Source organism: Nomascus leucogenys, chromosome 1a (genome assembly GCF_006542625.1).
Source record: "Nomascus leucogenys isolate Asia chromosome 1a, Asia_NLE_v1, whole genome shotgun sequence".
NCBI lineage: Eukaryota > Metazoa > Chordata > Mammalia > Primates > Hylobatidae > Nomascus > Nomascus leucogenys.
In genome coordinates this window covers 89,972,693-90,113,737 of record NC_044381.1, presented here as the reverse complement: position 1 = coordinate 90,113,737, position 141,045 = coordinate 89,972,693, and the positions used below count along the sequence as shown (strand labels likewise).

General features: G+C 46.8%; 2 protein-coding genes, 1 non-coding gene and 2 pseudogenes across 9 annotated transcripts; 3 read left to right on the top strand and 2 right to left on the bottom strand.

The window, feature by feature from the left end:
- The first annotated feature begins 32,681 nt into the window (after positions 1 to 32,681).
- ZFYVE1 (zinc finger FYVE-type containing 1) lies at positions 32,682 to 89,573 on the top strand. 2 transcript variants are annotated; one of them, XM_003263669.3, is made up of 12 exons: positions 32,682 to 32,968; positions 34,983 to 35,899; positions 59,657 to 60,161; positions 64,930 to 65,144; positions 76,105 to 76,211; positions 79,030 to 79,138; positions 80,778 to 80,875; positions 80,968 to 81,085; positions 83,277 to 83,447; positions 84,035 to 84,215; positions 84,812 to 84,925; positions 87,903 to 89,573. In XM_003263669.3, exons 2-12 carry the CDS (start codon positions 35,417 to 35,419, stop codon positions 88,133 to 88,135), a joined length of 2,334 nt encoding a protein of 777 aa, XP_003263717.2. In that variant the 5' UTR covers positions 32,682 to 32,968; positions 34,983 to 35,416; the 3' UTR covers positions 88,136 to 89,573. The 2 variants fall into 2 exon arrangements, with proteins under 2 accessions (XP_003263717.2, XP_030668855.1); XM_030812995.1 differs by lacking the exons at positions 32,682 to 32,968; positions 34,983 to 35,899; positions 59,657 to 60,161; positions 64,930 to 65,144 and adding an exon at positions 75,684 to 75,753.
- Positions 89,574 to 95,037: 5,464 nt separating this feature from the next.
- LOC115835488 lies at positions 95,038 to 97,613 on the top strand (annotated as a pseudogene).
- Positions 96,006 to 96,077, bottom strand: TRNAC-GCA. Its single transcript has one exon. It is a non-coding gene; the product is annotated as a tRNA-Cys (tRNA).
- Positions 97,614 to 99,695: 2,082 nt separating the features above from the next.
- DCAF4 (DDB1 and CUL4 associated factor 4) lies at positions 99,696 to 132,143 on the bottom strand. Of its 6 annotated transcripts, none has more exons than XM_003263663.4 (14): positions 131,933 to 132,143; positions 120,825 to 120,924; positions 118,997 to 119,097; positions 118,522 to 118,679; positions 117,078 to 117,157; positions 115,804 to 115,906; positions 112,876 to 113,019; positions 111,706 to 111,755; positions 107,075 to 107,154; positions 105,057 to 105,155; positions 104,836 to 104,933; positions 103,624 to 103,797; positions 102,837 to 102,951; positions 99,696 to 100,733 (listed from the first exon to the last, which is right to left on the bottom strand). In XM_003263663.4, exons 2-14 carry the CDS (start codon positions 120,914 to 120,916, stop codon positions 100,540 to 100,542), a joined length of 1,488 nt encoding a protein of 495 aa, XP_003263711.2. In that variant the 5' UTR covers positions 120,917 to 120,924; positions 131,933 to 132,143; the 3' UTR covers positions 99,696 to 100,539. The 6 variants fall into 6 exon arrangements, with proteins under 6 accessions (XP_003263711.2, XP_012359912.2, XP_003263712.2 ...); XM_012504458.2 differs by having other exon boundaries at positions 99,699 to 100,733; positions 105,057 to 105,158; XM_003263664.4 differs by having other exon boundaries at positions 99,699 to 100,733; positions 105,057 to 105,158; positions 118,522 to 118,647; positions 131,933 to 132,051.
- Positions 129,250 to 129,567, top strand: LOC100584929 (annotated as a pseudogene).
- Positions 132,144 to 141,045: the final 8,902 nt, after the last annotated feature.

The window sequence follows — 141,045 nt, the reverse complement described above, 5'->3', positions numbered from 1 at the left end:
AAACATACCTACACACTTCCTGCCTGCCTCTCCTACTTAATTTTACTCTAAAGCACTCATAACCATCTATCATAACATACATTTTTCTTGCTGATTTTATGGTCCGTCACTACCCCCACTAGAATGTGAATGTAAGCAATGCATGGATTGCCTGTTTTGTGCAAGAACAGGTCCTGGTACATAGCAAGCGCTCAATAAATATTTGTTGAGTGACAGAAATGATTACCGGCCGGGCGCGGTGGCTCACGCCTGTAATCCCAGCACTTTGGGAGGCCGAAGCGGGTGGATCACCTGAGGTTAGGAGTTCGAGGCCACCCTGGCCAATATGGCAAAACCCCGTCTCTACTGAAAATACAAAAATAAGCTGGGCGTGGTGGCAGGCGCCTGTAATCCCAGTTACTCGGGAGGCTGAGGCAGGAGAATCGCTTGAACTCGGGAGGCGGAGATTGCAGTGAGCCGAGATGGCACCACTGCACTCCAGCCTGGGCAACAGAGCGAGACATTGTCTCAAAAAAAGAAAAGAAAAGAAATGATTAACATATGATGAGTACCAATAGAACACAAAATTTAGTGGGAACACAAATGAGAAAGTAGCACTCATTACTACCATCTGCAAAATTTACATCCGTCTATATTTCTGCTTGCTAGGTTTCCTTACCATTAACTAAGGTTAATAATACCTTTGGCCGTGCGCGGTGACCAGTGCCTGTAGTCCCAGTTACTTGGGAGACGAAATTAACTTATGTATGTTTGTACTTTGTTCAGTAAAGTGCTATTCAAATTTATAGTTTTTATAGTGCTATTCTATAATGCTATTTATTGTTTGTAAATAAAATGAATTTGTGTCTTTTTTTTCGGTTTTTGTTTTTTAAGGAGGTGTCTCTGTTTCCCAGGCTACAGTGCAGTGACGTGATCTTGGCTCACTGCAATCTCTGCCTCCCGGGTTCAAGCGATTCTTGTGCCTCAGCCTCCCCAGTAGCTGGGATTACAGGTGTGTGTCACCATACCTGGCTAACCTTTGTATTTTTGGTAGAGATGGGGTTTCACTATGTTGGCCAGGTTGATCTCCAACTCCTGACCTCAGGTAATCCGCCCACCTGGACCTCCCAAAGTGCTGGGATCAAAGTTGTGAGCCACCACGGCCACCCAAGAGTCTGTGCCTATTTACAACAAAAGGCATAAACAGAAATCTCAGATTACTGTGTGTCCCTTTTTATTATTAGAAACATTGTACATGAATTTGTGTTTACTGTGTAATAAAGGGAGCCCTCAGGCAGCAATTTGCTAACTTTCCTACCTTAGACAATTTGTTGCTTATGTTCATGTAGCATCCATTCCCCTCGCCTTTAGTAATGAACCCTCCACATTTTTTTTTTTTTTTTGAGACGGAATCTCGCTCTGTCACCCAGGCTGGAGTGCAGTGGCGCGATCTCGGCTCACTGCAACTCCGCCTCCTGGGTTCAAGCCATTCTCCTGCCTCAGCCTCTCCGAGTAGCTGGGACTACAGGCGCCTGCCACCACGCCCGGCTAATTTTTTGTAGTTTTAGTAGAGACGGGGTTATCACCGTGGTCTCCATCTCCTGACCTCGTGATCCGCCCGCCTCGGCCTCCCAAAGTGCTGGGATTACAAGCGTGAGCCACCGCGCCCGGCCTGAACCCTCCACATTTTTTAAAAGAAACCATCTTGGCTGGGCGTGGTGGCTCACACCTGTAATCCCAGCACTTTGGGAGGCCGAGGCAGGCAGATCACGAGGTCAAGAGATCAAGACCACCCTGACCAACATGGTGAAACCCCCACCTCTACTAAAAATACAAAAATTAGCTGGGTGTGGTGATGTGCGCCTGTAGTCCCAGCTACTTGGGAGGCCAAGGCAGGAGAATCGCTTGAACCTGGGAGGCAGAGGTTGCAGTGAGGCGAGATAGCACCACTGCACTCCAGCCTGAGCAACAGAGCAAGACTCCGCCTAAAAAAAAAAAAAAAAAAGCCAAGCGCGGTGGCTCACACCTGTCATCCGAGCACTTCAGGAGGCCGAGGCGGGTGGATCACCTGAGGTCAGGAGTTCGAGACGAGCCTGGCCAACGTGGCAAAACCCTGTCTCTACTAAAAATAACAAAAATTAGCTGGGCGTGGTGGCAGGTGCCTGTAATACCAGCGGCTCAGGAGGCTGAGGCAGGAAAATCGCTTGAACCTAGCAGGCAGAGGTTGCAGTGAGCCGAGATCGCGCCATTGCACTCCAGCCTGGACAACAAGAGCAAAACTAGGTGTAAAAAAAAAAAAAAAAAGAAAATAAACCATCCTTCCACTACTCCAGATCCATGTACTTTGGATAGGAAGTCCCAACTCTAACCAGACCCCCTTAGTACACTGGAGTAAACTTATAACCTAATCAAAACCTGATAATTTAGTCCGCCATCCCTTTTTTTTTTTTGATACTAGCCACTATTTAAAGCATTTTGCAAATATCAACTCCTTTATTCCTCATAACAATCCCCTGAAGTAAGAACTATTGTGATACAAATGAAGAAACCAAGGCTTGCAAAAATTAACCTATCAAAGGCTACAAAAATAGTAAGCAAGCCAGTCTGGTTCCTGAGTTCCTGCTCTGGAACATTGTACTGCTTCATCCTTTCAGGAATAATCCTAAAAAGAAGGGGAGGGGTCTCTATATTTTTCATTTAAATTGATTTTTTTTTTTCAATTTAAGCTTAGGAGGATTTAAGCTTAGAATAGATGGGGATGAGAATGAAATCATCACAGAAGAAAGCAGAAGTAAGACAGGGTGAGAGATTTTTGACAATATCAGTTGAGAAAATGGTTCATTCATTCATTTTGTTTGTTTTTTGGTTTGTTGCTGCTGCTGTTATTTGAGATAGGGTCTCCCTTTGTTGTCCTGGCTAGAGTGCAGTGGCATGATCACGGCTCACTGCAGCCTCAACTTCCCAGGCTCCAGCGATTCTCCCACCTCAGCCTCCCAAAAGCCAGGATTACACTGAGCCCGGCTGGTTCAGCTACTCCTAAAGCCAGCTGTTCTAGGCTTCTCAGTATGTAAACCAATACATTACTTTTCCTAAATCAGTTTGAGTTGAGTTTTCTATTCCTTACACAGAAAGAACTCTAAATGATACACTTATATACCACTTGTAGAGAACAAGCCAAGCCATTCATTTGCAATGCCAATTATCCCCCTTCTATTTTTTTCTTACAAATCCTTGCTAAGGAAACTGTAGATAATTAATTTGGGTATTACATTCTGTGTGCATTTGGACCCCATTCTTTTTTTTTTTTTTTTTTGAGATGGAGTTTTTTCTCATTGCCCAGGCTGGAATACAATGGCATGATCTCTGCTCACTGCAACCTCCGCCTCCTGGGTTCAAGTGATTCTCCTGCCTCAGCCTCCCAAGTAGCTGGGATTACAGGCACACGCCACCATGCCCAACTAATTTTGTATTTTTAGTAGAGGTGGAGTTTCTCCGTGTTAGCCAGGCCGGTCTCCAACTCCCGACCTGAGGTGATCCACCCACCACAGCCTCCCAAAAATGCTGGGATTACAGGCATGAGCCACCACACCCAGCCTGGACCCTATTCTCATTGGCCACATCTGACCCAACTAAACAGCAGCATACCAGGAAAAATGTTGTTTAGCTGGAACTGAGCAGATCTTCTCAAAAATTGAAACTGGAGCCCAGCACATTAGCACACACCTGTAATCTCAATCATGAGGAGGGAGGATTGCTTGTATGTGTGTGTGTGTGTGTGTTTGTGTGTGTATGCATGCCCATCATATATATATATATATATATATATATATATATATATAATGCCATTATATAGTATATAAATAATGGCATAAAATATATAAATATAATACATATAATGCCATTTATATATAATATATATGAATATATATAATATATACGTGTATAGAGAGAGAAGAAGATTGAGAGAGAGAGGAAGCACATTAACACAGAATCTAGATATCAGGTCTAGACTCCCCAGCAAGGTGGATTAACTACAGTTTACCAATTTAAGTCACGACTCTGAAAGGATGTTAAAGTGCTCCCTTGTTAGTAATAGTGCTAGGCTTTTGACAGAAGCAAACATAGTCCTCGTGGAGAAAGGAATCCCTAATTTAGGCTTCAGGATTCTGATATCAAATGTGAGCTTAAAATTTAAAAATGCAGGCCAGGCATGATGGCTCACGCCTATAATCCCAGCGCTCTGGGAGGCTGAGGCAGGTGGATCACCTGAGGTCAGGGGTTTGAAACCAGCCTGACCAACATGGAGAAACCCTGTCTCTACCAAAAATACAAAAATTAGCCAGGCGTGGTGGAACTCACCTGAGGTCAGGGGTTTGAAACCAGCCTGACCAACATGGAGAAACCCTGTCTCTACCAAAAATACAAAAATTAGCCAGGCGTGGTGGCACTCACCTGTAGTCCCAGCTATTTGGGAGTCTGAGGCAGGAGAATTGCCTGAACCCAGGAGGCAGAAGTTGCAGTGAGCCAAGATCACACCACTGCACTCCACCCTGGGTGACACAGCGAGACTTAGTCAAAAAGAAAAATTGACTGGGCAATGTGGCTCACACCTGTAATCCCAGCACTTCGGGAGGCTGAGGCAGGCAGATCACCAGAGGTCAGGAGTTTGAGTCCAGCCTGACCAACATGGAGAAATCCCATCTCTACTAAAAATACAAAAAATTAGCTGAGCATGGTGGTGCATGCCTGTAATCCCAGCTACTCAGGAGGTTGAGGCAGGAGAATCGCTTGAACCTGGAAGGCGGAGGGTGTGGTCAGCCGAGATCACGACATTGCACTCCAGCCTGGGTAACAAGAGGGAAACTCCATCTAAAAAAAAAAAAAAAAAAAAAAAAGGCAAGGGCCAGGCATGGCGGTTCACACCTCTAATCCCAGCACTTTGGGAGGCCGAGGAGGTGGATTGCTTTGTGCTCAGGAGTTCAAGACCAGCCTGGCCTACATGGTGAAACCCCATCTCAGCTAAAATATAAAAATTAGCTGTGTGTGGTGGCACACACCTGTGGTCCCAGCTACTCAGGAGGCTGAGGCAGGAGAATCACATGAACTTGGGAGGTGGAGGTTGTGGTGAGCTGAGATCGCTCCACTGCACTCCAGCCTGGGCAACAGAGTGAGACTGTCTAAAAAAAATTAAAGTGCCAAGAATATTAGGAACGAGCCACCATAAATGCAGCATCACGCACACATACACACATGTGCACACACAAAACCAACAGACTTAAATTCCCAATTCAGATATAGAAATATTAGATATGGAATATAAAAAGACTACATATGAAATCTTTAAAGAGATTTTTCTTAGGCTGAGGACAGTGGCTAACGCCTATAATCCCAGTGCATTGCGAGGCCAAGACAGGAGGATCACTTGAGTCCCAGAGTTTGAGACCAGCCTGGGCAACACAGGGAGACCCTGTCTCTAAAAAAACTTTTTTTTGTAATTAGCCAGGCATGGTGGGGCACAGGTCAAGGCTGCATGAACCATGATCACACCATTGTACTTCAGCCTGGGTGACAGAGTGAGACCCTGTCCCACTCTGTAGAAGAAATAAGTAAATAAATAAATAAATTTGTCATCAATAGATGTTGAATTTTATGGAATTCTTTTTTAGCAATTGTTGAAATGAACATAGTAATTATCAATGATAAAACCTTAAAACTTTGAGAACATCTTATGAATTCATGATAGGGAAAGATTTCTTTTTTTTTTTTTTCTTTTTTTTGAGACGGAGTTTTACTTTGTCACCCAGGCTGGAATGCAGTGGTGTGATCTTGGCTCACTGCAACCTCCGCCTCCCAGGTTCAAGGAATTCTCCTGCCTCAGCCTCCCGAGTAGCTGGGATTACAGGCGCCCACCACCACGCCCAGCTAATTTTCGTATTTTTAGTAGAGACGGGTTTTCACCTTGTTGGCCAGGCTTGTCTCAAACTCCTGACCTCAAAAGTGACTTGCCCGCCTCGGCCTCTCAAAGTGCTGGGATTATAGGCATGAGCCACTGTGCCCCGACAGGAAGGATTTCTTAAGGAAGATACTATAAGCATAACCTAAACAGAAAAGATTGACAAATCCAACTATATTAAGAAATTTTGATATATTGAAAGTCACCATAAAAGAAAAATGTTGGCCAGGCGCGGTGGCTCATGCCTGTAATTCCAGCATTTTGGGAGGCCGAGGCAGGCGGATCACGAGGTCAGGAGATCGAGACCATCCTGGCTAACACAGTGAAACCCCGTCTCTACTAAAAATACAAAAAAATTAGCCAAACATGGTGGCGGGCACCTGCAGTCCTAGCTACGTGAGAGGCTGAGGCAGGAGAATGGCGTGAACCCGGGAAGTGGAGCTGGCAGTGAGCCGAGATCGCGCCACTGCACTCTAGCCTGGGTGACAGAGGAAGACGCCGTCTCAAAAAAAAAAAAAAATACTTGAATATGGAACATGAGCACAGGGGAAGGAAATAGCATTGCACTTATAAGCACTGCACTGTCAAGTGGAAAATACAATGTCTTAAATAAAACTGTATTTAATATTGGCAAAAAAGGCCAGGCACAGTGGCTCACGCCTGTAATCCCAGCACTTTGGGAGGCCAAGGCAGGCGGATCACAAGGTTAGGAATCCAGACCATCCTGGCTAACACGGTGAAAACCCATCTCTACTAAAAAATACAAAAAATTAGCCAGGCGTGGTGGCGGGAGCCTGTAGTCCCAGCTACTAGGGAGCTGAGGCAGGAGAATGGCGTGAACCCAGGTGTCGGAGCTTGCAGTGAGCTGAGATTGCGCCAATGCACTCCAGCCTGGGCAACAGAGCGAGACTCCATCTCAAAAAAAAGAAAAAAAAATACAAACATTAGCCGAGCATGGTAGCATGTGCCTGTAATCCCAGCTGCTTGGGAGGCTGAGACAGGTGAATCGCTTGAACCTGAGAGGTGGAGGTTGCAGTGAGCCGAGATCGCACCCCTGCACTCCAGCCTGGGCAACAGGGCAAGACTCCATCAAGATGAAATGAAATGAAATGACATGACATGACATGACATCAAATGAAATGCAAAAAAAGAAATCTGTATATAACATACCATTAGTACAAAGCTCCAATCTTGACATAACTAATAATCTATTGTGTAGAAAAATATATACATGGGATAAGACTATATATTTTTTAAAAACCAAAGAAATAGTTAATAGAAAATTCAAGATAGGCCAGGCACGGTGGCTGATGCCTGTAATCCCAGCACTTTGGGAGGCTGAGGCAGGTGGATCATGAGGTCAGGAGTTCGAGACTAGCCTAACTAATATGGTGAAACCTCGTCTCTACTAAAAATACAAAAATAGCTGGGCGTGGTGGCAGGCACCTGTAATCACAGCTACTCAAGAGGCTGAGGCAAGAGAATTGCTTGAACCCAGGAGGTGGAGGTTGCAGTGAGCCGACATCGCGCCACTGCACTCCAACTTGGGCAAAAGAGCCAGACTCCGTCTCAAAAACAAAACAAAACAAAATCTAAGATAGTGTTTCCCTCTTGGAGAGAGAAAATGTAATGAGACTGAAAAAGCACACACGGGTAGCCAATATGATTTCTGTAATGTTCTAGTTCATAAGTTTAGTGATGGATTGACTGATTTTATTATCTTCATAATTTACATTAAATTTTTTAATGTACCAAATATTACACAATTTTTCTTTTCTTTCTTTCTGTTTTTTGTTTTTTTTTTTTTTTGAGACAGAGTCTTGCTCTGTCACCCAGGCTGGAGTGCAGTGGCACAATCTTGGCTCACTGCAACCTCTACCTCCTGGGTTCAAGCCATTCTCCTGCCTCAGCCTTCTGAGTAGCTGGGATTACAGGCTACTGTAACCATGCCTGGCTAATTTTTGTATTTTAGGTAGAGACGGGGTTTCACCTTGTTGGCCAGGCTGGTTGCTGGTCTCGAACTCCTGACCCCAAGTGATCCACCCACCATCTCAGCCTCCCAAAATGCTGGGATAACATGCGTAAGCCACTGTGCCTGGCCTTTCTTTTTTTTTTTTTTTTTGAGACGGAGTCTCGCTCTGTCGCCCAGGCTGGAGTGCAGTGGCGCAGTCTCAGCTCACTGCAAGCTCCGCTCCACCTCCCGGGTTCACGCCATTCTCCTGCCTCAGCCTCTCCGAGTAGCTGGGATCACAGGCGCCCGCCACCACACCGGGCTAATTTTTTTTGTATTTTTAGTAGAGACGGGGTTTCACCGTAGTCTCGATCTCCTGACCTCGTGATCCGCCCGCCTCGGCCTCCCAAAGTGCTGGGATTACAAGTGTGAGCCACCGCGTCCGGCCTGGCCTTTCTTTTTTTCTTTTTTTTTTTTTAATTTTGAATCTTTAATTTCCGTTTTCATGTATTTTCTTCTTGCTTCCAAAAGGAAAGGAGAGTGTAGCTCTGTCGCCTGTACGTCATCCATGGCCCCTGGGTTGGGGCGGGGTATTTTTATTTTTATTTTTATTTTTATTTTTTTTGAGACAGGGTCTCACTTTGTCATCCAGGCTGGAATGCAGTGGTGTAATCACAGCTCACTGCAACCTTGACCTCCTGAGCTCCAGAGATCCTCCTTCCTCAGCTTCCAAAACAGCTGGGACTACAGGCATGTGCCACCACACCCAGCTAGTTTTTTCTAGTTTTTATAGAGACAGTGTCTCCCTGTTGTTCAGGCTGGTCTCAAACTCTTGGGCTCAAGCGATCCACCCACCTCAGCCTCTTAAAGTCCTAGGATTACTGAGGATTACTGGCATAGTGGCGTGAGCCACTGCACCTAGCCTTTGCTTTTTTTTTTTTGAGAGGGAGTCTTGCTCTATCCCCCAGGCTGGAGTGCAGTGAGCCACTCAGCTTACTACAACCTCTGCCTCCCAGGTTCAAGTTATTCTCCTACCTCAGCCTCCCAAGTTCCTGGGATTACGGGCACATGCCACCATGCCCAGCTAATTCAGCTAATTTTTGTACTCTTTTTTTTTTTTTTTTTAGTAGAGAAGGGGTTTTCACTATGTTGGCCAGGCTGATCTCGAACCCCTGACCTCAAGTGATCTGCCTGTTCCAGTCTCCCAAAGTGCTGGGATTACAGGCGTGAGCCACCATGCCTGGCCTGCTTTTTTAAAATTTTGCCAGTATATAGAACTCTACTTCATTTTAAAAACTGATATTATTTTTAAAACTCCTACATTGTATTCCTAATATGGTTGTGTCATAGGGTATCATCTAGGAGGCTTTCAGAAGCAAGTACCAGACAATCCAACTCAAACTAGCTTAAACAATAAAGAAATGGGCTGGGCACAGTGGGTCACATCTGTAATCCCAGCACTTTGGGAGGCCAAGGTGGGCAGATCACCTGAGGTCAGGAGTTCAAGACCAGCCTGGCCAACATGGGGAAACCCCATCTCTACTAAAAATAAAAAAAAATTAGCCTGGCGTGGTGGTGGGCACCTGTAATCCCAGCTACTTGGGAGGCTGAGACAGGAGAATGGCTTGAACCCAGGTGGCGGAAGTTGCAGTGAGTGGAGACCGCGTCATTGCACTCCAGCCTGGGCAAGAAGAGTGAAACTCCATCTCAAGAAAATAAACAAACAGAGTGCGGTGGCTCACGCCTGTAATCCCAGCACTTTGGGAGGCCAAGGCGGGTGGATCACGAGGTCAGGAGATTGAGACCACCCTGGCTAATACGGTGAAACCCTGTCTCCACTAAAAAATACAAAAAAATTAGCCAGGCATGGTGGCGGGCGCCTGTAGTCTCAGCTACTTCGGAGGCTGAGGCAGGAGAATGGCGTGAACCCAGGAGGCAGAGCTTGCAGTGAGCCGAGATCGCGCCACTGCACTCCAGCCTGGGCGTCAGAGCGAGACTCCGTCTCAAAAAAAATAAATAAATAAAATAAAAAAAAAATAAAAAAGAGAAAACAAACAAAACCAATAAGGAAATGTATTGGCTTGTCCAGCAGAAAGACTATTTAGGCTGCTCTTCAGGGTTGGGTCATCCGTAGGTTGAATAATTTCATCAAGAATGAGGTTCTTCCCGTCTCTCTGTTTTCCTATCTCTGCTCTACCATCTACGGTGTGGGCCTCATTCTAAGTCTGACTTCCCTAATGCTCAGAAGATGGCCATGTTGAGTCCACAAACTTTTGAATTCAGAAACCAGATTGAGTTGATTTCAGAAGCTCTCCCAGAAGATCAAGGAAGAACTTTCCAGGATCCCCAGGAACCTGAATTGAGTCATACGCCAAAGTGAGTTTCATGCTCTTTGGCAAAACAATCATTGGCAGGATAGATGTAAGTACACTTAGGCAATTAGACCTATCCTTTGAGCCACTGGTGAGGTCAGCTTTCTCTGGGACTTTGGGCCTCAGAGGAAAGGTGGATATTTGCATAAAATTATAATTTTGTTAGAAAAGAGGAAGAAGGAAATGGATACCGAGAAGGTAACTATCATCCACTATACAATTTCATCATTCCCTTAATTATGAACATTTGTTTCCAATTTGTACACATGTAAACAATCCTGCAATTACCATCTTTGTACATGCTTCCTTCTAAATTTGTGCCTGTAATTCTCTACCGCTGATACCTACAAGTGGAAACCCAAGGTAGAAGGCTATGCTAATTTTGAAATTTAAATATATATTACCAAATAGCTCTGCCAAAGAGGTATACCAATTATATTTCTTTTTTTTCTTTCTTTTTCTGAGACAGGGTCTCGATCTGTCATTTAGGCTGGAGTGCAGTGGCATAATCACAGCTCACTGCAGCCTCAACCTCCCTGGCTCAAGTGATCCTCCCAAGTAGCTAGGACCTTAACTTTTTTTTTGTAGAGACAAGTCCTCACTACGTCAACCAGGCTGGTCTCAAACTCCAGTGCTCAAGTGATTTTTCCCGCTTGGCCTCTCAAAGTTCTGGGATTACAAGTGTAAGCCACCACATTTGGCCCCCAGTTATATTTATTTTTATTTATTTATTTGAGATAGGGTCTTGCACTGCCACTCAGGACATTTTCTCTCCCCCAAATAGAAACGCCACAAATACGAAGCAGTCATTCCTTATTATCTACTCCCACAGTCCTGAGCAACCAGAAACCCACTTTCCATCTCTATGAATTTGCCTATTCTGGGTATCATAGAATATGTGGCCTTTTGTATCTGGCTTCTTTTACTTAGCATAATACTGTTAAGGTTCATCCATGGTGTAGCATTTATCACTACCTCATTCCTTTTTTTTGAAATGGAGTTTTGCTATCATTATCCAGGCTGGAGTGCAATGGCGCAATCTAGGTTCACCTCAACCTGTGTCTCCCAGGTTTAAGCAATTCTCCTGCCTCAGCCTCCCAGGTAGCTGAGATTTACAAGCATGAGCCACCACGCCCGGCTAATTTTGTATTTTTAGTAGAGACAGGGTTTCTCCATGTTGGTCAAACTGGTCTTGAACTCCCGACCTCAGGTGATTCACCCACCTCTGGCCACCACACTGGCCGACTTCATCTTAAAACAAACAAACAAATGGCCAGGTGCAGTGGCCCATGCCTGTAATCCCAGCACTTTGGGAAGCTGAGGCAGATGGATCTTGAGGTCAGGAGTTTGAGACCATCTTGGCCAAAATGGTGAAACCCCATCTCTACTAAAAATGCAAAAATTAGCCTGGTGTGGTGGCAGGTGCCTGTAATCCCAGCTACTCGGGAGGCTGAGGCAGGAGAATTGCTTGAACCTGGGAGGCGGAGGTTGCAGTGAGCCGAGATTGTACCACTGCACTCCAGCCTGGGTGACAAGAGTGAAACTCTGTCTCAAAAAAAAAAAAAAAAAGAAGAAGAAAAGAAAGAAAGAAAGAAAAAAAAATGGTGGTGGGGGGGAATCTTGCTAGACTACCCAAGCCGGTCTTGAATTCCTGGGTTCCAGTGATCCCTCGTCAGCCTCCTAAGTACATGGAATTACAGGCACAAGCCACCATGCCTAGCTCCAAAGCTTTTGATGTTGATAAAATCTAATTTATCTTCTTTTTTTTTTTTTGAGACAAAGTCTTACTCTTGTCCCCAGGCTGGAGTGCAATGGCGTGATCTTGGCTCACTGCAACCTCTGCCTCCCGGGTTCAAGTTTGATTCTCCTGCCTCAGCCTCCCAAGTAGCTGAGATTACAGGTGCCTGCCACCATGCCTGGCTAATTTTTGTATTTTTAGTAGAGACGGGGTTTCACCATGTTGGCCAGGCTGGTCTTGAACTCCTGACCTCAGGTGATCTGCACACCTCGGCCTCCCAAGGTGCTGGGATTATAGGCGTGAGCCACCGTGCCCAGCCCAATATATCTATTTTTTTAATTGCTTGTACTTTTGTTATCATATTTAAGAAACTGTTGTCTAATCCAAAGTCACAAGGATTTATATGTTTTCTAACAGTATTATACTTTTAGCTCTTACATTAGGTATTGGGTGCATTTGAATTAATTTTTGTGTATGTTATAAACAGGGGTCCAAATTCATTCTGTGTATGTAAATATCAAATCATCCCAGCATCATTTGTTGAAAAGACTATTCTTTCCTCACTGAAAGGCTGTGGCACCATTATAAAAAATCAATTGGCCAGACGCAGTGGCTCACGCCTGTAATCCCAGCACTTTGGGAGGCCAAGGTGGGCAGATCACCTGAGGTCAGGAGTTTAAGACCAGTCTGGCCAACATGGCGAAACTCCGTCTCTACTGAAAATATAAAACTTAGCTGGCCGTGGTGGCACACATCTGTAATCCTAGCTACTCAGGAAGCTGGGGCAGGAAAATTGCTTGAAACCAGGAGGCAGAGGTTGCAGTGAGCTGAGATGGCGCTGCTGCACTCCAGCCTGAGCAACAGAGTGGGACTCCATCCCCCCCCAAAAAAAAAAAAAAAAAATCACCGACTCTATTATCCCAGCACTTTGCAAGGCTGACTCCAGAGGATTTTTTGAGCCCAGGCGTTTGAGACCAGTCTGGCAAGATGGCAAGACTGCATCAAGAGGGCAAGACCTCATCTTTACAAAATAAAATTAGCTGGGAATGATGGCACATGACTGTGATCCCAACTAATTGAGTGCCTCCTTCCCTCAGGAGGCTGAGGTGGAGGATCCTTTAAGCCCAGGCATTCGAGGCTGCAGTGAGCTGTGATCATATCACTGCACTGCAGCCTGGGCAACCGAGAAAGATCTTGGGTTTTTGTTGTTGTTGTTGTTTGTTTTTTTAGACAGAGTCTTGCTCTGTCGCCGAGGCTGGAGTGCAGTGGAAAGATTTTGGCTCACCTCAAACTCTGCCTCTTGGGTTCAAGCGATTTTCATGCCTCAGCCTCCCAAGTAGCTGGGATTACACATGTGTGCCCCCACACCCAGCAAATCTTTTCTATTTTTAGTAGAGATGGAGTTTCACTGTGTTAGCCAGCTGGTCTCAAACTCCTGGCCTCCAGTGATCCACCCGGCTGGGCCTTCCAAATTGCTGGTATTACAGGTATGAGCCACCTTTCCAGGCCAGCAGTTAGAATGTGGGTAAGAATTTCACTGAATGTGAAGATCCATCTGAGAAGTACTGCCATCATAACAATATTAAGTCTTTCAATAAATGAAGACAAAATGTCTTCCTATTTGTGTAGATCTTCTTTTTTTTCTATAATGTTTTGTAGTTTTCAGTGCATAAGTCTTACATTTCCTTGTATAAGCTTATTCCTAGGCCAGGTGCGGTGGTCACGCCTGTAATCACAGCACTTTGGGAGGCTGAGGTGAGCAGATCACAAGGTCAGGAGTTCGAGACCAGCTTGGCCAACGTAGTGAAACCCTGTCTCTAATAAAAATTCAAAAAATTAGCCGGGCGTGGTTGTGCGTGTCTGTAATCCCAGCTACTCAGGAGGCTGAGGCAGGAGAATCACTTGAACTCGGGAGGCGGAAGTTGCAGTGAGCCAAGATCATGCCATTGCACTCCAGCCTGTCAACAGAGCAAGTTCTGTCTCAAAAAAAAAAAACTTATTCCTAAGAGAAGGCGGTGACCCCCCGGACCCAGATTTCACTATCTTGTGTGTGTCTATTATTTTGATGCTACTGTAAATGGAATTATTTTCTTTTTTTTCTATTAATTTATTTGTTTAGAGACAAAGTCTTCCTCTGTCACCCAGGCTGGAGTGCAGTGGCTTGATCTCGGCTCACTGCAACCTCCACTTCCCAAGTTCAAGTGATTCTCCTGCCTCAACCTCCTGAGTAGCTGGTACTATAGTCGTAGACCACCATGCCAGGCTTTTTTTTTTTTTTTTTTTTTTTTTTGAGACGGAGTCCTGCTCTGACGCCCAGGCTGAAGTGTAGGGTGAGATCTCGGCTAACAGCAACCTCTGCCTCCCAGGTTCAAGCTATTCACATGCCTCAGCCTCCCTAGTAGCTGGGACTACAGATGTGTGCCACCACGCCTGGCTAATTTTTGTATTTTGAGTAGAGATGAGGTTTCACCATGTTGGCCAGGCTGGTCTCAAACTCTTGACCTCAAGTGATCCACTCACCTCGGGCTCTGAAAGTGCTGGGATTACAGGCATGAGCCACCACACCCGGCCAGCTGATTTTTATTTATTTATTTATTTATTGAGATGGAGTTTCTCTCTGTCGCCAGGCTGGAGTGCAGTGGTACGATCTCGGCTCACTGCAACCTCCACCTCCCTGGTTCAAGCGATTCTCCTGCCCCTGTGTCCCAAGTAGCTGGGATTACAGCTGCGCACTACCACACCCAGCAAATTTTTGTATTTTTAGTAGAGACGGGGCTTCACCATGTTGAGCAGGATGGTCTGGATCTCTTGACCTCATGATCCACCCGCCTCAGCCTCTCAAAGTGTTGGGGATACAGGTGTGAGCCACTGCGCCCGGCCTGATTATTATTTTTATTTTCATTTTTGAGATGGAGTCTCCCTCTGTCAGCCAGGCTGGAATGCAGTGGTGCAATCTCAGTTTACTGCAACCTCCTACTCTCAGGTTAAAGCGATTCTCCTGCCTCAGCTTCCTGAGTAGCTGGGATTATAGGCATGTGCCACCACACCTGGCTAATTTGTTGTTGTTGTTGTTGAGACGGAGTCTTGCTCTGTCGCCCAGGCTGGAGTGCAATGGTGCGATCTTGGCTCACTGCAACCTCCGCGTCCCAGGTTCGAGTGATTCTCCTGCCTCAGCCTCCCGAGTAGCTGGGATTACAGGCATGTGCCACCATGCCCAGCTAATTTTTGTACTTTTAGTAGAGACGGGATTTCACCATGTTGGCCAGGCTGGTCTTGAACTCCTGACCTCAGGTGATCCGCCCGCCTTGGCCTCCCAAAGTGATGGGATTACAGGTGTCAGCCACCGTGCCCGGCGTTTTTTTTTTGTATTTTTAGTAGAGATGGGGTTTTACCTTGTTGGCCAGGCTGGTCTTGAACTCCTGACCTCAAATGATCTGCCTGCCTTGGCCTCTCAAAGTGCTGGGATTACAGGCGTAAGCCACCACACCTGGCCTGTTTTCTTTTTCTTTTATTTTAAGAGACAGGGTCTTACTGTATTGCCCAGTCTGGTCTCGAACTACTGGCTTCAAGAAATCTTCCTACCTTGGCCTCCCAAAGTGCTGGGATTACAGGCATGAGCCACCGCGCCTGGCCCTTTGTTTTTTATTTGAGATGGAGTCTTGCTCTGTCGCCCAGGCTGAAGTGCAGTGGTGCAATTTCGACTCACTGCAACCTCTGGCTCCTGGGTTCAAGTGATTCTTCTGCCTTAGCCTCCCCAGTAGCTTGGACCACAGGTGTGTGCCACCACGCCTGGCTAATTTTTGTATTTCTTTCTTTTTTTTTTTTTTTTTTGAGTTGGAGTCTCTCTCTGTCACCCAGGCTGGAGTGCAGTAGTGCGATCTCGGCTCACTGCAAGCTCTGCCTCCCTGGTTCAAGCAATTCTCCTGCCTCAGCCTCCTGAGTAGCTGGGATTACAGGTGCACGCCACCACACTCAGCTAATTTTTGTATGTTTTGTAGAGACAGGGTTTCAGCATGTTGGCCAGGCTGCTCTCGAATTCCTGACCTCATGATTCACACACCTCGGCCTCCCAAAGTGCTGGGATTAAGCAATGAGCCACTGCAGCTGGCCTTTTTTTTTTTTTTTTTTTTTTTTTTTTTTAAGACAGAGTCTCACTCGGTGCCCAGGTTTTGCAGTGCACTGATGGGATCTCAGTTCACTGTGACCTCCACCTTCCGGGTTCATGTGATTCTCCTGGCTCAGCCTCTGGAGTAGCTGGGACTTCAGGCACATGTCACCACACCTGCCTAATTTTTTGTATTTTTAGTGGAGACAGGGTTTCACCATGTTGGCCAGGCTGATCTGGAACTCCTGACCTCAAGTGTTCCACTGCCTGGCCTCCCAAAGTGCTGGGATTACAGGCGTGAGCCACCACACCTGGCCTCCTTTTTTTTGTTTGTTTTATTTTGTTTTGAGACAGGGTCTGTCTATGTTGCCAAGGCTGGTCTAGAACTCCTAGGCTCAAGTGATCCCACCAGAGAGATCAAAACAAACAACTGAAATTCTTTGAGTATAATGTCTGTTCTGCTCCCTCAGGTACTGGGCACTCTTACTATGAACACAGTCCATCTTCAAGGTCTCTTTTGTGCTGAGGAACAGGGGAAGGTTCAGCATAAGTTACAATGTCACAAAGCTCTTCTATGAAGATTCAGTAGTTTTTTTTTTTTTAACTAAGCATTTCCTCGGTTGTGGCAAGGAACCAGGAGTAGCCAGAGTTCTGAGAATGATCATTCTGTGAGTTTCTGTCAATTTATTCATGGTCCTTGTGGAGGGACAGACCAGGTGTTCCTTATGCCACCATTTTCACTAACTTCCCTTGTTTCTTCTCCTGTGTTTCCCATCCCAGTAAGGTCTTTATCTTATCCAATTGCTGAGGCATTATTCCTTATTTTCTCTTTCCTCTACAAACCCTTACATGCTTGCCTATTGCCCTCAGTATAAAATGCAAACCTGACAATCTAATCTACAAGGTCCATCACAGGCCAGGTGTGGGGGCTTAAACCTGTAATCTCAATACTTTGGGATGCCAAGGCGGGAGGCATCAATCACTTGAGCCCAGGAGTTCAAGACCAGCCTGGGCAACACAGGGAGACTTTCTTTCTTTCTCTCTTTCTTTGACAGTCTTGCTCTGTCACCCAGGCTGGAGTGCAGTGGTGTGATCTTGGCCCACTGCAACCTCTGCCTCCCTGGTTCAAGCGATTCTCCTGCCTCAGCCTCCTGAGTAGCTGGGACTACAAGCACCCACCACAATGCCCAGCTAATTTTTGTATTTTTAGTAGAGACATGGTTTTACCACATTGGCCAGGCTGTTCTCGAATTCCTGACCTTGTGATCCACCCGCCTCGGGCTCCCAAAGTGCTGGGATTACAGGCATGAGCCACCGTTCCTGGCCGGGAGACCCTTTCTTTGCCAAACAATGTAAAACTACCTGGCTGTAGTGGTGCACACCTGTGGTCCCAACTACTTGGGAGGCTGAAGTAACAGGATTCCTTCAGCCCAGGACATAGAGGCTGTGATCTTGCCACTCCAGCCTGGGTGACAGCGCAAGACTCTGTCTCAAAAAATAAAAAATAAATAAATTAAGAAGAAGGTCCATCGTAGGCCGGGCGCGGTGGCTCAAGCCTGTAATCCCAGCACTTTGGGAGGCCGAGGCGGGCGGATCACGAGGTCAGGAGATCGAGACCACCCTGGCTAACATGGTGAAACCCCACCTCTACTAAAAATACAAAAAAATTAGCCGGGATTGTTGGCGGGCGCCTGTAGTCCCAGCTACTTGGGAGGCTGAGGCAGGAGAATGGCGTGAACCCGGGAGGTGGAGCTTGCAGTGAGCCAAGATCGCGCCACTGCACTCCAGCCTGGGCGACAGAGCGAGACTCCGTCTCAAAAAAAAAAAAAAAAAAAGAAGAAGGTCCATCATAATCTGTTCACTACTTGCCTCTCAGACTTTTATCTTGACACCCACTCCTGCCCAATTTCCCAACCAACCCCTGCTACATACTCTATACCCCATAGGGAACTATTTTCCACTCCCAGAATGTCCCTGTTCTTTTACCTCAGGCTTTCAGTTATGTTATTCCCACCTGTTTGTTTGGAGCATTCTCCTCTATTCTACCTGCTGTGGATAACCTAATTTATCCTTTAAGTCATAGCTTAGAATCATGTTCCTCTGGAAGCTTTCCTTCACTATGGTATAGATTTAGGGGTTGATAAACCTTTTTTTTTTTTTTTTTCAAGACAGAGTCTCAGCTAATTTTTTGTAACCACACCTGGCTAATTTTTTGCATTTTTAGTAGAGATGGGGTTTCACCATGTTGGCCAGGCTAGTCTTGAACTCCTGACCTCAAGTGATCCACCCGCTGTGGCCTCCCAAATTGCTGAGATTACAGGAGTGGGCCATCGCCCGACTTTTTTTTCTGGAGACAGAATCTCACTCTTTTGCCCAGGCTAGAGCGCAGCCTCAGTTCACTGCAACCTTTGCCTCCTGGGTTCAAGCAATTCTCCTGACTCAGCCGCCCGAGTAGCCGGGATTACAGCCAAGTGCTACCGCACCTGGCTAATTTTTGTATTTTTAGTAGAGATGGGGTTTTGCCACGTTCCAGGCTAGTCTTGAACTCTTGGCCTCATATGATCTGCCCGCCCCAACCTCCTAAAGTGCTGGGATTACAGGTGTGAGCCACCACACCTGGCCCCCACCATTTAAAAATGTAAAAACCACCGGGCACGGTGGCATGTGCCTATAGTCCCAGCTACTCGAGAGGCTGAGGCAGGAGGATTGCTTGAGCCCAGGAGTTCTGGGCTGCAGCACATGATGCCAAATGGTTGTCTGCCCTAAGTTCAGCATCAATATGGCGACCTCCCAGGAGCGGGAAACCACCAGGTTGCCTAAGCGGGGGTGAACCAGCCCAAGTTGGAAACAGAGCAGGTGAAAACTCCAGTGTTGCTCAGTAGTGGGATCGCACCTGTGAATAGCCACTGCACTACAGCCTGGGCAACATGGTGAGACCTGTCTCTTAAAATTAATAAATAATGTACAAACCTTTTTTTTTTTTTCTTTTTGAAATAGAGTCTGCTTTGTGGCCCTGGCTGGAGTGCAGTGATTGGTTCAATCTTGGTTCACTGCAACCTCCGTCTCCCAAATCAAATGATCCTTGTGCCTCAGCCTCCTGAGTCGCTGGGACTACAGGCGCGCGCCACCACACCTGACACATTTTTGTATGTTTAATAGAGATGAGGTTTCACTGTGTTAGCCAGGCTGGTCTCAAACTCCTGGCCTCAAGTGATCCACCTGCCTCGGCCTCCCAAAGTGCTGGGATTACAGGCGTGAGCCACCGTGCCTGGCCTAAAATCATTTTTACCTTGTGGGCCATACAAAAACAGGTGGCGTGTAGTTTGGACATCCCTCATGTAGATAAAATAATCTCTGCAATTCCTTCCTGTTCCAAAATACCGTAATTACTATATGTAAATCAGCCTCTCCCCCAAATCTATGCAAACATATTTATCCTACAGCCTTTCCCTAGGGGCTGTTTTCTGTTTTTTCCAGGTAAGAGGTAAATACAGTAATAGGATAAATGAATCCTTTTTGGATGCATTTTAGCAGGAATCCTGGAGAATTTGTCCCTGATATCCCTTTAAGGGATTCATTTTGAGGTCAGTCTTTTCATGCCAAGGGAAAGACTCTTTGAGGCTCTTCAGCTCATCTCTAATTTCTCTGGTTCTAGGCCTTTCCACTGTTGGCTGTACATTAGAATCATCTGGGAACCTTTGGGGGAAAAACAAAAGCAAAACAGAATACTGATGCCAGGCCTAATAAATCAGATTCTCTAGGAGCAGAGACTGGACATCAATATTTTTTTAAAAACCCAAAAACCTTCAGATGATTTTAAAGTGGAATCAGGGTTGAATACCAATGTGTTTTTCAATTACTTAGAGGCTCCAGTTGTATTTACAAATTTTGGTGTGCATAATAGTCACTGTGGTACTTGTTAAACAGGGAGATTTTCCTCACTCCACCCCTAGAGATTATAATTCAGTAGATCTGAGTGGGGTTTAGGAATCTACATTTTTAATGGCCCAGATAATTCTTTTTTTGGTGCTATGAAGCCATTACTGTAAGAGATACTATCATAGGTATTATGAATATATAAGTGAGTTGGAGATTGGTGGTCCCGTGTTTTCTCATTGTTTAATTTTTTTTTTTTTTTTTTTTTTTTTTTTGAGACAGAGTTTCACTCTTGTTGCCTAGGCTGGAGTGCAATGGCACCATCTTGGCTCACCATAACCTCTGCCTCCCGGGTTCAAGTGATCCTCCTGCCCCAGCCTGCCGAGCAGCTGGGATTACAGGCATATGCCACCATGCCCGGGTAATTTTGTATTTTTAGTAGAGATGGGGTTTCTCCATGTTGGTCAGGCTGGTTGTGAACTTCTGACATCGGGTGATTCGCCCGCCTAGGCCTCCTAAAATGCTGGGATTACAGACATGAGCCCTCATGCCTGGCCTTATTGTTTGATTTTTATGGTGACTGTTAAACATGATTAATGTTCTACACAAATTGATCTATGCCAATAGAAGTGAAAATAGTGGGCCAGGCGCAGTGGCTCATGCCTATAATCCCAGCATTTTGGGAGACCGAGGAGGGTGGATCATCTGCTGGTCAGGAGTTCGAGGCCAGCCTGGCCAACATGGTAAAACCTTGTCACTACTAAAAATACAAAAATTAGCTGGGCATGGTGGCGGGTGCCTGTAATCCCAGCTAGTTGGGAGGCTGAGATAGGTTCAAGAATCCAGGGTTCAAGCAATTCTGCCTCAGCCTCCCGAGTAGCTGGGATTATAGGCGTGCGCCACTACACCCAACTAATTTTTGTATTTTTAGTAGAGATGGGGTTTTGCCATGTTGACCAGGCTGGTCTGGAACTCCTGACCTGGAGTGATCCGCCTGCCTCGGCCTCCCAAAGTGCTGGGATTACTGGCATGAGCCACCGTGCCCGGCCATATTTATTAATTTCTTCTCTTCGCTTATTTTGGATCACTTGAGCCCAGGAGTTTGGGCAACCTAACAGGACCCCCATCTCCACAAAAAATTTTTAAAATTAGCTGGGTATAGTGGCACATACCTGTAGTCTCAGCTACTTGAGAGACTGAGGCAGGTGGATTGCTTGGGCCCAGGAGGTCAAGGCTGCTGTGAGCCATGATTGCATCGCTGCAGTCTATTAAGTTTCAACATGAATTTTCGAGGAGACACAAACATTCAAACTATAGCAGGTATTTTCTGACATTCTTCATTCTTTTGCGTGAATCTAATTGCCCTCTGATATCATTTTCTTTCTGCTTAAATAATGCTCTTTTTTTTTTTTTGAGATGGAGTCTTGCTCTTGTCGCCCAGGCTGGAGTGCAATGGTGCAATCTCGGCTCACTGCAACCTCCACCTCCTGGGTTCAAGTGATTCTCCTGCCTCAGCCTCCCGTGTAGCTGGGATTACAGGTACCCAACACCATGTCTGGCTAATTTTTGTATTTTTAGTAGAGAAGGGGTTTCACCATGTTGGCCAGGCTGGTCTCAAACACCTGACCTCAGGTGATCCACCCACCTCGGCCTCCCAAAGTGCTGGGATTACAGGCATGAGCCACTGCGCCCAGCCTAAATAACATTCTTTATCATTTCCTTATAGTGCAGGTCTGCTTGTGATTAATTTCCTATGATTTGGTTTGTTTGAAATGTCTTCATTTTGCCTTCATTTACATATTTGATTATTACAATATCTGAGAATCTCAGCGGTAAAAATATGTTACTTATTACTGATTCTTATTCATGGAGACTTGTTTTTGTGAGTTCATGCTTAGCTTAAGTTTATTTGTGACACTTAGAAGTTTGAGTTGAGGAGGTTTCTTCCAAAGAAGGTTTGCAATTTATATTTGCTGTGTGCCAAAGTGCAGTACCACCTTGGGGTCACTAGAATTCAACACTCAGACCCTAAAAAATGAGAGTAAAACTATGTTCACAAATTCTCAGAAGACACTTTTTTTTTTCTTTTTTTTGAGACGGAGTTTTGCTCTTGTTGCCCAGGCTGGAGTGCAAAGGCTCAATTTTGGCTCACTGAAACCTCTGCCTCTCAGGTTCACGAGATTCTCCTGCCTCAGGAGTAGCTGGAATTACAGACATGCACCACCATGCCTGGCTAATTTTTGTATTGTTAGTGGAGACGGGGGTTTCACCATGTTGGACAGGCTGGTCTTCAACTCCTGACCTCAAGTGATCCATCTGCTTCAGCCTCCCAAAGTGCTGGGATTACAGTTGTGAGCCATCACACCTGGCATTATTATTATTTTATTTTTTTGAGTGTTTTCCTCTGTTGCCCAGGCTGGAGTGCAGTGACTCAATCTTGACTCATTGCAACCACTGCCTTCCGGGCTAAAGTGATTCTCGTACCTCAGCCTCCTGAGTAGCTGAGATTGATTACAGGAATGCACCACCATGCCCGGCTAATTTTTGTAGTTTTAGTAAAGGCAAGATTTTACCATGTTGGCCAGGCTGGTCTTGAACTCCTGGCTTCAAGTGATCTGTCTACCTTGGGATCCCAAAGTGCTGGGATTACAGATGTGAGCCACTGCGCCTGGCGTGCACCCAGTTAATTTTTAAATATTTGTAGAGATGGGGTCTCACACTGTTGCCCAGGATGATCTTGAACTCCTGGGCTCATGCAATCCTCCTGCCTAGATCTCCTACATTGCTGTGCTTACAGGTGTGAGCTGCTAGGCCTGGCTTCTTTTTTTTTTTGAGACGAAGTTTCGCTCTAGTTGCCCAGGCTGGAGCGCAATGTCATGATCTCAGCTCACTTTAACCTCTGCCTCCTGGGTTCAAGCGATTCTCCTGCCTCAGCTTCCTGAGTAGCTAGGATTACAGGCACCTGCCACCATGCCTGGCCAATTTTTTGCATTTTTAGTAGAGATGGGGTTTCACCATGTTGGCCAGGCTGGTCTCGAACTCCTGACCTCAGGTGATCCACCCGCCTTGGCCTCCCAAAGTGCTAGGATTACAGGCCAAGACTGCGCCACTGCACTCCAGCCTGGGCAACAGAGTGAAACTCTGTCTTAAAAAAAAAAAAAATTAGGTGCCTTTCTCCAAGCTGAGAAATGGAGAAGGAAGCAAAGTGTTGAGCGTTATCATCTGAGTTCCAGATTGAACTTTGGCTAAAACTGTCATCTCCCAGATTGTTCAGTTATGTAAACCAATACATTTCTTTTATTGATTAAGGCAGTTTGATTTGTAATTTGTCTTAATTAATGGAAGAAAGATGTTGCTCATAGTTCAGCAGGACTTAAATGTAATTTGATGAAATATATTATCATACTTATTTATTTATTTATTTATTTTGAGACGGAGTTCACTCTTGTTGCCCAGGCTGGAGTGCAGTGGCATGATCTCGGCTCACCGAAACCTCCACCTCCCGGGTTCAAGCACTTCTCCTGCCTCAGCCTCCCGAGTAGCTGGGATTACAGGCATGCGCCACCATGCCCAGCTAATTTTGTATTTTTAGTAGAGACAGGGTTTCTCCATATTGGTCAGGCTGGTCTTGAACTCCCGACCTCAGGTGATCCGCCGGCCTCGGCCTCCCAAAGTGCTGGGATTGCAGGCGTGAGCCACCGTGTCCGGCCATACTTATTTATTTATTTATTGAAACAAGGTCTTGCTCTGTCGCCCAGGCTGGAGTGCAGTGGCGTGATCTCGGCTCACTGCAACCTCTGCCTTCTGGGTTCAAGCAATTCTCCTACCTCAGCCTCCAAGCAGCTGGTACTATAGGCATACGCCACCACTCCAGGCTAATTTTTTGTATTTTTAGTAGAGACGGGGTTTCATCGTATTGGCCAGGCTGGTCTCGAACTCTTGACCTCAAGTGATCTTCCTGCCTCACCCTTCCAAAGTGCTAGGATTACAGGCGTGAGCCACCTTGCGGCCTATATTATCATATTGAAAGAGAAACAAATCAACCAGAAGTAGAGTCGGTCGGCCATTTAAGCCTAGAAAAAGGAAAGTTATTTTAGCAACATATAGGATTGCTCCCGGCTTCAAGCGATCCTACCACCTCAGCTCCCAAATTGCTGGGATTACAGGTGTGAGCCACCACGACTGTAAACTATGTGAACAAATGTGAACCTGAAAAAGCCAATGATTAAAGATGGATCCCGGGTGGCTAATTGTGCCTAAATTTAAAATAGAGCCAAACAGCCATTTGCTGATGACTAGATGTCACACATACACTGAGTTCTTCATTCTCTCTCTCTCTCTTTTTTTTTTTTTCTGAGACAGAGTTTCGCTCTTGTTGTCCAGGCTGGAGTGCAATGGCGCGATCTCGGCTCACCGCGACCTTCACCTCCCGGGTTCAAGCGATTCTCCTGCCTCAGCCTCCCGAGTAGCTGAGATTACAGAGATGTGCCACCACGTCCAGCTAATTTTGTATTTTTAGTAGAAACGGGGTTTTCCATGTTGGTCAGGCTGGTCTTGAACTCCTGACCTCAGGTGATCTGCCCACCATGGCCTCCCAAAGTGCTGGGATTACAGGCGTGAGCCACCGCACCCGGCCCACACTCTGAGTTATCTAAAAACCAGTGTTTGTTTGTTTGTTTGTTTATTTATTTATTTATTTATTTTGAGACGGAGTCTTGCTCTGTCACCCAGGCTGGAGTGCAGTGGCGTGATCTCTGCTCACTACAACCTCCACCTCCCAGGTTCAAGTGATTCTGCTGTCTCAGCCACTGGAGTAGCTGAGATTACAGGTACCCGCCACCAAGCCTGGCTAATTTTTGTATTTTCAGTAGAGACCGGGTTTCACCCTGTTGGCCAGGCTGGTCTCGAACTCCCGAGTTTCAGTAATCTGCCCGTCTCGGCCTCCCTAAGTGCTGGGATTACAGGTGTGAGCCACTGCACCCAGCCCAAAACCAGTGTTTTTTAAAACTTTGGTACTGTCAGAACTCACCTGAACTGGTCGGGCCTAGTGGGGCACGTGTGTAATCCCAGCACTTTGGGAAGCCTAGGCGGGCAGATCACTTAAGGTCAGGAGTTCAAGACCGGCCTGGCCAATAGGGTGAAACCCTGCCTCTACTGAAAGTACAAAAATTAGCCGGGCGTGGTGGCACATGTCTGTAATTTCAGCTACTTGGGAGGCTGAGGGAGAAGAATCACTTGAACCTGGGAGGTGGAGGTTGCTGTGAGGAGAGATTGCACCACCGAACTCTAGCCTGTGCTACAGGGTGAGAGAGATCCTGTCTCAAAAAACAAACAAACAAACAAAAACAACAACAAAAAAACCATTCACCTGAACCAACCAATCAGAGCTCAATCTGGGCTGAAGAGACCAATCAGAACTGATCTATATTGACCAATCAGAATTAAGCTAGTTTGATGCCTTCATTTGCATAAATGGACCTGATTGGAACTTGGGCAGGAACTTGTGCTATAAAAGCCGAACTGTCCAGCTGGGTGCCATGGCTCACATCTGTAATCCCAGCACTTTGGGAGGCTGAGGGGGCAGGGGGCAGATCACCTGAGGTCAGGAGTTCGAGACCAGCCTGACCAACATGGTGAAACCCGTCTTTACTAAAAATACAAAAATTAGCCAGACCTGGTGGTGTGCACCTGTAGTCCCAGCTACTTGGGAGGCTGAGGCAAGAGAACTGCTTGAACTGGGCAGCAGAGGTTGCAGTGAGCCAAGATCCCACCACTGCACTCCAGCCTTGGTGACAAAGCAACACTCCATCTCAAAAAATAAAAATAAAAATAAAATAAAATAATAAAATACTGAACTGTCTCTTTAGTTTCTGGAGCTTAACTTCGTTTTACACGGAAGGCTGCATTTCTATAGTTTGCTAACTGTTCACTAGAATAAAAGCCTTTTTCCTCCAAATTCCTTTTCAGATATATATATATTTTTTCAGAGACAGAGTCTTGCTCTGTCACCCAGGCTGGGGTGTATGATCTCGGCTCATTGCAACCTCTGTCTCCCGGATTCAAGTGATTCTCATGCCTCAGCCTCTAGAGTAGCTGGGATTACAGGTGTGTGTAAATAGCCACAAAGCTTGGCTAATTTTTGTATTTTTAGTAGAAACAGGGTTTCACTATGTTGGCCCAGCTGGTCTTGAACTCCTGGGCTCAATTGCTCCACCTGCCTTGGCCTCCCAAAATGGTGGGGTTACAGGCATGAGCCACTGCCCCTGACCAAAGCTTGATTTTTCTAGACATCCTGAGGCAAGTGGGACAGAAGACAAAGCCCAGGACCTGGGAGAAGTGGGAAATCTAAATCTAGGAACTCAGTCTACAGTTTCAGTGAGGGTAAATGGGAAGTAATTATATCTTTCCCCAACAGAGTGAAAAGAAAGATGTCTTGGAAGAGAGAGTTTGTGGAGGTGTGTGTGGGTGGCACTAGACCCATAAGCCAGCCCTCCCAGGGATATGTAGTCCAAATATACATCTCCTGGTGGTCAAAAATACAAACCTCAAATGGTGAATTGTTTCAAGTGTCCTTTGCAGAAGCAAAAGCAAATCCTCTCTGGAGGAATAAACCTTTATCCTAGGCCTCCAAGAATTCCCACAAATATTTTCCAAGGAAAATGTGGCTCATGGTAAAAAATAACTTAGTGTGCAAAGAATGAGAATGAGTAAAGAAAACTGACATGAGAAACAGATCTGCTAATTCCAACGATCTGGTAAAAGAATAAAAGTAGGCCAGGCACGGTGGTTCACGCCTGTAATCCTAGCACTTTGGGAGGCCAAGGCGGGTGGATCACCTGAGGTTAGGAGTTTGAGGCCAGCCTGACCAAAATGGTGAAACCCCATCTCTACTAAAAATACAAAAATTAGCTGGGTGTGGTGGCACTCGCCTCTAGTCCCACCTACTCTGGAGGCTGAGGCAGGAGAATTACTTGAACCCAGGAGGTGGAGGTTGCAGTGAGCCGAGATCGCGCCGCTGCATTCCAGCCTGGGCGACAGGGCAAGACTCTGTCTCAAAAAAAAAATAAAAAATAAATAAAGGCCAGGCTTGGTGGCTAACGCCTGTAATCCCAGCACTTTGGGAGACCAAGGTGGGAGGATCACGAGGTCAAGAGATTGAGACCATCTTGGCCAACATGGTGAAACCCCATCTCTACTAAAAATACAAAAATTAGCTGGGTGTGGTGGCACTTGCCTCTAGTCCCAGCTACTCAGGAGGCTGAGGCAGGAAAATTGCTTGAACCCTAGAGGCAGAGGTTGCAGCGAGCCAAGATCGCACCACTGCACTCCAGCCTGGCAACAGAGTGAGTCTCTGTCTCAAAAAAATAAAAATAAATAGGCCGGGTGCGGTGGCTCATGCCTGTAATCCCAGTACTTTGGGAGGCTGAGGTGGGTGGATCACGAGGTCAGGAGATCGAGACCATCCTGGCTAACACGGTGAAACCCTGTCTCTACTAAAAATACAAAAAATTAGCCAGGCGCGGTGGCAGGCACCTGTAGTCCCGGCTAATTGGGAGGCTGAGGCAGGAGAATGGCGTGAACCCTGGAGGTGGAGTTTGCAGTGAGCAGAAATCATGCCACTGCACTCCAGCCTGGGGAACAAAGCAAGACTCCATCTCAAAATAAATAAATAAATAAATAAATAAAAATAAAAATAAAAATAAATAAATAAATTTATTAAACACCATTTTGTTACCAGGAGATGTGTGTGTGTGTGTGTGTGTGTGTGTGTGTGTGTGTATACTTTTTTTTTTTTGATACAGAGTTTCACTCTTGTTGCCCAGGCTGGAGTGCAATGGCACGATCTCGGCTCACTGCAACTTCTGCCTCCCAGGTTCAAGCGATTCTCCTGCCTCAGCCTCCCAAGTAACTGAGATTACTGGTGGCTGCCACCACATCTGGCTAATTTTTTGTATTTTTAGTAGAGATGAGGTTTCAACATGTTGGTCAGGCTGGTCTCGAACTCCTGACCTCAGGTGATCCACCCGCCTTGGCCTCCCGAAGTGCTGAGATTACAGGTGTGAGCCAATGCACCTGGCTGCAAGTGAGGTTTTTATTTTTATTTTTATTTTTTAGATAGGGGTCTATCTTGCCCACCAGGATGGTCTTGAACTCCTGGGTTCCAGTGATCCTCCCACATCAGCCTCTCCAGTAGTTGGGGTTATAGGCACCTGCCACCACACCAGACCCAAAGGTTCTATCTATACAAACACCACATGTCCCTATGGTCATGTGTTGCACATTCCAAATAGATTTACATCCCAGATGTAGTGGCGCATGCCTGTAGTCCCAGCTATTCATGAGGCTGAGGCAGGAGAATCGCTTGAACCTGGGAGGCAGAGGTTGCAGTGAGCCAAGATCGTGCCTCTGCACTCCAGCCTGGGCAACAGAGTGAGACTCTGTCTCAAAAAAAAAATATTTACATCCAGAAGGCAAGGTTGTGTTTGCTGTTCTTCCCATCATTTTATTTTCTTTATTTTGGGAAGAGGGAAAAGAGTTGTGGGGGAGGGTTCTCACTATGTTGCTCATGCTCTTCTGGAACTCCTGGGCTCAAAGGATCCTCAGGTCTCAGTCTCCAGAGTGGCTGGGATTACAGACATGCACTACCACCGTGCCTGGCTAAAGGAAACTTTTTTTTTTTTTTTAGACAGAGTTTCCCTCTGTCACCCAGGCTGGAGTGCAATGGCATGATCTTGGCTTACTGCAACTTCCACCTCCCGGGCTTAAGTGATACTTATACCTCACCCTCCCGAGTAGCTGGCATTACAAGCAGGTGCCACCACACCTGGCTAATTTTTGTATTTTTAGTAGATACTGGATTTTGCCATGTTGGCCATGCTGGTCTCGAACTCCTGACCTCAAGTTATTTGACCACCTTGGCCTCCCAAATTGCTGGGATTACTGGTGTGAGCCACTGTGCCCAGCCAAGGAAACTATTATGGCTCCAAGTTATTATAGGGATAGTCCTAGCTGAAGTCCAATGGCACCATCTCAGCTCACTTCAACCTCTGCCTCCTGGGTTCAAGCAATTTTCCTGCCTCAGCCTCCTGAGTAGCTGGGATTACAGGTGCACGCCAATACACTCTGCTAACTTTTTGTATTTTTAGTAGAGATGGGGTTTCACCATATTGGCCAGGCTGGTTTCAAACTCCTGACCTCATGATCTGCACACCTCGGCCTCCCAAAGTTCTGGGATTACAGGCGTGAGCCACTGTGCCCGGCCCATAAATTTTTAATGTTTTTTCTTTTTTTTTGAGACGGGGTCTCACTCTGTCACCCAGGCTGTAGGGCAGTGGTGTGATCTTGGCTCACTGCAACCTCTGCCTCCTGGGTTCAAGCAATTCCCTGCCTCAGCCTCCTGAGTAGCTGGGATTACAGGTGCCCACCACCAGGCCTGGCTAATTTTTGTATTTTTAGTAGAGCCGGGGTTTCACCATCTTCGCCAGGCTGGTCTTGAACTCTTGACCTCGTGATCCACCTGCCTTGGCCTCCCAAAGTGCTGGGATTACGGGCATGAGCCACTGCGCCCCGCCCTAGAAGTTGTTTTTAGAAAACAATTTCTCAGCCATGTTTCATAATCCAACCATTGGCTCTCTGCCCAGTATTGAAAATATAATTTTCAGCAATTTAATCCTCATATATGGGTCATTATTATGTAGATTTGATTTTGCTAATGGTTTACTTATGTCCTTGGAATCATAAGGTAAAAAAAGTATTGGACTTCAAGTCAGCAGATACAGCCTTGTCCCAGATTTGTCAATAATTTGTTATGTAACCCTGGCAAGTCACTTAATCTTAGTTTTCTCTCCTGGGTTAACAATTATCAAGATAGAATCATAGTATGTTGGAATTGGCAGGGACTTCATTAATTACAATTTCTATTTTGTGGAGAGTTTGAGTGACTTACCCAACCACCTGTATAGTCAGGACTCTTTCTTTCTTTCTTTCTTTCTTTCTTTCTTTCTTTCTTTCTTTCTTTCTTTCTTTCTTTCTTTCTTCTTTCTTTTTTTGAGATGGAGTCTCAGGATGGAGTCACTCCAGCCTGTCACGCAGGCTGGAGTGCAATGGCGTGATCTCGGCTCACTGCAACCTCCAACCCCCGGGGTTCAAGCGATTCTCTTTTCTCAGTCTCTCTGGTAGCTGGGATTACAGGTGCACGCCGCCATGCCTGGCTAATTTTTTTTTTTTTTGTATTTTAGTAGAGATGGGTTTTCACCATGTTGCCCAGGCTGGTCTCGAACTCCTGAGCTCAGGCAATCCACCCGCCTCCGCCTCCCAAAGTGTTAGGATTACAGGCGTGACCCACTGCGCCCAGCCTCTTTTTTTTTTTTTTGAGATGGAGTTTTGCTCCATTGCCCAGGCTGGAGTGCAGTGGCACAATCTTGGCTCACTGGCACCTCTGCCTCTGGGGTGCCAGTGATTTTCCTCCCTCAGCCTCCAGAGTAGCTGGGATTACAGGCACGCGCCACCATTCCCAGCTAATTTTTTGTATTTTTAGTATAGTCATGGTTTCACCATGTTGGCCAGGACCTCAAGTGCTCTGCCCGCCTTGGCCTCCCAAAGTGTTGAGATTACACACATGAACCACCACGCCAGGCATTCAGGAGCTTTTCTAGAGCAAGCAGTCAATCTTTGGTAACACAAACCCGGGCTTTCTTTCAATGTTGTTTCAAGAAACAAACAAAAAGTGAAAGCACTAAACAAATATAAGGCCATAAAAAAAGAAAAAGCCTGATAAATGTTAACCATTAGCCTGCACTGTAGCCTGAAAGCTTATCTGAAAATTTAGCCCATTTAACGCAAATAAAATTTCTTTCTTTTTTTTTTTTTTTTCTTTTTTGAGATGAGTCTTGCACTGTCGCCCAGGCTGGAGTGCAATGATGCGATCTTGGCTCACTGCAACCTCTGCCTCCCGGGTTCACGTGATTTTCCTGCCTCAGCCTCCCAAGTAGCTGGGATTACAGGTGCACACCACCACACCCAGCTAATGTTTTGTATTTTTAGTAGAGACGAGGTTTCACTATGTTGGCCATGCTGGTCTCAAACTCCTGACCTCATGATCTGCCCTCCTTGGCCTCCCAAAGTCCTGGGATTACAGGCGTGAGCCACCGTGCCTGGCTCTCAAAGATAATTTCAAATTGAGAAGTTCTGAAACTATAATAGTTTTTTTTTTTTTTTTTTTTTGAGACAGAGTTTCCCTCTTGTTGCCCAGGCTGGAGTGCAATGGCGCGATCTCGGCTTATCGCAACCTGCGCCTCCCAGGTTCAAGCAATTCTCCTGCCTCAGCCTCCCAAGTAGCTGGGATTACAGGCATGCAACATCACGCCCGGCTAATTTTGTATTTTTTAGTAGAGATGGAGTTTCTCCATGTTGGTCAGGCTGGTCTGGAACGCCCGACCTCAGGTGATCCGCCCACCTCGACCTCCCAAAGTGCTGGGATTACAGGCATGAGCCACCGCGCCCAGTTTGAGAAGTTCTGAAACTATAGAAGGAAAGATCAGAAAAATAATAGGTAGGAAAAAAAATTCATGGTTGGCTTGGAGAATACCCTTGAAGGGTGTTAGTTAAGTAAAAATGATAGGAGTCCTTTGTTTTGGACTAAACTCCTGCACCAGGCCCCAATAGACCTGGCTAAAATAAAAATGGAGTCACCCATGCTAAAGTTTCACTTCACCAAATCCAAACTAAGTTGTTACCAAACCCAAGCTAAGTTGTCACCAAACCCAAGCTAAGTTGTCATCTGACCTTCGGAGAAATAAGGAAAGAGGGATAAGGACAGCCAGTTTCCCAAACAGGCTTGTTTTAATGTTGCATGACAATGAAGCCCCTTCTGTTGTAATCCTCACACAAAAGAAGTAGCCTGAAGTAACTGATGTCAACTAATCAGCTATTTTTCTATTGTTCTGTCTCTCTGTCCCCACCTTCCAAGGAAAGTAGCTTAGAAGTGACCAATATGTCAAGGTCCCATGAGAAGACTGAAAAAAGAGAATAAAGAGGAAAGAAAAGAATGACAAGAAAGAGAAAGAAAGAAAGAAACCAGTATGCTCTTTGTTTTTTGCTTTTGCTTCCTCAAGCTTTTCTCTGTCTACAAAGCCAACCTCTCCTGCTCAGCTCATCAGAACCTTCACTCCACTTTCTGGAATAAAGTGTTGCCTGATCCTAGAGTCGCAATAAAGCCAATTGAGAGCTTAAAACTAAATTCGTTGTAATTTTGTCCTTTGCCAAGGGGGGAAATAACAACAAAAACTTCCCAAGAGTACCTATATCCTCTTATCACTTTTTCTGGTCTTTTCCTTAGTTTTTGCGAAGTGAAATTGGGAAGGTGGAGACTGTCTGTGCTCACACGTTTCTGAGGGAATGGTGTGCAACAGGGTTACTTGAATCCAAATTAATTTACTCGCCATTTCCCACTTATACTAGACATTATTACATCAGTTCTCTAATGTAGCACCATGCCTTCCCCAGTTACAACCCAAAAGAACGTGCTGAAACCTGCGGACACCACACTCAATGCAAAAACTCCAAGTTCCGAAATCCTCCGTAGCCTTTCCCCACCGCCTCCTCGCAAAAGCAGCCTCTTCAGTACTGGGAGTTGTAGTCATTCAGAGTCTTCCCTTCCGGGATGAGGGGCGAGAGCGCGCCTCGAGGAGCTACATCACCCAGGAGGCAGTGCGCACTCCGCCCTCGCTGGCGCCGGGCTCCTCCCTCTCTCGCTCCTCCCTTTCTGGGCTGCACCGCTCACGCTTTCCTGTTAGTCCGAGCTGGGAGAAGTTCACTCCGATCAGCTGATCCCAACTGACAACAGGAGAGGAGGAAGCCCGGGAGGCAACGAAGGAGGAGGGTGGCGGAGATGGAGATGGGGATGGATCTGCCGGTGTCCTGAGGAACAGCCTCTGTCCCCACCGGCGCCCTGCGGCCCCCCGACGCCGCCTTGCTGCGGCCGAGCTTCTCCGTGGTGGGATCCCCGGGCCGCGGCGGGCAGGGCAGGGCGGGGAGGGCACGGCCCAGCGCGGGGCGAGTGATCGTCCTGGGGCTCAGGCTTGCCCTCGGGAGGAAGGGGGGGCGGGTGCGGCGGGGGTGGGGGTGGGGTGGTATAAACAATGGATTCGGCTCGGGGCTTTGCCGGCGTGGAGGGGATTTTGGGGGACCTTCTTTGTTCTTAGGCTCCGCTCCTGCCCCTCGGGTTGTGCCGGTGGTGTCCGGGTGGAAGGAAGGATGAGGAACCCCCGGCTGGGGAGAGGTGTCGAGGTGGGGGCCCGAGTGGGCAAAATGTTTGGTTGACATGGCCGGGCGTAAGGTGTACTTTTGAAGGTTGATTTTATATTTTTCTCAATTGTGACAAGTTTGATTTTTGTTTCTGTTTTGGGAGCTGGCTGGGCATGTCTGAGGTTAGAGTGTAAATAAGATCCCCTAGTCACTCCCTTCGCCTTCCTTGTTTATCTAAAAATAAGATTGATAAATTGATTACTGTAGGGGAGGAGTGACTATCAGAAAGGCAGGGCTTTACACCTTGTCGGGGCCTTGGAATGCGGGTCAAGGCTAGGGGGAATTAGGAATATAATTGTCAAAGTGACAAAAGCCCCTTTCTTGCCCCAGTTATCTTTTTTCCTATTTTGAAGTTATTTTTAAGTTAGTTTTTAAGTGACAAAGAGAAAAATTATTTGTTTTGATTCACTGCAGGCCTGGCTTTGCCACAGGTCAAAGTAGAGGAATTGTCTCCTGTTGCTCCTTTTTTTTTTTTTTTTTTCAATTAGTGAAAGAAGGGACAGAAGAATTACAATGTAAAAAAATTGTTTTTAAACATGAAATTGTTACTATTGTTTCTAAGTTTAGAGTCCTTAATATACATCTAGCTAGAGTTGAAACAATCCAGTTACAAGGCTAACCAGGTCGGCCCAGGTATTTGATAGATCTAAAGTTTATTATTACATTTTCATTAGCTTTGTGAAGGCCTCTCCACTCCTCCCAATTGTGGGATGCCTGTGGGGGTGCAGAGGGCTGTCCTTCCAAGGACGACTCACTTAGTGATTTAGATTCTGAATTTAATACCTGAATGAACAGAAAATTCCAGTCTGGGAAATAGAGCAGCAAAGTCTCTTAAATGCCTTGGGCCTAGAGGTGGCGTTTGTTGTCAAGAGGAGGAACTTTAGCCTTAATTTCGAGATTTTTTTTTTTTTTTTTTTTTTTTTTTGAGGGAGTCTTGCTCTGTCTTCCAGGCTGGAGTGCAGTGGCAAGATCTCGGCTCACTGCAACCTCCGCCTCCTGGGTTCAAGTGATTCTCTTGCCTCAGCCTCCCTAGTAGCTGGGATTACAGGTGCCCGCCACCATGCCTAGCTAACATTTGTATTTTTAGTAAAGATGGGATTTCACCATGTTGGGCAGGGTGGTCTCGAACTCCTGACCTCAAGTGATCTGCCAACCTTGGCTTCCCAAAGTGATGGAATTACAGGTGTGAACCACTGCGCCTAGCTGTACAACAAGCCGGTGTAAGTGTTAAGATAAAAAACGAGATTTCTGGCCAGGTGCGGTGACTCACGTCTGTAATCCCAGCACTTTGGGAGGCCGAGGCGGGCAGATTACCTGGGGTCAAGAGTTCAAGACCAGCCTGGCCAACATGGTGAAACCCCGTCTCTACTAAAAATACAAAAATTAGCTGGGCATGGTGGCGAGCGCTTGTAATCCCAGCTCCTTGGGAGGCTGAGGCAGGAGAATCGCTTGAACCCGGGAGGCGGAGGTTGCAGTGAACCGAGACTGTCCCATTGCACTCCAGCCTGGGCAACAAGAGCAAAACTCTGTCTCAAAAAAAAAAAAAAAAAAAAAAAAAAAAAAAAAAAAAAAAAAAAAAAAAGAGGAATGAGATTTCTCTTAGCAGTTTTGGGCTAATATTTAATTTAGTCAAAAAAAATTTTTTTTAAAGGTGCACTTCCGTTTTTTAGATGAGTGAAATCCTTTTCCTTCCTCTATTCTAGGTATCCCCTGAAATACTAACTTCAGGTCGAATTATATTGAAAAGCTCCTGACCACTTTCTTTCATTACCAAAACTTTGTAGCTGATGTCCAACCGATGAACCCACCACTGTACACCCATCAGACCTCTCTCAGATAGCCATAAAAGACCCTTCCAAGTCAATTTTGACCACGTCTTTGCTTGCACTTTATGGAGGATGAAACCATCAAACCAAATCAACGTTGCTGCTAATACAAGAGTCTTAGAGGCAGCAAATTAAAAATTTGAACATTTGTTTGTGAAGAGCTGTAACAGGACATGAAAGGTGTTCTTTTTTAAAGTGTTCAGAACCCTGTGGAAGTTTCTTGCAGTCTTCAGACTCAAATCTTCGTCTTCACCCCTGGGGCAAGCTCAGTGACTACTATATGGTGGGTGTGTTTCCTTACCAGTGTGAGTATGAGTGCCCAGACTTCCCCAGCAGAGAAGGGCCTGAATCCGGGGCTGATGTGCCAGGAAAGTTACGCTTGCAGCGGGACTGATGAAGCTATCTTTGAGTGTGATGAGTGCTGCAGTCTGCAGTGTCTCCGCTGCGAGGAGGAGCTCCATCGGCAGGAGCGCCTGAGAAACCATGAGCGGATAAGACTCAAACCTGGCCATGTCCCTTACTGTGACCTCTGCAAGGGTCTCAGTGGGCATTTACCAGGTGTTAGGCAGAGGGCAATAGTGAGGTGCCAGACCTGCAAAATCAACTTGTGCCTGGAGTGCCAGAAGAGGACTCATTCTGGGGGTAACAAAAGGAGACACCCTGTTACTGTGTACAATGTCAGTAATCTCCAGGAGTCACTGGAGGCAGAAGAGATGGATGAGGAGACCAAAAGGAAGAAGATGACTGAGAAGGTTGTGAGTTTCCTCCTAGTAGACGAAAATGAAGAAATTCAGGTAAGCACATGGGTATAGTGGGATTCATGTGTAGTAGAGCAGATCTGTTGTTGGAAGTCAGCTCTCAAAAAACAATGTCCAAGAGGAGATCACATTTTAATCATTAAAAGGCAAGACCTCTGGAGGCTTTAGTTGCATGGAGTCAGATTTAGTTACCAGCTGCATGACCTCTGGCTGAATTACTTTACTTCTCTGACCCTTAGCTTTTTCATCTATAAAATGGGGGGACAGCCTACTTCATCGAGTTGTGAGGTTGGAATGAGACAGTGTTTGTAGAGCCTGTTGCATAATAAATGGTCAGTGTATATGGTAGCTGTTGTTAGTATTAATTGTAGCATTATTATTAGAACAAACTAATTTAAAACATTTCAGAATGAGAGCACCCTGGCAAGCTGTGAGTAAATGTTAGTGATGCGGGACTGCACCTATCCAGGGAAACACACTAACAGTGGGTCCCATGGGAGTGCTAGCTAATAAGGCATAAACCTGTTATCTCGATTTAAAAAGTGGCTTTTAATAAGGACAATATTCTTTCCAGATGGTCTCTTCATATATATATTATATATATTATATAGTATATACTATATAATATATAATATATATTATATTATATATAGTATATATATTATACTATATATAGTATATGTATTATATATTATATATTATATATAGTATATGTATTATATACTATATATAAAATATAAAAAATACATATATGTATATTATATATAAAATATTAAAAAATACATATATGTATTTTATATATATGTATTTTTTTTTTTTGAGATGGAGTTTCGCTCTGTCACCCAGGCTGGAGTGCAGTGGTGCCATCTTGGCTCACTGCAACCTCTGCTTCCTGGATTCAAGCGATTTTCCTGCCTCAGCCTCCCAAGTAGCTGGGATTACAGACGCGTGCCATCACGCCTGGCTAATTTAGAATTTTTAATAGAGACAGGGTTTCACCATATTGGCCAGGTTGGTCTCAAACTCCTGATCTCAAGTGATCCGCCCGCCTTGGCCTCCCAAAGTGCTGGGATTACAGGCGTGATTGGCTGCTCTCTTCATATTTTCTTGTATAGGTTTCTGAACAGTAAAAGCCAGTGAGGGCATCTGGGAGTACAGAATGACTAGGGGATATTTGGCTTGAGTCTGACTTGGGGAGATGGTAGTGTCGTGACAGCTAGGCGAGATTGGGGAAGGGGTAGTATAATGTTTATACTTTTGAATGAAGGTAGTGTAATGTCTATACTTTTCTTTTGAGTGGGCTTTCAAGTGAAGTTTGCTTGAATTCACATCCTTGTTTACCAATCACCGTATAGCCAAGGGTGATAAAAATCCTTTCCATTCCTAATCTTTTTGAGTCCTATCAACAATCCTGTGAAGTACAAGTGAAACCGAGGCACAGCTTAAATGATTTTTTATCACAGTCTGGCACAAAGTATCCAGTACCAGTTTGTTGTAGTCAGTATCACTGGAGTATCTGTGGTCCATTGACTCAGTACTTTTGATGGTGATGACTCCTTCAGTTTCCAGTTTGGAGGGGAGTACCTATGTAAGTAAGTTACCATTTGAGAGGCTCCCTAATTACCCACCTAATATTTTTTTCTGTACTTTTTTCCTCCTTGGATAAAGCTGATGGAAATGAGATACATCATGATTCCTATATACTTCCATTGTCAGCTTAATACTTTGCTAACACAGACTTTTCTTTATTGGTTTGAGAGGATCGAATAGAGTTATGGAAGAGTGACCTAGATCCCATTCCATGTCCCTTGTCAGCGATAATGTCTTCGTTATGGATTACGCTCTATTTGGGTGACACTATGGAGTAAATCTTTTATAAATGGAACACTTGGATTTTGGGTGATTCTTGATGGTCTTGCTCAGTTCTCTGTAATGTCAGCTTTTGGAAAGTCATAGTTTGGTTGTTGCCATTTTTGTCAAATGAGGGGAAGCTTTGGGGTGAACTAGTAACCCTCATGGATTGCATTGGCACCTTTAAAAAGAATGTTTTTTTGGGGAGGAGAATGTGTATTTTTTTTTTCCTTTTGTAGCATTGATACGTGTTCCTTAGTTGAAAATTAAGAGCATATAAAGAAGTATAATGAAGAAGATAAATCTAACTACCCAGAGATGATATTGGTCCTTCATCTTTTTTTTCTTGAATGTAATATGTAATAATTGGATTGTTCGTAAAGATTCTTCCTGCATTTCCTCCCTTCATAAACATTAACCACTTCCTAGGAAATAACAGTTTATTAATTGCAAGCAGCATTTTTGGGACTGATGGTTTAGACATAGAATTCATTGATTTTAGGTGATTTGTTCTCATAGAGTCATAAATGGAGAAATACTTAAAATATCTAGTTCAGTTTTCTGGTAGTGAATGTTCAAAACAATTAGATGATTGACATAAATCTAGGTTATAAATTAAGCTAGATTGTGAACTTCTGGAGAGCAGGACCATGTTTCACGGCCTATGCCATGTACAATGGTAAACACATTGTCAGTGCATAAATACTTACTGATTGGTGTTGTCACATCTCAACTTCAGTTATTTATTTATTTATTTATTTTTATTTTTTATTTTGAGACAGAGTCTCACTCTGTCCCCCAGGCTGGAGTGCAGTGGCACGATCTTGCCTCACTGCAAGCTCCGCCTCCCAGGTTCAAGTGATTCTCCTGCCTCAGCCTCCTGAGTAACTGGAACTACCGACACACACCACCCTGCCTGGCTAATTTTTGTATTTGTTTTAGTAGAGACGGGGGTTTCTCTATGTTGGTCAGGCTGGTCTTGAACTCCTGACCTCAAGTTATCCGCCCACCTCAGCCTCCCAAGATGCTGGGATTACAGGCGTGAGTGACCATGCCCAGCCAACTTCAGGTTTTAAAAAATGGATATCAAGGCCAGACATGGTGGCTCATGCCTGTAATCCCAGCACTTTGGGGGGCCCAGGCAGATAGATCACCTGAGGTCAGGAGTTCGAGAGCAGCTGGGCCAACATGGTCAAACCCTGTCTCTACTGAAAATAAAAAAAATTAGCTAGGCGTGGTGGCTCACGCCTGTAATCCCAGCTACTGGGATTGCAGGCACCTGCCACCAGGCCTTCCAATTTTTGTGTTTTCAGTAGGGACTGGGTTTTGCATGTTGGCCAGGATGATCTCCAACTCCTGACCTAATTGATTCTCCTACCCTGGCTTCCCAAAGTGCTGGGATTAAAGCAGTCACCATTAATGATGAACTGCGGCCAGACGCGGTGGCTCACGCCTGTAATCCCATCACTTTGGGAGGCCGAGGCAGGTGGATCACGAGGTCAGGAGCTCGAGACCAGTCTGGCCAACATAGTGAAACTCCGTCTCTACTAAAAATACAAAAAAATTAGCCTGGTGTGGTGGTGTGCGCCTGTAATCCCAGCTACTCAGGAGGCTGAGGCAGGAGAATCGCGTGAACTCGGGAGGTGGAGGTTGCAGTGAGCTGAGATCACACCATTGCACTCCAGCCCGGGTGACAGTGCGAGACTGTGTCTGAAAAAACAAACAAACAAACAAAAAACAGTGAACTGCATGCCTTTCTAGAATTTTTTCATTTATACTTATCCTTTTCTTTCCTTTCCTTTTTTTTTTTTTTTTTTTTGAGATGGAGTCTCACTCTGTCACCCAGGTGCTGGAGTGTGATGGCACAATCTTGGCTCACTGCAACCTCTGCCTTCTGGGTTCGAGCAATTCTTCTGCCTTAGCTTCCCAAGTAGATGGGAGTACAGGTGTGTGCCACCATGCCCAGCTAATTTTTGTATTTTTCGTAGAGACAGGGTTTCACCATGTTGACCAGGATGGTCTTGATCTCTTGACCTCATGACCTGCCCACCTTGGCCTCCCAAAGTGCTAGGATTACAGGTGTGAGCCACTGCACTCGACATAAATTTTCTTTTTTTTTTTGAGACTGAGTCTTGCTCTGTTGCCCAGGCTGGAGTGCAGTGGTGTGATCTCAGCTCACTGCAACCTCCGTCTCCTGGGTTCAAGTGATTCTCCTGCATCAGCCTCCCGAGTAGCTGTGATCGTAGGCACCACCACCACGCCTGGCTAATTTTTGTATTTTTAGTAGAGACAGGGTTTCACCTTGTTGATCAGGCTGGTCTCGAACTCCTGACCTCGTGATCCACCTGCCTCGGCCTCCCAAAGTGCTGGGATTACAGGCGTGAGCCACTGCGCCCGGCCTCGGCCTAAACTTTATAATTAAACTTCATTGTGGCCAAAAGCACCAGCTCACCAATTCTTTATGGCTGCTGTGAGAATCCGATGAACCATAGCTCTGTATAAATGTATTATTTATCATTATCAAAGTGTTATTGATGAACTTCCTAATAGCAGTAAAGAGTCTATCGGTTAGGTTCCGATTTTGTTTTTCATGTTTCTAGGCATTTGTGGGTTTTGAGCATTTTCAATTTAGTACATAGAGATTTTTTTTTTTTAGATGGGGTCTTGCTGTGTTGCCCGGGCTGGCCTTGAATTCCTGGGCTCAAGCAATCCTTCCACTTCAGCTGCCCAAGTAGCTGAGACTACAGGTATGCACCACTGTGCCCGGCCCACAGATAGAAGTTATTTTAGCACCTGTAGGCTGTAACCCTTGTGTGTGGTCTCCTCAAATTCTATGGCCTAGAGTCTCCTAAGATTTTTGTGTATGATTTGAGTACTATTCAGTTTCTTTTAGAAAATGTAAAAGGACAAAAAGCTTCCTTTAAGGGTGAACATTTTGTCATTACCTTGTCATTTGAGTGTGTACTAGAGTGGTAAATTTGAGAAGAGACTGACTTTTGGTCTCAGAAGTAGAAAGTCACCTGTAGCTCCTAAATGGACACATTTGACCTGCTAGCCAAAGACATCCATTAATTCATCACATTTTTGGTGCATATATTATGTGCCAGGAACTTTTTTTTTTTTTTTGAGATGGAGTCTCTGTCACCCAGGCTGGAGTTCAGTGGCACGATCTTGGCTCACTGCAACCTCCGCCTCCTGGGTTCAAGCAATTCTTCTTCTGCCTCAGCCTCCTGAGTAGCTGGGATTACAGGTGCGCGCCATCATGCCTGGCCAGTTTTTTTGTATTTTTAGTAGAGATGGGGTTTCACCATGTTAGTCAGGCTGGTCTCGAACTCGTGACCTCATGATCTGCCCACCTCGGCCTCCCAAAGTGATGGGATTACAGGCATGAGCCACTGCGCCCAGCCGTGCCAGGCACTTTCTATGTTCTCGGGATACATGGTTAATAAGACATGGTCCATTCCTTCATAGAGCTTACCATTCAAGTGGGGAAAGCAGATATCACACATGGAAACACCTAAATAGTTGGTTCAGCTGTAGTGAGTATTATTAAGGAGAGTGATTTGGAAGCCTCTTTGGCAGGATGGTCAGACAAGGTCTTATTGTAGAGGTGCCTTTTTTTTTGTTTTTTTTTTTTGTTTTTTTGAGACAGAGTCTTGCTCTGTCTCCTAGGCTGGAGTGCAGTGGCGCAATCTCACCTCACTGCAACCTCTGCCTCCCGGGTTCAAGCGATTCTCCTTCCTCCGCCTCCCAAGTAGGTGGGATTACAGGCACCCATCAACACACTCGACTAATCTTTGTATTTTTAGTAGAGACGGGGTTTTACTATGTTGGCCAGGCTAGTCTTGGACTCCAGACCTCAGGTGATCTGCCCACCTCAGCCTCCCAAAGTGCTGGGATTATAGGCGTGAGCCACTGCCCCCAGCTTGCAGAAGTGATGTTTAAGCAGAGACCTTATGGGTAATACTAATGTGGTATGTAGGCCTCCAGATAGAGGGAATGAGAAGAAAATGAAGGTCAGATGGCATGTTCAAGGCTAGAAAGAATGCCATTGTGGCTGGAGTGAGCTGGCAGAGAATAGTAAGGAAAGAGGTGCAGAGGGAAGCAGGTGCCAGAGCATGGGAGGCCGTGCAGGCCGTAGAAGTAAGCGGATTTTATTTTAAGGGTGATGGGAGACACCAGACTGCTTTATGCTAAGAAGTCACAGGACCTGATAGAAGCTATAGTGACCTGATAGAGACTGATGTATAGACTAGATGGTAGTGACTGTAGAGGGACAGGAAGGAAGGCAGGGAGACCACTTAGGAGGCTGTTGCAGAGGGTGAGGAAAGAAGTGGTGTAGATTTGGTATTACTGAGATGGGGAAATGGAGAGACATTGATGAATTTTGGACAAAGTTCGTAGGTAAAATTGGAGTGCTGATATGTTGGATGGAGGAGTGAGGGAGTAGGAGAAGTCAGTGGTGACTTGTAGGCATTTGGTTTGTACAAATAACACTTGCTTATTTAATATGCCAGGTTTTATTGTGTGAAATTGATAAAACTAAGTCTTTAAGAACCTTATTGGTACAAAAAAGAGAGAAATTACTCCCGTTTGTATTATCTAACACAGTGGTTGTCAATCAGGAGCGATTTTGCTCCCTCAAGGGACATTTGGCAATGATGGGAGACATCTTTGGTTGTCACAACTGAGCTTTGGGGGGAGTATGCTGCTGGATAGTGCATAGAGGCCAGGGTGCTACTTAAAACCACACGCAGGACATAGGGCAGCCCCCAACAGAAGGAGTTATCTGGTGGTATAAAAGGTCAGTAGTGCTGAGATTGATAAAGTAATTGATCTGACAGATGAAGGTTTAGTCTAACAGGACATCTGGACACTAGTGAAGTGGAAAATGTATCAGGGACAAAAAAAATTGAACCAAACATCAGTTTTTCCTTCATCTTTTTTTTTCTTTTTTCTTTTGAGACAGGGCCTTACTATGATGTCCAGGCCGGTTTCCACCTCCTGGGCTCATGTGATCCTCCTGTGGCCTTCCAAACTGCTGGGATTACTGTACCTGGCCTTTTTCCTCCCTTTTTTAGTTCTATTTGCTCCTCAAGTAATTTATCTGGTGAACTCAGCATTCTCTTTTGACATACTTTGTAACCTCTCTAGTGAAATGGTAAGACTTTCTGAGTTGTATTCATTGATCTTTTTTTTTTTTCTTCTTTGGGGACTGGAGTTTTGCTCTTGTTGCTCAGGCTGGAGTGCAGTGGCGCAATCTTGATTCACTGCAACCTCTGACTCCTGAGTTCAAGTGATTCTCCTGCCTCAGCCTCCTGAGTAGCTGGGATTACAGGTGACCGCCACCACACCTGGCTAATTTTTAGTAGAGACGGGGTTTCACCATTTTGGCCAGGCTGATCTCGAACTCCTGACCTCAGGTGATCCACCAGCCTTGGCCTCCCAAAGTGCTGGGATTACAGGCATGAGCCACTGCATCTGGCCGTATTCATTGATTTTTCTAGGCCTCAGTGGAACTGTACTAGGAAAACCAAAGGACTTATAGATCCTTTATTTATTTATTTATTTATTTGAGACGGAATCTTGCACTGTTGCCCAGGCTGGAGTGCAGTGGTGCGATCTCAAGCTCACTACAAGCTCCGCCTCCTGGGTTCCTGCCATTCTCCTGCCTCAGCCTCCTGAGTAGCTGGGACTATAGGCGCCCGCCACCACGCCTGGCTAATTTTTTGTACTTTTAGTAGAGACGGGGTTTCACGGTGTTAGCCAGGATGGTCTTGATCTCCTGACCTCGTGATCCTCCTGCCTTGGCCTCCCAAAGTGATGGGATTACAGGCTTGAGCACCGTGCCCGGCCAAGATCCATTATTTAGAGCTCGTAACAAATAAATGATTCACGCTGACAAGTCATCTATAATCTCTTGAAGCCAGAGGCAACACCGTAGCAAATAAGTTAAAGGTCAGAAGAATAAGATTTCTGGTAGTTAGAGTTCTTAGTGGGGGAAGAGGATAGAATTTTCCCATCTCTTGGGTCTTGTGTGGGAGTCAGACATCTTGTTGTATTAGAATGTTAACCTATCAGGAGAAGAAAGGTGAAACAGTAAAAGGCATTTGTTTTTCTTTGTTCTTGTGTTTTTATTATTTATTTATTTATTTATTTTTGAGATGGAGTCTTGCTCTGTTGCCAGGCTGGAGTGCAGTGGTGCGATCTCAGCTCACTGCAATCTCCACCTCTTGGGTACAGGCATGAGCCACCGCGCCCAACAAGACTGCTTCTTTAAGAAGACCCATCGTGTAGCTTGGCGGCTTCACTTGTTTATAGTCCCAGAATAGCGTTGCTCAGAATACTGGGACTTGACTAAAAGAGATGTTATTCTAGTGGAGTTCAGGAATGGAAAATAGCAGGCCGGGCGTGGTGGCTCACGCCTGTAATCCCAGCACTTTGGGAGGCCGAGGCAGGCGGATCACTTGAGGTCAGGAATTCGAGAGCAGCCTGGCTAACATGGCAAAACCCCGTGTCTACTAAAAATACAGAAATCAGCTGGGCGTGGTGGCAGGCACCTGTAGTCCCAGCTACTCAGGAGGCTGAGGCAGGAGAATCGCATGAACCCAGGAGGCGGAGGTTTCCTCTGCTATTTCCTCCCTCCCTTCCTTTCTTTCTTTCTTCCTTCCTTCCCCCCTTCCTTCCCCTTTCCTTCCCCCCTTCTTTCCCTTCCTTCCCTCCCTGCCTGCCTGCCTGCCTGCCTGCCTGCCTGCCTTCCTTCCTTCCTTCCTTCCTTCCTTCCTTCCTTCCTTCCTTCCTTCTTTCAGATGGAGTCTCACTCTGTCACCCAGCTGGAGTGCAGTGGCACCATCTTGGCCCACTGCAACCTCTGCCTCCTGGGTTCATGCAATTCTGCTGCCTCAGCCTCTTAGTAGCTGGGACTACAGGCGCCTGCCACTATGCCCGGCTGATTTTTGTATTTTTAGTAGAGACGGAGTTTTGCCATGTGGACCAGGCTGGTCTCAAACTCCTGACCTCAAGTGATCTGCCTGCCTCGGCCTCCCAAAGTGCTGGGATTACAGGCATGAGCCACTGCACCCAGCCCTGTATGGGAATTCTTTACCACAAACTGGGCGTACTGGTCTGCCACATCTGTGCCACTTCTATTTCAGGCTTGTCTGCTGTTCACTTTCTCGGCCCTGTTCTTGGCTTTCTGGTCTAGGGTAGCTTCCTGGGGCTTGTTCTTTCCAGCTCCTCTGTTTGAGATTGGCTGGTAGATAACATAACAGAAGGAAATCCTTCAGGACTTCATTCTGGTCGTAGATCATGAGCCAGAGGGATCATAATCTTTCAAATTGTTGAATTTTCCCATTTTTCTCTTCCAATGGCCACAGTATTATAATGTAAGGACTAATTTTGGTGCAGTGGCTGGTTAGCCCTTTGGCAAGTTCTGGTCAGAATATGAATATATCTATTATTGGTTTCTTAGGTGTCATATAAATATAACAAAAAAATAGGTCTTCTTAGGAGCTGTCAAAATAATAACCAATAGTTGGGTTGGTAGCAGGGCCTCCTCCTCTATCATTGCCTTTAACACAAAGAAACTCAAGTAAAAGCCCCTTTTGTTTAGTGATAGTGGTAGAGGGGAAGGCATTATATGGCGTTTACTGGGAAACACAGGGTTGAGGATGACTCAGACCAAAAGAAAGATGAAAGAAACCCTATTATGTGCCTTCAGTTTCTGCCCAGTGTCTCGTGAGCTTTTTCAGCCTGGGGAATCATTCAGTTACAACAGACTCCTGGCATTTAACTTTGTAGGCTGTTTTGTTTTAGTACAAGGATGTTTCAGATTTGACCTATGTAAGCCATCGAAACCACTGTGAGTCAGCTTTTTAGAGAACCTGTCTTTAACTACTTTAAGACACCTCCAGTTTGCATGATTCTCTTTTTTCTTCTGGCCTGTCAATTCCTTGAAGTGATTGATTTTTCTGGAATTGAGCAGGCATTTGGCTTTTTGAGACAGGATTAACATAATAGACATATTTCTTATTAATTTGACCTTCAATGTTTTCCTGTGGGTGCATCTACTGGCCGAACCACCCTTGAGTTTATCCAGGAGATTATACAGGGCAGATGCACTTCTGATGGCTGGTCAGGCTTTTCTGGGGAGTCTTCCCTGCTTTGGGAGGAGCTCTCATGAGATCATTTCTATCTGAGGTTAGAACTGCTAAATGTATCGAACACATTTGCTTGATGGGAAATCGGAGGAAAGATGTGGCGAGACCATGAAGAAGGGAAGAAAAACAAGGGTAAAGAAGTTTCAGGCAAGAGGAGTTGGAAAGACCTATGGAAAGAGACATAGGGAGCTTTTGAAGGTGGGGAAGGGTGGATGCTTCCCTAGAGAATCTTTTGTTCATTTTCCCCTTCTTTTCTTGTTTTTTCTTTTTTTTGAGATGGAGTTTCGCTCTCGTCGCCCAGGCTGGAGTGCAGTGGCGCAATCTCGGCTCACTACAACCTGGGTTCAAGCGATTCTCCTGCCTCAGCCTCCCAAGTAGCTGGGATTACAGGCACCTGCCACCATGCCCGGCTAATTTTTGCATTTTTAGTAGAGACGGGGTTTCATCATGTTGGCCAGGCTGGTCTCGGACCCTTGATTTCAGGTGATCTGCCCACCTTGGCCTCCCAAAGTGCTGGGATTACAGGCATGAGGCACTGCACCTGGCCCATTTTGCCCCTCTTTTCAATGGCTTTTGGCTAGCATTTGAAGAGCCTCTGTTGACTGGTTTATATGGTCAGCTTGGTCATAGCTGCAGTTCTTGGGGCAGAGATGTTTTCCAGCCATACATAAGTAGCTGATCTCTGGCTTGACTTCACTGGAGGATAATTGGACTTCCAGGTAGCTTCTAGAATTTTCGTCCCTTCCTGATTTCCTTCTACTTGAGACTAGGTTATTGCTGTCTTTCCCAGGAAATTTGACTCTAGATGTTAGAATACTTGAAAAGAACTGCCACAGCCTGGTTCTGGCGTGAAGTCACAGACCCTCAGGTTCAAGTGAAGGGGCAGCATGATCCTGAGCAATCCAGAATTCAAAGAGTATCCTAGAAATTCCTCTACTTTCCAGCTCAATCCCTTCTGTCTCATGAATATGTTATCTACACAGCTAAACTGTCATCTCTCATAATTTTTTCTTTCAAAGCGCTCAATACAGTTTATGTGTATCATTCTACAGCAGTCATAAATATTTATTGAATTGTCAATTGCATGCTTTGTGAGTTTCAGTAATATCTCTGAAAAAATGATTTAAAGTGAAAACTCAGATTAAATGACACTAGGGAGGAATGGCAGAGGCCTTCATTCCCTGGAATGAAGCTCTCTTTTCTGTTTATCTCTGAGTAGAGGCTTTTTGAGGATCCCACAGTTCTTTTTTTAGACAAAATCTCCCTCTGTTGCCCAGGCTGGAGTGCAGTGGCACTATCTCAGCTCACTGCAACCTCCACCTCCCCGGTTCAAGCGATTCTCCTGCCTCAACCTCCTGAGTAGCTGGGATCACAAGCGCGTGCCACCATGCCCGGCTAATTTTTTGCATTTTTTTTTTTTTTTTTGAGATGGAGTTTCACTCTTGTTGCCCAGGCTGGAGTGCAATGGTGCGATCTCGGCTCACTGCATCCTTTGCCTCCCGGTTCAAGTAATGCTCCTGCCTCAGCCTCCCGAGTAGCTGGGATTATAAGCATGCGCCACCACAGCCAGCTAGTTTTGTATTTTTAGTAGAGAAGGGGTTTCTCCACGTTGGTCAGGCTGGTCTCGAACTCCCGACCTCAGGTGATCTGCCTGCCTCGGCCTCCCAAAGTGCTGGAATTACAGGTGTGAGCCACTGCGCCTGGCCAATTTTTTGTATTTTTAGTAGAGATAGGGTTTCACCATGGTGGCCAGCCTAGTCTCAAACTCCTGACCTCAGGTGATCCTCCCACCTCTGGCCTCCAAAAGTTCTGGGATTACAGGTGTGACCCACCGTGCCAGCCTAGGTTTCTTTTTTAATTCAAAAGATACATCCTTTTGAGGGAGGGAGTGGTAAGTATTGAATAAGGATCCTCCTTGTTCAATTATCCCTATTTCTCTGTTTTTTTTTGAGACATAGGCTCTGTTGCCTAGGCTGGAGTGCAGTGGCACCATCGTAACGCAAGCAATCCTCCCACATCAGCCTCCCAAGTAACTGGAACTACAGGCATGTACCACCGTGCCCAGCTAACTGATTGATTTTTGTAGAGATGAGGTCTCACTATATTGCCCAGGCTGGTCTCTAATTCCTGGACTCAAGTAGTGCTCCGGTCTTGGCCTCCCGAAGTGCTGGGATTAAAGGCATGAGTCACTATGCTCGGCCTATCCTTATTCCCTTAATGAAGCATTTATTGGAAACCTTCCCTAAGGAGAGTTTTGTTTTGTTTCGTTTTGAGATGGAGTCTCGCTCTGTTGCCCAGGTAGGAGTGCAGTGGTGCAATCTCCATTCATTGCAACCTCTGCTTCCTGGGTTCAAGTGATTCTCCTGCCTCAGCCTCCTGAGTAGCTGGGATTACAGGCACGTGCCACCACGTCCACCTAATTTTTGTATTTTTAGTGGAGATGGGGTTTCACCATATTGGTCAGGCTGGTCTCGAACTCCTGACCTTGTGATCTGCCCGCCTTAGCCTCCCATAGTGCTGAGATTACAGGTGTGAGCCTCTGTACCCAGCCTCCCTAAGGAGAGCTTTTACTTGGGATAATGAAATTTCCAACTGATGGTGATGACTCTGGCTTGGGGCAAACCGCAATGATGTCAGTCAGCATGCCTCTAGCATTTACTACAAGTTATTCTGGGCCTCCACTGTGCTAAGTGCCTGATGTACATCATCTTATTTAATTTTTGCAGAAATCCTATGAAGTAGATTGTGTTGTTATCTTCATTTTAGAGGTGAATAACAGAGCCCCAGAGGGGTTGAATAAAGTTATCCTAAAGTCAGTGGATGATAGAGTGAGGTTGGTTGAACCTTTAATGGTGATACTATACCATTCCCTCCCCCAGAGGATATAGCGTCTAGACATTTTGTGCTGTGTTCATTCATTTATTGATCAATTGTGTCTTGATTTCCTATTTTGTGTCAGGCACTGTGCTAGGGTTACGGTGGTGAACAACACAGACCGTATCTCTGCCAGCCTGGAGTACATTCTAGTTGGGGTGTTTAGCGCTGGAAGAGTGGGAAACGTTAACAGAGGTGGTGGATGGGAATGGAGGCTTTGAGCAAGAGAAGGGTTGAATCAGTTGCCCAGGGTATGATTTAAACCTAGCTCTCTTTTCTAGCCTGGTTTGTGTAGCTTAGCTTTTACTGTTAAGTCCTTTCTTAGACCTCAGAATCATTCCAGAATGAAAGACCATTCTGCTTACTGACAGGCCTTTACTAGAGCTTACATCTGTTTTCACAGCTGGCCAAATATGGATATGCTGTGCCACTTAAAAAGGTGGCTGCATCTCCCATCCAGAAGCTCCTCAGAAAGTTCCCTTGAGGATGAGGTGGGGCTTGGGGATGACTCGGTATTTCCAGTGTGTCCTCAGAATTCATCTTTGCTTTGGAAAGCTTTTTATTCAGATATAAATGGATTGCTGAACTGGGTGTGTTGGGTGTGGTCAAAGAAACTGATCAGGGAGCTAAAAATGACTTTTTTTAAAAAAAGAATTTCTTTGTGGACCATCTCTGCATAGAAACACTTTTATTAGGCCAGGCGTGATGGCTTACACCTGTAATCTCAGCACTTTGGGAGGCTGAGATGTATGGATCACCTGAGGTTAGGAGTTCAAGACCAGCCTGACCAACATGGAGAAACCCCCATCTCTACTAAAAATACAAAATTAGCTGGGCGTGGTGGCGCATGCCTGTAATCCCAGCTACTGGGGAGGCTGAGGCAGGAGAATCACTTGCACTGGGGAGGCAGAGGTTGCAGTGAGCCGAGATCGTGCCATTGCACTCCAGCCTGGGCAACAAGAGTGAAACTCCGTCTCACACACACAAAAAAATAAAAAAAAGAAACACTTCTATTTCTGCTAGGATATCAGAGGAGCTGCAGGCAGTCTCTGTGAAGCAAAGTGTCAGAAGCACCACTGGTAGTTACAAGACATGGAGAGGAATTCCTGACCTCTCAAGTAATGGAACACTTCGGGGACACCAGAGTGGAAGAAAGTGATCTTTGCCCCTGCCAAATGTGCTCAGTGTGTTTGTGAGACCAACCCCGTGACTTCAGTGTCTTCAGAAAACATTTGATTGAGAAATGGTTGTGTTTTTATGTGAAACTCTAGCAACATGTACATGGATAAACATGAGGTATACATGCCCTTTAGGATAGAATGAAAAGAAATTTTCTAAACTTGCTGTGTTGAGGAAACAGGTTTAATAGAACTTAAACCTTGCTATTGGAAGGAAATCTCCTTATCATTTGGACTTTAAAATAGACTGGCTACTGATCTGTTTGACATAGTTTAGGTAAAATCCTGTTTGAAATTTAGGCTATGGGGTTGGGCTCAGTGGCTCACCTATAATCCCAAGTGCTTTGGGAGGCCAAGGAAGGAGTATTGCCCGAGGCCAGGAGTTCAAGACCAGCCTGGGCAACATAGAGAGACCCTGTCTCTACAAAAAATAAAAAAGTTTAGCCAGCTATGGTGGTGCACGCCAGTAGTCCTCCTAGCTACCTGGGAGGCTGAGGCAGGAGACTGATTGAGCCTAAGAGGTTGAGGCTGCAGTGAACCACTGTATTCCAACCTGGGCAACAGAGCAAGACCTGTCTTTAGAAAAAAAAAATTGGAGGAATGTATGATTGTAGTTGGTACAGATTAAATCCTTTTTTCCCAGGGGCCAGTACTGAAAAGACCTTGGTGCCAAACTACTTTTCTTAAGAGTGTTTTCCAGGTTTGTTGGGGTTTAACTTCTAGAGTCTCTGACTATGCTGTGTTGAACTAACTTCCTTCCTTCCAAGGCTCTTTAGTTCCTTCCTCACCTCTTGGTTTCCCTTTTCAGGCCTCCTTGGAACAAAGCCGGTGCATGGTCTTTCATTCTAGAATGATTCTGTGAGGGCTTAGAAGGAGTCTCTCGAGGGAGATCATCATCATTCCCTTGGCCTGCTTGGGTCGCAGGTTGACTGCTGGACACTTTTCACTACCATGATCTATTCTGAATTCTAAACTGGGGCCGGGCGCAGTGGCTCATCCCTGTAATCCCAGCACTTTGAGAGGCCAAGGCAGGCAGATCACCTGAGGTCAGGGAGTTTGAGACCAGCTGGACAACATGGTGAAACCCTGTCTCTACTAAAAATACAAAAAATTACCTGTGTATGGTGGCACGTGCCTGTAGTCCCAGCTACTCAGGAGGCTGAGGCAGGAGAATCGCTTGAACCCGGGAAGCAGAGGTTGCAGTAAGCCGAGATTGCGGCACTGCACTCAAGCCTGGGCGACAGAGTTAGACTCTGTCTCAAAAAAAAAAAAACAAAAGGAACTGCGGTGGGGGATCATTGAGTACAGTTATATTTCATTTTATAGACTCTTCTTGGGAGTCTACACAAAGTAAAAAGCTTTGGGTGAATTGGAGGGAGAGAGAGAGGTGCTGCTGGGTTTTGTAAAGGTTTTTAGACAGAGTCTTACTCTGTTGGCCAGGCTGGAGTGCAGTGGTGCAATGTCGGCTCACTGCAACCTACACCTCCTGGGTTCAAGTGATTCTCCTGCCTTAGCCTCCCGAGTAGGTGGGATTACAGGCATGTGCCACCACACCCAGCTAATTTTTATATTTTTAGTAGAGATAGGGTTTCACCACGTTGGCCAGGCTGGTCTCGAACTCCCGGCTTCAAGTGATCAGCCTTCCTAGGCCTTCCAAAGCGCTGGGATTACAGGTGTGAGCCACCACGCCCAGCCTCATAAAGATTAATACAATATTAGATAGTTACTAAGAGCCAGCTATAAAGCCAGTATGAATAATAATGTGTTTTGGCCGGGCGCGGTGGCTCACGCCTATAATCCCAGGACTTTGGAAGGCCGAGGTGGGCGGATCACTTGAGGTCAGGAGATAGAGACCATCCTGGCTAACAGGGTTAAACCCCATCTCCACTAAAAATACAAAAAATTCTCCCGGCGTGGTGTTGGGCGCCTGTAGTCCCAGCTACTCCAAAGGCTGAGGCAGGAGAATGGCCTGAACCAGGGAGGCGGAGCTTGCAGTGAGCTGAGATTGCGCCACTGCACTCCAGCCTGGGCGACAGTGAGACTCCATCTCATAAAAAAAAAAAAAAATGTGTTTTGATTAGCAGAAGAAAGTTATCTGATGCAAGCAGTGAGATCTTTCATTTTAGGTAGAATTCATTTAGATCTTACCACATTGCTGAATCAGCCCCCAAATGAGCAATTCGCAGGTGCAAGCCCAGCTGCTGCTGCTGTGCACCTGGGTGTTTTCCCAGTGGGCTGGTCTTTAATAATGGTTCACATATCGAGTGCTTACTCCGTGCCACGCACTGTGCTATGCCTTTTACATACTTTATCTCTTTTAGTCTGCTGAGTGTCGCTAGGAGCTGCACACCTGTTATTATCTCATTTCCCTGAGGCGTCGAGTAGTTAAGTACCTTTCCCAAGGCCACACCATGGTTTCAAAGCCTGTAGTGGCATTCGGGTGTTTTGGACTCGCCTGAGGCCTAGCAAGCTCAGGGAAGATGGAAGGCAAAAGTTGGGGAGGGGTGGCTTTGGTGTCCCTCCTGCATTTGCTGTTGGTAAGGGCCAGTGACCATTTCAAACATGTTGTCGACTTGGATGGGGGCCAGGTAACCTATTTAACTCCAGGGTTGGAGCACCGTGGGGTCACTGAGTGTAGACAAGCCGAACAAGTAGAGCTGGAGCCGCGTTCCTTCCTGGCCTCTTCCTTCCTTCATCAAAGGGAATCTTCTTATTTTTCTCTACCTTTGCCTCCCTGACTGAAAACCAGTCTTGCTACCACCTAGGCTAGGCTGTTCTCTCCTTTCTGGCCTAGGGAAAAATACTCATATGTTAAGGATGAATTTAGTAGTATATCAGGAAGCAAAGTCACATGAAAGGCAGAGAATTGTGCCAGAGAAGTGTGGTTTCAGTGTGCCAGTATTTTCCCTCGTATTTGTTTATTTGATTAATTAGCACCTGCAAAGATGGTTATAGCCTCCTTTTTTTTTTGAGACAGGGTCTCACTGTCACCCAGGCTGGAGTACAGTGGCGTGATCTTGGCTCACTGCAAACTCTGCCCAGGCTCAAGCAATTCTCCCACCTCAGCCTCCTGAGTAGTTGAGACTGCAGGCACGTGCCACAACGCCCGGCCAATTTTTTGTATTTTTAGTAGAGATAGGGCTTTGCTACGTTGCCAAGGCTGGTCTCAAACCCCTGGGCTCAAGTGATCCATCTGCTTTGGCCTCCCACAGTGCTGGGATTACAGGTGTGAGCCACTGCACCTGGCCAGCCTCCTTTCACATGAAGAAAATGCAGTCGGTGCATGTTAAGGGATTGTTCACTGCTTGTCTGTAGAAAAAACAGCCTGGAGCTTTGAGTTCCTCCTCCCAGGAGTATTATTTGCACTGGACTCATCTATAGGCCCAACACATGGACATCCACACTTGACACACCCCCGGACACCAAATGGCTAAATGGTATCACCAAATGCAGGCAAGGAGTGTTTTCTTTCCATCCCATATGAGTTATATATATATATATATATATATAGTACATCATTTGGTGGACACTTAATATGAATCCTGAGACATTTAATTCTGTACCTAAATGTTCCCCCGTCCCCACTTTCAGGTGCCTGCTCTTAGATACTCAGGATAGCAGTGGCTGTTTTGTTTGTAAAGAGTCACGACAGAGTAGATTTCCATGGGGAGAAAATCCCTAGGCCTGGTCTTCCATACCAGGCCTGGTGGAGCAGGTGGATGGCTCTTCCAGCAGCCACCCTGACCTCACCTGACTGTGCCAGTAGAGCTTTTTGGAGCTTTTGTTTTGTTTCTCTTGCTGGCCGACTTAGCAGCTTGGAACCAGGCTGGCTGAGTGACACGGGTCCAAAATGGGCTGTTCTGTGTAACTTCTTGTTTCTGTCCGTTGTCTGCTGGATCAGTTAGCCCATCACCAAGTTTATGAAATGCTGCTGTGTGTTTAGCCCTGTGGAAAATGTATGATGGGAAAAGTGTTTAAGGTACCTGTGTACCTAGCAAGGTGGCTGGTGTTTATTCACTCACTCATTCACTCAGCAGCTGTACACTGAGCCCCTCCTGTGTGCCAGGCGGTGTCCTGAGTGCTCTGCATGTAAAGATAAGGTAGACACGGCCCTGCCCTCATGGCTGTAGTGAAGGGCACTGTCACCGCAGCCGGCATTCAGTGAACTGTTAGAATTGTCAGCAATATTCAGGCTCTTAATAATGAAACAATAGTGATGTCATTAATAGAATAATGAGTGGTTTACTTTTTTTTTTTTTTCAGTTAGAGTCTTGCTCTGTTGCCCAGGCTGGAGTGCAGTGGCACGATCTCGGCCCACTGCAATCTCCACCTCTTGGGCTCAAGTGATTCTCGTGTCCCAGCCTCTTGAGTAGCTAGGACTATAGGCGTGAACCACTACGCCCAGCTAATTTTTTGATTTTGTAGAGTTGGGGTTTTGCTATGTTGCTTAACGTAGTCTTGAATTCCAGGGCTCAAGTGATCCTCCTGTCTTGGCCTCCCAAAGCACGGGGATTTGGTTTACCATCTCGATGGGTTTATAGGAAACAAAGGTTTATCATATTTTCACACTGAGTGGTCTGTATATTTCTCTGTTATCAAACCAGCAGACTCTTGAGAATCAGCAAGGTGTTCACCTCTATAATCCCAGCACTTTGGGAGGTGGAGGGGCGGATCACCTGAAGTCAGGAGTTTGAGACCAGCCTGGCAAACATGGCGAAATCCCATCTCTACTAAAAGTACAAAAAAAATTAGCTGGGTGTGGTGACATGTGCCTGTAATACCAGCTACTCTGGAGGCTGAGGCAGGAGAATGGCTTGAATTCAGAAGGCGGAGGTTGCAGTGAGCCGAGATTGTGCCCCTGGACTCCAGCCTGGGTGACAGAGTGAGATTCTGCCTCAAAAAAAAAGAAAAAAGGGCCGGGCGCGGTGGTCACGCCTGTAATCCCGGCGCTTTGGGAGGCTGAGGCGGGCGGATCACGAGGTCAGGAGATTGGGACCATTCTGGCTAACACGGTGAAACCCCGTTTCTACTAAAAAATACAAAAAATTAGCCGGGCATGGTGGCGGGCGCCTGTAGTCCCATCTACTCTGGAGGCTGAGGCAGGAGAATGGCGTGAACCTGGGAGGCGGAGCTTGCAGTGAGCCGAGATTGCGCCACTGCATTCCAGCCTGGGTGACAGAGCTAGACTCCGTCTCAGAAAAAAAGAAAAAAAAAAGAAAAAATCAGCAACGTGTTTTATTCTCTGTTGGCTGGAATATACTTGATGTGAAGCTTCCTCACTCCTTTGGCTGGAGTAGCCATAAGCTCTTTGAATTAGGAGCTTTGACCCTGGGCTACTAAAAATACAAAAATTAGCTGGGCGTGACAGCGCATGCCTGTAATCCCAGCTACTTGGGAGTTTGAGGCGGGAGAATCACTTAAACCTAGGAGGTGGAGGTTGCAGTGACCCAAGATCACGCCACTGCACTCCAGCCTGGGCAACAGAGCAAAAACTCCGTCTCAAAAAAACAAAAACAAAACCAAAAACTGTACTGAGATGTAATTCACATACCATAATATTCACCAGTTTAAAGTATATAATTCAGTATTTTTAGTATGTTCATAAAGTTGTACAGTCCTTACCACTATCTAATTCTGGAATATTTTCATCTTTCCAAATAGAAACCCAGCTTTAGCAGTCTCTCCCTCCTCCCTCCTCCCTCCTCCCTCTAGCCTCTAGCAACCACTAATCTACTTGCTGTCTATGAATCTGCCTGCTCTGGACGTTTCATATAAATGGAGTCGTACACCATGTGGTCTTTTGTGTGTGGCTCCTTTCACTTACCATGTTTTCAAGGGTTATCTGTGTTGTAGCATGTATCAGCACTTCATTCTTTTTTGTTGTTGTTACCCCAGTAGTGTCAAGCAAATATTATTTGATAGCCAGCTACGTTCATTTCACAAAAATGTTTTCCCAACATTTCTACCTAAATGTTATTAGGTAACAGTGAAATTTGTATTCTTTCTTTTTTTTTTTTTCCGAGACGGAATCTCGCTTTGTCGCCCAGGCTGGAGTGCAATGGTGCGATGTCAGCTCACTGCAACCTCTGCTTCTTGGGTTCAAGCGATTCTCCTGTCTCAGCCTCCTGAGTAGCTGGGATTACCGGCATGTGCCACCACACCTGGCTAATTTTGTATTTTTAGTAGAGACGGGGTTTCTCCATGTTGGTCACGCTGGTCTCGAACTCCTGACCTCAGATGATCTGCCCATCTCGGCCTCCCAAAGTGCTGGGATTACAGGTGTGAGCCACTGCGCCCGGCCAAAATTTGTATTATTTCTCTAGGGAAAATATTTGCACTTTAGCCTCTCCATATGATAATTGGGGATGGGAGGTAGGTACAGAACTCTCACTTGTCCATGTTATAAGCACATTTGGAGGGTAAAATTATTAATAAATACTTTGGAAATATACAGAATATTACAAATTCTATAATTATAATTGTGAAAAGCATTTCCCATCTTTAGATGAGATCCGGTGTGTTCAATGGGGTATGGCCGTAGACAGTGTCTTTAGAACAAGAGAAATGTGACTGTATTTTACATGCTTTTCTCATTCTTTCAGTCTAAGGTTAAGTAAGTGAAACTTAAATAAAAGACTACTGTGGATTTTAGGAAAATCTGCTATCGCATTAGTTTTTCTCCACTAAAAAGCTAATTGAAATGATTCAGGATATAATTTCCAATAGAATCTTTCAGATGTATGATTCCCTTCAAATTTGCTAGTCTTATCTATTTTCTGACCAATCTAACAAGTCCATAGGGAAACAGTATAGTGAAAAAAAGAAAAAAACAACCAATACTAGGTCAGTAGATATTACTTCAATACAATGAACAACATTTCGCAACAGCAGGAATACGCAGTCTTGCATAACATTCAAAGCCCCCTCTGAAGTTTAAGAAGCAAAGATTTAGGAAGACTGTGAAAGGAGGAAGTGGCACAGTCATGACAGAAAACATTCAAGGCATAGATAGGAATTTCTACCAAGTCAGGTCAAAGTAAGAACATATGTAAGAAATGTCCCAAAGGTGAGAATAACTGACACATATTGAAGCAAGGGGTGGAAGTGGCTCATTCCTTTTTATGGCTGCGTAGTAACTCAGTGTATGGATATACCACATTTTATCAGTTGATGGGTCTTTGGGCTGTTTTCACTTTTTTGGCTGTTATGGATAATGCTGCTGTGAATATTGATGTACTTAGAAGATTTGTGTGGACATGTGTTTTCAGTTCTCTTGGGTATATAGCTAGATGTGGACAAGCTGTTTTCCGGACTGGCTATGTGATTTTACGTTCCCACCAGAAGTGCATGAACATTGTGATTTCTGTACATCCTTGCCAGTGCTTGTTGTCTTTTTTTTTTTTTTTTTTTTTTTTAGAGACAGGGCTTCTCTCTGCCACCCATCCTGAAGTGCAGCGGTGCAATCATGGTTCACTGTAGCCTCGAACTCCTGAGCTCAAACGATCCTCTTGCTTCAGCCTCCTGAGTAGCTAGGATTATGGGCGCATACCACCATGCCCAGCTAATTTTTAATTTTTTTTGTAGAGACAGAGGTCTTACCATGTTGCCCAGGCTGGTCTCAAACTCCTGGCCTCAAGCTATCCTCTCATTTTGCCTCCCAAAGTACTGGGATTATAGGCCTGAGCCACTGCTCCCAGCCATTTGTTGTCTTGTGGATATGAAGTGATAGCTCACTGTAGTTTTGCTTTGCATTTCTCTAATGACTCAGGACTTGGAGCATCTTTTCAGATGCTTATTGGTTGCTTGCATATCTTTTATGGAGAAATGTCTATTCAAATTCTTTGCCTACTTTTTAATTGGGTTGCTTATCTTCATTGTTGAGTTGTAAGATTTCTTTGTATGTTTGGAATACTAGTCTTATTAGATTTATTTTATTTTATTTTATATTTTATTTTATTTTATTTTATTTTAATTTTAATTTTATTTTTTTGAGACAGGTTCTTGTTCTGTCACCCAGACTGGAGTGCAGTGGCACAATCTTGGCTCACTGCAGTCTGCCTCTCGGGTTCAAGTGATTCTCCTGCCTCAGCCTCCCAAGTAGCTAGGATTACAGGCATGTGCCACCACACCCAGCTAATTTTTGTGTTTTTAGTAGAGATGGGGTTTCACCATGTTGGCCAGGCTGGTCTTGAACTCCTGGCCTCAAGTGATCTGCCCGCCTGGGCCTCCCAAAGTGCTGAGATTACAGACATGAGCTACCATGCCCCGCCTCTTTGTTAATTTTAATGAGACGGATGACACTGTGTTTCCCAGGGTGGCTGCAAACTCCTGGGCTCAAACAATCCTCCTGCCTCAGCCTCCTTGAGTGTCTGAGATTACAAATGGATGCCACCATGCCTGGCTCCTTATCAGATATTGAATCTACAAATATTTTCTTCCATTCTGTAAGTTGTCTTTTCATTGTCTTTTTTTTTTTTTTTGAGTCAGGGTCTCACTTTGTCACCCAGTCTGGATCACAGTTCACTGTAACCTCCAACTCCTGGGCTTGAGCCATCTTCCCACCTCAGCCTCCGGAGTAACTGGGACTAAAGGCATGCACTCAGCTATTTATTTATTTATTGATTTGAAATGGAGTTTCGTTCTTGTTGCCCAGACTGGAGGGCAGTGGTGCGATCTCTGCTCACTGCAACCTCCGCTTCCCGGGTTCAAGTGATTCTCCTGCCTTAGCCTCCTGAGTAGGTGGGATTACAGGCATGTGCCACCATGCCCAGCTAATTTTGTATTTTTGTAGGGATGGGGTTTGTCCATGTTGGTCAGGCTGGTCTCGAACTCCTGACCTCAGGTGATCTGCCTGCCTTGGCCTCCCAAAGTGTTGGGATTACAGGCGTGAGCCACTGCACCCGGCCTCATTTTTTATTTTTTGTAGTGACACAGGGTCTTGTCATATTGCCAGACTGCACTTGAACTCCTAGGCTCAAGCAGTCCTCCTGCCTTGGTCTCACAAGGTGTTGGGACTATAGCCACTGCTCCTGGCTAGATCAAGTCTAATTTATCTATTTTTTCTTTTTATTTGGTTATTTATTTTTAAATTTTTAATATTTTTAAAATTTTTAGCAGAGACAGGATTTCACCATGTTGCCCAGGCCAGTCTCGGACTCCTGAGCCACCTCACTCGGCCCCATCCCCCTTTCTTTATTTTGTTTTTGAGGCAGGGTCTCATTCTGTTGCCCATGCTGGAGTGCACTAGCACTATCACAGCTCATTGCAGCCTCAAACTTCTGGGTTCAAGGGATCCTCCTTCCTCAGCCTCCTGAAGTGCCACATGCGTGAACCACCACACCTGGCCTTATCTGTTTTTTCTTTTGTTACTTGTGCTTATGTTGTCCTATCTAAGGAACTATAGACTAATCCAAAGTCACAAAGGTTAATTACTTTGTTTTCCTCTAAGAGTTTTACGGTTTTAGCTCTTTTTTTTTGATTTTGTTTTTTTTTTCTTTTCTTTTTCTTTTTATAGTTTCAGCTCTTTTCATGGCCGCTAAGTTATTTCCCTGACTAAAGCTTCAGAGGTTCCTTTGAGCTGTTTGCTAAGGGTGGAGGTGGGGAGCTATTATCCTGCGACTTCCTTTCTTTGACAATTCAATCAAGTTCCTTGTCCCTGGGAAGCACTTATTCTTGTAGGTGTTTCTAGTGCTTTTACAATTTCTGTATTTCATAGTCTTTTTTTTTTGCAGGTAACAAATGAAGAAGACTTCATTAGAAAATTGGACTGCAAACCTGATCAGCATCTGAAAGTGGTTTCCATTTTTGGAAATACTGGCGATGGAAAGTCTCATACTCTCAACCACACTTTCTTTTATGGTCGTGAAGTCTTCAAAACCTCCCCCACCCAGGAGTCCTGCACTGTAGGAGTGTGGGCAGCCTATGACCCAGTTCACAAAGTAGCAGTGATCGATACGGAAGGGCTCCTGGGGGCCACCGTGAATCTAAGCCAGAGAACACGGCTGCTGCTTAAGGTCCTGGCCATCTCAGACCTCGTCATCTATCGAACTCATGCAGACCGGCTGCATAACGACCTCTTCAAATTCCTTGGGGATGCCTCAGAAGCTTATCTGAAGCACTTCACCAAGGAGCTCAAGGCCACCACTGCTCGCTGTGGCCTGGATGTCCCTTTATCCACCCTGGGCCCTGCAGTTATCATCTTCCATGAGACTGTGCACACCCAGCTACTGGGCTCTGGTGAGTAGATGGGGTACAGTGTCACAGCTCAACCTTTATGGGTACAAGGAGGCAGCTATTTGGGCTGCAATAGCAACTTATCAGTAGTGGATTGCCCAGAAAGATTTCTGTCCAAAGAAGACATAGAAAGTGTCTCAAGGAGGATGGAGTGATCAAACATGTCAATCTGCTTATAGGTTAACTAGCATTAGGATTGAGAATTGCCAATTGGCTTTGGCAATATATAAGTCCTTGGTGATCTGGATAAGACCTGTTCCCTGAGATGGTGGGGGGTAAAAGCTTGATCAGAGTGGGATCAAGAGAAAATAGGAGGAAGCCAAGTACCGTGGCAAGTGCCTGTAATTCTAGCTACCTGGGAGGCTCATGTGGGAGAATCCTTTGAGCCCAAGAGTTAGAGATCAGCCTGGGCAACATAGTGAGGCTGTGTCTCTGAAAAAAAAAAAAATAAGATTAGGAGAAGAATTACTTTATTCAACTCTTTGACAGAGTTCTATAAAGCAAAGAAGAACAATGAGATTGTAGCTGGAGGCTCATGTGGGATTTCAAGGGATTTTTCTTTTTTAAAATTTAAGATGTGAGGTATTGCAGATATTTATGTACTGATGAGAATGATTCATTAGAGAGGGAAGAATGTAGATGTAAGAGAGCAGGAACAGTTGGAGTGATGCATGAGTGGAAGGGTCAGCCTTAGGACCACGGACAGTTCATCCATAACAATGGGAAAGAAAGTAGACAATATGGACACGGTCGCAGACAAGAAGATGGATGTGGACATGGGACATGTGTATGTAAGTTCTTGTTTTCTTAGAGAAATAGGAAGCAAGATTGTCACCTGAGTGGTAGGAGGATGAGGGAAAGGTGCAATAACAGATTAGATAGGAGAGGAGCAGTAAATTTGGCTCCTGAAACAATTGGAATCTTCACTTTTTCATTCAGTCATCAAAGTTTATTGAGTGCATGTGTCATGTGCTGAGCACTGAGGCACAGAGCAGAAAAAACACTTCCTGTCTTTGAAGAGCTCACAGTCTAGTTGGGGCAACCGCACGGTGTTCTGTGCATACCTCCGTACCTACAGGTACGGAGCTGTGGGAGTCCAGAGCAAGGACGCTACACCTTATGGAATCTAGGAAAGAAGAGGTGACATTTGAGCTCTGAGAGACTTGGCTAGATGGAGGAGGGGAAAAAGATGCTCTAGGAAGAGCAAACTCCTAGTAGCTTCAAGGAACAAATTGTGTTCAGAGAACTGCAGGTAGGGCTGGGTGTGGTGGCTCACACCTGTAATCTCAGCACTTTGGGAGGCCAAGGCAGGAGGATCCCTTGAGCCTGAGAGGTTGAGGCTGCAGTGAGCTGTGATTGTGTTATTGCCCTCCAGCCTGGGCAATAGTGAGACCCTGTCTCAAAAAAAGAAGGAAAGAAAAAAGAGACAAGGGAAGTAGTTCTGCAATAGCTTCCAAAATTCCATTCTAACTCCCTTCAATGCATTCTCCATGTAGCATCCAGAGTGATCTTTTCAAAAGCTTAATTTACACTTCAGATCATGTAATACTTCTGCTTGCAACCTTGTCAGTGGCTTTTGACTACGTCAAAATAAAATCCAAACTCCTAAATGTAGTGTCATCACTTTAACTCCTGCCTTTGTCTCTGACCTCCTCTAGTTACCCCTCTTCATTCTCCCCCTGCCCACTGAATGCAGCCCCTTCCCTGCCACCCCCACTGCCATATTTGAAGCATGGCTTTTGTGGGAGGGAATGATGGAGAGACTCAGGGATCGGATCATGGGTGGCCTTGACTCAGTTCTCAAGTATGGCAGGAGTCCATGAAGGATCTTAAGCAGAGAGTTAGATGGCCAGATCTATATTTTCAAAAGATTCCCTGGCAGCCTATTGCAGGATGACTGAGGCAGGGGGACCAGTCAGCAGGATATCAAGTCACTCAAGTGAGAAGTGGTTGGGATTCAGCCAGGGCAGTGGCAGTAGGAGGGAAGTGCACAGAGTAGGCCATAAAGGAGGTTGAATCTGAAGGACCTGGCACCAGTTGATTCTGGTGGTATCAGTGACACATGCCCTATAGAAGATAATGCATGTAAATGTTCCCCAGTGAAGGAGCAGATTAATTAGCAAGTACCTCGAAGATAAGGAGAGGAGGTGAGAAATGCTAACTTCAGCTACCTCCTGTGATCAATACTTTTATGCCACTTTGGATCTTTACAGTGTTGGTGAGGGGAAGGTTTAATTGCCAGTTCAGGATTTTGAAGTAACCAGCCCCTTAAAAGTTATTGTATTTTAGGCTGAGCACAATGACTCATGCCTATAATCCCAGCACTTTGGGACATTGAGGCGGGAGGATCACTTGAGCCCAGGAGTTTGAGACCAGCCTGGGCAAAATAGCAAGACTCTGACTCTACAAAAACATTAAAAAGTTAGCCAGATGCAGTGGTACATACCTGTGGTCCCAGCTCTTTGGGAGGCCAAGGTGGGTGGATCACCTGAGGTTTGGAGTTCGAGACCAGCCTGGCCAACATGGTGAAACCCTGTCTCTACTAAAAATACAAAAATTAGCCAAGTGTATGGTGGTGGGCACCTGTAATCCCAGCTACTCAGGAGGCTGAGGCAGGAGAATCACTTGAACCCTGGAGGTGGAGGTTGCAGTGAGCCGAGATTGCACCACTGCTCTCCATCCAGACTGGGCAACAGAGTGAGACTTCGTCTCAAAAAGTAAGTAAGTAAATAAATAAATAAAAAGGAAATTAAAAAGTCCTTTCAACCTTTATCACTGATACATTTATTGAATCCATCTGTGCTATGGCTGCACAAGTTTCTGGACAAATGATGAGAGTGTGGGCAAGCAAATACCCTTATACATTGGTAGTTTGCCCAGAGCTTCCTCACAAAAGACCAGAATTTTCAAAGTACAGAGAATTGTAAAAGTTCTTCAGGAAGGTGATTGGTTAAGTATATCCACAGGATCGAAGACTGTATTGCTGCTTTTGAGTGTATTGTGACAAGGACAGGTACTTACGGTATGTTATTAAGTGAGAAAAGAGCAAGTTGCATATATATACGTTGCTAAGTCTGTAGGAAAAATGTCTGAAAGGGCCAACATTGAGCTGTGGTTACTTTTGGGAAGTAGGTGAGAGCAGAGGACATAATTTCTTTCCTTTTATGCTTTGGCATATCTAGATTTTTCCCACAATGAATGGGTTTTTGGGAAAAAAGACTCCTCCTTGAAGTATAATGTGCATACAGAACAGTGCATATCATATCAAGGTATCATGTGATGAGTTTTCTTTATTTTATTTTATTTTTTATTTTATTTTTATTTTATTTATTTATTTTTTTTGAGACGGAGTCTCGCTCTGTCGCCCAGGCTGGAGTACAGTGGCGCAATCTCGGCTCACTGCAAGCTCCGCCTCCCGGGTTCCCGCCATTCTCCTGCCTCAGCCTCTCCGAGTAGCTGGGACTACAGGCGCCCGCCACCACGCCCGGCTAATTTTTTTGTATTTTTAGTAGAGACGGGGTTTCACCGTGGTCTCGATCTCCTGACCTCGTGATCCGCCTGCCTCGGCCTCCCAAAGTGCTGGGATTACAAGCGTGAGCCACCGCGCCCGGCCAGATGTGATGAGTTTTCACTGCCTGAATGCTCCTGTGTACTCAACGCTAGACCACAGGACACCAGCCCTCCTCATAGAAGCCCTCCTCATGTCCTTTACCAGGAAAGGGCAACCTGAGTTCTCACAGCATAGATCAGTTCTGACGTACATTGAGTCAGAGTATCTTACTTTTTTTTTTTTTTTTTTTTGAGATGCAGTCTTGCTCTGTCGCCCAGGCTGGAGTGCAGTGGTGCGATCCCGGCTCACTGCAACCTCTGCCTCCTGGGTTCAAGCAATTCTTCTGCCTCGGCATCCTGAGTAGCTGGGATTACAGGTGTGCACCACTAGGCCCGACTAATTTTTGTATTTTTAGTAGAGATGGGGTTTCACCGCGTTGGTCAGGCTGGTCTCGAACTCCCGACCTCAGGTGATCCACCCACCTCAGCTTCCCAAAGTGCTGGGATTACAGGTGTGAACCACTGCACCCTCCTGTATCTTACTTTTTTTTTTTTTTTTTTTTTTTTTTGAGATGGAGTCTTGCTCTGTCGCGAGGCTGGAGTGCAGTGGCGCGATCTCGGCTCACTGCAACCTCCACCTCCTAGGTTCAAGTGATTCTCCTGCCTCAGCCTCCTGAATAGCTGGGATTACAGGCGCCTGCCACCACGCTCGGCTAACTTTTGTATTTTTAGTAGAGACGCGGTTTCACCATGTTGGCCAGGATGGTCTCCATCTCTTGACCTCGTGATCCACCCGCCTCGGCCTCCCAAAATGCTAGGATTACAGGTGTGGGCCACCACACCCAGCCTCGTATCTTACTTTTATAATGAAAGATTTTTGTTGTTGTTGTTTGAGACAGAGTCACTCTTGTCTCCCAGGCTATAGTGCAGTGGTGCGATTTCGGCTCACTGCAAGCTTCCTCTCCTGGGTTCAAGCAATTCTCCTGCCTCAGCCTCTGGACTAGTAGGGATTACAGGCATGTGCCACCACGCCCAGCTAATTTTTTTGTGTTATTAGTAGAGACAGGGTTTCACCATGTTGGCCAGGCTGAACTCCTGACCTCGGGTGATCCGCCCACCTTGGCCTCCCAAAGTGCTGCCCACAGACGTGGGCCACCGTGCCTGGCCTCCTTTTTTTTTAATGTCACTCACTACCCATGTGCCTGTGTTTCTGCTCGTATAGATCACCCCTCAGAGGTGCCAGAGAAGCTCATCCAGGACCGGTTCCGGAAGCTGGGCCGCTTCCCTGAAGCCTTTAGTTCCATTCACTACAAGGGAACGAGGACTTACAACCCTCCCACGGACTTTTCTGGGCTTCGCCGTGCTTTGGAGCAGCTACTAGAGAATAACACCACCCGTTCTCCCCGGCACCCGGGAGTCATCTTCAAAGCCCTGAAGGTCAGTTGGCTTGTGCCCCAAGGGCTTCTCATTGGGGTGCCAGTGGGTGGTGAGAACACTCAGTTCGCCAGCTTTTGTGGTGCTGGTGATTGGAAATCTGGGTGGAAAGAGGTTATAAGAAGCGGAAGCACATGAATGGAGTCTGCATCTGTCAGATGCTTTCATTTTGCCAGGAGTGCAAATATGGGGAAGTCACAAGTGATAGTAAAAAAAAAAGTGCTCGGTCCTCAGCTAGGAGAAAAACCAGGCACTCATTTCTGGCTGGTGTGGCTCAGCCCTGGCGAGTTGGTGTCATTTTGAGTCTCACTTAATCTGGACAGCCTTTATGCTTTTCTTAATATTGACTCACTGTTTTTTTCTTATCTAAATTAATTTATTCATAGAGGAAACTTTTTGTTATCACTATAAGTGGAAAACTAGTATCACAGGCAGAAATTTTTTTTTGTTTGGGGGGCGTTTAGGAGCAGGGGTTTAATAGGCAAAAGAAAGAGAAAGAACAGCTCTCTCTCTCTTGCGAGAGAGAGAGGCACCTGAATGGGACTCCCCCCCAGAGGTAGAAAATTACCAAAACAAAACACAAAAATAGATACACAATAACACTACTATTTATTATATACCAAAGTTCAGAGTACTCTGTATGGATTAGTTCACTTAATCCTTACACCAACTCCATGAGTTAAGTACTGTTAATATCCTCATTTACAGATGAGGAAACGGAGGCACCAAGAGATGAAGTAATTGGTTATACACAGTTACTGAGTGACAGCAGGCCTAACGCCTGGCCAGTTTACGCTAGAGCTCCTTCTCATAACCACAAAGGCTGTACTGCCTCTCAACAAATAAAATCGCATATTTTTCCTTAGCTAGAGACTATTACGCATGGAAGGTTCTGAGACTGGGTCCTGTTTTTTCTTTCTTTAAGAGGGAGATTTACAGCCAGGCCTGGTGGCTCATGCCTGTAATTCCAGCACTTTGGGAGGCTGAGGCGGGTGGATCACTTGAGGTGAGGAGTTTGAGACCAGCCTGGCCAACATGGTGAAACCCCCTTTCTACCAAAAATACAAAAAAATTAGCCGGGCATGGTGGCGCACTCCTGTAATCCTAGCTACTTGGGAGGCTGAGGCAGGAGAATTGCTTGAACCCGGGAGGCAGAGGTTGCAATGAGCCAAGATCGCCCCACTGCACTCCAGCCTGGGAGACAGAGCAAGACGCTGTCTCAAAAAAAAAAAAAAAAAAAAAAAGAGGGAGATTTGGCCTCTTAAAGAGAGAGGTGGAGATTAAATGAAAGCATACTTAAGAGACAAAGTACTTGTTATATAGTAAAAATGTTCAGTGAATGTTAATTGTGAATAATATTAAGGAAAAACTAGGGAAAATGATTACATTTGAATAATTCGTGAAATACGTACATTTCCAGTTAGGATTTGAAGTTCAAGCGCACTTAGTTGTATTGGCTAATAATGTCCTTGTAGTGGCTCAAAGGCAGTCAAAGTGGAAGATGACGCTTACGTAATGCAAACATTCTGAAAAGACATTGAATCAGGCAAAGGGCTATAAATCTGATCACTGTGCATTATAACGCAAATAGGCCAGAGGCTGGATTATAGCAGCTCCTTTGCTCTTCTGGAAGCTAACCCAGATTAATGTTTAAGTAAGACCATCAGGGACACTGAGCGCTGTAAACTGTAATTAGTGCTCAGGTATTTTTCCCCTCAGAAGTCTTGGATGTCCTACCTCAGGCCAATTTATTACTGGCTTTGAGGAAAATAGTTACACTGTATTCTTCCAAGGTGGTAAGATTCACCAAGCTTTCTGTGATTAAAATGAACCTGGTCTGTCGGGTGAGGTGGCTCATGCCCGTGATCATTCCCAGCACTTTGAGAGGCAGAGGTGGGCAGGTCACGTGAGGCTAGGAGTTCGAGGCCAGCCTGGCCAACATGGTGAAACCTGTCTCTACTGAAAATATGAAAATTAGCCAGGCGTGGTGGCAGACGCTTGTAATCCCAGCTACTAGGGAGGCTGAGGCAGGAGAATCGCTTGAACCTGGAAGGCGGAGGTTGCAGTGGGCCGAGATTGCGCCACTGTACTCTACTGTACTCTAGCCCAGGCAACAGACCTAGACTCCGTCTCAAAAAAAAAAAAAAAAAAGGCCAGGCATGGTGGCTCACGCCTTTAATCCCAGCACTTCAGGAGGCAGGTGGATCACCTGAGGTTGGGAGTTCGAGACCAGCCTGACCAACATGGAGCAACCATGTCTCTACTAAAAATACGAAATTAGCCACGCGTGGTGGTGCATGGCTGTAATCTCAGCTACTCAGGAGGCTGAGGCAGGAGAATTGCTTGAACTTGAGAGGCGGAGTTTGCGGTCAGCTGAGATCGTGCCACCGCACTCCAGCCTGGGCAAGAAGAGCAAAACTCCATCTCAAAAAAAAAAAAAGAACCTGGTCAGCTGGAATTCTGATGATTCCTGGTAACTGGCATCCTCAAAATTTCACTGAGATCTGATATATTCTATTCTCTGAGGTGTAGGGGCTGTGCTGTACTGAGCTGTGGGACTGACTTCTTTTGTCTATGGGAAGGAGTCATTTGTTTAAGCTTGTGATTTGGGTACTCCCCAGAGAATTGTGCAGTTGTTGCAGTTTACCCAAATCTTTGAAAAAATTGGTTTTGTACTTTTTTGTTTTAAACATCCTTTAAATTAAAAATGCTTAATTCTCTGGTTATCACTCTAATAGCCACTTTTAAGATCTGCCTTAGGCAAATTGACCAAGTAGAGTTTTATTGTTAAAATAGACTCTACCTAAAGTTTTCATAGTTCACAGCAGTGTATAATATAAATGGCTGTCTTTTCTTCTCCACTTATTTTTATTTTGTTTTATGCTGTTGTATTAATTTTTTTATTAGTAGCCTTGAGTCCTTTTGAGATAAAAGAGTTGGGGTGGGTATAAACAGATAAATGACACGTCAGAATAATTTGTTTGATTTCTTGAATCTCCCCTTTTTTCTTTCTTTTTTTCTTTTTTCTTTTTTTTTGAGACAGGGTCTTGCTCTGTTGCCTAGGCTGGAGTGCAGTGGTGTGATCACAGCTCACTGCACTCCAGCCTTTCACAGCCACTGCACCAGGCCCCAAGAGCTTTTAACTCCACTGCTGTATTCCTTCCCAATAGTTATTTCACTTCTAAAGAGGTCAGAGGATGTGACCATTTTAAAAGGTTCCTGATATGTACTGTCAGTTATATTTGAGTATTTGGTTATTTTAATTAAAACAGAGACGTCATTTTAAAAATTATAAAAGCAATGCATATTCATGATAAACAATTCAAGTACTGCAGAGTGTATGAGACTTAAGTCCCCTTTCCTTCCCCTACCTTCCCCCTCCTCAGTCTGTAGAGATAACTCTTAATACTTTCTCACATAAGTGTCTAGAAATTTTTACTGCTGTGTAAGCACATGCATAAATATATGTTTATAATGTATGTTTTTCTTCCTGAATAAATGGGATCATAGTAAAGTTAAATCCTTTTCCCCTGCTTAGTGTCCTTTTCTAACTCTGCAGATAACCATTATTAGTAGTTTATTATATATGCTTATAGAAACTGCAAATGCTGGCTGGGTGCTGTGGCTCATGCCTGTAATCCCAGCACTTTGGGAGGCTGAGACAGGCAGATCACGAGGTCAGGAGTTCAAGAGCAGCCTGGCCAACATAGTGAAACCCCATCTCTACTAAAAATACAAAAATTAGCCGGGTGTGGTGGCGGGTGCCTGTAGTCCCAGCTACTTGGGATGCTGAGGCAGGAGAATGGCTTGAACCCCTGGAGGCGGAGGTTGCAGTTTGCTGAGATCGCGCCATTGTACTCCGTCCTGGGTGACACAGCAAGACTGTCTCAAAAAAAAAAAAAAAAAAAAAGAAATTGCAAATGCTGTAAAAGTGCATGTTTGTGTATGTATATATATCCTTCATAAATGAGATCATACCATTTATATTATTCTATGATTTGGTTTATTTTCACTTTTTTTTTTTTTTTTTGAGACAGAGTCTTGCTCTGTTGCTCAGGCTGGAGTACAGTGATGCAAACTTGGCTCACTGAAACCTCTGACTCCCAGGTTCAAGTGATTCTCCTGCCTCAGCCTCCCAAGTAGCCTGGATTATGGGCACACGCCACCATGCCCGGCTAATTTTTGTATTTTTGGTAGAGACGGGGTTTCACCAAGTTGGCCAGGCTGGTCTGGAACTCCCGACCTCAGGTGACACGCCTGCCTTCGCCTCCCAAAATGTTGGGATTACAGGTGTGAGCCACTGTGCCAGGCCCGAAATGCCTATTTTAAATGCCATTAGTATACTTAAAAAAAAAAGTTATTAGGCCAGGTGCAGTGGCTCACTCCTGTAATCCCAGCACTTTGGGAGGCTGAGGTGAGCAGATCACCTGAGGTCAGGAGTTCGAGACCAGCCTGGCCAACATGGCAAAACCCCATCTCTATGAAAAATACAAAAATTAGCCAGCTGTGGTGGTGTGTGCCTGTAATCCCAGCTACCCAGGAGGCTGAATCAGGAGAATCCCTTGAACCCCAGAGACAGAGGTTGCAGTGAGCCCCGATTGCGCCACTGCACTCTAGCCTGGGTGACAGAGCAAGACTCTGTCTCAAAAAAAAAACAAAAAAAACTGTTGTTAGCCCTATCTTATTTTTGAAGTTCCACCTGATCGATGCAGTACTCTATTGGATTCAAAGGGAGTCAAAGTACTACTTTTTGTGTTTATTATTGACCGGGAAATGTAGGTTTGGAAATGTGATGAATGAGAAGAACAGTGTTTGGTGTGCACACATGCATGCATATATGTGTGTGTGTGTGAGAGACAGAGAGACAGAGAGAGAGCTCTGCAGCTGTTTTCTGCCCTAGTGGCTTGCCCATACATACCTGGGAGTGGTTTCCCTATTCCTCCTGCTTACAGGATCACTTTTGATGTCATTCAGCCACACTGTTGTGCAGGCCCCAGGCCCCTTACTTTCTAGCTGGCTTATGTCCCATTTCTTGATTCCTTTGCTCAGTGTCCACAATAGCAACAGTCCAGATACCTACAAGCAGCGCATACCTGCACTGAGCAGATAAACCTGTTTACAGGAAACAAATGCTCAGGTCTCTATTGAATAGAGGAATTAATATTCAATACTGGAATTGAATATTGAGTTAACTATGGTTGTCTGTACTTACAGTTCTGAATAATTGGGAGAACCATTTCATAGTTGAATTTGTATAGGTTTTATGTAATTTTGTCTTAATTTTGTTTTTTTTTAAGACAGGTTCTGGCTCTCTGTCCCCTAGGCACCATCTAGACTCATTGCAACCTCTGCCTCCTGGGCTCAAGCCATCCTCCCACCTCAGCCTCTCAAGTAGCTAGGACTAATAGGCACACGCCACTACACCTGGCTAATTTTTGTATTTTTTGTAGAGACAGGGTTTTTGCATGTTGCCCAGGCTGGTCTTGAACTCCTGAGCTCAAGGTATCTGTCTGCCTTGGCCTCCCAAAGTGATGGGATTACCAGGAGTGAGCCACTGTGCCCAGCCTTTATGTACCTTCTTTAACCTCTGAGCTCTAAATGTAGAAACTCTTTACGTTCCAATTCTGTGACATTGGGAAGCATTTATGAAGTATTTATAAAGTTATGTTTTGTTGGGGTGTGATGTCATTGATTACAGAAGTGTGTCCGTTTTGAGTCAGGAAATTCATTGCTAGCCCTTGATGACTGGGGCCAGCCCTATAGATACAATAGAAAGAGCCACACTGTTGTCAAGGCAACTAAAGTTCAAGATCATCTGGTCTCCAGGCAACCTTTTCCAGACTTGCCTCAAACGCTTTCCCAAGCTTTCTTGGGGTAGGTGGGCCCTTCTCTGCCTTTCTCTTCTAGCTTTGGGATCTCAGGAGGAGGAGAACCCAAGAAGCTGTGGAATGATGTGAGGTTTGGAATTTTTGAACCTGCTAATAAGTATATGGATCAGGTGGTATGTAAAGAAAAATCAGGGCCTAGCGCAGTGGCTCACGCCTGTAATCCCAACATTTTTGCAGGCTGAGGCAGGTGGATCACTTGAGGTCAGGAGTTTGAGACCAGCCTGGCCAACATGGTGAAACCCTGTCTCTATTAAAAATACAAATATCAGCTGGGCATGGTGGCATGCACCTGTAGTCCCAGCTACTTGGGAGGTGGAGATTGCAGTGAGCCAAGATCACGCCACTGCACCCAGCCTGGGTGATAGAGTGAGACTCTGTCTCAAAAAAAAAAAAAAAAAAAAAGAAAAGCTAATTAGATTCTAAAGGAGGAGTTTCTCCCTACTCTTGCATCTAAAACATGCTGACGTTGAATTTTTTTTTTTTTTTTAACAGTTACTGTTATTTTCCCACACTCTTGATTCTTGTAAAGCCTCCTAAAACTTGTCAAGGTCTGATTCATTAGTCAGGCTGTGACTTGTGAACGAGTGAGATGCTTATTCTCTTACCTCATATGCAAGAGTGTGGGTGGCCAGCATCTGAAGGCTGCCTTGCCTGGAGTTCTTCTCTTTCTTATGTCATAAGAGGTTACCTGTTACCTTGGACAACATAAGCCAACAGTTAATTTGTCTAGGGCAGGGAATGATGGCATATGTACTGTGGCAAATCAGGCTGCAGATTGTTTCACACCAAGCCTTGAGATACTTACAAATGCCCCCATTTCTCTGAAGAAATTTCAGAGAAGTGAACCAGGTCACTTGGGTTGAAACAGTAAGAACCTTATGCTGTATTGGATCCTAATTTCCCATTTACTGGGGGTTGGCATCCTCTGTGAATTCAACCCAGCTGTTGCACTCATGCCAAATTTGATATTATTTGTCCTTAGGAAAACCAGTACTTAGGCTAGCCTTTCAGTTACCTGTTTAAAAGAAAAACTCTGTGGCTAAAAATTGCTATTCTTGGCTGGGCGCAGTGGCTCACGCCTATAATCCCAGCAGTTTGGAAGGCTGAGGCAGGAGAATGGCTTGAGTCCAGGAGACCAGCCTGGGCAACATAGTAATACCCTGTCTCATTTTAAAAAATGAAAATAATAAAAAATAATTTGTTTTTTTTTTTTTTTAAATAATAATTGCTATTCTTTGGCGTTCCCTATACCTTCTATAGTGGCTTCTATATTCCTTAGCTGTCTCTTTTTTTTGTTTGTTTCTGTATCATCTCATGAGATACTTCAGCATCTTGGCCAGGCGTGGTGGCTCACGCCTGTAACCCCAGCACTTTGAGAGGCTGAGTTGGGTGGATCACTTGAGGTCAGGAGTTCGAGACCAGCCTGACCAACATGGTGAAACCCTGTCTCTACTTAAAAAAAAAAAAATTATCCAGACATTGTGGCAGGGGCCTGTAATCCCAGCTACTTGGGAGGCTGGTGCAGGAGAATCGCTTGAACCAGGAGGCAGAGGTTGCAGTGGGCCGAGATCACGCCACTGCACTCCAACATGGGTGACGGAGCGAGACTCTGTCTCAATAACAAAACAAAAACAAACAAACAAAAATTATTGGGGCATGGTGGCATTTGCCTGTGATCCCAGCTACTTGGGAGGCTGAAGGAAGAGGATTTGCTTGGGCTTAGGAGGGTGATGCTGCAGTGAGCTGTGAACATGCCACTGCACTCCAGCCTGGGTCACAGAGTGAGAATCTGTCTCAATAAAAAAGCTCCCTTTTCCCATCAGGTGTCCTCAGAGTGTTCTGTACATATCTGTTTGAGAAACAGCCTGTAGAGTTATTGGTAATTTGGCCAGTTAGGGAGTAGTTAGCCTTAAATTTGAGAGGACCTCTGGGGATGGGATGAAAGAAACCTAGGGCAAGGGCAGGGCCAGGAGAGGAGGAGGGCAAGGTTGGTTTGTGAAGGGGAGTTGGTGCTGGGCACTTATTCCAGCAGTTCTAGCTGAGTACTTGTTAGGACCTTTGCTAGGATTTGGAGGAGGATGCAAAGGTAGGAAGCTGCTTTCACAGTATTTATGATCTAGTCCTGGAGATAAAATACAGCAAGCCCATAGCTTTGCATCTTAATACCGAGTTACAGTATTGAGTACAATGGGCCGTCAGAGAAGGCAGAGAGTGATGTGGTTGGAGAGGCTTCACTGGAAGAGGTGAGACCACAAACATCCCTGAAGAATGAGTCTCATGTAGAAGTAGGAGAGAGAACGCTGTATAGGCTGAAATGTATAGGCCGACTTGTAATTCCACTTGCCCTGCTTCTCATTTATTCTCAGCATTTCTATATATTCATTCATATCCTCTTTCAAGATCTTCATGTTTCCAATTTTTTTTTTTTTTTTGAGACAGAGTCTCGCCCTGTCACCCAGGCTGGAGTGCAACGGCGTGATCTTGGCTCACTGTAACGTCCGCCTCCCGGGTTCAAATGATTCTCCTGCCTTAGTCTTCTGAGTAGCTGGGATTACAGGCGCCTGCCACCACGCCCAGCTAATTTTTGTATTTTTAGTAGAGATGGGGTTTCACCATGCTGGACAGACTGGTCTTGAACTCCTGACCTCGTGATCCACCCACCTCGGCCTCCCAAAGTGCTGGGATTACAGGCATGAGCCACTGTGCCCGGCTCCATGTTTTAACTCTTTACCAAAGTACCCCAAGAAGTACAGGACTTATGCATTATTTGTCAGACCATTTTTTTTGTTGTTTGAAATCCAGGGTTGCCGCTTGGTCAGCCATCGCTGACAGACGGTGTTCTATGGTATGGCCTCTGCAGTAGCCCTGCAGGACCTGAATGAGAATGTCCCTGGGTGAGTTGTGTACCTTCAGTTTGACCCACTCCTTGCCACTGTTCTGATCCTACACCTGACCTGACTCAACACTGATATTACGTGCCTTTGTAGGGATTTGAGTTTGCAACTCCTGGTGTTAAGACTGCATTGGACTTTTTAATGATCACCGTTCTAACTGGTGTGAGATGGTAGCTCATTGTGGTTTTGATTTGCATTTCTCTGATGGCCAGGAAACAACAGGTGCTGGAGAGGATGTGGAGAAATAGGAACACTTTTACACTGTTGGTGGGACCATAAACTAGTTCAACCAGTGTGGCGATTCCTCAAGGATCTAGAACTAGAAATACCATTTGACCCAGCCATCCCATTACTGGGTATATACCCAAAGGATTATAAATCATGCTGCTATAAAGACATATGCACACATATGTTTATTGCGGCACTATTCACAATAGCAAAGACTTGGAACCAACCCAAATGTCCATCAATGATAGACTAGATTAAGAAAATATGGCACATATACACCATGGAATACTATGCAGCCATAAAAAAGGATGAGTTCATGTCCTTTGTAGGGACATGGATGAAGCTGGAAACCATTATTCTCAGCAAACTATCGCAAGGACAGAAAACCAAACACCGCTGTTCTCACTCATAGGTAGGAATTGAACAATGAGAACACATGGACACAGGAAGGGCAATATCACACATTGAGGCCTGTCATGGGGTGGGGGGAGGGGGGAGGGATAGCATTAGGAGATATACCTAATGTAAATGATGAGTTAATGGGTGCAGCACACCAACATGGCGCATGTATACATATGTAACAAACCTGCATGTTGTGCACATGTACCCTAGAACTTAAAGGATAATTAAAAAAAAAAAAAAAAAAAGACTGCATTGGAAACAGGAAAAGGAACCTTGCATAACAAGTTCTAATTGTTTGGCCGGGCGTGGTGGCTTACCTCTGTAATCCCAGAACTTTGAGGCCGAGGCGGGTGGATCACCTGAGGCCTGGAGTTCGAGACCAGCCTGGCCAACATGGTGAAACCCCATTTCTACTAAAAATACAAAAAATTAGCCGGGTGTGGTGGTGGGTGCCTGTAATCCCAGCTACTTGGGAGGCTGAGGCAGGAGAATCTCTTGAACCCTGGGGGCAGAGGTTGTAGTGAGCCAAGATTGTGCCATTGCACTCCAGCCTGGGCAACAAGAGCAAAACTCTGTCTCAAAAAAAGAAGAAGTTCTAATTGTTCTTCGTTTAAAATCTAACCTGCCCTTTTTCCAGATCTCCTTTAAAATTCTCTTCTGCCCTTTTACTGAAGGAAGTAACATATTGTCCTTTTGTTAAGGCACCTTTCCCTTATTTTCCCTTGGATAATGCCTGGCTGCTTCACACTGGGGCTGGACTGAAAGTTAGAAGCTCGGAGCAGCATGTACATAGTGATTTCTAAAGCGTGGAAAGCGCCTTTCTGTAATTAGCCTGAGGAATACTTTCAATATCCAGTAATAAGTGAAGATAGGATTAGAAATGGAAGCTACATTTCAACCTGAAATTTTCAGTTTGCTTTGTGGATATGTTATCTTCCTGGCATTTATTTTGGCCATTTGCTGTCCTTTGGGTAATGTCTGTTTTGGGGGTTGGTAGAGTTGATAAATGACTAGCAAACACTATAATAATTCTTCTTGTTTTTTTTTTTTTTTTTTTCTGGTGACATTTTTCCTGCTTTGAGTTTGTCTATGGCCTGGTAAACTCCAAATGAGTGCCTGTGGTTATAACTGGGATAGAAGCCCGGGAAACTCACAGATCACATCTGGGCTCTGCCTGTGGCTTAAAGAGGAGCCATCCTCGTGAGTCTTGGTTTCTTGGTTCTAGCCTCACATAGATGAAATGGGCATTAGTCATTATTTGTGGTGGTCTTGAATAAAAGACTGAGTTGTGTGAGGTGTTTATAACCTGGAAGGCAATTAGGGGAGAACAGTAACTTTGCTTATCTTGACGTCGTGGGGAATGGGCTGGTTCTTTCCAAGGTTTCTCATGGTAAGGACTGATGTGAGTTGGGTCAGGAAGGTCAAGGGTAATGAGCAGAAGTTACTGGATTTCCTCTGTGCCTGTGTTGCTTGTACGGTGCCTGCAGTGGGGGGCCAAAGTGTGGAGCTCTCTACTGAGTGCCATCATACGTCACCTTCCCTCCTTGGCAGGCACTAAGCGACCGCTTCAGCGGTGAGATCCCCGATGACCAGATGGCGCACAGCTCCTTTTTTCCAGATGAGTATTTCACCTGCTCCTCCTTGTGCCTCAGCTGTGGGTAAGTAAGGCCGCTCCCTCACCCCCCAACCCATACCTTGAGAAAAGAGCCTTTGAGTGGTGCTTCGTAGACTTCGGTGTGGATGCAGATCCCTGGGGTCTTGCTAAATTACAGGTTGTGATTTAAATTATCCAAAATGGTACACTCCCATATTCCCACAAGATCCTGGTGGTCTAGGAACCACACTTCTGAGGTAGCAAGAGCTTGAAGGACACATGGTGGTGAAGAATCTCCTGGAAATTCCAGCTGGTATAGATGTGAAATTGACCAGCTTCTGGTTTGGAGAGTTTTTAGGGCAGAAAACTTTGGGTTGCCTGCTTTTCTGTGTTTCTTCTACCAGAGCTTCCAGTCACTTATTCATAGTATTCCAATTATTCAAGTGATATTTGAGTGCCCCCCTGTGCAAAGCACTATGGGTAGGTATTGATCCCAGGTGATTCCTTTCACTATTAGGGCAAATGTTTAGAGCACATTAGAATTTTCTGGGGAGCTTTCAAAATTACTGAGGCCAGGGCACCACATTTGGGGATTCTAATTTAACGGGTGGTGTGTAGGACCTCTGCATTGGTATGTTTAAGATGCTCCTCAGAGGATTCTAAAGTGGAGCCTGAGCTGAGGACATTGAGTTGGGACAGTGCTTCTGAAACTTCCATTGCATATGCATCACCTTGAGATTCTGTTAGAATGCAGATTCTGAATCAGGTCTGGGTGAAACCTGAGATTCTGAGTTTCTGTCAAGCTCCCGGGCGATGGCTGTGCTGCTGGTTTGTGGACCGCACTTTGTTACAGTTAGAGCAGTGATCTGCAAATTTTAGCATGCATCAGAAAAACCTGAAGGGCAGGATCATTGGGTGCCCCCTCCACAGTTTCTAATTCAGTAGGTCTGAGGTAGGGCCTGGGAGTTTGCATTTTAATAAATTTAGTAAATTCTCGGCCGGGCACGGTGGCTCACACCTGTAATCCCAGCACTTGGGGAGGCGGAGGCAGGTGGATCACGAGGTCAGGAGATCGAGACCATGGTGAAACCCCGTCTCTACTAAAAATACAAAAAAATTAGCTGGGTACGGTGGCTGGCGCCTGTAGTCCCAGCTACTCGGGAGGCTGAGGCAGGAGAATGGTGTGAACTGGGAGGCGGAGCTTGCAGTGAGATGAGATCACGCCACTACACTCCAGCCTGGGTGACAGAGTGAGACTCTGTCTCGAAAATAAATAAATAAATAAATAAATTAAATAAATAAATAAATAAATAAATTCTCAGGTGATACTGATGTTGTTCATGGGGACCACCCTTTGAGGATCACTGGATTAGTTTGAACTGTTGATGGCTGTTAAATCAGTGTGGTGACTTGCCTGATGGGCCCCAGGGGATTTAAATGCAGTGTGTCAAGGTCCGATGGCAGTCTCCATGTCCTGTAGACAATCCCTCCCACTCTCTTCACTACCAAATTGTCTTTGCTCCTACCAGAACCACGCTGTCCTGCACACTTGCCCTTTTACAGGAGTAGACCTGACCTACATCTGTTATGAATGGTCATTTTGCTTTGAGTCCTGTAGGCCACCTGCTGCATGCAGAACCACCTCTGGCCTTGCTGAAAAAAAGACCTGGCTCTTGGATTATACAGCCTGGGCAAGGGAGAACTAAGGATTATCTTGGAGAGTTCAGTTTAGAAAGGGGAGAGGGATGTTAGTTGCCAGTGTGACTTACCTTCCTTTTTGCATGCCCCATGAGCCCAGCACAAGAGGCTTAAGCACTGTTGGATCATTGCTTTCCCATTGTGAGCCTCCCCAGGATTTCTGGAACTTTCCCTTTTATCATAGGGAAATTCTAAAGTCCTGATCTCTGTTTTTGCATTGTCAGGATGGCAGAGCTCATTGTTCATTTGGAAGGTTTGTTCAGCCTAAACCTCCCCTTAATGCATTGACAAATTTTGGGGTTGGTTTTCATTTTGCATCTTGGCAGCCTGTTCTGGGTAAATGTTCCATTTCATCTTGTTTGGATTTTTTGAGTCTTCTGAGATCCGTTCAGGTTTCCTCTCTGGTCAAGTTGGTATCTTATGGCTCCTTCATTTCTGCTGAGGGGACAGGTAGTTTTTCCAAGAAGAGATTTTTGGGTGTATTTTTTTTTTTTTTTTTTTTAAGACAGAGTTTCGCTGTTGCTCAGGCTGGAGTATAGCAGTGTGATCTTGGTTTACTGCAACCTCCACCTCCTGGGTTCAAGTGATTCTCCTGCCTCAGCCTCCTGAGTAGCTGGGATTACAGGCATGAGCCACTATGCCTGGCTAATTTTTTTGTATTTTTAGTAGAGATGGGGTTTCTCCATGTTGGTCAGGCTGGTCTCGAACTCACTGCAACCTCCACCTCCTGGGTTCAAGTGATTCTCCTGCCTCAGCCTCCCGAGTACCTGGGACTATGGGTGCCCGCCACCATGCCCGGCTAATGTTTGTATTTTTGGTAGAGTCGACGTTTCACCACGTTGGCTAGGCTGGTCTTGAACTTCTGACCTCAAGTGATCTGCCCCCCTCGGCCTCCCAAAGTACTGGGATTACAGACGTGAGCCACCGTGCCTGGCTGAGATTTCTTTTTCCCCTGTGTCCTCATACAAGGATAGTAGTCGCTGTGCCTCTTGTAGTGCTGTTGATTGCAAGTGTAACAAAGAGGCATGTGGGTTTCCGGCTACCCTTTCTGTGTTCAGCATCTGAGGCCCAGTTAGTAATCAAGGTCTGGTTGTGGCCTTGTGCCTGGCTCAGGGTCAGACTGTTCTGTGTAAGTGGCACTGGCTCCTTTAGCATCTCATTGTCAGTCTTTGGGCTTCATTCAGGGTTGGATGTAAGAACAGCATGAATCATGGGAAGGAAGGAGTGCCTCATGAAGCCAAGAGCCGCTGCAGATACTCCCACCAGTATGACAACCGAGTGTATACCTGCAAGGTGAGTCCTCTGAGCTCCTCCCTGCGTCAGCAGCGGGCTTGCTGACCACTCTTTCTTTGGCAAGACTATCTTGGGGCCATTTTTTGCTTCATGCCGAAGTATTTGATATTCAAATTGAATATTTCTGGAACTTCTCTCCAGCTCTAACAAAAAGCACTCACATGTCTTCATTGGTGAGGGTCCCTTTGCTTACTGTTTTAAGCTTATTTTCTTCTTATTCTGTTGATCTTGTATGTAAGGGTAATTTATATTAAACATTCATTCTTTTTTTTTTTTTTTTTTTGAGACAGAGTCTTGCTCTGTCAGCCAGGCTGGAGTGCAGTGGCACAATCTTGGCTCACTGCAACCTCCACCTCCCGGGCTGCAGCAATTCTCCTGCCTGAGCCTCCCGAGTAGCTGGGATTACAGACGTGTGCCACCATGCCTAGCTAATTTTTGTATTTTTAGTGGAGACGGGGTTTCACCATGTCGGCCAGGCTGATATCGAACTCCTGATCTCAGGTAATCTGCCCACCTAGGCCTCCCCAAGTGCTGGGATTACAGGCATGAGCCACCGCCTGACCTTTTGAGACCTTTGTCGCCAGGCTAGAGTGCAGTAGTGCGATCTTGGCTCACTGCAACCTCCACCTCCCAGGTTCAAGCGATTCTCCTGCCTGAGCCTCCCGAGTAGCTGGGACTACAGTCACTCCCCACTACGCTAATGTTTGTATTTTTTTTTTAGTAGAGATGGGGTTTCACCATCTTGGCCAGGATGGTCTTGATCTCTTGACCTTGTGATCCACCCGCCTCGGCCTCCCAAAGTGCTAGGATTACAGGCATAAGCCTCCGTGCCCGGCCGAACATTTATTCTTAAAATGACGAGTTAATGGGTGCAGCACACCAACATGGCACATGTATACACATGTAACAAACCTGCATGTTGTGCACATGTACCCTAGAACTTAAAAGTATATAAAAAAAAAAAGAACAAGTAGGGTGACCAGTAAAGGGGTTAATGCCGTAGTCCAAGAAAAAGACTCTGAAGGCTTAGACTAGTGAGGAATAACAGAAGCCAATAGATAGACTTAAGATATACTTCAGAGGTAGAAATGACAGGATTTAGTGATTTTTTTAAAAAGATGAGGTGTAAGAATCACTTGAACCCAAGAGTTTGAGACCAGCCTAGGCAACATAGCAAGAACCCCTCTCTAAAAAAAAAAAAAAAAAGAGCAGAAGTGCTCTTCAGGAAACTAGTTTTGGATTGTCCTCCTGTCCGTGACAGGTATATAATTTAAAGCCCAGTTTTTGGGCCTGGGATGGACAAACACTGAGTTCATTACCACTCCGGGCACTGACTTCTTTAGAGGAATGAACCTTCTTCTGAGGTGCTAAACACAGTGTCTGAAAGTCTCTTAGCTGGTTTGGTTTGTGGAGGGTTGGGATGGATGTGGGGGGTGTGGTGTACATAGGAAAAGCTAGCAGAAGGCCGGGCATGGCGGCTCACACCTATAACATCAGCACTTTGGGAGGCTGAGGCGGGCAGATTGCTTGAGCCCAGGAGTTCGCAACCAGCCTGGGCTGGTAAAACCCTGTGTCTATTTAAAAAAAAACAAACAAACAAAAGACAAACAATAAGCTAGCAGAGTGTTTCCTGTTTCAGGCCTGCTATGAGAGAGGCGAGGAAGTCAGTGTAGTGCCCAAAACATCTGCTTCCACTGACTCCCCCTGGATGGGTCTCGCAAAATATGCCTGGTCTGGGTGAGTTTAAACAACATGGCTAAAGGTTTTCTGGTGTGTTTGTCTCCCCAGGCACCTGGCTGGGTAACAGTATTGATTTGTCTTCCTTGTAGATATGTGATCGAATGTCCTACCTGTGGCGTGGTCTATCGTAGTCGGCAGTACTGGTTTGGAAACCAAGATCCTGTGGATACGGTGGTGCGGACAGAGATTGTGCACGTGTGGCCTGGAGTAAGAACTGTTGGATTTCTCTGTTTTTCTTTATCTTGTGTCGTTCAGTTTTTCATGTGTGTAGAAAACTGGAACCTGCTTAAAATTAAGGTTAACCGTGAATTTCAGAATGTTGGTGGTTTAGAAAGGCATGATCTGGAGAGATTTTTTGTTCTCTAGACCTTTAATTGTTTTTATTTTTTCTTGCATATATATTAGAAGTACAACTTTAAATGAAATAAACTAAAAATCTATAGTTTTACTCCTTTGGCAAATAAAACGTTTTTCCGTGTTCTACTCATTCATTTTCTATATGTGTATGTTTTTCTAGATGCAAATATTTACATGCCTTTTTTTCTCATAATGCTATTTTATTTAGTTTTATTTCCACCTTTTTAAAAAAATCATTAAAATGCTAGTCACCATCTTCGTGTAAGAAAGCCATTTTTTCGTTTTAGGAAATTTTCTTGAAGTATATTCTTGGGATTCCTATAGACCCTTAATCTTTTTTTTTTTTTGGAGACGGAGTTTTGCTCTTGTTCGCCAGGCTGAAGTGCAATGGTGAGATCTTGGCTCACTGCAATCTCCACCTCCCGGGTTCAAGTAATTCTCCTGCCTCAGCTTCCTGAGTAGCTGGGATTACAGGCATGACTGCCACACCCGTTTAATTTTGTGTTTTCAGTAAAGACAGGGTTTCTCCATGTTTCTCCAGGCTGGTTTCAAACTCCCGACCTCAGGTGACCCACCCACCTTGGCCTCCCAAAGGGCTGGGATTACAGGCGTGAGCCACCATACCCAGCCTAATGATTATTTTTTAATTTGACTTTTGAATTCCAGATGTCAGAAATACAAACCTGTTTATGGGGCAGTGATATCATGCTTTCATTCTGCATTAAATCACTGTTCACACTTAACATTGTCCATAAATCACAACAAATCCAAAACCTTTTCCTTTCATGGAAAAAAGGCAAGTGATTTTCCCCGAGGGACTTATTTTACCCTGTGTCATTGTCCTCGCTGGGTGATTCCTAAAGCCATCGTTCAGCCTAGGAGTCCTACCTGCAGGTCCCCTCCTGAGCTTTCCTGGATCCTATAGGTACCATAAAACTGAAGATTTCTTTATTTTTCTTATTTTTTAAATTTTTTTTTTTTTTTTTTTTTGAGACGGAGTCTTGCTCTGTCACCCAGGCTGGAGTGCGGTGGTGTGATCTCGGCTCACTGCAATCTCCACCTCCTGGGTTCAAGCAATTCTCCTGCCTCAGCCTCCCGAGTAGCTGGGATTACAGGCGTGTGCTACCACGCCCAGCTAATTTTTGTATTTTTAGTAGAGATGGGGTTTCACCATGTTGGCCAGGATGGTCTCGATCTCTTGACCTCGTGATCCACCCACCTCGGCCTCCCAAAGTGCTGGGATTACAGGCGTGAGCCACCGCGCCTGGCCGATTTCCTTATTTTTCTCCTCCTTTTTCTAATTTTCAGACCCACTGAAATCTGTTATTATATAGTAGTCTCATTATGGGAGCCCACCACCTTGGCATAATGATTTATGCCGTTCTGTCCCAAGGATTTAACGTGGCCTTATAGCGAGAAAGTAAAGGTGGTAAGATAGTTTATGTTCCAGGAAAACAGGACTGCAGTAATTGACTCTCAGGTCACATTCTTCACAGTCCTCGAAATTAGGAGGATACAGATGCCTTCCCTGCTGTTCGTTTGCTCATTCCTTCCTTCCTTCTTTCATTCATTGTTCAGCATACACTGTTGTGTATCTTGTGCCCAGCATTGAGCTAGTTACTTTACAAAATACAAAAATGACAAAGAGTTATTGTCCGGGAGTTCAGAGTTTAATAGGGAGTCAGATACATAAATGGATATTGTACTTAGACACACAGAAATAGGATTCCTAGAGATGTCCAAGTATTAGAAGAACTGAGAGGAAAGGTTCTTAACTCAGCCTGCGGTGGGGGCGCCCCCTGGAGGAGGTGTCATCTCCTGTATTATATGGGCTTAGTAAGTCCTGAATTGAACAGCTACACATCAAGTCTTATGGTCACTTTGAAGAGAATAAAGCCAGAGGGATTCCTGGTTCTTCCCTGCCAGGGAGTTAGTGGTTCTGAGTTGGCCACGGTGAGTGTGCAACTCACCAAACATCCCTCTTCCTCCTTCCTTTCACTCCCTTCTCAGAGCATGATGGAAGCCTGCGTTTTCATTTCAGACTGATGGGTTTCTGAAGGACAACAACAATGCTGCCCAGCGCCTGTTGGACGGGATGAACTTCATGGCTCAGTCGGTGTCCGAGCTTAGCCTTGGACCCACCAAGGCTGTGACTTCCTGGCTGACAGACCAGATCGCCCCTGCCTACTGGAGGCCCAACTCCCAGATTCTGGTATGGTGTGGCAGGATGCCCCTCCACCCCTGGCACAGCCCATCCTACTTAATGCCGCTTTGCCCTGTGCTAAGCTTGTTCTGTGAGGGAGACACAAACATTTTCTGCCAGTGCAGTGAGCTTTGTGAGTACAAGGGGAGGAGTCGTCGAGGCAGCCAGTTTTCTCTTTGCCCATTGATTTCCCTTCGTGTTTTCCTGCAAGTATTTTCTCTCTGGTGAGTTTTAGTTTCCTTGTGTGTGACGACCAGTGAATATTGCTCAGATATGTGAGGATGCAGGTAAGAATCTGGAGGAAAAGGGGTCTTTAGAGGTTATTTAGGGTCATCCTCAGCTTGATCCATTAATGCTACAGCACCCAGAGCAAGAGAGCACCCAGCTTCAACCCAGACACTTAGTGAAAGGAAACTCACTGTCCACTAGGCTTCCTTTCCACTCTCAGATAACGCGTTACTAGAAAGCTTTTGTCCTTGTTGAGCTAGCACCACCTGCCTTAGTTTCTGCTTGCTCCAGGGTCTTGTTGGCTTTCTCAGCTGAGCAGACATGTACCATACCTACCTCCTCTCTGTTTTGTTTTGGGCTTGGAACAGAGCTGCAACAAGTGTGCGACGTCCTTTAAAGATAACGACACTAAGCATCACTGCCGAGCCTGTGGGGAGGGCTTCTGTGACAGCTGTTCATCAAAGACTCGGCCAGTGCCTGAGCGGGGCTGGGGCCCTGCGCCAGTGCGGGTGTGTGACAACTGCTACGAAGCCAGGAATGTCCAGTTAGGTAACGTGGGGCCTGGGAGCTGCAGGGGTGGAGGGGAGAACCTCCCGCCTTGGCCCTGGGTGCTAAGAACTGGATATCCAGACGCCCTAATCCCGCTCATAACCACATCTCCCTTGTGAGGGTACTTCTGGCCTTGGCCAGTCAGCCTCTAAGCTCCTTATTAACAGTGTCCTATGGGTGCTGTTCCTCAGGGGCTCGAACCTGTCCTGCATTCTCAGCTGCAGAGGTGCTTCTGGGGGAAGGGAATGCGCACATAGCAACGGAGTTCTGAAAAGGCTGCAGTGTTTACCAGAGATGGCTTAGACTAGTCTTCTCCTTTGAGAAGGTTCTAGTTTTCGCTCCTAGAACCTTTCTGCCTTACTTTAAAAGAAGTGTTATAAGGGAGCCCCAGAAGGTTGCAGATAAAGGACTAACAGATGTCATCTAATTTCAGAGTCTGGGCTGACGTGACCCACAGCACAGACCCTTGCAATAGTTGCAGGACAGCACAGTGGTGTCTGGGATCAGAATCCAGAAGCGTTCTGCTATTGGTCCCTGAGTTTTCCATTTGGGAGAGGACTTGGAGGTGACAGCATTTCCTTTATTATTGTCTACAGCTGTTACTGAGGCGCAGGTGGACGATGAAGGTGGAACACTCATTGCTCGGAAGGTGGGCGAGGCCGTGCAGAACACTCTGGGAGCCGTGGTGACAGCCATTGACATACCACTAGGTGGGCCTGGCAGTGCTTCTCTTGGGGGTAGTGGATGGGGGTTGAGGGGTTTCAGGTGCCCTGGGCTGTCACTTTGTGAAGGCTTGCTAACCTAGATTGAGATGGGCGGTAAAGGAATCAATTACACAATGCCACACATTTGCTTGATTCTGCTGAATGCCTTAGTAGTTTCATGTTTATTCCTGGAAGCCATTCTCTTACAGCATCTAGTGCTGTGTAACGAGCTACCTTAAAATGTAAAGGCTTAAAACAGCTATCTTTGATGTCTTTATAGGTCTAGAAGTCAGGAAGGGTAATTATTCAGCTCCAAGTGGCATTGGCTCTAGTTACTACCTGATATTCCAGGGTGGTAGCTGGAGTGGTCTCAAGGGTCCAAGCTGACCTCACTTACAAGCTGGGTGCCTTGGCAGGGACAGCTGGGAGGCTGTGTGTAGCAGAGCCTCACCTGGCCTCTGCATTCTCCAGGCCTCTTCAGTGTTTTCTTTGGCACTTCTTAAATGATGTCAGGGTTCCAGGAATTAATGTTCCAAGAGACAGGAAGTGGACGCTGCCCATCTCTCTTTTTTTTTTTTTTTGAGATGGAGTCTCACTCTGTCACCCAGGCTGGAGTGCAGTGGTGCGATCTTGGCTCACTGCAACCTCCGCCTTCCAGGTTCAAGCAATTCTCCTACCTCAGCCTCCCAAGCAGCTGGGATTACAGGCACGTGCCACCATGCCCAGCTAATTTTTGTATTTTTAGTAGAGACGGGGTTTCACCATGTTGACCAGGCTGGTCCTGAACTCCTGAGCTCAGGTGATCCACCCGCCTTGGCCTCCCAAAGTGCTGGGATTACAGGCGTGAGCCACTGTGCCCGGCTGAAGCTGCCCATCTCTTAAGGCCTAGGACTGCAGACAGACACTTCTGCTGTCATCTCCTAGAGTCTGCTGCCGTCACAGGGTTTGTCTAGATTTAAGGGAGGGGGCAGGAGTGTCAAAGATGGAAAGTGGGTGAAAGATTCTATGGCTATCTTTAGTCACACCAGCCAAACTGTTAGTCGTTTAAGATTTAAAATAGCTGGCCGGGCACCGTGGCTCACGCCTGTAATACCAGCACTTTGGGAGGCCGAGGCAGGCGGATCACGAAGTCAAGAGATCAAGACCGTCTTGGTTAACACACGGTGAAACCCAGTCTCTACTGAAAATACAAAAAAATTAGCCAGGCGTGGTGGTGGGTGCCTGTAGTCCCAGCTACTAGGGAGGCTGAGGCAGGAGAATGGCGTGAACCTGAGAGGTGGAGCTTGCAGTGAGCCAAGATCGCACCACTGTGCTCCAGCCTGGGCAACAGAGCAAGACTGTCTCGAAAAAAAAAAAAAAAGATTTAAAATAGCTACCCAGCCCTGGATGTGAGGGGTATTTGTATTCAGGATGGCGACGGGGAGAGGGAGGGAAATCAACCAGTGCTTGGTGGGCTTAGGCAAGGCTGGCCAGGCCTGGGGCAGCGTGGCACATTGTAGGGGAGCGAGCAAAAATGGGTAGTGATGAAAATGGCCTGGAGCAGATTTCCTCATTGCAGCTCACAAAGTGAGTAGATGATGTAGGAATTGCTGGATTTGCCCAGGCTTAAATCTCAGGTTGCATCTGTCCCCAGGGGTACCTGGGAGAGGCAAGAACTGTCCTTGGCACAGAAGGCAGAGCATAGCCTTCTGGCTGTGCTCACTAAATGCTCCCATTCTGAGCACCCACAGGGTGTTGAGTACCAGGCCAGTGTGTCAGGCATGTTCTTTCTTCTCATCCTCATCACAGCTCTTGAAGGTGGGTTGTTAAAGATGAGTAAGCCCCTGAGAGGTTAGCTAACCTTTCTTTTTTTTTTTCTTTTTCTTTTTCTCTTTTTTTTTTTTTTTGAGACTAACTCTTGCTATTGTCCAGGCTGGAGTGCAGTGGCATGATCTTGGCTCACTGCAACCTCCACCTCCCAGGTTTAAGCGATTCTCATGCCTCAGGCTCCCAAGTAGCTGGGATTATACCACCACGTCCAGCTAATTTTTGTATTTTTAGTAGAGACAGGGTTTCACCATGTTGGCCAGGCTGGTCCCAAACTCCTGACCTTGAGTGGTCCGCCCGCCTCTGCCTCCCAAAGTGCTGGGATTATAGGTGTGAGCCACCATGCCCAGCCTTAGTTAACCTTTCTTAATCCAGCAGCTGCTGATTAACCTGATCTCAGTAGAATTGGGATTTGAGTGTCTGACTCCAGAGCCCAGACTTCTTTATAGTTCCTCCAGGGGTTCTTAACACAGCTGCCCCTTCAGTTTACAAGGAGGGCTTCATAGATATATAAATATCAAGGAGCTGGGTGTGGGGTTGCATGCCTATAATCCTAGCTACTTGGGAGGCTCAGGCGGGAGGGTCCCTTGAGTCCCAGGAATTTGAGACCAGCGTGGGCAACAGAGTGAGACCCTGTCACAAAAGAGAAAGAAGGGGCATGGTGGCTCATGCCTATAATCTTATGCCTACAATCCCAGCACTTTGGGAAGCTGAGGTGGGCAGATCACTTGAGACCAGGAGTTCGAGACAAGCCCAGACAACATGGTGAAACCCTGTCTCTACAAAAATTAGCCAGGTGTGGTGGTGCACGCCTGCAGTCCCAGCTACTTGGGAGGCTGAGGTGGGAGGATTGTTTGAACCCAGGAGGCAGAGATTGTCGTGAGCCGAAATCGTGCTATTGCACTCCAACCTGGGCGACAGAATGAGACTCTCACTCCAAAAAATCTTTAAAAATGTGAAAAAGGAAAAGGGAAAATCAGTGCCTATGCTACAGCCCCAAAGACTCTGATCTGGATGTGAGTGGCAGAGCCTGGGTTTCTGCATTTTTAAAAAGCTCTGTCAGCAGTTCTGTGTGCAGTTGGGATTATAAGCCAGTAAGCATCCGAGGATGCCCTCTTGCTAGTTGGGCCTTGGGGTATTGGGCTTTGGGTGTCCTGACCATTGTTCCCTGCCTTAGGTCTGGTAAAGGACGCGGCCAGGCCTGCGTACTGGGTGCCTGACCACGAAATCCTGCACTGCCACAACTGCCGGAAGGAGTTCAGCATCAAGCTCTCCAAGCACCACTGCCGGGCCTGCGGACAGGGCTTCTGTGATGAGTGCTCCCATGACCGCCGGGCTGTCCCTTCTCGTGGCTGGGACCATCCCGTCCGAGTCTGCTTCAACTGCAATAAAAAGCCCGGTGACCTTTAACCCCAGCCCCCTCTCCGAGTCCTTCACAATTCCTTAGGTTCTCAGGGTTAGAAACAGTCTTGCGAGGTAGGCCCTCCTCCCGGTCACCTGCTGTGGTGTGTGTCCTCTCCTCTCCGCATCCCAGGGCCACTTTCCCTTAGTGGGGGTGAGCCTGGCGGCAGGCCCTAAGGTGTGAACCCCTCAGGGCAGGGGACCAAGCAACTCATCGCAAAGGGGAATGAACCTGAATCCGTTGCATTTATTTCAGTTAAAAATAATGAATATATATGTGTATATATCTCTCTCATATATACATATGAAAGGCACTCGGGGCGTATCGAGGCTGCCGCTGGCTGCGAAGACTTCACACAGTCTCCTCCACACAGGATGAGGTGGCAGTGGCAGCACGTCTTCCTCACGAGCCGAGCCAGGCCCACGGCCACCGCGTGGCTGGCCCCTTCCTCTGCTGCTCTTGGAGCCTTGGAGGCCTCTCCTGTCCTTGGCTCTTCCCTCCATGCCTGTCAGCTGCCTGGGGAGTGAGCCTTCCTGGTCCTTCCTGCCTGAAACAGCCTGAAGGGAATTCTCCCTGGGTCTCCTGGGAGTCGAATCCCAATTCTTGGCTTAAGCCTGTTTTAGTCAGAGACCACCCAACTTAGCGTGCAGGTCACCGGAGTGGGTGGAGGGTCAGAGGTCGGGTCTTCGGCCCTGAGAAGTAGAAATGCAGGGGCCGTGCTGTCCCTGGTCCCCAGGGAACAGCAAGGAAGGAACTGAGCCTTCCCCAGCAGGATTTCCTGCCCCGACGCTTCTGTCTCCACTCAGCTTTCCCAAAAGGCAGCGCCCAGCTCCTCAATCGAAGCACCCGCCTCCCACCCCTCAGCCCCCTCGAGCCCACCATCTGCTTCTGAGTGTCGCACTAGGATTTTCATTGCTTATTTTAAAGTGTCTTAATCCTTTGTTCCCAGACACACAACCCCTCTAGCTCTCGGAGGGGCGATCATGAGAAACCTTCCAGGGAAACTGAGCACAGGATGGACTGTTAGTTGTTTTTAAAAGTCTATATAAATATTTCAACAGATCGTAAAGAAAAAATTTATCTCTTTGGTCCTTGCAAGAGAAGTCAAAGGAACTTTTGTTTCTCCTCAAGAGCCTGGACATCTCTGTCTGTCATGACTGGAAAGGGCCCGTTGTGCTGAAATCCTGTCATCATGGTGGATTTGATCTTCAGTGGCCAAACACGAATTAAAGTGTAATTCTTGACTGAACTGGTGGGTGGGTTGAGCTTTAGGGAAGTATATGGCGGCGGTCATTCCTGGTGTGCGTATCAGTGTGACATGAGCCCTGGAGTGTGTCGTCCCTCTCAGCCCTGCTCCTCCTGCCTCCTGGGGCCCAGTGACTGGGGCCCTACTCTAGAACTGTGTACCATCCAATTCGCCATCATAAAGGAATCTTCCTGCATCTCAACTGTGCTGGCTCTTTCCTCTCATTCCATCAGTTCCTTCTGGCCAACGTCTGTCTCCAGCTGATGGTGGCTTTCCAAGCAGAGGCCAAGTAAGGGGCATGTTTCAAGGGCAGTAATATTTTACCTGCAAATACTGCAGTCTTTTACTCTGACAAATAAGAACTTTTTCAAAACCATAGCCGGCTGGGCGTGGTGGCTCATGCCTATTATCTCAGCACTTTGGGAGGCCAAGGCAGGGGGGATCACTTTAGGTCGGGAGTCCAAGACCAGCCTGACCAACATGTAGAAACCCCATCTCTACTAAACATACAAAAAATTAGTTGGGTGTGGTGGCACAATCTTGTAATCCCAGCTACTCGGGAGGTTGAGGCAGGAGAATTGCTTGAACCTGGGAGGCGGAGGTTGCACTGAGCTGAGATTGCACCATTGCACACTAGCCTGGGCAACAAGAGTGAAACTGCTTAAAAAAAAAAAAAAAAAAAAAAAGGCCAGGCACGGTGGCTCACGCCTGTAATCCCAGCACTTTGGGAGACCGAGGGGGGGAAGATCACGAAGTCAGGAGATCGAGACCATTCTGGCTAACACGGTGAAACCCCATCTTTACTAAAAATACAAAAAAATTAGCCGGGTGTGGTGGCGGGTGCCTGTAGTCCCAGCTACTCGGGAGGCTGAGGCAGGAGAATGGCATGAACTAGGAGGCAGAGCTTGCAGTGAGCCAAGATCGCGCCACTGCACTCCAGCCTGGGCGACAGAGCGAGACTCCATCTCAAAAACCAAAAAAACAAAAAACACCATAACCAACTACCCCCAAACCATGATCCTGTCCAGTGGATGTCAGGCTCATGACCACAGCCTGTTGTCTCCAGCCCTTCGCTAGATAGCACGCCCCACCCAGATCAGCGTGCTGACTGGGACCAGAGCTTTGAGCTTATCATGAATATTCCTTTATGTAAGGAAGGCAGTAGCTGACGGTCATGGAATTCTGTCTAGTGACTAGAGGGCCCCCACATTCTCACCACTTATCCCGTACTTAGAGCTGTTCCTCAGACCTTCCTGCAGCCGGGGTCCCCTGGCAGACCCCCTTTCTGCAGCCGTGGCATTGGCTGAGCAAGGCTCAGTGGTAGCAGTTTCACAGCTTGGGTTCTCCAGGTTACACTCTGGCAGCTGTCGGGTCAGGGTCTGTTGAGGAATCCTCTCGCACAGTAGAAGAGATGGGGTATTAGTCCTGATTTTCACTCCCTAGGTTTAAAATACATAGTCCTGGCTAGGCGCGGTCACTCATACCTGTGATCCCAGCCCTTTGGGAGGCCAAGGTGGGCGGATCACTTAAGCCCAGGAGTTCGAGCCCAGCCTGGGCAACGTGGTGAGTGAACCCTGTCCCTACCAAGAAAACCAACCCCTCCCCCCAAAAAAGCTGGGTGTGGCAGCGCACGCCTGTAATTCCAGCTACTGGGGAGGCTGAGATAGGAAGATTGCTTGAGCCTCGGAGATGTCACTGTACTCCAGCCTGGGTGACAGAGTGAGACCCTGTCTTAACAACAAAAACAAACCTATTGAACTATTATACATCTGTACTTCAGCTTGATTTTCTCAAACTGAATACTACATAACCCATCAGCACCCAGATTAAGAAACAGAACATGGCTGTCCTCCAAGAACTCCTGGTTCCTCCCCCCACCAGGAGTAACCACTATCCTGACATGTAGTAACAGAGTTTCGTCCCCTCTCCTTTTCAGGGGGAGCCACGGAAAGGCTTTTAATCACTTTCTGGTTTAAAAGACTTGCTCATAGGTAGAGACAATGGTTGAACATATCCCTGAGGGCTGTGACTGGAGATTGCAACTTGTGGCTGAGAATGACGCCGGTCTCCTGATCAATGAGACCAAGTGGGATCCTTACACATCCCTTGGGTTTAACTGCTGATTTATTTGGGAACCGGAAAAGCAAACAGAACCAATATTTAGGTGCTTTTTAACGTGCCTTGCACTATGCTAGGAGCTTTACATGGTTAATTGTCACAACCACACTGGAAGGTCCGCAGTAGGGTTCTTGTCTTACAGCCTAAGACACTGGCTCCTAGAGTATCAGAAGCCCAGCGTTGCCCGGCACACTCCAAGCTGGCCTGAGTCCAGGCAGCCCCGGACCCCTTCTATCACCATCGCACTGTTGAGCTTCTCCCCCTGTTTTCCTTCCCCTTTACAACTTGTTAATTCTTTTGCATTTGCAGGTAAGGTCAGTATCTTCTTAGGAGGAAAGGTAAGAATCAAGGTGACTGCTAGTGTGGTCAGCAAGCTTAGCTTTGATCATTTCCATTGGCCTTGGAGATTCTCATGGCCGAGGGCAGTCACACTTTTTCACTAAAAGCAGCTTTATTTTTCACTAAAAAGACTCACTGGCTGAGAGATGAAGCAAGTTGATCTAGCCTATAACAGAAGCTAAGCTTCCGATTTTTTTTTTTTTTTTTGAATTTTATAGAGATGGGGTTTTGCTGTGTTGCCCAGGCTGGTCTTGAACTCCTGGCTCAAGCAATCTGCTGCCTTGGCCTCCCAAAGTGCAGGGGATACAGGCGTGAGCCACTGCTCCTGGCCAGCTTCCAATTGTTAAAAAGATTGTGATTTAATGTTAATTTTGCAGCTATGTTTGCATTTTCCATTTCAGACCTACCATCACTAGGGAGAGACAGTGGAACCCACAATCGTAGTCTGTAATTCTTCTCATCATGAATAGGATGTTTTAGTTACTGTACAAAATCTGAGTACATTCTAACTCCTAACTCTTAAATTGCACCTGGTATAATTTTTTTTTTAATGTACTTTGGAAATCGTCACTCGTGAACACTAAAGCTCATAGGGTATGGGGTTTTCTGGGATTAGATAATCTGTAATTTAGTGACAGTCTCGTGAACCGAGCCATCTTTGAAACTACCATTTGTAGACAGCGGGCCGTGCAGTCCTCCAGTACATGATGCTGTACTGAGGGACTTATCCACTGCCACGTTTTCAACGGCCACCTTAAACTGGCCATACCCTTAACTCCAGCCAGAATCTCTCTGACGCTCTGGCTTTATCCTTAGATAACTCCATTTCATATCCAGAGATAGTGGAACTTGGCTGGGCACGGTGGCTCGTGCCTATAATCCCAGCACTTTGGGAGGCTGAGGCGGGAGGTTCACCTGAGGCCAGGAGTTTGAGACCAGCCTGGGCAACATAGCAAGATCCTGTCTCTGTGAAAACACACACAAAAATACTGCAACACAAGCAAAGCCTGAATGGATTTCCCATCCACCACGGCACCTCAGTTCTGGCTGCCCTGGACTACCAGGAGCATTTGTGTCTGTGTGCCTTTGCTCAGATTATGGCATCTACAGAGAATATCCTTTTCGGTATTGCAACAGCTGCCTTTATTCACGTGAAGCCAAGAGTGCAAGCAGGCAGGCAGGTAGTAGGAGCAAGCAGGGAGACGTGAGCAACGATACGATAGCCAGGCCCAGGCCAGAAGGTACTGTGGGAGGCTGAGGCAGTGAGTCTTAAGCAAAGAGGGAGAAAAGGGGAAACTGTTGAACTGAACCCAAGAAGATCTTAAATGTCCAGAGGAACAGTAAGAAGCCCATTCTCCCCAACACGAGGGGCCTAATAGAGTCTTGAACTTCAGTAGGAGCCTCAGCTGGCTCTGCTACACTTAGCAGCAGAAGACCTTGGGCAAATCACTCTCTTGAGATTCACTTTTTTCTTCTGTAAAGTGTGGAAATTTACTTTCTAGGGTTGTAGTAATGAAAATGAAATCATGCTGGCAAAACAAAAAATTGTTCATCCATCATAACAAGTGTCTAGTTGCGTCAAGTGCTGGGGAAGCGAAACTTCCCTGAGGTGTCTTTTACGCTGAGCCTTAAAAGTTGGACTTTTCTGGATGAAAAGGAGTTGGGTGGCTTGAGCAAAGGCCCGGGTGTGTGGGGGACAGGCTTGAAACGTGGTGTCCCGAGAGCACCAGGTGTGAGGCAGAGATGGCGCAAGAGGATGGAGAGGCATATGAGGTCAGATCACAAAAGACCACACCCTCTATCTGAGGCACAGGAAGCCATCGAAAGCGAAGATCTAGAAAGATCATTCCTGTGGCAGTACAGTGGATAGACTGGAGAGGACAGACTTAGAGTGGGACCAGAGCCTTTTAGCAACACGTACAAATGGAGAAATCAAGAAGAAATGGAGTCTAGCCTGAAACTGTTTTTGGAGATGGTTAGGTGGAAGATTTAGACTAGGACAGATCTAGGGTTGACAGGTAATAGGGAGGGGCTGACTCGGTGTTCGATGAAGGATGCCTGCTATGAGGAACCTTGCTGAGGACACCTAGGAGGCTGGCAGTGCCCTCCAAACCATGTTGGGCCAGTTAGATTCTCAGGTGTCCACAGCAACATGGGACATGAGGTAGTATTTATTTGTGGGCTTTTTTTTTTTTTTGGAGACGGAGTCTTACTCTGTCGCTCAGGCTGGAATGCAGTGGTGCAATCTCGGCTCACTGCAGCCTCCGCCTCCAGGGTTCAAGGGATTCTCCTGCCTCAGCCTCCTGAGTAGCTGGGATTACAGGCATGCACCACCACGCCTAGTTAGTTTTTGTATTTTCAGTAGACATGGGGTTTCACCAGGTTGGCCAGGTTGGTCTTGAACTCCCAACCTCAAGTGATCTGCCTGCCTTGGCCTTCCAAAGTGTTGGGATTACAGGCATGAGCCACCACACTCGGCCAGTATTTGTGGACATTTTTGATAACCAGTGTGTGCCATTCATTGTTGTCTCTAGAAGGCTATAAGTAAGCAAACACTGAGCTAGTTAGCAAAGGGTCTATCACAGCTCAGTGCTGCTGTCACAATCACCTGCTCATTTGCTATCTTTCATTGTCACCTGGGGAGTAGGGCAAAATGGAATATCCTTCAAGGCCAGGCACGGTGGCTCACACCTGTAATCCCAGTGCTTTGGGATGCCAAGGCGAGTGGATGGCTTGAGGCCAGGAGTTCTAGACCAGCCTGAGCAACATGGCAAAATCCTGTCTCTACAAAAAAAGAAACCCCAAAACCTAAAAAATCAGACTGGTGTGGTGGCACACGCCTGTAATCCCAGCTACTCAGGAGGCTGAGGTGGGAGAATTGCTTGAGCCTGGGAGGTCAAGGCTGCAGTGAGCCAAGATCACGCCTGGGTGACAGAGTGAGACCTTGTCTAAAAAAAAAAAAAAGAAAAATGCTCGGAGATTGTAACATATTAATCTTTATGACACCAGTGGTAACAAGCAAACTGGCCAAAATGCTTAATCAACTTCTTGGCCAAGTTTAACCCCTTTTCATGCAACCTAGACCACATTTTAGGTGCATTGAGTGTTAACCAAGAACAAACTGCCGCTGTTTCCCCACTGCCACTGAGTCGCGGAGGCAGAGGCTCAGGTGTGTTCAAGAATCAGCTTCCCCGCTAACCCACCGCCATGGCCCAGGAAGGCATCACTGCTGGAGGTGTCATGGACCTTAATACTGCTTTACAAAAGGTCCCAAAGGCTGCCCTCATCCACGATGGCCTAGCACGTGGAATTCGAGAAGCTGCCAAAGCCTTAGACAAGCTCTGGGCCCATCCTTGTGTGCTGCCCCCAACTGTGATGAGCCTACCTATGTGGCTGGTGAAGACCCTTGGTGCTGAACACCAGATCACCCTAATTAAGGTTGATGACAAGAAACTAGGGTAAAGGGTGGGCCACTGTAAAACTGACAAAGAGAAAACCCCATAAAGTGGTTAGTTGCGGTTGCATAGCGTTAAAGACCATGGCAAAGGATGTCATCAAAGAGGTTTTTTTTCTTTTTGAGACAGAGTCTCTCTCTGTCACCCTGGCTGGAGTGCAGTGGCATGACCTTGGCTCACTGCAGCCTCTACCTCCTGGGTTCAAGAGATTCTCCTGCCTCAGCCTCCCAAGTAGCAGGGATTACAGGCGCGCACTATCACGCCTGGCTAATTTTTGTATTTTTAGTAGAGACGGGGTTTTGCCACGTGGTTCAAGCTGGTCTTGAACTCCTGAACTCAAGTGATCCACCCACCTCAGCCTCCTAAAGTGCTGGGATTATAGGCATGAGCCACTGCGCCTGGCCCTTCTTTCATGTTTTAATTCAAGGGAGCTTTTCAAAAGTATATGTTGAAGGAACATTTTTATATATACTCTGACACACACCCGATGGCCAAATTGTGTTCACAGCTCTCAGACTTACTCATAGATTTAGAATCTCCTCAGGTACTTGGTCTTAATGGAAGACAACGGAGGTCCTAAAGGGGCTTTTTGTCCAAATGGTCAGCTGGAATGTGGGAGGAACAATTTTATTAGCACAAGAGCAAGTTGAAAATTCCTTTATCTTTTCTAGTGACACTGTAGCTGACAGTATTTACTTCTAAATGAGAAAACATCCGGGAAGGGGGCACCCGGATTTGAACCGGGGACCTCTTGATCTGCAGTCAAATGCTCTACCGCTGAGCTATACCCCCTTCACCTATCAGAAGCTCCTTCCTTGTCCACTTATAGTGACTCAATACAATCAAGTTCCACCCACACTAGAGTTCTGGCAAGCTTTGTGTTCTAAAGCCCCACCTTCTTAATTATCCATCATCTGCTTTGGCTTTTCCCTTGGCCACCAATAAACTGAAAGGGAACACTTGAAAATGACAACCTGTGCTGGGCACGGTGGCTCACGCCTGTAATCCCAACACTTTGGGAGGCCAAGGTGAGGTCAGGAGTTTGAGACCAGCCTGACCAACATGGTGAAACCTCATCTCTGCTAAAAATACAAAAAAATTAGCTGGGCATGGTGGCAGGCACCTGTAATCCCAGGTACTAGGGAGGCTGAGGCAGGAGAATTGCTTGAACCCTGGAGGTGGAGGTTGCAGTGAGCTGAGATCACACCACTGTACTCCAGCCTGGGCTAAGAGTGAGAGTCTCTCTCTCTATGTATAGAGTGTGTGTGTTTTGTAAAGACAGGGTTTTGGCATGTTGCCCAGGCTGGTTTCAAGGATCCAACTGCCTGAGCTCAAGCAATCCTCCCGTCTCGGCCTCACTTCGGCCTCCTAAAGTGCTGGGATTACACATGTATACCATGGAGCTTGGCCTCTGCTCTGTTCTCGATGGAAACAATAGCCAGCTCTGACCCTGGGGTCCTGCTGATAGCTGGGGAAGTGTTTTATTGAGGTTGAATACTGTGGCTCCTTCTTATCCCACTGGCAGGGGAGAACTGAAGCCTCACCTTTCAAAGCTGGCACTGGTTGGTATGGAGTGCAAGGGCATAGGCCCGAGAAGCCCTTTCTCGTCTCACCTCCTCTCCAGGGGGAAGAGAAGCCGAGAGTCCAGCTGGCTCCTTCCTCCAATCTCAGGGAAGAAACGGCACACTTGGAGACAAAAATAAATTTTTTTAATGTAAAATAACATTAAGAGTTCATCTAAATATCTGTCTTAGAAATTCATGTTGAGGGCTATGAAGGGAAGAGATGCTGTTAGAACAGAGGGAAGTGGGTGACCTCTCCAAAGACAGACGTGCTCCGACGGAGAGCTGGGGTGTTCCCGTGGTAGCCAAACCTCCCACTGAACCCACTGACCGGTTTGAGATCAGCACTGTAGTGGTCATGCCCAGTCACCTGCTGGAGAGGATGCCCTTGGGGGCAAGGAGAGGCCTGAGCCTGCATTCAGTCCACCTCTTGGCTTCCCCATTCCCCTGGGTGTGGTATGGGATGCCAACCAGGCGTAGTCACTGCATTCCCCATGCCCACAGCCGAACATGCAATCCTCAAATGTCTTGAGCCTCTGAGCTGAAAAGCCAAGGGCTGGTGAGGTTGAGGGACAGAAGGCTTCCCAGAAATAAAACCCCGAACCAGGAATAATTGTGGGAAGACTGTGAATGGTTTGTGCTGGGACAGGAGGGGCCAGAAATTCTGGGCTTGGCAGAGCTTGCCTTTCTCCCACGAGAAATGAGAAAAATCTCACCCTTGTAGCTGACCTATGTGGAAAAAATGGATGAGATCAAGATCAATTGAACCAAATGGTACAAAGGATCATGTGAGTAGAGGAGTGGCCCAGGATGGTGGAGTTGGGCTGGGAGGAGGGTTTACCCTGTTAGAAAAGTCTCTCTCAACTCTTTCCCATTGTTGTTAACCTGGGCCTGGAATATGAGCAGGATGCAGCAGTGAGGGGAACAGGGGCTTCAGAGTTGGGAAGCGAGGAATCTTAATCCCAGCTCAGCCCTTCTTGCCAAACCACTTTAACTCAAGAAACTTGTTTCCCAAACTGTGCCGTGGGGTTAGTGTGAGGGTGAGAAGCGCCTTACAAATGGCTCATGTCTGTAATGCCAGCACTTTGGGAGGCTGAGGCCACAGGATCACTTAAGCCTAGGAGTTCAAGACCAGCCTGGGAAACATAGGGAGACTCCATCTCTACAAAAAATAAAAAATTAACTGAGTGTGGTGGTGCACACCTGTGGGCCCAACTGCTCAGAAGACTGAGGTGGGAGGATTGCTCAAGCCCAGGGAGGTCAAGACTGCAGTGAGTAGTAATTGTGCTACTGCAACTCATGCACTCCAGCTTGGGCGACAGAGACCATGTCTCAAAAAAAAAGGGGGGGGGGGTCCTGACATACATTAGGTGCTTATTAGCTAATATCAGGGAGCACTGTGGCACCATCTGCTTGTGTATGTGAAGAAAAGCTGGAAGGATGCAGTCCCTGGGCCTCTTCCCCTCAACCAGGCTTCACTATGGCCCAGGAACCATGATGAGGCTGGAAGTGGAGGCAGCACTTGCCTGTTCCTGCCCAACTTCTCCTATTGAGGTATCTCTGTCCTTTCCTGAAGATGTGGAGGATGTATTCTATTACCCAGCCATCCCTTCCTGTGCCACCATGATCCTGAATGTGGGGAAGAGAACACAGAAGACTGTCAGCCACAATGCTGAGGGGGCACAGTGCAAACTGCCCTGGGGTTTGCTGGTGGGAGAGGGAACAGGTCAGAGCTTTAAGTAACTGGGGAGGACAGATTAAATACATTTAAGAACCGGGCCAGGTGCGGTGGCTCAGGCCTATAATCCCACCACTTTGGGAGGCTGAGATGGGCAGATCACTTGAGTTCAGGAGTTCAAGACCGGCCTGGGCAACATTGTGAAACCCTGTCTCTGTAGTCCCAGCTACTCGAGAGGCTGAGGTGGGAGGATCCCTTGAACACTTAAGGTGGAGGTTGCAGTAAGCCAAAATCGTGCCACCGCACTCCAGCCAGGGTGACAGAATAAGACCATGTCTCAAAAAAAAATAAAAAATAAAAATAAATTGCTGGGTGCAGTGGCTCATGCCTATAATCCCAGCACTTTGGGAGGCCAAGGCGGGCAGATCACCTGAGGTCAGGAGTTTGAGACCAGCCTGACCAACGTGTAGAAACCCCATCTCTACTAAAAATACAAAATTAGCCAGGCGTGGTGGCACGCGCCTATAATCCCACCTACTCGGGAGGCTGAGGCAGGAGAATCACTAGAACCCAGGAGGTCGAGGGTGCGGTGAGAGCGCCATTGCACTCCAGCATGGGCAAGTACAAAACACCATCTCAAAAAAAAAAAAAAAAAATTTTGGTTCTTTATAGAATATGCTGTATTAGTCAGGGTACTGGCCACATTCAAGTGGGGAACTGTGAGTCTACCTAGTGAGGCATCCTGGGCCAGCAAGTGAGGTGTGATGAGCAGCTGTAGGTCTGAAGGGACAAATGAAGAGTTGTTGGAACCCGGCTCTCTCTGAGCACTTTCCAATAGAAGTGGTGGGTTTTGGTTACAGCCACCCATAGCCCAACCAGAAGGGAGCCGGGGAACCAGCGATCCCACCTCCCTCTCCTCTTGCCCTCTGTGTTCTGCTGCTGCTTCCCACTGGCTGAACCTACCTAGCCGCTGGGAGCCAGGGAACCCTGACCTAGTCCAGAGGTGAGTCTTTTGGGCATGCACAGAGCAGGGTGGAGATGGACAGATGATGAGGGCAGAGTGGGTCTGGAGGAGCCCAGGGAAGCTCTCCAGGAAGGCTATGAAAGTTGGTCCCAGCAGCCCAAGCTTCATGATCTCCTAAGTCATTCGCAGAAGCGCATGTCACACCATGATTCTTCTCTTGGTTTTATTGTTTGGTAGAAAAACAGGCTCTTTAACACTGAATAAACATCTCACAAACCGTCGCTCCTAGATTACAAAAAGTCAAAACCAATCTCCTTTGACGCCAGGCCCTTGAATCTGACATTCAAGTCACTGTAATAGAAACCAGAGCTGCTGAACCTTACATTCTGGAAGGTGCTTCAACAAAGGCATGTTAAGGACTGTTTAAAACTTCTAGCATGTAAGAAGATCCATCTTTCCTTCCAATGTCTTTGGATAATAACAGGAGAATCCCGGAGATCTGCTGCTGAGTTTGAGAAGGCCAAGTTTAAGGATTCCAAACTCCAGCCTTCAATACTTCTGCAGAAACTTAGAGAAGTAACCTCCCCGTCCTCTCTGCTGGCTTCCCCAAGTACAGATGCAGGATGCAGGTCTTTCTTCCTGCGACCCAGGAACCGAGGACTCAAACCATCTCACCGTCTCATCACTGGGCTTCTCCAATGGGCTCTTGGTGGAAGAAGCTTTTCGTTTTTACCAATCTTCAGTCCTTAGAAAAGTCCTTTTTGTTAAGAAAAGGCAGGGAGGGTTAACTAAGTTCTAAGAATTCAGTAAGAAAAGGAAAGAGGTACCTTTTATGAAAAGGACTTCGAAGCTCTCTGAGCCAGCAATTTAACTCAAATAACTTTCCTGAGTGTCGCCACACGGAACATTCAGCACTTCTCTCCTAGCAGCCAGAGGATGGGATCTGTGTACACTGAGTGTCACTTAAAACGCCCTCATTAGATGCAGTAAAAAGTTACACTTTACTCCCGTAAGTCAAATCCACATGGCTCTGGGCTGTACCCTGCAGAATTAGCTGTAGGAGTAACAGTAAAGGTCCTGCCCGACAGCCATGAGCAGCCCCGGCGCGCCCCGGGAGCCCCCCAGCCGCGATGAGAAGGCCACACTGGGAATGTCAGCCTTGGAGGCAGGGTACGGGGAGGGTATGGTTCTCAGTAGGCGGGCATCGTGGAGGCTCCAGATTCTCGTGTAGCAGTCCTGGCCCACTAGGAAAGAGGAGAGACACATGGCAGGCTAGTGAGAGAATGCAAAGGAAAACTTACCTACATGTGGACATGGCTTCCCAAGATTCCTCAGGGCTGTGATTTCATGTGAGCCAAAACACAAACTCATTAATGGACAGTATTTCTACGGATAACCCAAGTCGCCCTGTTGTGCTAGAACAATGACAAGATGCCCTGGTTGGCTGTGTGATGCCATGAGTGGCTCGGAGGTATCCTGGCTAATGTCTGGGGATTCTGCTGCTCTTGATGTCACGGGACGTTCAAGTGTGAGTGCGGCCCACCTGGTCTAGGTGACATGCAACTGATTTCCCCCATTTTTTAGGGACAAGGTCTTGCTCTGTCGCCCAGGCTAGAGTGCAGTTGGTGCGATCAGGGCTCACTGCAGCCTTGAACTCCCAGGCCCAAGCCATCCTTCTGCCTCAGCCTCCTGAGTTAACTGGGACTACAAGTGTGTGCCACCATGTCTAATTTTTTTTCTTTGAGATAGGGTCTTGCTGTGTTGCCCCTGGCTGGTCTTAAACTCCTGGCCTCAAGCTCCCTAAGTGCTGGAATTATAGCTACCACACCTGGCCTGATCTTTTCATGTTATAGTAAAAGATCTGTCAAAGTCATTACATCCTGGGGATGGGCTGGGTTGACAACTCTCCCCACAGCTCTCTCTGGTTTAATGCTTCAGTTCCTAGGACCAGTTTAAGTCTTCAGGGCTCCAGTTCTGAGGACTGTGACATACAACAGCATGGGTTACAGCAGCCCAGAAACATGATATACACCACTGGAGACCTTTAGTAGGAGAAGAGGACAGGCCTTGGGCAGTCATGGATTTCATATTTGTGATTCTGATCACTCTAAGACCAGAAGTGCTATCGTGGCTGAAGCTGAATCCCGGCTGCAGTTTATTACTGCAGCTGGCGACTACCTGCATCTACCTCTCAGCAAGGCTGAGTTCTCTCTATCATCCAGCTCACAGGAGCTCTTCTGTGATAAAAATAGGTGAAAAATCGACTTAAAAAGGAAGCGAAGTCCTGGTGTTGATGAGAATAGTAAATAAGTCTATGAACGTCCTAACAAAGTGATGCTTCCTAGCCACAAAAATGTTCCATGGGGAATAAGCCCTTTCTATAGGAATACCAGTAGAGGTGGCAATTCTTGAAGACTGAGAACACATTCTGCAGTGTCAGCAGCCACTATTTCAGTGTGAAAGCATTGAGCCTGCACACTGTCTGATTACACTATAGCCACCATCATCTGTAATCAACTGGTAACTCCCTTCCAGGGGGGCTTAGTGGCCAGATAGCTGCTCCTAATCTGCAGATCATGGAGCCACAGGGATGGTAGTAAAGGGGCCATGAATCTTTTTTATTTATTTATTTATTTATTTTGAGACGGAGTCTCGCTCTGTCGCCAGGCTGGAGTGCAGTGGTGTGATATCAGCTCACTGCAACCTCCAACTTCCTGGTCCAAGCAATTCTCCTGCTTCTGACTCCTGAGTAGCTGGGATTACACACAGGTGCCACCATGCCCAGTTAATTTTTGTATTTTAGTAGAGACGGGGTTTCACCATGTTGGCCAGGATGGTCTCAGTCTCCTGACCTTGTGATCTGCCCTCCTTGGCCTCCCAAAGTGTTGGATTACGGGCGTAAGCCACCGCGCCGGGCCAGGGCCAAGAATCTTTACAATGACCATAACTTCTTTTCTCAGCATCCTCTGGTGGAAATGTGAGTAGAGACAACAGGGAGCTCAAGTTTTTGGATAAGATAGTTGTGTGGTGGGATAATGCTGGCCTGATGAAATCCACTCAAACTCCAAACCCAGGCTCCCCACAACCTCCCCACCTGCCTGTTTCTGAAGTGACATTTGCCCACTGACATGGGATGAGGCTGTCCACCTGGTAGACATTTATTTACACCACTGATTACTAATATATCCAATTCTACTTCCCTCCTAGTCTCCCCACCCAACTGTCCACACTCCCCTTGATTCAGGTCTGTTTTGGGGTAACTTTTCCCTCTGCTGCTGAAGTTGCTGGGATCGCCCCTGAGAGACAGTATTTGATGGGGTGGAACTCCCCCTTCCGTCCTCAAGTACCTGCCACCAGGATTCCTTCTTCCTCGTGCACATGCAGGGGCAGGTAGGCGTACTCATTCACGTGACCTTCGTACTGCCTTATGCACTTCGTGGTCCTCAGGTCCCACAGCTTGATCTGTGGAAAGAAGCACCAGGGGCCATCAGGGAGGGGCCAGGAGGTACCATGGTGGTCCCCAAGTGCAAAGCCAGGAAGGCAAGGTGGTCTCCAGTGGCCTGTGCAGGTCATGAAGATCTCCATCTCGAATTCCTGAGCCTTGGAGTCCATCAAAAGCATGTAACCAGGCTGGGTGCAGTGGCTCACGCGTGTAATCCCAGCACTTTGGGAGGCCAAGGTGGGCAGATCATGAAGTCAGGAGTTCGAGACCAGCCTGACCAACATGGTGAAACTCCATCTCTACTAAAAGTACAAAAATTAGCCGGGCCTGGTGGCACATGCCTGTAGTCCCAGCTACTCAGGAGGCTGAGGCAGGAGAATCGCTTGAACCCGGGAAGCAGAGGTTGCAGTGAGTCAAGATAGTACCACTGCACTCCAGCCTGGGCGACAGAGCAAGACTCCATCTCGAAAGAAGGCACATAACCAGAGAATCATTTTCACTTTTGTTTACGTCAGATTAGGCTCATATGGTCAACAAAGCAGTCCCCATACAGGGCCTACAAATCACTTGGTCTTCAGCGAACTTCCCCTGCCTGGGGTCTTGGTATGAGGACCTCTTCAGCAGAACCCTTTCACCTGGCAGGGCTCTGGGCCACGAGACCTTGTGGCCTGAGAAAGTCCATGATCCCCTACCTTTCCAGCCATGTCTGATGCCATTAGGTATTGCTCATCTTGGAGGATCCGCACAGAGGTCACTGCTGAATCATGAAACAGGCGGGTGGCCTTCCACCCCTTGCCTTGATTTCCACAACGCAGATCAATGGCAAAGATTTCCCCAGAGCGGCAGCCATTAAACAGCAGAGGAGCCTGTGGAAAGAGGGACTGCTCGGTGCCTGGCTACCATGACATCCCTCTGAGACTGGGCAGGGCAGGTCCTCCTGATACAACCCCTCTTCCAGCTCTGGGTCAGACGGTGTGATTAGACACGTGCCGATCAGAGTTTGGGTCTCAATGGAGTTGGAAGGGAGGATGATTCCTTGTTAGTGGCTAGAAGAACCAGACCCCATGTGTCTTCCTCATGGGTAGCACGGAGCTCCTAGGAGCTACCCCCCACCCCCCTGCACTGTCCCCTTTGGCCTTTCTCTCTGAAGTCCCAGAGATAGCACCCCATCTCCACAAAAAGCAGGTTAGTGGGTTCATTCACTTTTAAGGAAAGATGGCATTTTCTAGAGAAAAGTCTGTGAAATATAGTAATGACCACAATTTTTTTTTTTTTTTTTTGAGACGGAGTCTTGCTCTGTTGCCCAGGCTGGAGTGCAGTGGTGCGATCTTGGCTCACTGCAACCTCCACCTCCCGGGTTCAGGCAATTCTGCCTCAGTCTCTCGAGCAGCTGGGATTACAGGCGCCCAGCACTACGCCCGGCTAACTTTTGTATTTTTAGTAGAGAAGGGGTTTCACCATCTTGGCTAGGCTGGTCTTGAACTCCTGACCTCATGATCCACCCATCTTGGCCTCCCAAAGTGTTGGGATTACAGCCATGAGCCACTGTACTTGGCCTGATTTTTTTAAATATATAAAATATATAACCTGAGAGCTGTGAAGAATTGGTGTTTAGCTTATACAATTTTAAAAATGGTTTGTCCTACTGGGTAAATCCGAATACTTAAGAACTGCTCACAATACCTTTCCATGAGAGGTTGTTTAGAGCAACTCAGGCCAGCCTTTCTGGATCAACCAACTTTCACTCGGCTCAGACACCCTTACAAAGGAACCCACTGATCCTTTCTGATGCTCTTGTTCCCCTGTCAAAGAGGACTAGATGGCACGGAGAAGTCCAATTTCAATCTGGCCAAATTTCCACATAGGGCAAACTTTTATATTCTGCCTGTCCCAATCCAACCAACCATGAGAGCAAACTGCTGGGCCAAGACATCACTGTTGGTCCCAAAGGACTGCCGGTGTCCCGTCACCACGTTGGTCAACAGGACCCGCCGAGACAAGCCTGGCGGAGACAGAGATGGGCTGGTAAGATTACGTCACATGTAGTCTGGGGAGAGGGACAACTACATGGGGTTTTAAGGCCTGTTAAGGCCTCTTCTCTGGCCACCTGGGGAGCCAGGCTCACCTGTACTGAAGCAGTTATTTGCTTGGATATTCAGGGACCAGGCACAGGACCAGGCACCAGGGATCCGGAAACTGCAGAGCATGCCAGGCCGGTCTATTCCTGCTAAGGGGATAGGAGAATGTAAAGTGTGGCTGACTTCTAGGCAGGCCAGGGACCACTGGGTTCAGAAAACATCCAAATATGCCCACAGCTGCTCAGAGGGTCTATATCTTTGGCCCCATTCTGGGTTTTGTGGTTGCAAGAGAGACTCAGCTGGGATGCCTGGCTCACAAGTGGTTATTCTGAAAATGCATCTATGTTAACATTCCCAGTAGTCGTGTTTATAGTATGAATAGTACTGATATCAGGGAGGTAGTATACTGTCGGAGGTAAGGTGGCTCCGATCCTCGATCACCTACCAGCTATGTGATCTCAGGCAAGTGTGTGTGTATACACACACACACACGTAAATATATATAAATATATATATATATATATATATATATATATATAAATATATATATATATATTTTTTAAAGACAGGGTCTTGTTCTTTTGCCCAGTCTGGAGGGCAGTGGCGTGATCACGGCTTAATGCACCCTCAACCTCCCAGGCTCAAGGAATCCTCCCATCTCAGCCTCCCAAGTAGCTGGGATCACAGGTGTGAGCCACCACACATGGCTAATTATTTATTTTTTGTAGAGATTGGAGTCTTGCTATGTCGCTCAGGCTGGTCTTGAACTCCTGGGCTCAAACGATTATCCTGCCTTGGCCTCCCAAAGTGTTGAGATTACAGGCATGAGCCACTGTGCTTCGACAAAATATTTTTTAAAATAAACTTTTGCATTGATAGAATGTACAGATGGTAAGGATACAGTTCAGTGAGTTATCACAAACTAAATATAGCCATGTACCCACCACCCAGGTTAAGAAATAAAACAATCCAGGCCAGGCGCGGTGGCTCACACCTGTAATCCCAGCACTTTGGGAGGCTGAAGCGGGTGGATCACCTGAGGTCAGGAGTTCGAGACCAGCCTGACCAACGTGGAGAATCCTGTCTCTATTAAAAATACAAAAATTAGCCGGGTGTGGTGGTACATGCCTGTAATCCCGGCTACTTGGGAGGCTGAGGCAGGAGAATCGCGTGAGCCCCGGAGGCGGAGGTTGTGGTGAACTGAGATCGTGTCATTGCACTCCAGCCTGGGCAACAAGAACGAAACTCCATCTCAAAAAAAAAAAAAGAAAGAAAAGACAGGACAAGACATAAAACAATCCAGTACCCCAGAGGCCTCCCTCACATCCCTTTCCCAATTACTACCTCCCCAAAGGGTACTGTGAGCCTGACCTCCAACACTAAAAATTACTTTTTTAAGACAAATTCTGAAACTCTCTGCCTCAGTTTCCTTATCTGTAAAATGGTGGTAAGACACACTCCTGCCTCATAAGCTTGCTGTGCAATGAAATACCAGGCACTGGGCTAAATGTGCGCGATCTCACCTAATTCTCCATGGATGTGGACCGGGAAGGCCTTGTCCACTTTAGAGAGGTTCAACATTCCATTCAAGTTGGCAAGGGGCAGAGCTGGGATTCGTGCCAGGTCTGCCTGAAGCCCACACTCTTAAGAGGCCTCTCACCCTTGTCTTATTGATCCTAATTTTCTGATAGACTGAAAATGTAATATCCAGAATGCTGTCAGGAAGGAGGAGTCAAATTGCCTTAACGTAGGCAGATTGTTAAGTATCCCTGACAGCACCCGAGGTGCTTTGGACCTTCGGAGGTGTTTTCTGAATGATGTGCATAGGCATCCAAATCTGTTCGTTAAGTCTGCTCTGGCTGCTGAAATGACTGAAATGGCCCAAGATGGGTAAAAAGGGGCAGATGCTGTAAAAAAGCACATGCTTCTGGTACTAACCCTGGGACATGCTTAGGGAATCCTCCCACAGTGCCTCTGCAGCGGCTCCATACTTCTCTCTAAGCCACCCCCACACAGCTCTCGGGAGACAGAGGACAGATTTCTTTAAAGGAAGAGAACCCTGTACCTGGGTGACTATTGACGAACAGTGACGCTGGGAGCAGGGTGGCACAGCCTGGAGTCTCTGCGAGTCCCATGAGGCATAGCCTGGAAAAAGCTGTTAAGGACAGTTATGCACAAGGCTCCCCTCTGGGAGGAGGCATGGACATTTACCCTTCAGAAGGTCATATGGCACACAACCTAGGACAGAGTAACCCCCACCGCCCAGATTCAACATGCGTTTACACTGTCCACATTTAGCTTCAGATGTTTTTGTTTGTTTGTTTTTGAGACGGAGTTTCGCTCTTGTTGCCCAGGCTGGGGTGCAATGGCGCGATGTCGGCTTACCGCAACCTTTGCCGCCCAGGTTCAAGTGATTCTCCTGCCTCAGCCTTCTGAGTAGCTGGGATTACAGGCATGTGCCACCATGCCTGGGTAATTTTGTATTTTTAGTAGAGATGAGGTTTCTCCAAGTTGGTCAGGCTGGTCTCGAACACCCAACCTCAGGTGATCCGCCTGCCTTGGCTTCCCAAAGTGCTGGGATTACAGGGGTGAGCCATCGTGCCCGGCCAGCTTCAGATGTTTTTTAAAGGGAAAAACAAATCAGATATAGTTAAAAGCTGGGTGTGGTGGCTCCTGCCTATGTAATCCCAGTACTTTGGGAAGCCGAGGCGGAAGGATCACTTGAGCCCAGGGGTTCAAGACCAGCCTGGGAAACACGGCAAAACCTTGTCTCTACAAAAAATACAAAAACTAGCTGGGCATGGTGGTGTGTGCCTGTAGTACCAGCTCCTTGGGAGGCTGAGGTGGGAGGATTGCTTGAGCCTTGGAAGTTGAGGCTGTGGTGAGCTGTGATCATGTGACCGCACTCCAGCCTGGGTGACAGGGTAAGACCATGTCTCAAAAATAAAATACTATTAAAAATCCCAAAAAGCCCTCTGATCCCTCCCTAGTCCAATTCTCCCTTCTCCTCTACCCAAAGAGAACTGCTCTTCTCAAATTGGTGTAAGTTCTTCTAAGCCATGCCGTATTTCCACTACATATATTTGTCAGCAAATAATACAAAGCAGCTTTTGTTTAAAAAAAAAATACAGAAATGGCATTGCACAGAGTATCTCACTACCAGCCCTTAAAATTTCTGCTTATCTGAATGGGTACCAGGTGATACCTGTTATTTAAACTTGCATTTCCCTGACTACATGTGGGTGTCTCTGCTCACATGAGCATAGTCATTGGATTTCCCTCTCTGACCTGCCCCTTTATACCCTTGCCTACGTGTGTGTCTTCTGACTGACACAGTTCCTCTCCTTTTCCCCTCACAGCCAAACTTCACTCCAGAGGAGCCTGTATTTATTCTCCCTCCCTTGCCTTTCCTCCATTGAAACCCAGGCCTGACCCTCACCCTCCCAGAGAAATGTTCTCACCACAATCTTCAATGAGCTCCTGGTTTCTAAACCTGATGGAAACATTCCAGTTCTGTCCTACGGCCATGTAGGGAGGTCTATCCTGAGCCTTCTCCTATCACAAGATGCCCGGGCTAGAACCTGTGCCTGCCTCTTGGTGCCCTTCCCTCCACTCCTGCTACCTCGTTTCATGCCCTCACTGCCGCCCTTAGTCTTGTAGCAGCTTCTGTCTGAGGACTTGCTCTCGTCCGTCTATCCCCCAACAATGCCACCAAAGGAATCATTTTCAAAAATGACCCCACAATCACAACCCCCGGGACCTCCCACAGCCCTGAGCGAGCATTCAGTCTTGAAAGGCCCTGCTCCCTAGCCACTGACATCATGAATATCAAACTGCTGCCAAACATACCAAGCTTTCTCCCGACTCCTCCTATTAGGAGTCCCTGACCTCTTCCTGCCCTCATGGGTCTCCCACCAGGAAGGTGGCTGCAATCCCTCCTGCATGCAGCTTTCCTCCTACACTGAAGACTTGTGGAGTTGCCTGTCTCTGTCTCCTTGTAACTGCATGTACTTGATAGGTGTTGTCTGAACGACCACACATATTCCTCACTGGAAAATGTAAATATCTGAAAAGCAATCACATAACTTTTAAAAATCTTTTTAAACATTTTATTTTTATGTACATTTTTTGAAATGGAGTCTTGCTCTGTCGCCCAGGCTGGAGTGCAGTGGTGCAATCTTGGCTCACTGCAACCTCTGTCTCCCGGGTTTTCAAGCAATTCTCCTGCCTCAACTTCCTGAGTAGCTGGGATTACAGGTGTGTGCCACCACACCTGGCTAATTTTTGTATTTTTAGTAGAGACGGGGTTTCACCATGTTGGCCAGGCTGGTCTTGAACTCCTGACCTCAAGTGATCCGCCTGCCTCGGCCTCCCAAAGTGCTGGGATTATGGGAATGAGCCACTGTGCCCAGTCACTTTTCTCTCTTTTTTAAGAGACAGGGTCTCTCTCTTTCACCCAGGCTGGAGTGCAGTAGTGTGATCACAGCTCACTGCAGCTTTGAACTCTGGGGCTCAAGTGAGCCTCCTGCGTCAGCTTCCTGAGTACCTGGAACTACAGGCAAACACCACGATGCTCAGCTAATAGAATTTTATTATTATTATTTTTTTTGTAGAGAGGTCTTGCTATATTGCCCGGGCTGGTCTCAAACTCCTGGCCTCAAGCAATCCCCCAAATCTGGCCTCCCAAAGTGCTGAGATTATAGGTGTGAGCCACCGTGCCTGGCCAGGTGACATTCTTGACTATCTGAGTATGTGATGTGTATGTGACATACTGCTCTGGGTGGTAAGCTCTAAGTTAAGTATCTCCAGGATATAGAGGGTGCTGAAACTGTAAATGAGAACACCGCCACTAAATAAACTTATGTTGCTTCTGGGTTTGGAGGGCAAGGAAGTGAAGAAAGTGGGATGTGCATGTTAGTTACTGTTGCTGAATCTCAGCTTATTTATACTCAAACTTTGAGTACTTATGGAGCCAGGCTAAGATTTAATCCTTTGACAGGCCACAGGTTAAATAAGGGCCCAATAAGTGTAGAAAGAATTCCATCTAACTTCCCACCACTCTTGCAGGGAAAATGCAGAGTGCAGGTCTGAACAAAGTATCATTTTTCTAAAGGGAAAAAGTTACCTGAACTTCTGAAGCAGCACAAAAAATCTTTAGCACAAAAGCACGAAGATTACCAGAAACGGCCACCAGAGGGCGAGCCACTGATGAAGCGTTGGACCATCCATCCCTTTAAGCCCAATTACATGGATTTTTTTTTTCCCTCTCCTTAGCCCACAGAAACATGAGAACACCATGCTGTTTTAAAAGACGGGAAATGAGAGCGAGGTTCTTGTTTTTGCTCTCTGCAGAGCTTGGCCTCTTTAGCCCTCAGATTAAATCATCATAGTAACATGCGGTCAGTCCCGTTAGCCTACAGAACCCCATCAAATGAAAGCCACATAAAATTTTCAATTTAGAGAACACACATAGTTTGGTGCCTTATATAAATTTGTAGTCAGGTCGCTAATGTATTTAGGCTCTACCACCCTTTGAAATGTAAGCTGGGTGTGGTGGTGCATACCTACAGTCCCAGTGACTCGGGAGGCTAAGGCAGGAGGATCACTAGAGCCCAGGAGTTCTAGGCTGGAGTGAGCTATGATTGCACCATTGCACTCCAGCCTGGGTGACAGGGCAAGACCCCTTACTCTGAAAAAAATTAAAATCCAAAAAACTCCTTTGAAATAGAGTACTGTGAAACAAATAAAATTTACAAAAAAGATTCTGATTCAGTTATCATTTGTTGAGGACCAATGATGTGCCAGAAACTGCTAGGTGCATTCACAGGAGTTAACTAATGTTAACCTCACCACAACTCAAGAAGTAGGTGTGAAGTACAATGAGTAGTCACATTGTTTCCAGAACACATTAATAAGAGAATGAACCAAGGACAAGAGTCATGAACATGTGGCTTTGGGTGAGTCAAATCTTGTGCCATATCAAGAGCCCCCAAGGGTCCCAGAGGCCAGGGACCACGACACTGTACTACTGTGCTCTCAGCAAAGTGGCTCTGCTCACCCTCCAGGAAGGCAGAAACTAGTGTGATGAGTGCTCTAAAAAGCTGTTGCCAGCGGGCACCTGAGGCCCAGAGCCCACAGACCCATGTCCACTGCCAAAGGAACCCCCTCTCTGACCCTGCCCTCAGATTCCCCTAGGAGGGCCCTGCCCTCCTGACCACTGTTTTCCTCCCTGGCCTCAGGAGGCGCTGGGCTTCCTCCCCAAGGCTGTGCTGCTCCTTTCCGCCTTCTTCCTCTGCTACCACACCAGCTCTCTGGCAGGAATACTGGGTCTGTGTAGTGAACCGAGAGCCTCCCGTCACACAGTGGCAGAGTGAGCCGGCCTTGGAGCCAGATTGCCTGAGTTCCCATCCTGTCTCCACCACATGCATGTGAAGGCCCAGACAGTGTCTGCCACACAGTGACATCAATGTCATCTTGAGAAACAGCCATGATGGGACCACAGCTGCTTCTCTGTGCTCCACAGGCATCCTTGTGTTCTATCCAGGTACGCTGCTTTTTTTTCTACAGCGTGAGATATAAGTGCACAAGGGCCCAGTCCTCTGATCACTAAGATGCCATGTCATGAAGCCCACAGATACCCAGGTCCATGTCAGGGTGTGGCCTGCCCACCAAACCTCTTCCTCTGCCAAAGGATACAGAATGTGGGAATCCAAGTGATTCAGCGAGGCCCAGCACACCGAATTCACCTGGTAAGGAAGCACACAGCGAGATGGAAAGTTATTCTACAGTAATATGCTTTCCTGTGGAATAACGTGTGGGGACATAGATGTGTAACTTCTCTCTTCAGGTCCTGCTCCTCTTCAAATGGGCTAGAACAAGCATTCTGAGGGCGGGGCTTGAGCAGGACAGAAGTAACCTCAAGCCTGAGTCCTTCAACAGACCCACAGGGAGACATCTGGTCTATCTGGCATACCCTCTGGGCAGGGCTGAATTTTCTACAGTGGCAGAAGATAAGCCAAACTCTGAAGGTGTATCTCACTTCACCCAGAAGCCATTTTCAACCTGTATCCATCTTGCGGCTTATGCCTCAACTGAATAGCAAGTCACAGCTTCTCACGGATGCCGCCATCACCCCACTGCAACTTAAAGGTTGCTCCCTAGACAGGAAGCTCCTCTTATTTGTTTAAGCTTCAGTGCTGGCTGCAGCCTGGCTGGATGACGCATCACTCCAACACACAGGGCAGGACCCCTCCCACCCAGGCCACAGTCACTGTCGCCCATTTCCAAGGAACTCTGTGCCCTGGTGTGGGCCCTTTCAGATAAACTCCTGGACCCCTGGAGGGACGGTCCTGAGGACCAGTTAAAGAAGCGCTGCTTCAACCTACCCCAACCATCTCATTTCACTTTCTTTTTCAAGACAAGAAACTCCTGGGGTCCTTTTCTTTCCCTATGGGTTCTCAGCAACTATAAATCCATTTTTTTGAGACAGGGTCTCGCTCTGTTACCCAGGTTGGAGTGCAGTGGCACGATTATGGCTCACTGCAGCCTTGATCTCCTGGGCTCAGGTGATCTTCCCACCTCACCTCCCCCCGAGCCCCCAAGCAGCTGGGACTACAGATGCGCACCACCACACTCAGATAATTTTTTTTTTTTTTTTTTTTTTTTTTGTAGAGATGAGGTTTCACCATGCATGTTATGCTGCCCAGGTTGGTCTGAAACTCCTAGGCTCCAGTAAAAATCAAGTCTTATGGAAAAATGAGGTAACCATGCTCTGCCCTCTTCCCCAGTTGCTCTCCTCTACCTTGAATTTGCCGAACTACCCCCAGGGTCAAGTGTGCAGAAAGGCTACAGGGATGGGCAATGTACCTTCCGGTTGGTGAAGTAGAGGTTTTCATGCATGAACACCTTGAGTGTAGGGGTCTTCAGACTTTGCAGGTTGATGATGCCATACTTGGAGCCTCCGACTTTAACATCGTTCACTGTGAAGAGCCGGTCACTGTTGGTATCTGCCTGGAAAAGGGAAGGGGGCAGTGGGTGACCTCCCACACTGCGCCTGGTGGGTTGCCTAAGAGGGACCTGCCCGTCTCTCCTGGCCCCCATGCTCTGTGCATTTTCAGTAGGTGAGAGTTCCTCTCCATGAGCGAGAGTGGAGATGACCTCACTTTCCCCAACTCAGTGCAGCCGTCTCTGGGCAAAGCCAGCAGGTGTCTGATCTAACAATTCAAGAGGAAGGATGAGAATGGCAGTGAGGGGACATGGCCAGAAAGTCTGAGGTCTGCATGAGGACCTCACTCAGAAGTGGGTTTGGGAAAGTCCTAGCATCCACCCAGAGGAATGTGTCATGTGCCATCACGAAGGCTGTGCCGCAATAGGAAAAACGCTAGTTCCTATTACATAGGCACTATTTTTTTTTTTACCACCATGAAAAAAAAATTACATTGAATAAAACGTGCAATAGAAAAAGACTGCATTCAAATGTAGGCTATTTTTTTTTAAGCGGTGGGGTCTCACTGTTGTCACCCAGGCTGGAGTGCAGTAGCATGATCATGGCTCATGATAACTCTGAACTCCTGGGCTCAAGTGATCTTCTCTCCTCAGCCTCCTGAGCAGCTAGGACTACAGGCAGAACCACTGTGCTTGGCTACTTTTACATTTTTTTGTAGAGATACGGTCTCGCTATGTTGTCCAGGCTGGTCTTGAACTTCTGGCCTCAAGTGATCCTCCTGCCTCAGCCACCCAAAGTGCTAGGATTACAGGTGTGAGGCACCATGCCTCGCTCAGGATGTGGGCTAATTTTTTTGAGAGGGAGTCTCACTCTGTTGCCCAGGCTGAAGTACAGTGGCACCATCTCAGCTTGCTGAAACCTTCGACTCCCAGGTTCAAGCTATTCTCCCACCTCAGCCTCCTGAGTAGCTGGGACTACAGGTGCGCACCATCACACCCAGCTAATTTTTGTATTTTTAGTAGAGATTTGGTTTCACAATGTTGGTCAGGCTGGTCTCGAACTCCTGACCTCAAGTGATCCTCCCATCTCGGCCTCCCAAAGTGCTGGGATTACAGGTGTGAGCCACCGTGCCTGGCCCTATTTTTGCTTTTTCTCTTGAGACAGAGTCTTGATCGGTTACCCAGGCTGGAGCGCAGTGGCACAATCACAGCTCACTGCAGCTTTGATTTCCCGGGATCAAGTGATCCTCCCACCACAGCCTCCTGTGGACTACATGCACACACCACCACGCCCAGCTAATTTATATTTTTTTGTAGAGACAGGGTTTACCCATGTTGCCTAGGCTGGTCTCAAACTTTTGGGCTCAAGTGAACCACCTGCCGAGGCCTCCCAAAATGCTGGGATTACAGGCATGAACCACTGTGCCAGATGTGGGCTATTTTAAGCTTTTCTTTTCTCATTTTAAAACATGATGTGGTTAATTGCTATTTCAAAGCAAAACTCCACATATTTATGTGTTTTGTATATACTAATAAATACAGACCCACATACAGGTTTGGACATTGGTTTTGGTGAAACTGTACCAACGTTTTAAGTTTACGCAAGAAGAAGTTATGTTCCCAGAAGAATCATTGAGACTAGACTCAGATCTGAAAAACTGCTCTCCAGGTGCCAAGCCACTTTCTGGCCGTGCGGTCACACTGGCCAGCCAGAGTCACTGTAACTTTGGGTGATGGAGACGACCTACCACATGTAAAGCCTGGGTCAGGAGAGAGGAAGCATGAGGGTCAAGATGTCCAGGCTTGTGAACAGTGGCCTGTGCATCACCAGACCCCACACACCAACGACCCCCACGGTCCCCACCCACTTTACCCCAGGGAAGGGCCTCCTGAGGGGAACCAACCACAAGAGACGATTCTACTCATTCAGTCAAACCATACCCCCAAGCACACATGGAGAGAAAAGCCACATGGGAGAATGTGGGCCCGGTCCCCAACACCCCTCACATGGAAGGGCCCCGCTGTGGTGGTCTCCTGGGGCAGGAGGATGCAGGGTCGACCTCCAGGGTCAATCTCTAGCATCAGCCTCCAGTCCTACCAGCAGATGACCGAGTCCAGATGCTCCTGCCTCTGTAACCTCCTCTCACTTTCCCTGGCTTTCCCTCAGCCTCCAGGAAGGATAGGGCTTGCCGGGCAGGCCCTGCTCTTACGTGGTCCATTGAGAGGTCAGGGACCTTTGTTTGCAGTGGACCCTCTAGCTCTCTGCCAACATTTCCCTGGCCCCTGGGTTTAAGCGGCTGACCTTGGCTTCCAGCTTGGGTCCAACCCAAACCAGAGAAGGCCTTTCATCCCCTGCAAATGATGTGATGGAGGTGTGTTGATGGGAGGTGCCACTGAGGCCAGGGGCGGCAAGCAAGGAGTCCTACCTTCTAGTGACCAAACGCACACTGGGCTGCAGGTTTAGCCACCAAGTCCTGCCCCAGTTCAGGAAGAAGTAGATGTCCCCAGGTCCACTGTGAACCTTTTTAATTGCATACACAACACAGTCAAGGAGACGTTATTGTGTAAAGTTTCTTAGTAGAGGTGTGGCTGGGTCCAGACTCTGACGTCAAACGATGGAGCTGAAGTGGGGGTGATGATGGTCGCCGCACAGCCTGCCTGCCAGCTCAGCATCTCCCAGCGGGTAGCCAGCAAGCAGGTTAAAATCGTACAACCAAGAAGATGCCACCTACTTTCATTGCAGTTGGCTTCTCCAGAGCCAGGTTTGATGACTGGCAACGCTAAGCCACAAAGTGTCCAGAGGGTGGCAGCCACACCCTAGGCATCCACAGGTGTCCCCCTCCCACTCACCAGTATGAGGTTAAATCGGTCGCTTGCCAAGGCAGAGGGATCCAAGCTTCGAATCTGGACCTTTTTCCTCTCCATGCAGCTGAGACGCAGCTCGTGGGCTAAACTGCAGAAACAGAGGGTGGGGGCATGGATGCTGAAGCTGACATCCATGAAGAAGATTAGGGGGTCTCTGGCCTTCCCTGCCCCACTGACGCCCATCTCTCCTTGTCAGCCTGCTGCTCCACAGTACTTCTCAGCAATGGAGCTGAGCAAGATCCCAGACTATCCGAATTTGAGTTTCCCCACAGAACGCTCAGGAAGATGAAAATGAAGAAGTGGGTGGCCCATTTGCAGAGTCAAAGAATGGCAGTTAGAGGGAGTTGTGTCTGCATCACTCAGTACAGCTCCGTCTCCTGAGATGACAAAGGGCAGGAGATGAAACAATGGTCTGGAGGGCACTCCGCTGCTGGGAAAAGCCCCAGGATACGGCTGCCGGGAAGAGCCCCAGGATACAGCCGCCTCTTGTTTCGCAGGGTGAGGAACACATCTAACTAGATTTTTAACTTTCTGTCTCAGAAGGAGGAAAACAGGAGGGGCCTGCCCTGCCTGATACCTACGGTGTTTCTGGCCTTCCCTGAAGGGGCCCTGCTCCAAGGTGCGAGGGCTGTGCCCCAGGAAGCTGCCTCAAATGCAGGTTCTTCACTTGCGCATGTACAGTGGGGGCAGGAGACGCAGGGCTGGGCGCTCAGGTGTTGGAGTCAGACAGTTCCCCACTTCTAGCTTTACCTTGAGCAAATCACTCCACTCTGAGCCTCAGTCTCTTCTTCAGGAAATGGGGGAAAGTATAGGCCTATTTCACAGGGTTTTAGTTAGAATTGTATCAGCCATCATAAGTACTTTGATAAGGTTTAGTACACACACACCCACTTAATGCCCCATTTTTGGTGACAACTCATTAGAAGGGAAAGAAGGATGCAGAAATGTCATGGGAATGAAGTTGTAGGATCTTCTACTAGAATGCCTTATGAGTAACAGAGAATAGCCATCTCTGCCTACGTCCCCATCCTCTCTCCCTAGCCTCCTGAAAGAGTCCCCCGCCTTCACTCTAGAAAGAACAGCTTTCTCAGGGTGCGTTTAAGCAGCAGAAGGCAGGCTGTGAACTGAAGCCCCTCAACAGTGCACGTGCTTCATGGGGTAGCCACATGGTCTATCCAGACTGGATTCTTATACCATGAAAATAAGAAACAGGAAAAGAACATTCATGAAGAAAACATAACAAAGAGGCATTGTCTTACTGGCAGTAATTGGTGACGTTGAGAAAACCCAGCTGGCTTTTTCGTAGCATGGAAGATGCATTAAATCCCATCCTGGCAATCTATATTTATTAAAAAAAGGGAACAATTTAATGAAGATTTATTTGTTATGGGATAACGGAGAATGTTTTTAGTTCCATAGGACGTAATGAAGGAAATAGGCACTAAATTGGCAGAAATTATATGCATAAAAATCTGACGGTGTCCTTTCCAAGTCTCCTTTCCTTGGCAAGAGGAAAGGCCCAGCAGAAGAAAGTGTGAGCAGGAAAGTCTGCTCGTCAACTCTGCCCACGCTCCCCATCCACATACAACGGGGGGGACAAAGCCACCAGGTTCGTGAGTGCAGCAATGGGACTGCAGACAGGTCTGCACCACTCTCCATTCCACCCGTGGTGACCCAGGGCTGGAACTTTACATTCCATTGCCTACCTTGACAACAAAATATGCTAGCATCTAGACCTGTTGGTCTGTATTCCAAACAGACAAGATGGCGTGTATTCCAAACCATGCATCCTGGTCTTCTATTTAACATAGACAGCTGGGCCGGGCATGGTGGCTCACACCTCTAATCCCACACTTTGGGAGGCCAAGGTGGGCGGATTACTTGAGGCCAGGAGTTTGGGACCAGCCTGGCCAACATGGTGAAACTCTATCTCTATAAAAAAATACAAAAATTAGCTGGGCATGGTGGCAGGCGCCTGTAATCCCAGCTACTTGGGAGGCTGAGGCGGGAGGATCACCTGAACCTGGGAGGCGGAGGCTGCAGTGAGCTGAGATGGCGCCACTGCACTCCAGCCCGGGCAACAGAGTGGGACCCTGTCTCAAAAAAAAAAAAAAACCCAAAAAATAAAAAACAGTTACTAAAATTATATCACACTGCCTCCCAAGATTCCTTGGGAGGAATGACAAAATGTTAGAACTGCTGAAGAAGGCTGGGTGCGGTGGCTCACGCCTGCAATCCCAGCACTTTGGGAGGCTGAGGCAGGCAGATCACTTGAAGTCAGGAGTTTAAGACCAACCTGGCCAACATGGTGAAACCCTGTCTCTACTAAAAATGGTGGCACGTGCCTGTAGTCCCAGTTACTCAGGAGGCTGAGGCAGGAGAATCGCTTGAACCTGGGAGGTGGAGGTTGCACTGAGCTGAGATCATGCCACTGCACTCCAGCCTGGGCAACAGAGTGAGACTCCGCCTCAAAAAAAAAAAAAAAAACCAAACTTATCAAACAAGAAAACGGGGATGGTAAGAGGGGGCTCTTGGCTGTTCTTATTCTTGTCTTCTTCCTGTCAGGGAAAAGCTGGGGCCACACCCCCTGAAGTGCCTCTGCTAAGTGTCGCAGGGGCATCTAATTGGCATCCTTTTCAACAGTGGATGGGGAGGTGCTGACAGCAGCGGAGAGGACAGGGGGCGAAGGGGTGAGGAGCCCACCTTTTTCTGTCTGTCCTCTTCCTGGAGCAGCCACAGTCTCTTGCTCTCCATCTCCTTCTGCCGGATGCTCTCTTTCGTCAGGGGGTTGCAGTTGTTATGTCCAGGGAGCAAGCGGAAGTAGCGTTTCTTTTCAGGGTCAAAGTAAAACCCAGGTAGCTCTTTAGACAAAAAAATTAAATGCACCAATTTCAACCACTGTGAACTGACCACCTGAGTTAGGCGCCCAGTAGCCTGTCCCCCCACCTCGTGGCTGCCTGTCTTTTTTGAGAGCGAGGATGAGCTGCCTTGTCAGGCAACATCCTGGACTATGCTCAGTCCTGGGGGAGGCGGTTTGCCTCATGACCGCCATTCCTGACGCACCCAGCTCCTTCCCTGAGTGTTTCAATTTGTTCCTGGAATTCCTTCCAAGCCAGGAACGGGTCTCAGCCTTCCCTGTGCACAGGGGCCAGGAGTCCCACCCCGCAAGTGGCCTTACCTGGCACAGAGGAGGTCCCAGCTGTGCCAGACGAGGTCGACGGAGACTCGTCATCACCGTGGCCAGAATCGTGAGCGGGCTGTGCTGCCCAGGAGTCAGACCTGTTGACACACAGCTGTGTTAACTTGCAGCCCAGGGCTTGAGTTCCAGCCATTCTGACGGGGCGCGGGGGTCCATTTGGGCAGTTCTGCAGCCTTCACCTCTGATCTCTGACCTTTCTGATTACTTGAGAAGCACTGATCCCCTCTTGCAAATAAAACAAAATAGGGCAAGGTTTTGGTTTTTCATTCTTTTTTCTTTCTTTAAAAGAGGACAGATGTCACAGTGATTCCCTCTTCTTATCTTCTCACTCGAGCATTTTGTGAGATCTTGTGGAATTTTCCAGATTAAAAGGAAAAATAGAAATCTCTGCCAATAAGAATTTTACCAGCTGGGCTCATTTGTCAGCACAACAGCAGTTACAATGCTAGGTGAATTTCACTCTTTATTGGATTCAGTAGCACAAAGAGTTTACATTTTACTTGACTGCACAATCTTACAGACAGAGAAACTGGGGTTTGGGGGACAGAGGTGATTAGTTCAGTAACACTGGGATAGAGCCGTGGCTGAAACACTTGATGTGTAAATCCACAAGTAGCTTCTGTGGGAATTATAGGCTCAATGATGTAGTAGAGGTGTGTGCCACCGCACCCAGATAATTTTTATATTTTTAGTAGAGATGGGGTTTCGCCGTGTTGGCCAGACTGGTCTCCAACTCCTGACCTCAAGTGATCCGGCTGCCTTGGCCTCCCAAAGTGCTGGGATTACAGGCGTCAGCCACCACGCCCGGCCCAGCCAACTTTATTTTTAAAATACATTTAATGTGGCCTTGGCCTGGGTGGTGGTTCACGTCTGTAATCCTAGCACTTTGGGAGGCTGAGGCAGAAGGATCACTTGAGCTCAGGAGTTTGAGACCAGCCTGAGCAACAGAGTGAGACCTCATCTCTTAAGTAAATAAATAAATATAATGTAGCCTGGTGTACAGGGTTTTAAAGTCTACACTAGTATACAGTAATGTCCTAAGCCTTTGTGTTCACTCATCACTCACTCACTTCCAGTCCCGAAAGCTCCTTTCACAGGAAGTGTCATATATAGGTGTACCATTTTTAAAAAATCTTATATACCCTATTTTTACTGTATCTTTTCTATGTTGAGATACACAAATACCACTGTGTCCTGACTGCCTCTAGCATTCAGTACAGTCACATGCTGTACAGGTTTGCAGCCTCGGAGCAATCGGCTACACCACATAGCTTAGGTGTGTGGCTGGCTGTACCATGTAGATTTGTTACGTATGTGCTATGATGTTAGCGTGACATGATTGCCTAACAACATATTCCTCAGAATGCATTCCTCCTCGTTAAGCGAAGCATGAGTGTATATCCTTGTCCAAGACTCAGGCTGAATTAATAAAATTTGGTTTCCACAAAGGTATTTGCATAAAAAGTCTACAAAATGGAGAAACGGTTTTCCAGTTGTATCAGATAACGTCTACCTCTAGCCTTATGGCGCATGCTCTGGCCAGAGGTCGTGGTCACTTAGGAAAGAACAGAGAGTGGTCCTCTCTCCTCACTACTCAGTGCGGTGGGCTGACCCACCACAGCGACAAGCCCTGGGAGCACGTTAGGAAGGCAGGCTCTCCTCAAGACCCCTCAGACCTACGGAATCAGAACCTGCATTGGGACAAGCCCCCAGGTGATCTCCACACCCGTGAGCGTGTGTGACATGCCATGTGTACAATGCCAGAAGCACATTGGGCAAAAGTGGCTCCCCAGAGCGGCACACTTGCCTGTCTTCAGAATCACGGAGTCTGAACCAAGGGTTCTGCTGGTGGCTTCTTCTCCCATGTCTTCTTCTACTCTGCCAGCGACTTTTATTCATTTCTGTTCCTAAAAGAAAAACAAAAAAATCCATACATCTCTGTGTGGGCGTGGGCTTTTCTGTTTGCTTCTTGGCAGCTGCTTCATGCTCAGCACCAGCAAAAGGCTGGCCCACCCTGGGTTATCATCAGATTTGCCACAGCAAGCCTTACCCAGGAAGGGCTGCCTCCAGCACTCCCCCAACATCCTTCCCACTTCCTTCCTGTCACCCCTAGTCAATCACATAGCTTCCTACCCCACAGAAACATTGCCAGGTCGGCCAGGTGCGGTGGCTCATGCCTGTAATCTCAGCACTTTGGGAGGCTGAGGCAGGCGGATCACGAGGTCAGGAGTTCAAGACCAGCCTGACCAACATGGTGAAACTCCATTTCTACTAAAAATACAAAAATTAGCTGGGAGTGGTAACGTGCACCTGTAATCCCAGCTACTCAGGAGGCTGAGGCAGGAGAATCGCTTGAACCTGGAAGGTGGAGTTTACAGTGAGCTGAGATTGCGCTCACTGTGAACTGCACTCCAGCCTGGGCGACAGAGCGAGACACCATCTCAAAAAAAAAAAAAAGAAAAATTGCCAGGCATGAATCCCCTAACTTCACTCCCTTCTGCTCCACAAATACCTGCCTTTACTAACAGTCTTCTTTTTTTTTTTTTTGAGATGGAGTCTTGCTCTGTCGCCCAGGCTGGAGTGCAGTGGCGCGATCTCGGCTCACTGCAAGCTCCACCTCCCGGGTTCACGCCATTCTCCTGCCTCAGCCTCCCAAGTAGCTGGGACTACAGGCGCCCGCCACCATGCCTGGCTAATGTTTTTTTTTTTTTTTTTGCATTTTTAGTAGAAACGGGGTTTCACCGTGTTAGCCAGGATGGTCTCGATCTCCTGACCTCATGATCCGCCTGCCTCGGCCTCCCAAAGTGCTGGGATTACAGGCGTAAGCCACCGCGCCCGGCCACTAATTGTCTTCTTCCTTATCTTGGACCAGGTATCACTGCTCCTTTTCAAGGGAGACCCATCCCACCTGGCTGTCGGTCTCATTCCTTCCCAGGAACTGCAGACATCTGTTTCCCCATATGTTAATGTCTCCTTCTCCTTATCTCAGCTTTTAAAAACATGCCCAGGTTTTTCATTTGTAAGTGTTCCATTTCTAATCCAAAAAAAAATGGGCATATTCTGAAAGAATGGTCTACATCTACGAATTCAATGTCTTCATCTCCCAATATTCCTCAACCCACTGCAGTCGAGCTTCCTCTCTCCTCGCCTTTCTACTAAAATGCTCTTGCTCATGATTACCTACTTGCCAAAGTGAGTGGTCTCTTTTTAGCCCTTATTCCCGCAACATGTGGCACCAGGAGGCTACATTCTTCCTTTGGCTTCTGTAATATCTTTCTCTTGGTTTTCTTCTTGCTAAATGAATCCTTTGCTCATTTCTCCTAGGTCACACACCCTGTATGTGCTTCCCATTGTTCTGTCCTAGATCCTTTTCCTTTCAGACTTAACACCATCTCATCTACCAATGCAGATGCAGCTCCAACCCTAATATCGCTACTGAGCATCAAGTTCCTAAGCTGCTTCCGATTTCCACAGACCCAACAGGTTCAAAAGTGAGTTCATTTCTCTCTAACCTCCGATCTGCTCTTTTGCCTGTCTATATTTCTCTTCTCTAAAAGTAATATCCCTGACCCTGCAGCCCAAATGTGTGTGTATTTTTTTTTTTTTTTTTTTGAGATGGAGTCTCGCTGTGTTGCCCAGGCTGGAGTGCAGTGGCGCCATCTCGGCTCACTGTAACCTCCACCTCTCGGGTTCAAGTGATTCTCCTGCCTCAGCCTCCCAAGTAGCTGGGACTATGGGCACCCACCACCACACCAGCTAATTTTTGTATTTTTAGTAGAGACGGGTTTCACCATGTTGGCCAGGCTGCTCAAGAACTCCTGGCCTCAAGTGATCTACCTGCCTTATCCTCCCAAAGTGCTGGGATTACAGGCATGGGCCACTAAGCCCGGCCCCAAAACTTTTATCTTATTCATTGTCCTAAACAATGGCTCCTGAACACCATGTGTGGGTTTCCCTATGGATCAGTTACCTTATACCCCAGCTAAAGAATACAGTTGTATTTATTAATAGTTAAGTTACAAGCTGAAAGGCACTGTGCACAGGAAGGGAAGCATGTGTGGCCAGTGTTAAGACTGGTAGGAAAATGGCTGCGTGCGGTAGCTCATACCTGTAATCCCAGCATTTTTGGGAGGCTGAAGTGGGAGGATCGCTTGAGCCCAGAGTTTGAGAGACCAGCCTGGGCAATATAGTGAGACCCCATCTCAAAAAAGAAAAAGACTGATAGGAAAAATAAGCCCTCCTGACATAAAGATGATTATTATTACCAACTGTATAAAAAGGTCAAAATTTCTTTAGAGTGCGTGTTCTGTACATGAAATAATTCTAATTTGTTTAATTATGTAACAATGCATGAATACAGCAAAGAACACACGAACTGGTGAGTCAAAGACTTCAGATCACCCACAGGAGGCAGGACTGTGTCCCACTCACACCATTATCCTCAATAGGGGGCTGCATAATCAGCAGGATGCAGCTGATGATAAAATCACTGGCGAGTGCCAATTTGGGCCAGGGAGAGCATGTGTTCACCCCTAACTCATACATGCACTGCAATCTGGTAAGGGAGCCTGCCAACTTCAAGTAATATAGTTAGCAAGGTCAAGCAAAAATCATTTTAAAGGCTGCATGTGGTGGCTCACGCCTGTAATCCTAGCACTTTGGGAGGCCGATGTGGGTGGATCACCTGAGGTCAGGAGTTTGAGATCAGCCTGGCCAACGTGGTGAAACCCCATCTCTACTAAAAGTACAACAGTTCACTGGGTGTGGTGGCTGGTGCCTGTAATCCGTTACCTGGGAGGCTGAGGCAGGAGAATCGTTTGAACCCAGGAGGCAGAGGTTGCAGTGAGCTGAGATTACACCATCGCACTCTAGCCTGGGCAAAAGGGCGAACCTCCGTCTCGAAAAAAAAAAAAAAAAAATCATTTAAAAAGTCACATACTAATAGAAGCCTTCCAAATACGGAAAGAGTTTAAAGGCTAGGACAAAGACAGTACCTTTCTAGTACTTTTAAGAAGCCTGTTCAGGGGTGGGGAGTGTGTCTTCTCTAAATACAAACACAGTTCATTCTCTATGGCCGCTTTATAGTCCATGTTTGCACTCATCACTCTGCATGACTCTGTTCATACTCCCATCTCATACTGGATGTGAGGTGAATTCTATAAGGCAAACATCCTACTTTGTTCTTTTTTCTATTCCTAGCATCCATGACCTAGTTGGTGCTTAGTAAATTTTTGCTGAACTGAAGCAAAGCAAAACAAAACCTGTGGCTACTTTAAGTCCCAGGTAGCTTCTTTCTGCTCTGGGTTATTTCCATTTACTACTCCACACACATTTACAAAGCACCCACTCCATGTGAGGAACTGGGGAGTGGGCAGAGATAATAAGCTGTGCTCCCTGGCTTTGAGGCACTGATTATTTAATATGGGAGACAGATGCACAGACCAACCCCTGCAGCGCAGGATAAGGATGAAGACCCAAGTCTCTCCAAGTGTGGTGGGAGAGAAAGGAGTGACTGCTCCACGTGCCTGGGCTGGAGGTGGGGGAGGGAGGTAAGTGCAGTCTGAAGAATGAAAATGTCAGGCAAGCCCGGCGTGGTGGCTCACGCCTGTAATCCCAGCACTTTGGCAGGCCGAGGTGGGCAGATCACCTGAGGTCAGGAGTTCGAGATCAGCCTGACCAACATGGCGAAACCCCATCTCCACTAAAAATACAAAAATTAGGCCGGGTACGGTGGCTCACGCCTGTAATCCCAGCACTTTGGGAGGCCCAGGCGGGTGCATCACCTGAGGATGGGAGTTCGAAACCAGCCTGACCAACATGGAGAAACCCTGTCTCTACTAAAAATACAAAAATTAGCCAGGCACGGTGGTGGGTGCCTGCAATCCCCACTACTTGGGAGGCTGAGGCAGGAGAATCGCTTGAACCTGGGAGGTGGAGGTTGCCGTGAGCCAAGATAGTGCCATTGCACTCCAGCCTGGGCAACAGAGCTAGACTCTGTCTCAAAAAAAAAAAAAAAAACAAAATGCCAGGTAAGGCAGTGGGGGCGGGGGGCCTGCAGGCCGTTTGGTATGGCCAGAGCCCGAAGTTCAAGAAATGGGGGGGATGAGCCTGCAGAGGCAGAAAGGGCATGATCATGAGGACTCTAGGTGTGCGAGGAGTGACATGATTAGAGCTGCTAAGAAAGGGCACCTGAAAGGCAGCGGCATGGGGTGACAGTAAGAACTGCAGCGGCAAGCCAGGTGAGATGAACTCACACATTATGGACATGGTACTTGGGATAGCAGAGCCTGGATTTAGATTTAGGCAGCAAATTTCATGGGAGAGATGGAGAGAGGAGTTGAGAAAGGTTAAGTGAGTAACTGGTAGAGTCATGAGCAGGGAGACTAAGAATAAAGGAAGAACACTTTGGGGAGAGGAGAGTAAGTCTGATTTTGAACAAATCAATCTCAAGATGCAGGCAATGGGAAATATGGGTCTGAGAATACAGAGAGAAATTGAGCCTAAAGAGACAGATTTGAAAGTAAACAGGATATGGTGACATGGACTGGGACAAATGGCACCAAAGTGGTAATGGTATACAGTGAGAATTAGAGACTTTTTTTTTTTTTTTTGAGATGGAGTCTCGCTCTTGTCACCCAGTCTGGAGTGCAATGGCACGATCTCGGCTCACTGAAACGTCTGCCTCCTGGGTTCAAGCAATTCTTCTGTCTCAGCCTCCCGAACAGCTGGGGCTACAGGCATGTGCCACCATGCCTGTCTAATTTTTGTATTTTTAGTAGAGATGGGGTTTCACCATATTGGCCAGGCTGGTCTCGAACTCCTGACCTCGTGATCTGCCCACCTCGGCCTCCCAAAGTGCTGGGATTACCACGCCTGGCCATTAGAGACAATTTTATCTAGTAATAATATAAAACCTAGTATGCATCACAGTTCGTAGATCAGTGCTTCTTAAGGACTATTTTGCCCACCAGGGGACATTTGGCAATGTCTGGAGACATTTTTGTTTGTCACAACTTGGGAGAAGGAGGGGTAGGCTGCTACTAGCGCCTAGTGGGTAAAAGCCAGGGATGCTGCTAACCACCCTACAATGCGCAGGGCAGCTTCCATACATTCTTCAGCAAGAATTATCCAGGGCTGGGTGCAGTGGCTGATGCCTATAATTCCAGCTGCTCGGGAAGCCGAGGCAGGAGGATTGCTTGAACCTAGGAGTTCAAGATCAGCCTGCTCAACATAGCAAGATCCTGTCTCAAACAAACAACATTTAAAAAAAAAAAAAAAAAAAAAAAGAAAAAAGAAAAAATTATTCAGCTGGGTGTGATGGCTCACACTTGCAGTTCCAACTACTTGGGAGGCTGAGGTGGGAGGATAGCTTGAATCCGGAGTTTGAGACCAGTGTGGGCAACATAGCAAGACTCCATCTCAAAAACAACTAAAGAGTTACCTGGCCCAAAACAGTACTAAAGCTGAGAAAACCTGTTCTATGTAGGAAGCACTCAAAAACAATTTGCTGGTAACACGCTGCATCTAGCACCTTTGGAGCTGCTCTAGATGTTAAAATCAGGTGTGTTGCAGAAGGTTGGGCTTGGCTTTGTCTTTCAGAGAAACTTTTAAGTACCTCAAGGCATAAAGAATTATAATTTCTAAGAGACTACTATTCTGCAAAGACAATGTTAATCTCAAATAAACACAATTTGGTTTTTTGGAAAATGACCGGACAATATTTATCAAGTAACTTACAAATGTACATGCCTTCCTTCTGGGAACTGCTCCTACAAAATGATTCCAAGATATTTATGACATTTTTCCGAATCATTTTATAAGGCCAGTATTACCCTGTTACCAAAACCAGACAAAGATCCTATAGGAAGAAAAATATAGGTCAAGGCCGGGGGCAGTGGCTCACGCCCGTAAGCCCAGCACTTTGGGAGGCCAAGGCAGGCAGATCGCCCGAGGTCAGGAGTTCAAGACCAGCCTGGCCAACATAGAGTGAAACCTCATCTCTACCAAAATACAAAAAATTAGTTAGGCATGGTGGTGCACACCAGTAGTCTCAGCTACTTGGGAAGCTGAGGCAGGAGAATCGCTTGAACCTGGGAGGCAGAGGTTGCAGTAAGCCAAGATCATGCCACTGCACTCCAGCCTGGGCAACAGAGCAAGACTCCGTCTCTCAAAAAAAAAAAAAAAAGAAAGAAAAATATAGGTCAGTATGGGTTATGAATACAGACACACAAAAATCCTTAACAAAATGCTAGCAAGCGAAATCCAGGAGCATATAAAAAGGATTATATACCATGACCAAGCGGGATTTATCTCAGAAATATAAGGTTGGCTCAACATATGAAAATCAATCAATATATCATACTAATAGATGGGGAAAACCTCACATGATTTTCTCAATTGATACACAGAAAAAGCATGGACAAAATGCAACATCCTTTCATGATTAAAAAAAAACAACATACTAGAAACAGAAGGTCGTTTCCTCAACCTGATAAGGAGCATCTACAAAATACCCACACCTAACATCATACTTACTGGCCAAAGACAAAGTTTTCCCTCTATGGTCAGGAACAAGACAAAGATGTTGGTTCTCAATACATCTGTTCAACATTGTAGTGGCAGTTTTAGACAGGCAAGTAGGCAAGACAAAGAAATAAAACATGATCTTATATACAGAAAATCCTAAAGAATCCACCAAAAATCTACTGGACCTCATAACTGAGTTCAGCAAGGTTGCAGGATACAAGATCAGTATAGAAAAACCAGTTGTATTTCTATACACTAGCAATGAACAGCCTGAATATTAAAGAAAAGTTACATTCACAATGGCATCAAAAAGAATAAAGCACTCCTCTGGTCTTGCTCAGGCTCAGTTACAAAAAAAAAAAAAAAGAGAAAAAGTACTTAGGAATATATTTAACAAAATTAATGTATGGCGTGTACACAGAAAACTATAAAACACTGTTGAAAGAAATTACAGATTCAATGTAATCCCTATCAAAATTCCAAATGCCATTTTTTTAGCAATGGATAAGCAGATTCTAAATTCATATTACGCAAGGGACCCAGAATACCCAAAATCATCTTGAAAAAGAACAAAGTTGGGAGGACTCACACCTCCCAATTTCAAAATTCCTTACAAAGCTACAGTAATCAAGACACTGTGTTACTGGCATATGGATAGAAATATAGATCAATGGAGTAGAATTGAGACCAGAAACCCATATGCCTATCTATGGTCAACTGGTTTTCATCTAGGTGCCAAGACCATTCAACAAAAGAAAGAAGTGTCTTTTCAACTGCTGGGACATTTGAATATCAAACTGCAAAAGAATGAATTTGGATCCTTACTTCATACCATATGGGACAAAAATGAACCAAAATGGATCTAGATCTAAAACTATAAAACTCTTTGAGGGAAACAAAGGTATAAATCATCGTGATCTTGATTAGGCAATGATTTCTCAAATATGACACCCAAAACTCACACACACTACACACACACACACACACACACACACATAAATTGGGCTTCATCAAAATTGAAAACTTCTGTGCATCAAAAGACACTATTTAGGGCCGGACACAGTGGCTCACGCCTGTAATCCCAGCATTTTGGGAGGCTGGGACTGGCGGATCACTTGAGGACAGCAGTTCGAGACCAGCCTGATCAACATGGTGAAGCCCCGTCTCTACTACAAATACAAAAATTAGCTTGGTGTGGTGGCGGGCGCCTGTGGTCCCAGTTATTTGGGAGGCTGAGCCAGAAGAATCGCTTGAACCCGGGAGGTGGAGGTTGCAGTGAGCCGAGATGGTGCCACTGCATTGCAGCCTGGGCAACAAGAGCGAAACTCCATCTCAAAAACAAACAAACAAACAAAAAAAACCTCCGTCTCAAAAAAAAAAAAAAAAAAAAAAAAAAGCTACACAAATAGCCAACCGGCACATGAAAAAGATACCCAACATCATTAGTCCTTAGGTAGATGCAAATCAAAACCACAGTGAGATACCACTTTACTTATTTATTTATTTACTTATTCCCTTCTACCCCCCTTTTGGCTGAAGTGCAGTGGCGCGATCTCCGCTCACAGCAACCTCCATCTCCCCGGCTCAAGCCGTCCTCCTGCCTCAACCTCGGAGTAGCCGCAATTACAGGCACGCGCCACCACACCAGGCTAATTTAAAAAATATTTTTGGCCTTCCGCCACGGCCGCCATTGGAGAGTAGCAGCCATGGCTCTGCGCTACCCTATGGCCGTGGGCCTCAACAAGGGCCACAAGGTGACCAAGAACCCGAGCAAGCCAAGGCACAGCCGCCGCCGCGGGCGTCTGAGCAAACGCACCAAGTTTGTGCGGGACATGATCCGGGAGGTGTGTGGCTTCGCTTCGTACGAGCTGCGCGCCATGGAGTCACTGAAGGTCTCCAAGGAGAAACGGGCCCTCAAGTTCATCAAGAAAAGGGTGGGGACGCACATCCGTGCCAAGAGGAAGCGGGAGGAGCTGAGCAAGGTACTGGCCGCCATGAGGAAAGCCGCTGCCAAGAAAGACTGAGCCCCCTCCCCTGCCCTCTTCCTGAAATAAAGAACGGCTTGACAGAAAAATAAAATAAAATAAAAATAAAAAATATTTTTGTAGAGACGGGGTCTCCCTTTGTTGCCGCCCGCCCAGGCTGGTCTCGAATTTCTGGCCACCAGCAATCCTCCTGCCTTGGTGCAGTGTTGGGATGACAGGCGTGAGCCACCACGCGCGGCAGCAATTCTGAGATTTAACACAGAGAGCCAGTATGTGCCCAGCGTATGTGTATGTAGTGCACAGAATATGTGGACCACCCTCTATAAAGGTTCATGCATGAGGAGGTCGGCTCTCTCTCACAGTCTAGCAGTTTCCCACACAAAAGCGGCACACATTTTTGCACCGGTCTCCAAAATGGTGTCTGGTTTGGGAGCCCGCAGCTTCCGGAATTACAGGCTCTTCCCTGCTTCAAGGGCACCATTCCTGGCCTGGCCTCAACACGCCCAAGGCGCAGGCCCAGAGGAGGCTGGGCGGGGTGGGGGGCGGGATGCGCTACACCCAGTAGGCAGCAGCCCCGGGCTTCGCCCGCCCGCCCGCAGTGCTTGGACCCCCCTCAACACCGGCCAGCCTCGGAGCTAAGTGTGGGGGATGGCAGCCCGCACACATCGGGTGTGGCCTCGCCTCCCCCTGGGAGGTAGGCTTGACAGCACAGGGGGTCGGTCCAGCCTTAGCACCGGGCCAAAGCTTGGAATGGGGGAGGGGCTCCATCTCCCCACGGGGCTCTCCAGTTTGGGGACCTCGGGGCTGTTCTGGTTTCCAGGCTCAGCCTCACCATCTTGTTTAGCACATTGTTAGGGGCCCTGTACTGAAGCCCAACAACCGGGGCTCAGAGACTGGGGCACCCTGGGGCCGCGGGGTTGCTTCTTGGGCGGATGAGAATGTTCCGGAATTAGACAGTGGTGATGGTTGCACAATCTTGCCAATATAATAGTAAAAAAAAAAAACCACTGGATTGAACCCTTTTAAAAAAGTTAATTTTAGGGTATGTGAACTATATGTAAAAAAAGGATGTTTACTACACCATGCTGTAATAGTTAAAGTGAGAAACATCCTAGATATCCAACAACAGGGGAATTTTGTAAGAGTCTGTAGACTGGCCGGGCGCGGTGGCTCATGCCTGTAATCCCAGCACTTTGGGAGGCTGAGGTGGGAGGATAACTTGAGCCCAGGAGTTCAAGACCAGCCTGGGCAACACAGTGAGACACCCCTCTGCCCCGTCTTTACAAATAATTTAAAAATTAGCTGGGTGTGGTGGTGCATGCCCACAGTCCCAGCAGTTAGGAGTTGTTCACTGTAAAACAACATTTTAGACAGCTGACTTAAAAAACAACAACAAAGTTTTCTGTTAACACTTATTTAAGAAACACTTCAGATGCAAGCTTTGTACTAACGCCCACCCTGAGTTGGTATTTTCAATCCTATTTTACAAATGAGGAAACAGGCTTACAGGACTAGGTACCATACCCAGCGTAAGTTAAATGGTGGAACAGGGATTCCACTTCTGTTGGTAGGACCCCCAGGCCTGGTTACCCACAGAACACCACCTCAACTTTAATTTCCATCGTTATTTAAAATCAGAGTTTGGGACTTTGTAATTGTTTCCTCTAGGAAGCTGTCCCGTCAGTTTTCTTTGCTTTTGGCTGCGCTGCTGGAGTCACAAGACAATGCCTGTAGAACACCATGGTGAAAGGTGTCATGGTTTCTGAAGCCCCCGGGGAGCCCACGAGGCGTGGAAGAGCTGGCTTTCTCGCTAACACACAACTCAGAGTGGAGGCGAGGGCCAAACCCAGGCCCCATCACTTGCTAGTTGTGCGCTACCCCCACGGACAACCAAACTGCACCCCTTTCTGCGTCTGACAAGCACATCACAGCGCTGGGAAAAGTTAGCGCCTGTGAAGCCGGCAGCACAGAGCCGGCCACTTCGTAAGCTTCAGCCACGCCTTACCTGTTATGCTGACCTGAATATTCGCGGGGGACACCGCCCCAAGGCCCGCAGCCCAGACCCCGCCAGGTGTCGGGTGGGGCCTTCAGCAGCAGGGCTCAGAGAAGCGCTTAGAGAAACGCCCTCAGCGGCGACACTCGGGGTGCCCTCCCTGCGTGTTTACGGTCGCAGCACTGATCCGGCCGGAGGACCCCACGCGCCCCAGAACGGGCGGGGCGCGCCGGCCCAGCTGCCACCTAGGCCTGGTGGCGCCGGCGTTCCACGTGCTCGCTCCTCCCCGCCCCTCCCCGCCCCTTTCCCTGGCCCTCCTGGCCGCGCCTGTCTCCCACCCCGAGCTCTGCAGCGGGAACGCGGCAGCCCTCGAACCGACGCCAGTAGGCACCCCAGGCAGCACAGTCTTACCTGTTCAGCGTGTCCCTTCCGGATTCCCCTCAGGCTCAGCTCTGCAGGAGTTGGACCGAAGCGTGCAAGGACCCGGAAAGACCAAGGTGTAGCGTCAGCCAGTTAGGTGGATACGTTTTGGTGTTGTAGCAGCCGATAGGGCTATAGCGGCCGTCCTTTCCTTCTCACTGGACGCGGCTTCTGTCTGTCGACGTCAATAGGAGAGATCTCACGAAGAAGGCGGGGAGTGGGGCTTCGGCTCCTCCCAGGCCTGGCCTGTCGGGGGCGGATGCACGTGGAGGCTGGTCAGGGAGCGCTTGGGGGTGGGGCCAGGCGCACGCGGGGGCGGGGCCGGGGCCTGCTCCCGGAGCAGCGGAACTGTCTGGAGACCCTTTCCTGAGAGGCCGTGTCCTCCTCCCTCCGCAGGGTGATACGGCCCTGGAGAAGTCCTCTCGCTGTAGTGGAAAGAGCGAAGGAGTCTGTGAGGCGAGGGACAGAAGTAACGTGATGTTACGACTGGCGGCGATGTCTTCGGCAGTGGCCTCAGGCGGCCGAGGCCGCTGCCCTGGGTCTGCGTTCAGGGTGTAGCGTAGCGAGCCCTGACCGTGAAACCGGGGGGCCTCCGTGTTGGCTCCAGTACTGCTGCTTGCTGTGGGACCTAGGGCGAGTCTCTTTCCTTCTCTGTGCCTTGATTTCTTCTGTTGAGAGAAGGAATCGGATCCATCATTCTCATGTCCTCTCCAGCTCAGAGTTTGTTCAGACCAATATTTCTAGAATGACTTGTGTGTGCTGTGCCTGTCCCAGGTATCAGCTGACGGTTATGAGATCTTCTGAAAGGAAAACGGAAGCCTCTGATGGGCCTGTGGCCCGAAGAGACAGTTTGTGAGGACAGCTGGGTTCACAGAGGCCAGGCTTGTTGGGGTCCAGCAGTAGGCCTGGTGCGTCATGCGGCTCCATAACACAGGCCCCTGCCCGCGGCTGAACCCGTTAGAAAACTGGCGGTGGGGTTCATCCATTGCACGCCGTGTGAAGGCATTTCAGCTCTTAACCAGGAAGCTAGGATTTCAGGCTAAACTCCTGGCTCTCAGGAGTTTATAGATAAATGCAGGATGTGGAGCGGGGCCGGGTGGTGAGGGAAATGAGAGAAGTGGGCATAGTTAGAATAAAGAACCGCTTCATGAAGCTTGAGCGGCCTTGAAGAGAAGGCAGAGAAAAATTCTAGCTGAACAAACAGCGTGACTGGAGGCCGGTTCAAGCCGGCTGGATGGGAGGGGAGTCTTGGAAGCAAAACTCGACAGGGTGGGTTGGGGCTTGGTGACGCAGGAATTGCCAAGGAAAGAGTAGTCAGGCCGGGTGCTGTGGCTCACGCCTGAAATCCCAGCACTTTGGGAGGTGGAGGCGGGTGGATCACTTGAGGCCAGGAGTTCCAGACCAGCCTGGCCAACATGGCAAAACCCCCATCTCTACTAAAAATACAAAAAATTAGCCAGGCGTGGTGGCGGGCGCCTGTAATCCCAGCTACTCGGGAGGCTGAGGCAGGAGAGTTGCTTGAACCCGGGAGGCGGGGGTTGCAGTGAGCCGAGATAGAGCCATTGCACTCCAGCCTGGGCGACAGAGACCCTGTCTCAAGAAAAGAAAAAAAAAAAAAGTAGACAATGGGAGGCTCTGAGGGTTCTAGAGTTGGGAAGTGACAGGACTAGAGCTGTGCTTCTGGGAAATCACCGTGTAGGGGGTTGGGGAGAAAAGATTGTGGAAGTCAGCTGGGAAACCCCTAAGGAACTTATTGCAGCAGCAGTCCTTGTGAAAGGTAGTGAGGGCCAAACCAGGGTGGGGGTAGCCAGGATGGAAGGTGGGTACAGATGGGAGGCAGGATTCAGAGAGAGAATCGGCCAGACTTAACTCTTGGGGAGGAGTCAAGCTGGATTTTCCACTGAAGAGCCAGGGGACACTGGAGGAAGGCGGCAGGAGGAGTTGGCTTGGGCTTGCTGAGTGAATGAGTGGCTGGCAGCCGGCCAGCAGGCTCTGTTGAATGTCCACGGAGGGGACAGTGAGGTGGGCATGAGATATACCTTGGGGACCTGCAACACACACAGATAAAAGATTAAAGAATGCAAATCAGTGAACAAATGAAGCTTGCTGGGCCTTGGGCAAGTCATGAGGCATTCCAACCTCAGTTTCTTCACAGGTTAGAATGAGGATAAGACGCCTACTGAGAAAGGTTGTAAGGAGTAAGCTCTGATGATGGAGTACCTCACCCAGGACTTGCTGCACAGCGCCCATTGGTTAAACACCCTCAATTATGAAGGTAGCTTGGTATCTAGATGGTGTATATTACCTTCAGAAGTAAAAATTATTTTTTCATTTCATCTCCAGAATTTGAAGCCAAGGCAAATGTCGTAATGAAAAGGAATGAATCTATAGAAAGAGGTTGGAAAATATCTGGCACATGGTAAAGACTAAAAAAATAGTTTTTTGTTTGTTTGTTTGTTTGTCTGTTTTGAGACAGAATCTCACTCTGTTGCCAGGCTGGAGTACAGTGGCGTGATCTTGGCTCACTGCAACCTCTGCCTCCCAGGTTCAAGCTATTCTCCTGCCTCAGCCTCCCAAATAGCTGAGATTACAGGCGTCCTCCACCACGCCTGGCTAATTTTTTGTATTTTTAGTAGAGATGGGCTTTTGCCATGTTGGCCAGGCTGGTCTTGAACTCCTGACCTCAGGTGATCTGCCTGCCTTGGCCTCCCAAAGTGCTGGGGTTACAGGTGTGAACCACTGCACCCGGCCTTCAAACACTAGATCTTATTCATTCTTTCAAACTATGTTTTCGTACCCATTAGCCATCCCCACATCCCCCCATCCCCCAAAATATAACATTTAAATGTTAATTTAAACAAATCAACATTTGTTTAAATCAACTGCAGGAGTTATCCTTTAAAAAAAAAAAAACAGGCTGGGTGCAGTGGCTCATGCCTGTGATCCCAGCACTTTGGGAGGCCGAGGTGGGCAGATCACGAGGTCAGGAGATGGAGACCATCCTGGCTAACATGGTGAAACCCCGTCTCTACTAAAAATACACAAAATTAGCTAGGCATGGTGGCGGGTGCCTGTAGTCCCAGCTACTTGGGAGGCTGAGGCAGGAGAATGGTGTGAACCCAGGAGGTGGAGCTTGCAGTGAGTGGAGATCGTGCCACTGCACTCCAGCCTGGGCAACAGAGCAAGACTCCATCTCAAAAAATAAAAAATAAAAAAACCAATTTTTTTCTTATAGAGCTATGGTCTTGCTATATTGCCCAGACTGGTCTCAAACTCCTGGGCTCAAGTGATCCTCCTGCCTCAGCCTCCTGAAGTGTTGGGATTACAGGCGTGGACCATTGCACCCGGCAGGAGTTGGCCATTTTAAGAGGTGGCTTGTACGTAAGTTGCCACAGGAACTAGGATGCCTGTCAAATCCCATCATGGAGACTAATCCAAAATAAAATCAATGCAAGAGAAATGTAATTAAATTAACATGCCCATTGTGGGGTAACAGTCCATCCAGGGCCTAGAAAAAGGATCATTTTCATCAGAATTTCTCAGTGTTTTTTCAGTAGTATCCAAGTGAGTGTCTTGGTCACTGAAAATCTTAATCTTTTTTTTTTTTTTTTGAGATGGAGTTTTGCTCTTGTTGCCCAAACTGGAGTGCAATGGGATGATCTTGGCTCTCTGCAACCTTTGCCTCCTGAGTTCAAGTGATTCTCCTGCCTCAGCCTCCCAAATGGCTGGGACTACAGGTATGCGCCACCATGCCGGGCTAATTTTGTGTTTTTAGTAGAGACGGGGTTTCTCCATGTTGGTCAAGCTGGTCTTGAACTCCCAGCCTCAGGTGATCTGCCCGCCTCTGCCTCCCAAAGTGCTAGGATTACAGGTGTAAGCCATTGCATCTGGCCGGTCACTGAAAATCTTGATCTAGAACAATTCCCTAGTTCCTTCCCTTTTTTTTTTTTGAGATGGAGTCTTTCTCCGTTGCCCAGGCTGGAGTGCAATGGTGCCGTCTCGGCTCACTGCAACCTCTGTCTGCCTGGTTCAAGTAATTCTCCTGCCTCAGCCTCCCGAGTAGCTGGGATTACAGGCACCCGCCACCACGCCCAGCTAATTTTTGTATTTTTAGTGGAGCCAGAGTTTCACCATGTTAGTCAGGCTGATCTTGAACTCCTGACCTCAGGTGATCCACCTGCCTTGGCCTCCCAAAGTGCTGGAATTACAGGCGTGAACCATCGTGCCCAGCCTCTAGTTCCTTTGCTAACCTAATGAAATACCCAACAAAATTCTCTACACCTCTCTGTATGATTACATGTTCACCAAACTGCTGATGAGTGACTCCATTATCATGATTTTGGAAAAGAGGGAGCCCTGGGTAATGGGCAAGAATATTCTAAACATCAGGAAGTTACATGTCTCAATAATTAACTGATCATATTCGTATTCTGTGTACTTGGGTAGACAAGCAGTTTCCAAAGATCTGGTCCCAATAACTTAATACATAAATGTTGAAACCCATAAATTCAAGGACAAGATTTTGCCTCTAAAATATTAGTCTTAGCTGGTCAGCAGCCTGACCAATATAACAGTAAATAATGCATAATAATCTAAAAAAACTTGAGAAGCAGAAAAGCACGAAGTGAAAAAATACCCAAATTACCTGTGATAAATCCATCCCTCCAAAAAAACCACTGTTAATATTTGTATGTGTTTTTTCTAAGCATGTGTTTGTTGTAACTGTTTATATCCTTCAGTTATTAATTCAAAAAATATTTATTGAGGACTTGGAATGCTAGATCTGTTCTAGGTGCTGGGAATGTAAGTGCATTTTAAGAAAATTGTTTTTGAAAACAATCACAAACTAATAGAAAACTTCCAACTACAGAATTTTTGTTTTTCTTTTCCTGAGGATAACCACTGACTTGATGCGTCATCAGTCTGGAATACTTTTAGTTTGTATTTCTTACAGACATAGGCATTCTTCTATGTATCAAAAGCATAACCATCAAAATTGAAAAATTGACATTGATACACCACTGTCACCTAATCTTCAGCTCCATTCAATTTAATTCAATTGAATTTAATCTCCATGTCATGGAAATTGGTATTTAGAAGCCAAGACCTGAATGCTAAGTGTGCTTATTGCTATTAGGGTATCCCTGTTCCAAGGCCCTCTCCATGGTTACAGTTGGAAACACACACCCACACACTCCCACACACTACAGTGACATCTATATTTATTTGTACATCTATCAATCTACTCATCTATCTTGAAAATCATGAGTTTACACCAATATCTCCAATTCTGATCCATCACTATAGGGCTGATTCCAGTTTTCTCCCTTTCTGTATTTGTAGCTTCCTTCTCCAGCAGTGAGGTTCTCATTATTTTTATTTACTTGTTTGATTAATCCCCTTGAGGTAGCCATCTCCTCTCTCTGCCCCCACCCCCTACCCAATACAGATGTCCTCCTTCCCCACTCAGGCTCTGGAAACCTGTGCTTGGAAACCCTGTACCCTTTACGCATGAGGAAGCCTTCCCCAGTCTTCCTGGGCTCCAACATTCCATTTGTGGATGCAATTTTGAATAAGACAGACAAATTCCTTCCTTTCAAAGAGCTTACATTCAAGTGGGGAGGGGGACAGATAAATAAAAATAAAAAGACCAGGCGCGGTGGCTCACGCCTGTCATCCCAGCACTTTGGAAGGCTGAGGTGGGCGGATCACCTGAGGTTGGGAGTTCGAGACCAGCCTGACCAACATGGAGAAACCTTGTCTCTACTAAAAATACAAAATTAGCCGGGCATGGTGGCGCATGCCTGTAATCCCAGCTACTTGGGAGGCTGAGGCAGGAGAATTGCTTGAACTCAGGAGGTGGAGGTTGCAGTGAGGGGCCAGAAAAGATTCCCAAGCAAGGAAGGAACACCATTGCACTCCAGCCTGGGCAACAAGAGTGAAACTCTGTCTCAAAAAAAAAAAAAAATTGAGAAAAATAAAATAAAATAAAAATAATGGTAATTACAATGACAAGACAAGATGATGTGATAAGAAGTGACTGGGGTACTACTTTGGGTCAGGTGACTATTCTCTTTTTGCTCCCCCGTCCCCCATCTACTCTTCATCCTTCTTTGGGCTGCTCTGTGCATATCTACAAAATGCATTACCTAGACTCCTTTGCTGCAAGCCTTCTAGTTGAGTTCAACCAGTGAGAGACACCAGTAGTAGATAGGTGGGTGGGTGGAGAGAGAAATGAGGATTTTGCTTGCTCCTTCCTTGCTTGGGAATGTTTTCTATCCCCTTATCCAGGCGCCAGAAATTTCATTTCCTCCCCTTGCTCCTTTGAGCCTCTTGGTGGTCATAGCTTCCCACTCTTGCTAGCCCCTGGGTGCCCCAGTGGTCTTATTTCTCTTCATCTTGCCTAAACTGTTAATAGTTCTTTTGAATCATCTCAGTCGGATTCTGTTTCAGAAAAGGGCTCTTTAAGGTAATTACTATTTTTGTGGTGTTTAAACAGTATATTGTGAATAATGTTTTTTTGAGGTCAATAAGTGTTCTTATACAATGTGGTTTTCAAAAGTGCAGTCTGATTAGTCAAGACAGGTCACTATTTAGCCAGGCTTATCTTTCTGGATCTGAGTGCAGAATGGAGTACCTTCTCATCCTGTCCTGGCCCGATGGCTAAGTATCTTAAATTGTGCATTAAAGAGAGAGCATGGGGCCAGGTGTGGTGGCTCACGCCTGTGACTCCAGCACTTTGGGAGGCCAAAGTGGGCAGATCACTTGAGACCAGGAGTTCGAGAGCAGCCTGGCCAACATGGTGAAACCCCATCTCTACTAAAAATACAAAAAATTAAGTGGGCATGGTGGCATGCGCCTGTAGTCCCGGCTACTTGGGAGGCTGAGGCAGGAAAATCGCTTGAACCCGGGAGGCGGAGGTTGCAGTGAGCTGAGATCGTACCACTGCACTCCAGCCTGGGCAACAGAGCAAAAATAAAAAAAAAAAAAAGAGAGAGAGAGCATGTTGTAGTGACTGTACCTCCCCAGGCATCTAGATTACCCAAGTAATACAATCTGTGGCTTATTTATGGTATAGAACTGTATTTCCTTCAGCAGGATTCATCCTTAGCTGTTAATTCCTCCACTCCTTGCCATAGAGAGGGGGTCTCGGTCTTAGAAATCAATGAAGCCTTTTCTTGGACACACAGACAAGCCATTGCAGGGGGTGGTGCCAAGAATGGTGCTTTCATTTGGAGAATTCCTAAAATAATTTTTATAGCTTTTTTCCCCCTCTCTGTTAAACATTTGCAAATTTGGGGGTCTTCTTCCAAGGAGAGTCTAGACTAGAGAATGAGGAGGGGCTCACAGGAAGAGTACCTTGCTGGAGCTTCCATGAGCATCATTCCTGACCTCAGCAAGATAAAAGAACATAAAAGGATGGGCATTGTTTCATGTGATTGACTTTATTGGTATCAACAGCTTTATAAACATAGAAAGCTATAGATTGAGAGAAGGGGGAAAATCCAGCAGAATGAGTACAGGAAAAAAAAAAAAAAACTTGAGGCATGCAATTGTTCGAAATCTTACTGCCTCCCTGGTTTCTTCTGCATTTGAATTTCTGTTGAACACTGATAGGAGGATTCCCTTTAGGGGACATGAGGAAGAATTCGGCTTCCGTTTAGCCCTAGGAAACTACAGAAGGACTTGAAGCCAAACTGAATTAATCAAGAAATGGTATGTGCGTGTGCCTCGGGAGACTTTTGAAAATCGGATGAGAATGTTGTTCTTGGCCCCAGGAGAGGGGCATAGGGACTTTGAGGGCATGAATCTTTCTGTTGTGTTTTGTGGGATCACATCTGTACAAAATCAGGTAAGCCAAGAAGGCTAACGTAGGCAACCTCTTCAGCCCCAAATTGTGTGCCCCCCCCATCTCTCAGGTGAGTCAACACCCTTGGGGCCACATGCTTTCATAAATTAATTTATTCCTTGTTCTGTCCCAAATTCGCGGACGTAGTCCCCTGTTATGCATTAAACGAGATAATTTGAAGCACTGTGACCTCATCCTTCCAGATTAGAAAAGTGTTGTACCATGGGTAAATGAGACAACCTATTTGGAAGTGTTTTGCATATTGGAAGGAAGACACTTTGTATAATTGTAATTATTGTTAACCATTACCCAAAATACAGCCTGGTGGTCCAGACTGCATGCTGTGGAGGCACTTGGCCTGTGTTTGAATTCCTGTTCCTTTGCAGTTGAACTGCGTGACCTTGGGCATGTTACTTGACCTCTCTGGATCTGAATACAGAATAGATTACCTTCTTATCCTGTCCTGGGTGTCTCCAGGACAGCCCCAGTTTTCCCATCTGAAAAGTGAGGAACCCACTTCAGTGTGAGGATTAAATGTACTGGGATTATACAAAGATGTAGAACAATGCCTGACCCACAGTGAGCGCTTGAGGACACAGTGAATTGGGACCCATAAGGATGCATGATAACCTTCTTCCACAGACATAGTGAGAATCCCAGCAGCTTGGCCGTAAAAGCTTGGAAAGTAAAGGAAAATGCAGAGTGGGGTTTTCCAGGCATCTGTTTTCCCATTCTGAGGCCTGGGTATGATTTCTCTACTCCCCTGAGGAAGCAGCTCTTTGAGACAAGGGTAAGATTCAGCCACGGTGTGTTGCTGTTGTAGAAGCTTTAACCACCTCAGCTTACAGCAGAGGTTTCAGCAAAATAAGCTTGTCTTTCTGTAAATGGCTTCTTCTTACCGCATCTCTGTGGACAGTGTCTAATGGTGGGATTGGCTCATTTTCTGGAACCAAATAAACATTTGTTCCCACTAGCCCCATAGTGCTAGCGTCACTATTAATGAGCGGCAGTGTTGTCCATGGCTGCCGGAGTCATTAGGGAAGCCCTGGTAGAGCTCCGTTTATTACCAGGGGAGGTGTCAGAGGCAGAGAAAGCACAGCTGGGGCTTCCAGGCCCCAGCAGATCATGCAGCGCAGGCAGCCAGAGCAATCATTTTTAGACTTGTGAAGTCGGACATAAATTCCAAGAGGAATAAGAATGGGTAAGATAAAGGAGTTGGGGTCTATGATTCAGAGTCATTTTTCAGATTTCTGAA

What these genes read in the sequence shown, in the direction of transcription:
- ZFYVE1 (XM_003263669.3), top strand. Translation starts at nt 35,417, where the DNA reads ATGAGTGCCCAGACTTCCCCAGCAGAGAAGGGCCTGAATCCGGGGCTG. An exon ending in GGCCCAACTCCCAGATTCTG is followed by an intron (nt 83,448 to 84,034) that starts GTATGGTGTGGC and finishes GGCTTGGAACAG; the next exon opens with AGCTGCAACAAGTGTGCGAC. An exon ending in AGCCATTGACATACCACTAG is followed by an intron (nt 84,926 to 87,902) that starts GTGGGCCTGGCA and finishes TCCCTGCCTTAG; the next exon opens with GTCTGGTAAAGGACGCGGCC.
- DCAF4 (XM_012504458.2), bottom strand. Translation starts at nt 120,916, where the DNA reads ATGAATAAAAGTCGCTGGCAGAGTAGAAGAAGACATGGGAGAAGAAGC. An exon ending in AAATAACTGCTTCAGTACAG is followed by an intron (nt 104,934 to 105,056) that starts GTGAGCCTGGCT and finishes TGTCTCCGCCAG; the next exon opens with GCTTGTCTCGGCGGGTCCTG. An exon ending in CCCAGCAGTTTGCTCTCATG is followed by an intron (nt 103,798 to 104,835) that starts GTTGGTTGGATT and finishes CTCTTTCCACAG; the next exon opens with GCTCCTCTGCTGTTTAATGG.